This window comes from Mya arenaria, chromosome 15 (assembly GCF_026914265.1).
Source record: "Mya arenaria isolate MELC-2E11 chromosome 15, ASM2691426v1".
Classification (NCBI taxonomy): Eukaryota; Metazoa; Mollusca; class Bivalvia; order Myida; family Myidae; genus Mya; species Mya arenaria.
The window spans coordinates 33363772-33475234 of record NC_069136.1 but is presented as its reverse complement, the minus strand read 5'-3'; the positions used below and the strand labels follow the sequence as shown (position 1 = coordinate 33475234).

At 36.3% G+C, this 111463-nt stretch overlaps 4 protein-coding genes, 1 long non-coding RNA gene and 1 other non-coding gene across 11 annotated transcripts; all 6 read right to left on the bottom strand.

Moving 5' to 3' along the window:
* Nucleotides 1-2902: 2902 nt before the first annotated feature.
* Nucleotides 2903-8165, bottom strand: LOC128219649 (uncharacterized). Its single transcript, XR_008258609.1, has 4 exons — nt 8003-8165; nt 4010-4214; nt 3490-3628; nt 2903-3034 (listed from the first exon to the last, which is right to left on the bottom strand). It is a non-coding gene; the product is annotated as an uncharacterized LOC128219649 (long non-coding RNA).
* An 8584-nt stretch (nt 8166-16749) lies between these two features.
* Nucleotides 16750-30254, bottom strand: LOC128219643 (myo-inositol 2-dehydrogenase-like). The gene is made up of 10 exons (XM_052927539.1): nt 30099-30254; nt 28513-28600; nt 27956-28118; nt 26619-26689; nt 25107-25215; nt 23806-23933; nt 22596-22723; nt 21104-21214; nt 18418-18583; nt 16750-16853 (listed from the first exon to the last, which is right to left on the bottom strand). Exons 1-10 carry the CDS (start codon nt 30201-30203, stop codon nt 16750-16752), a joined length of 1173 nt encoding a protein of 390 aa, XP_052783499.1. The 5' UTR covers nt 30204-30254.
* Nucleotides 18635-18716, bottom strand: Trnas-aga (transfer RNA serine (anticodon AGA)). The gene has a single exon. It is a non-coding gene; the product is annotated as a tRNA-Ser (tRNA).
* Nucleotides 30255-46347: 16093 nt separating the features above from the next.
* On the bottom strand, nt 46348-59983 carry LOC128219642 (L-amino-acid oxidase-like). Its single transcript, XM_052927538.1, has 7 exons — nt 59845-59983; nt 52508-52720; nt 51970-52054; nt 51210-51347; nt 50312-50407; nt 48811-49055; nt 46348-48153 (listed from the first exon to the last, which is right to left on the bottom strand). The coding sequence occupies exons 1-7, from the start codon at nt 59869-59871 to the stop codon at nt 47014-47016; spliced, it is 1944 nt and encodes a 647-aa protein (XP_052783498.1). The 5' UTR covers nt 59872-59983; the 3' UTR covers nt 46348-47013.
* A 2382-nt stretch (nt 59984-62365) lies between these two features.
* Nucleotides 62366-86859, bottom strand: LOC128219645 (uncharacterized). 4 transcript variants are annotated; one of them, XM_052927542.1, is made up of 6 exons: nt 85018-85073; nt 83552-83738; nt 82985-83149; nt 82114-82189; nt 63818-63863; nt 62366-62505 (listed from the first exon to the last, which is right to left on the bottom strand). In XM_052927542.1, exons 2-6 carry the CDS (start codon nt 83714-83716, stop codon nt 62418-62420), a joined length of 540 nt encoding a protein of 179 aa, XP_052783502.1. In that variant the 5' UTR covers nt 83717-83738; nt 85018-85073; the 3' UTR covers nt 62366-62417. The 4 variants fall into 4 exon arrangements, 2 of the variants coding, with proteins under 2 accessions (XP_052783502.1, XP_052783503.1); XR_008258608.1 differs by lacking the exons at nt 62366-62505; nt 63818-63863; nt 85018-85073 and adding exons at nt 78632-79506; nt 80438-80491; nt 86814-86859 and having other exon boundaries at nt 81267-82334; XR_008258607.1 differs by lacking the exons at nt 62366-62505; nt 63818-63863; nt 82114-82189; nt 85018-85073 and adding exons at nt 78632-79506; nt 80438-80491; nt 81267-81413; nt 86814-86859.
* A 10977-nt stretch (nt 86860-97836) lies between these two features.
* On the bottom strand, nt 97837-107179 carry LOC128219646 (uncharacterized). Of its 3 annotated transcripts, none has more exons than XM_052927545.1 (6): nt 107048-107179; nt 104070-104232; nt 102518-102601; nt 101803-101971; nt 101012-101065; nt 97837-100039 (listed from the first exon to the last, which is right to left on the bottom strand). In XM_052927545.1, the coding sequence occupies exons 2-6, from the start codon at nt 104208-104210 to the stop codon at nt 99996-99998; spliced, it is 492 nt and encodes a 163-aa protein (XP_052783505.1). In that variant the 5' UTR covers nt 104211-104232; nt 107048-107179; the 3' UTR covers nt 97837-99995. The 3 variants fall into 3 exon arrangements, with proteins under 3 accessions (XP_052783505.1, XP_052783506.1, XP_052783504.1); XM_052927546.1 differs by lacking the exon at nt 107048-107179 and adding an exon at nt 106519-106556 and having other exon boundaries at nt 97838-100039; XM_052927544.1 differs by lacking the exon at nt 107048-107179 and adding an exon at nt 105358-105511 and having other exon boundaries at nt 97838-100039.
* Between the last annotated feature and the right edge of the window lie 4284 nt (nt 107180-111463).

Sequence of the window (111463 nt, the reverse complement as noted above, 5' to 3'; positions counted from 1 at the left end):
AAAATAATAGATGCATTCACCATTTATGTTCTTTTTGCGCATGATTTTCATTTGTTATGTGTTGGTTTGTTAAATAAAATGAATCTGATTGAAGACGTTTATGTGTTTTTGTTTTTTGTCGTTGTTTTTTAATTATTATTTTGAACATTTATGTTAAAAGCCTATTGTGCTCATAATCAACAAGCGAGTGGTCATCTCGGAATATGGCACATCATGTCGGAGAATAGCTCATCATCTCGGAACATGGCACATCATATCGGATAATAGCTCATCATGTCGGAACATGGCATATCATATCTGAGAATAGTTCTTAATGTCGGAGAATAACTCATCATGTCGGAACATGGAACATCATGTCAAAGAATAGCTCGTCATGTCGGAGAATAGCTCATCATGTCGGAGAATAGCTCATCATGTCGGAGAATAGATCATCATGTCGGAGAATAGCTCATCATGTCGGAGAATAGCTCATCATGTCGGAGAATAGCTCATTATCTCGGAATATGGCACATCATGTCGGAGAAAAGCTCGGAGAATAGCTCATCATGTCGGAGAATAGCTCAATATGTCGGAGAATAGCTTATCATGTCTGAAATTAGCTCAGTGAGCTAATTTCTTTTTGTGATCATATACCCTTCTGTACATAAAGATTCTTGTATCTTGTATCTTGTATCACGTTAAAATTGCTCAGGTATGATGATCATTTATATTATCGGCCATTGAATTCTACGATAAAACTATTTTTATGTTGTAACATTTTACAACCTGCGTTCAGGCGATGCGTATAAAGTACGTTTTTCCCAACTTTCTTAGTACCTCCTTTAAATGTCTACATAATTATTGTGAATTTATAAAATGAACTATAAATAGATAGGCTGTCCCTGGTCCAGGAAACCATCGATGAAGCAAAACATTTATCATATTCACTTTGGCGTTATCTACAAATAAAAGATAATGCGGAATAATACCACTTCAATGGATATGTTGAACAAAAACTGAGTTATGTTGCAGGCGATACATTATTTATATAACAAATATTATACCTCACTTCTATAGAACAAATAGTAAAAACGCAAGGACAATAATTTCGATTTTCATCCCGCACTATCTACCTCTGCCGCACTGTTTCCCTCTGATGTCATGAAATCCCATGAAAGTGTTTTGTTCGGTATGGTAAAATAGACATTGACAGCCTTAAGGCTTCGCCTCGGTTTGCAGCATTTACCTCGGATTGACAATATGCATTGTCAAGAGCTCAAGGCAGTAAATATTTATAAAATATATTCATTTGCCTGTATGTTCATGAAAATAAACCTCTTTCGTTTATAAACAACTAAAAGAATATACTATTAGTTCAATATTGATCCACTGTATATATTACAGATCAAAATACGCGAAATTAACTCAACCCTATTCAATATTATATAAATATCAGATCCCATGGAAGGTGATTGTTTACAATGTCAGTGTGTGTATACCACGTGATAAATTACGTCATATATATGCTACGTTGAAAGGCAAAGATTTGCTTAAAATGAAGACTTAAATCAAAAATAAATTTTCATTTACAATACCATTTTAAATGAAACAGAGGGCAGTCTATGCCGCTTAAAGAGCCCCGCATTTCTTTTATTCCGAAATTTGATGAGGTCATTAGTTTCATTAAACACTTCGACAAACCTGTTTCCAAAATAATGTTTCGACAGTGCTCCGTCAGACGGCCGTATTGTGAAAAGGTTTGTCAAATTGTTTTAAGAAACCAAACCCGCATTCAAATTCTGGTGATAGACCGAAGAAGGGTCTCTGTAAGCGGCATAGACTGCGCTATGTTTCATTTAAAATGGTGAAGAAAAAGTGAAGTTATCTTTGTTTAAAGTCTTTTTTTTCAATCAAAAATTTTGCCGTCCGACGTAGCATCTATGACGCAATTTATCACGTGGTATACACACACTGAATGTTAACCCGAAAAAGTTCATGTCAACCTAGGCGACATAACTGCTTCAAGGGTTACGATTATATGCTGTCACCCTCTATATGATCTGATGTTTTTGTTTAACATACTGAACAAATATTGTTTTCACTGATAGAAAAGGTTTCCGCGTTGATACTAGTATGACGTTATATAATAAACTGTTTCGTTTAATTTAAATTTCAAGTTTTAGATTATTGCGTCTTCTTACTCGACTTTTGAACTATATTTCAAAAGGAAATATTACACCCAGGCGCTTGAGAAATCAGTTAATCGTTTTTGTGAAACTCACTCGTGGGAAACACGGTGAAAAGCATTACATGGAAGGGTACATTATTATACGGATATCGTGTTTATGAGAATTTCACATTGACACATAACGTGAGTTGTACTGATTAGTAGGTGCCCCATTTTTGGGACTTAAGGGGCAAAGAAAATGATATCGCGCACGAACAAGAAAATTGTCTCCAGCGCCCCGTGTATCCAATATCGGGTCACCTTCTTATCACGGCAAGCTGTTAACATTTATTAATTTATAAGAAATGTTTTATTCATTCATCGGTAGCGAAAATATGACGCCATTTTGGTAAATATGGAAACATATGGGGTCACCGCGTGACCAGGACAGGTTCAATGGCGTTGCATAATTCATGTTTGAGGCGTCATATAAAAATGTACGGTAGTCTTATACGTATCCCTACACGTGCCTCAGTGATTTCATTTACTCGATCGGCCAATTTAGTTAACAATACAATAAAAGTACTCAGATTCTACTATTTAACATCAGTTTATTTAAGGCTATTCAACATCAGTTTATTTAAGGCTATTTAACATCAGTTTATTTAATGTTGTTATTGAATATTGTTCAGTTAGATTTGAATCGTTTAAAAAACAAACATACAAAACAACTTGCATATCGAGCAATCAGAAGTCTTGTTTCTTTGAGAAATAAATTTATTGTTAAAATAATATACTTCATAATCTATACATATTCTTCCAAGCCAGCTAAAATCCTTTTTTCTCCGGCGGTATTCATTGTGTTTGTAGATTTTAAATGATCGACATCTGAAAGTAAAGATAAAAACATTCGTCCAGTTTAAAAGAATGGTTTAATGTTCAAATATGAATATATCTTTAATAAAGAAATGAGCAAAAGCTTCTGTGCATTTCAAAATCCTTTTGTCAACGAATACCACTCAGAAATAACAATTACTTCATTAATATGTATGTGTAATTAGTCTCTGAATGCAGTTTGCTTCTTACGGGAACTATTTCTGGAAAGCAAACATTTCGCCGATTGTTCAGAACGTTTTTAAAGTTAACAATATGGCCCCAATTTCTCGAAACTTCTTAAGCTTAACATGCTTAAGTCGCTTATTTCAATACAGTAAATACATAGCAGTAAAGATTTGAAAGTAGACAACCTAACAACGTTGTTAACTGGAACAAAATACTGAACAATCGGCTCATTGATGATTAAAATGCATATCAGTAATCATTTGAATCGAGATTTCAGTTACTTTAAGTAACTCCAACTCCAGCAGCTGCCATAGCATCTCTCATGTCGGCACTTCCGTCCGCAATCCCTGCGGCGGCAGCTCCACCAGCTTTTCCTATACCGCTAGGTGCATCCCGTATCCCTCCGCAACCCTCGATATCCTGGAAGATATTCATATCCAATTATAAGTCTTGTCTAGCATATAATTGGGTTATATGAGATATGGTGTACATGTATTTGTGCAGCGTTCAATATGTTCTGAGGGTTTAAAAACGATTGTTCGGGCTGTATGGAGAGATTGCGGCATACTTGTGGAAAGAAAAAATATCAAACGTTCAATGTAGTGAAGAAGTTGATAAGAAGTTATCGTTCATCCAATATTTGCAAATGTTTAAACTATCTGTAAGATCTTGAGTATTACGAAGAAAATCCTGACAACAGCATGGATATCAGTTTTATATTAAAACAATACAAATGGAAAGTCTCCAACAAATGCTCGAAATTTGTGTAGTGACCTAAGTATCTTGTATTCTTGCCATTACCTTACAACCTAGTTCCTTTTCCGGTCTGACAAGACTCGATGGTCTCTTTACTACTAACTTGATTTTCACCCCCCCGCTCGTATACACAAGCTTCTCCTTATTTCTTCTGCGGAATAACCATGCATCGGATGTGCCAATCAGGATTACGCAGACAAGCAATACCAGGGTGTACTTGAACAGCATTGTGTTGGATCTTTCTCAGTTTCTGAATAGAAATGATAAAAATGTTGTGAAAAACAAATGCGCGAATGCAAAATACGTTAACATCAGGAATATCCGCAAATTAACTTATTGAAAAGGGAAAAGAAAGTTCATTGTTTATCAAATCGTTTTAATATGAAAGTAGTATAAACTTGTGGTGTTTAAACAAATTCAACGATGTGTTACTTTGAATTCTACGAGTTTTTTCCCCCTTTTTACGAGAAAATCAATGAATCAGATTGTAAGCCAGAAGTGGTAACAGTCACATGCATTCAAAACCATATTATACATCAAATATTGTATGCCTGTTATGCAATAGCTTAGATTAGAGAGATAACATGACACTGAGGTTGTTCGTTCATCTGAGAGTTGCCGCAACTGTGTTTTTGTCAAACAATGCAATACATATCATGTAATTCCAACAAGTCAGGAAGATGGCAGCAGTTTTTCATTACGTCTACATTTTATGGAAATAATAAAGTTGCTTTGTCAACAATTTTCACAATATCAACTTAATTATTTTTTATTTATCCGGCCCGCTCAAAGACAGAAAATAGATGTGGTCTAAAATGACCGAAATAAACAACACTACCAATTAACTTTAGCATTGCTGTTGTTATGACTGTGTTTTGAGAAACTTTTTTCTCAGTGTGTTACACATTCATAGATCGGTCAAATAAAATTAACAGTTTGAAATTGATGTCACAGATGCTGAAAATTCATGTTACTCGTGCGTTGTCGTCCAAATTGGTACAGAATTATAAATACCAAATATCGATACATCGATTTATTACAAACATTTGTAACAGTTATATGTTGTGAATGTCTTGTTAGAAAATTTGCCATGTTATAAATGTAAAAGTAATAAAAGAAATTATTTGTTTTTGATAGACAGATTTAGTAATTATAGATTTCCTTGTATGTTTGCAAAAATGTATACATATACATGTCTTTAAAGACAAACAATTTCATTTAAAATAGGTATCAACTTGAAACAATATTTTTGAAGTGATATTGTCACGTAGTCTTTATTTGTTCTGCCAAAATACAAAAAAAAAATCAAACTTATTTGCATATTTCCTGAATGATTAATGCACAGTTCTAAATATAGAAGCTAGAAAAAACTGTATTTTTTTTAAATGCGGCATATTTGCTATGCGATGGAATATTATAACGTATCAAGAATACAAATGTATAGAAATTACTGGCTTTTATTCAGGATTGTTGGGATAAGAATGAGGTTTGTGCACGTACACTGGTCCCAATATCACAAACATACTCAAGTCAAATCTCAATCTCAATCTTTACTCATTTTACCGAATAAAAGACTAGAACGGTGCAAAATCGTGCATGCTTTTAAAATTTTGGAAATTTATTTTCTCATAGAATGTGTTAATAAAAAGATTTGGTCAATATTTCAAAGAAAATTAAGTCTAGGGCCAAAAAAATACTTGAGTAATTTATAAAGAATACAGAATTGTACTCAAATAAATTTTGGCTGTCGAATATTGTTCCCCTGGAATTCGACCGAAGGCTTTTATCAGCATATTCTATGATAGAATGCAGTTATAAAGGTGTAAAAAATGAAAAAAATAAAACAAATGTTGATGTTATATGGTAAAATGAGTTGAGGCTGAGTTTGAGATTTGTCTTAAATATTTTCGTGATATTGGGGCCTGGTTTAAACCCCCAGTAAATTTACATTTTACCGACCGTTGCAAGGTGGTACCTTACAATCCTTGATAAACATACCTAGATTTGTATTTAGTTTATATGCACTGTGTTGTTCGTTGAGTTTTGTGCTGTTGTTCCATGTTTCTTGTTTGTGTTTTTGTGTGTTCTATGTCATTGGCGTTTATATTGTGCCATTAAACGGGGTTTATGTTTTAACTTTTGGCTACTGGGCTTGTTTCTGTATATTTTACAGAAATATTGAATAAAATTATCTGTTGGAAATACTACATTCATGAACTCGAGTTGCATAGTCCATATGAAGTTAAACTTGAGTCAAAATGTGTTGAATTGTGTCACTTTATTGTGCAAATTTCTTTAAACTTTAGCATTGACTATGTTACTAAATGTACAATAGAAGAAATGTTTCACTAATTTGCATTTCAAAAATATTGTAGAAGCTATTTCGCTTGAATGCCTTAAATGTAACGTGTATAAATTTACATACCATACACCATGCGACATGTATTTATCTCATGCAGTTACCTCATTGAATAGATTTGCGGTTAACTGCAATTTAATCATCTATTGTACTACAAATTACCACAATATCAATGACACCGTTTAACGACCGAATATTTCATACAACTGTTTTTTTGCAATTTATTATTTATTAGTATGGTTCACGTAAAGATTATATTAAATAAGTTTACAAAAATAAATATGTGATTTATCACAATTTAGCAAAACTCTATATTTAAAAATTAATGATTAAAAAAATTGTTTTATCGTACACACTATAAAAAATAGCTGGAGAAGTAATGCCCCTTTGAATTTATTAAAACAGTTCTAATATCTTTTTACAAGTCAATCAAGTCACGTTCACTTTTAGGACAAGGTAATGATATAGTGCCGACAGACAGGCATCGCGCTGTGTTGTGCCATTAAGGACCGTCAATCATTTAAGTAGTGCACCCAAGAAACATTCGGCACTCCTCGGTCATTTTTATCGAAAACAACCTCGGGTGTATGCCGGTACATCAGTAGAAGTAGTTCGTAAACATTTAAATTATATCATTAATTAAATGTAGTAGTTAAGCTTATATTTGTTGATTTAAGATTAACTTGATTGCCAGTGAAGTGCATTATTGCAAACATTATTAAGATTACCAAGAGTTAAGTCATTAACTTTAACTGCAAAATTAAATGATAACTACGCGATCTACTTGCAGCTGACTTAAACATTCCAATTTCTGAGTATGTAAACCGTCCAAATACATCCGAAATTGTTTTCGATAAAAATGGCCAAGGAGTTCCGAATGCCCAAAAAACTATAATGTATTCTGATTATGCGGAATTTAGCGGTTTTGTCACGTGATACTTATACACTATCGGGCGTTCCCAATTTCTTTTGTTCGGCAGGCGTTGTGGATCTGGGCGGAGATAATACCACCATTGTTCAATGCTTCAAACCAGAAACTTAAATGCTATTTTTTTTAACATACTTTGCTTTCAAGTTGACTGTAAGTATCATAAACTGATGCAGATTCAAAGTAACTTTTTCCAAGTTACCAATCAAACAAGACATTTTAAAATGAGTACCAAATTCAACAAGAAATCATCGAATGCAAAAAACGATTGTCATAAGACGTTCCTCGATGAAACGAGCTTTAATCTAAACTGCAATAACGTAATAGTTTTTAACACTTTATTATAAAATATATATATATTATTGCTATCTATAGGTTTTAAGAGATTAACCAGTGAAAAACACAAATGGTATTTCTCTGTGTGAAACAGTGAAACAACAATCTGATATTTGTCACTGTTTTAAAATTTAAGCCCGCTCTCACTTCAAAATCAAACGTCAGCGCGCACAGAGCCTTGTTACAATTGCAACGACGTCATTTCCAACATGAGGTAAAGTTCGCATACATATTGGCGCACTTTTTCCAAAAACACAACTAATTGTCCTTTAAACATCTTCTCATGTATGTCATATAAAATAAATAAAAAAGCCTGTTTGATCGCAATGTAAATATTGTAACTACATCTTTTGGTGGTCACACGATGCATAACATATTGTTATTTTACACTGAAACAAACATTTATCAAACCTACCTTCTCTATTCCTAAAGTGTTTCAAGACTGAATCAACTTCGTATTCGGCTGATTAAATAGAGACTCACAATCACTTTCGCAAGACTGACAATGATTTCTCAGAAAGATGAATTCGAAAACGTGAGCGTCCAAACGTGCATCGACCAGATGGCCGCAAATACATCAAAACCCCACAACCACTCTCCTCACGTACTTCTTTCTGTGGTTGTTTTGTTGTTCAGTTGTTGTGCTTTGGTTTTAATCTTTTGATTTGTTAATTATCATTGGAGGATGCTGTTGTTGTTCCGGATATTATTTTGTCCTTGTAGTTGTTATGCATTATAAGCTCTCTGTAAACAAGTTATTATCGAATTAAATAAAACATACTTTATGATCTTATGATTTTGGCTATTCATTAATGGATTTTGAGGCCATACGGTCCGTGTTTCTCGTGCAGTCGGTATCTTTATTAGGTGAACGTGATTGTGTGCACCATTACTGGCGTATCCCTGGTCTCGTGAAAAGACACTTGAATGTCAATTCTGGGGCCGCCGCTCGCCACTCAAGTATGTTATAGTCTTTCTTGGGGGATATTAAACGGGGATACTGTGTGACTGTTAAACGCTTGAGCACGTTAAACTTACATTTCTCTACCCACCCCTGTGCGCCAATTCGTTTTATTAAGCGGGTTAACATATTGGAGCCCTCCGTCCCTTCGTTTGTGTTGTATCCGCTGGTTTTATTGTTTGCCGGAAAGTGTGAGAAATGTTTTACTCGGAGCTCAAGAAGTTCCAGTGACTAACTGTTTCTGGAATATTTACAGGCTAAGGTGTATTTGGAGTTATTAGTTTTTTTGTATTTTTAAACAGTATTCCAACGCTGTTTGTATTTACGAGAATAAGCTAGTTTCATAGAGTTCCAGGAAGCAGTTCGCAGTCTTTCCCTGTCTTATTCACAAACTAAAATGAATACTACGATAGGACTTTTTATGGTGACCATTATCGCACCTCGTTTAGAACTATGCGGTCTTGACGTCACAGGAAGTCGGGAAAACGTCATAATCATGATATCGTCTATGTTATAGTTAAAACATATGGGGTAATATCGTAGTAATTAAGAAAGGTGGAGCGAGCAAAGCGAACAAACCATTTTAGTCATTATGATGTGATGTGATGGGAACCAAATTACGACGTAATGTCTTTGAATTATAAAACTACAAATCTTAACAATAAAGCGTGGTACTTATTGAAGGCAAGTTTCATTGGCTGAAAATGTGTATTATTATCAAGGCATATGTATGTAAAACTGCATGCTGAATCCTCGAGGTATGACATTCGAAAACAACTCTAGTAAAACAAAATTTAAATCCTGTTTACCGCGACATATCGAAATCCCCGTAGCTTTCAAACTAAGACGGTAGTAAACGTAACGCATTCAGTTCAAAAACCGCATATCAATCACTTCAATACGGAACCCAAACATTTCTTATGTATAAAAGCAGCGACTCTGCGTTTCATGACATAAAAGGATGTTGAAAAATGGTAATTCAGAGTCCGGCACTATTAGGTAAGAGCTTGGTTAAAAGGTTGTTTTTATTTTTGGCAATGTGTTTGTTATCGTTTGAGCTTCATTTAACGCAATGACAAGTCATGAACATGGCATGAGTTCATCGTTCAGGTCAGCTGTTTTGTTCTTTTAAAGTGAATCGCGAAAGTTTTGTAGTGTCAGACATAGAAAAGGTGTGTGTTAAGGTAATCCGTCCATCATTAAGAAAAAAAATGTGAGGGTGCATGTAAGATATTAACATCGAGATTAATTTTATGTTTATTTATATCCATTAACCAACTTGTACTATTTTTGCATGGCTTGTATCTTTGGATAACACCATAATGACGATGTAATATATTTAGGCGAGCTAATAAACAAAATTTCATTATGACTATATAACAATTGTATTCATTTGTTTCTCAAAAAACATATTGCCTATATCAAAAAAAGCTCTCGGTGAAAACTTAAAAAATATTCGTATAAAACATGACACTTTAAAATTGGCAAAATGATTGTTTCAATGATAGAACATCATATAAATATTGACTGCCTTGAGGATGACAGTGCATATTGGCAACCTGAGGTAAATACTGGCGACCGAGGCGAAGCCCAGGTTGACACTATGTACTGTACCCTCAAGGCAGTCAATATGTATTTCATTATACCGAACAAAACTGTAGAACAATTGTCTGCTGGTAAACAAAGCGCTCAGGTGATACAGACTTTAAGTAGAATACTATCAGTAATCCCGCATTCGTAGAGTTTTGACAATTGAATATGTTCTGTAGAAGTGAGGCAACGTAATAAGTGTCTTTTACTGTTGCAATGCCAGTTTAATTAATCATAATTTTCGCATGAAATCCAACATGGCGGCATATTCGTAGCGTATTGCCAATTTCATATGTTTAATAGAAGTGAGGTATAATAATAAGTGTCTTTTAAAAATTAAAAAGTTTTAAATGCCAGTTTTCGCATCAAAATCCAACGTGGCGGCGTATTTGTTGCATATTGTCATTTTCATTACGTCACAGGGTAACAGTGCGGTAGAGGATGATAGTGCAGGGTGACGCTTTTACCAGTATGTGTATACCACTCGATAAGTTACGTCATATATGCTACGTCGGAAGGCAACACTTTGCTCGAAATGAAAACTTAAAACATAGATAACTTTTCTTTTACTGCACCATTTTAAATAAAACAAAGGGCAGTCTATGTCGCCTTAAGAGCCCTGCCTTCGGTCTTTTACCACAGTTTGATTGAGAGTTAAGTTTCATCAAACACTTCGACAACCCCGTTTCCAAAATAATGTTTTGACAGTGCTTCGTCAGACGCCGTATTGTGAAAAGGTTTGTCGAAGTTTTTTAAAAAACTAAACTCTAAATCAAACTGTGGTAAAAGACCGAATGCGGGGCTCCGTAAGCGGCGTAGACTGCGCTATGTTTCATTCAAAATGATGAATAAATTGTGAAGTTATCTTTTTTTTCTTCATTCGAAGCAAAATATTGCCTTCCGACGTAGCATTTATGACGCAATTTATCACGTGGTATACACACACTGCTTACTGCTATGTTCTATAGAAGTGAGGTATAATAACATCAAATAAGAGCTTTATTGTAAAAAAGAATTTACAGATGTGATAGAAGATGCTCTTTTGGCCGAAAAACTTATGTAACGTTTTATGAAATGACCTATTTAGGCTTTGATTTGCAAAATTGTATTCAAATAAGTTTTTTACATTTGCTGTAACACTTGTGTTTGTTCATAAAAGTAATGAAAGGTAAATTGATCGTCTTTATAGGTAGAGCCTGCATTTGGTAGTTGCTATATAGAAATTGTGTTTATTAACTTGTGAGCACATTGTATTAATTCATAGTAAGAACATGTAAGGTAACAGTTTGATAATAAAGAAGGGCTTGTTCTAAATGTCTTCGAATGTTACCTGTTTACAGCAGACGAGAACCAAATTATGACGTCGTGTCTGTAAAATGATTTATGATTAAGGATGGTCCTCATTTAAGGCTAATACGCAATTTTATTTGTCGGAAATGTATGTCATACTCAATTAAAACACATACTAGTACAATAGTGGTTGATAAAGTTTCATCAAGATCGGAGCTTTTTGTGTCCACATTACCAAACTTTGAGCTAGACTTTTAGAGACGTAAATTCTGACAAAGATTTAGTAAGATCAGTTATAATGTGAACCAAACCAGTTAATCTTTCTGCGAAAACGTTTGAGATGACGCTTGGCCCGACTAAAAACGGGAATATATGTTACGACAACGCACAACACCGACATTTGGGACCATTGGAAAATTGAATCGTCGTATGACGTAACATATATTCTCGCCTTTTTGTCAGACTAACGGGCATGTACCCTTGACAATGCTTACTTTCAACGTCATTTTAAACGTTTCTGGAAAAGTCAATAGTTAACGACAGCCAAACAACAGAAATCCAACAATCCTCACAGTTCCACATGTGCTCTTTGTGCTCAAATGAGCCAATAACTATTTCCTTGTCAAGAACAACTGGTAATTATGCGGTTATTCACGTCTAGGTCATCAGCGTACATCTCTGGTTACGAGGGCAACGAAAGGAAATTTTTTGAAGATAATATTGTTTCCAAACATTTTCAACACAACATTAGTTTTGGGAACTTAAGCAAGAGGACTCAGATGACTGATATTGGGTAATCATGGACGTCTTTCTTTCATGTATTGTATTTTTATGCACTCGTCATTTGTAACCAAGAAAATGTAAATGTGAACATTCCAAGGGGAGTAATAATTCATTTTTAACTTTCAATTTTGGCTCAATTTTTAAATATTACCTTAAATTTGACCAATTTGCCTACCTTCTTTTTCCGTATTTTTTTTCAATATGACAGTAATATGCTACGCCCTAATCTTAATCATCATCATCATCATCATCATCATCATCATCATCATCATCATCATCATCATCATCATCATCATCATATCATCATCATCATCATCATCATCATCATCATCATCATCATCATCATCATCATCATCATCATCAACAACAACAACAACAACAACAACAACAACGTCATCACCATCGTTTTTGTTGAAATATTAGAACTCTATTCTTTAGTTTTATAATAATTGGTTAAGTTAATCCTCTTTATGTGGCAAAAAGACACAGTTGCGCCCCATTTAAGCAATTTCTGGTTTAAGCATTGAGCGTCGCCGTATAAACGTGGTCGCCCTGTTTATGCATTGAAAATCACCGCATAAACGAAACATAAAACACGTTTATGCGGCGATGCTGCTATGCGGCGTTACAAGGCGCCTGTAAACGTTTTATTCTCCTTTCGAATAATAAGTACTTCATGATGTTATCATTTTATTTTGTTTATAAGACTGTGTTGCATTTTAGTTATGGATTTTGAGGTTGCTGCTCGTGCAGTTGGTATCTATATAAGATTAACTTATAGGTGTGCGCCATTGTGGCGAATCCCTGGTCTAACTATTGGCAAGACACTTGACCGTCAACCCAGCGATCGCCGGTTCGATCCCCTGCCTCGTCGCTAAAGAAATTAATAGTCCTTTTGGAGGACTGTACAACGGGGATCCTGTGTGCCTGCTATATACTAGCACACGTTTACCTTACGTATATCCATACACCACGTTCTAGCATACCGGATAGGCATTTCCGGTGAATTCAGCCGAGCTGGAAAACTCCAACTGGCATCCCCCCAGCCAGATGAGACACGCGCTGTGACGTAATACTTTTCATTTCTTTTATATTACACTCTATGTAACCATAATTATGAGATTTCAATAGATGAGTTCCATAAACATTAACTTTACAAAAATGTACCTACAAAACAAAACAAAATAACCCTTAACCGACGTGATACTGAAGGAACTTCTTTACGTATGTAGTGAATACAAATTACTGCGCGTCATGACGTCAGTAAACAATATCGCACGCGCTTTTTGGTGTAAATTTATTCACATAAAAGTTATTTAAAGGTGTGCTAGAAAAAATATCAATCATGTGTTTCCGTTTCGGATAGAAAAATCCGACCCTCGGGCACGCTGCGTTGCCGTTGCCGGCAAGCGGATTTGTCTATCCGAAACGGAAATACATGACAGATATAATTAGTCCGCCATTCGAGAATTTAATACAGCAGGTAAAATGTTGGTGACCTCGGCTGTGTGGTACCCAGCCGGTTTTGTTGTTTGCAGGAAAGTTTGAGTAAAATTTTACTCGGAGATTGTTTGCAGGAAAGTTAATCCTAGTTGTTGTTTTTTTTCTTTTTTCTTTTTTGGTTTCTTATTTATTACATATCAGAATAGAACGAAAGGTTAAAGTTGTTAATAAGCAATTAATCCGTAACAGAAATACTTTGATGTTGAGCGTATAAAAAGATTTACCGATATTATATATGTATACATTAGATTTGAAAGGGGAATTTTGTAGTTATGATACGAAGCCATTTATCAGAATTTTCTACTGATTTTGGTTTCTTAATCCATCAGTCATTTTACTGCAATAAAGAATGGTTATTTAACTATTAACAACGAAAATTGAACATTTTGTTTTGTAATATTTGTACTCCAATAGCTTAAACTTTAGATGGTCGTCGCACTTTTATTGTTAGTAATAAGTAATTAATAGAGGTGGAATTTCAAGAACTGTTAAAAAATCAAACCAATATTACCTTTATTTATAATATGGCATCGTATTTGTTTATTACCTTTATTTACATAAGCATATTCTTGAAGATGGTATCATGATTTTTGCTTACTTTTATTTTTCGTGAATCCAAACAAGATGATTAGTAACTTCATAAGCTAATCTTAATAAACATATTTCAGTTTTAATAAGTAACTCATTTTGTATCTGTTGCAGGTACGCAAACCCCTAGTTGGGCGTCAACGCCGCGAGAGGATGAACGCGATTATTGACCGCCTCAAGCTCCTTATCAGCCAATCGGCACAGTATACGTCCGTCTTGCAAACCATGCCAACTGGGCACCTCATCATCATAAATATTCATAACATGTACATAAGTGCCGTCCGTGAAAAATAATGTTATAGTAAAAACCTAAATAAATCAAATATCATAGAATTTTAACATTTTTTATATAGAACAAATTAGTGAGGTCATTCTGTGATTTTTATAATTACATGATTGCATCAGTAAATCGAACGCCACATTTGGTTTGCTATCTTCAAGTGTCATCAACGACGCGTGTTGACAAGGCGGACATTTTGGAGCTCACAGTCTTTCATCTGACACGTCTGCAGCAGCGGCAGCGGACCGTTCGCGTAGTCACCGACGCCACAGAGGGTGGTTCCTCCACAACCTCTCACCAGACCGGCTACCGGGATTGCGCACTGGGGGCACTCAGCTACCTGTCTGCGAACAGTCATTGTAGTCCTGCGGTGGCGACCAACGTCAGTGCACATTTGATGAGCGTTTATGTGCAAAAGCAGAATAACAGACTGGCTGCTGAAAAACGTCTTCAAGAAGTTGATTATCGGACTCCAAAGGCCGAGAATCGGGTGCCCTTTACCTATAGTCATGCACGCCAGAACCCACAGACCGTTACATGTCAACGCCGAGAAGATCAAACGAAGGACTGTGTGCATTGACGAGTCAAATTCCAACAACCTCTCCGAGAACTCTAAAATGTTCGCCGATCTTGCGGATGACGAAAGACCATGATGACGTCATTGTTCATAATCCCAGTACTTCCATTTGAGTTTCCTGAACAATGATTCAGGATTTGCTAGTTTTGACGTTTCCACTGACATTCAATCTTTGGGGTCAGATAGCTGTTTATTTTTCCCAGATCATATTCTTCCCACCTTGAAAAAAATAGGATCCTATTCTTCACAGCTGGGAAAAAGAAGATCTCATTTGTCACACATTTCTAACATATATGTCACCGCTCCTGGGAAATTTGTGATCGAAGCCGGTTTTTTATGTACCATGAAATTACATTCCTCACAGATCAAAAATTGCATCATTTTTTAAACAAAAAAAGTAAATTTAACAACTCAGTCACATTTGTCACAGATTATAAGTATCTATCAAGTGTTTCCGGTAGATACTTTTATTCCAGTATTGCAGATATATTTTGTTGATAAATATGTATGCGTATATATTCTAGTCATAAAGAATCGTTGATTATGTTGTTGTCGTTTCTGTTGTTGTTGTTGTTGCTGTTAGTTGGCTGTAGGCGCAATCCGGTTGTTGTAGAGATAGTTGTTTTATTTTATTTTTATGTTGTTGCTGTACGGGTATTATTAGTATAAGTAGGAATAGTATTGGTTCTTGTTGGCACCGTTATTGTTGGTGTATGCTTAGTAATGGTAGATGGCATTGTGTTTGTTGTCGTGAGTTGTGTTGGCATAGACAGATGTACTGGAAAAGGTATTTCCAACGCTTTCAACGGCAAGCAGCGAATACCGCAGTGCTAGAAGAGCTTTGGTTTAAAGATAGTTCTGTTCCGAGCTTGCCTGATATGGTCGAGCATGTACGATAGGGTTACAATTCACCCTGGAGGACACAAATATAGAGAAAAAATTAGTTTTAAGAATTGGTGGTGGTGTTGTTGTTATTGTTGTTGAAAGAATATGTTTTATTTTTTTGTATAAGGCGTAGTTTTAAGAATATGTGTTGTTGTTGTAGCTTCTTCTTCTTCTTCTTCTTCTTCTTCTTCTTCTTCTTCTTCTTCTTCTTCTTCTTCTTCTCATTATTATTATTATTATTATGATTATTATTATTATTTTTACTTTTATCATGCTATTATTATTATTTTATTTTTATTATTCTTTTATTTCTTTTTATTATTACATTTTTAATATCAAATTTATCAAACAGCAAAGTCATCGACAAAATCTGTGAAGAATATGATTCTCTTGCTTACCACCATTTTGGTCAATCATATATGTCACAGTTTGAAACTGTGAAGAATAGGATCCTATTTTTCCCAGACCTGTGAAGAATATGATCTGGGAATAATAAGGTCCTACATAGCTGTATTTCTTTTGACCGGAGTGAGGAGGCTGAAAGTGGTCAAGTGTCCAAGGACAATGTATGGCGTCCGTGGTAGAATGTGAGTCATACACGCCTAAGTGTCCATAAGTAGTCCTAGATTACATGTGCTGTTTGGGAAGGACGGGGGATAAGAAGGTATTTTTAAGCTATTTATTGTCTATCATCTCCGCATAAATTCAGAAAAATACGACACGTTTTTCTCTGTACGATTGTACACCCTTTTCAATAATGTCAGCAACACACAGACTTTCTTCCTTTGTAACAAGTGGAGTAGTAGTTCCTGGAACAGACAGAATGTGCGTTTCTTGATAATCGAAATGCGTTTGATTCTTTAAATCGTAAGTTATGGACACACCATTGCAATTGTAATAATCATCGGACACTACCTTTGTTGTGTAAAACTTGTGGATAATGGGCCCGTCAACCCAAATATTACCCAAGTGAACTTTTCATTTATTATGGTAGAAAAACACATGAAGAGCATTTTTAAAACTAAATTAGCCAAATAAAAAAAATTATATCTAAAACTCAAATAGAATATTCAGAATTTGTATTTGTCGGTTCATTTATTAGGGGGCACTTCATAAATTTATAAACTCTTACCATCCATTCAGTCCAACCCGAGCGCGTTCCTCTAACATAAAATCTGGTCTGACCCTGTATTATAAACTCTTACCATCTATACAGTCAACCTCCAGCGCGTCCCTCTAACGTTAAATCTGGTCTGACCCTGTATTATAAACTCTTACCATCTATACAGTCAACCTCCAGCGCGTCCCTCTAACATAAAATCTGGTCTGACCCTGTATTATAAACTCTTACCATCTATACAGTCAACCTCCAGCGCGTCCCTCTAACATAAAATCTGGTCTGACCCTGTATAACAAACTCTTACCATCTATACAGTCAACCTCCAGCGCGTTCCTCTAACATAAAATCTGGTCTGACCCTGTATTATAAACTCTTACCATCTACACAGTCCACCCCCAGCGCGTTCCTCTAACATAAAATCTGGTCTGACCCTGCATTATAAACTCTTACCATCTATACAGTCAACCTCCAGCGCGTTCCTCTAACGTTAAATCTGGTCTGACCCTGTATTATAAACTCTTACCATCTATACAGTCAACCTCCAGCGCGTTCCTCTAACATAAAATCTGGTCTGACCCTGTATTATAAACTCTTACCATCTATACAGTCAACCTCCAGCGCGTTCCTCTAACATAAAATCTGGTCTGACCCTGTATTATAAACTCTTACCATCTATACAGTCAACCTCCAGCGCGTTCCTCTAACATAAAATCTGGTCTGACCCTGCATTATAAACTCTTACCATCTATACAGTCAACCTCCAGCGCGTTCCTCTAACATAAAATCTGGTCTGACCCTGTATTATAAACTCTTACCATCTATACAGTCAACATCCAGCGCGTTCATTTAACATAAAATCTGGTCTGACCCTGCATTATAACCTCTTACCATCTATACAGTCAACCTCCAGCGCGTTCCTCTAACGTAAAATCTGGTCTGACCCTGTATTATAAACTCTTACCATCTATACAGTCAACCTCCAGCGCGTTCCTCTAACGTAAAATCTGGTCTGACCCTGAATTATAAACTCTTACCATCTATACAGTCCACCCCCAGCGCGTTCCTCTAACGTTAAATCTGGTCTGACCCTGTATTATAAACTCTTACCATCTATACAGTCAACCTCCAGCGCGTTCCTCTAACATAAAATCTGGTCTGACCCTGCATTATAAACTCTTACCATCCATTCAGTCAACCCCCAGGGCGTTCCTCTAACGTCAAATCTGATCTGACCCTGTGGCATAAACTCTTACCATCCATGCAGTTTATGAAATGGTCCAGCTCCGCAGCAAATGGTGCCTCAAACCTCTGTGGGAAGGAGTTAAAGAGTCGACGAGTGGAACCACCACTTTCCCTGTCTATAACTGTAGAACTCTCCCGGGGGTTCTCTGCCAGTGCCATACCGCCTGTGCCAAATGCCTTAAATTTGGAACAGGTGATTTATTTGAAGTTAAAAGGAAAAAATATACGCGTTGTCGGCAGGATTCGAACCTGCGCGGGAAGATCCCAATGGATTTCTAGTCCATCGCCATAACCACTCGGCCACGACAACTGCTTATATAACATTCATCGTCCTCATCATGATGACATGCACACCTTTATTGTCATTAAGTGTTGACATGAGGATATCTTTCGGTAATTTATCAGTTCAGATAGTTTACTTTCCAAATAATCAGTATCGACAACATGTTTTTAATAACGTCTTAGTTCACAGTTTAATGGTCATAGGTGTATAATGATATTACGATCGGAAATACCAGAATTGTTGCAGGGTGTTTGCAAAACAGTACGTAATCGCGACCTTGTACGTATTGCAGTGTTGTGAATTATGACGTCCAGGATGTGTATACGTTAATAAGGATATATAACAACCCATATGATTCGTGTATGGATAAACAAAATATTAGTCTTTATAAAAAAAATATAATGGGTACGTGGCCACAAACTCTCGCGTTCAAAAAACGCCAAAATATCGCTAATATGATTTTATTTGTACACACATCATGCTTTTTAATCATTAAAGTCAACATGATAATGCAGATCTAAATAAACAAAATGCACCCACCTTTACTGCGCATCTTTAATGCTGCACTCTCACAGATATACCATTTGCAACAACTTTTTTTTAAATATCTGCAAACCAATAATAAAAGATGGCTGACAAAAGATCAGAAAGCAGATTTTCATATTTCCGTTCGAAAATTAGTTTTATGGCTTAAATTGTTACTAGCGGTTTAAGAAAAATGCATAAAACATCAATTTTTGGACTTAAATATAAAAATCTGCGATCTAATTTTTTGTCCGCAATCTTATATTACTGGTTAGTAGTAGTAGTCGTAGTAGTTTTATTCGTGCATTATGTCAATAACAGTACATTTTACATCAATATAAGATATATCACATATTGTATTTGCATGATATTTAGAGTCCTAATAAGTTATATCACGAAAAGTTTAACATGAAATACACAATACTAGATCTACTAAAACAAGTATTACTTCTGGTGTTAATGATAAAGCTATCTAATTTATTACCAAATAAAGTTTTACCAAATAAAGTTTAAAATTGCACAGGATAACCCGTAAAGATTTGCACGAGTACAAAAGCTTATTTCCAACGGGGTCCATGTCTAAGGTATTAAAGTTGGCATTCAATGATTTGGTGAACAGTATTATATAATATTATATCATATACTCAGATGAATTGAATTAATGTATGACATTCATCACAAATAAACTACTATCAGTATCACATAATTATATGATATACCACACAATTATACAAATAGTTAAGGAATATTTAAAAATTACCAAAGCAACTATATAAAAGTAGTGCGTATTCTTAGAAAGCGAACTTATATTTATCTAATACATAAAAATTATGAATACAAAAAGACAGACTTTTCAAACTTCTCCATCTCCTTTAAGAGGTGAGTTTTGACTAATTTCTTAAAAACATATTTTGATTCTGTGTCGTTGATGTTATTTGGAAGCATGTTCCAATCCCGTATACCATTATAATAAAAAGAAGCTGCTGTAAAACCACCATTATGTGGGACATAAAATTTTAAGTTGGATCTACTGCCATATGAGTGAACTTCGTTACATTTGGCAAAATCATCCTTCATATAACTTAGACATTTGTCATAAAATATTTTGTGTACATGATTTAGCCTAAGTTGTCTACATCTTTGTTCGACATTTAAAAAACCAAGATCAGCAAAACTTGCCACTAAAGCGAGGTTCTACAATGAAAATTATTAATAAAACGAACAATTTTATTTTGTGCCACTTGGAGTCTATTTTTGAACATCATGGTAAGGCCACAGTACCAAGATGATGAAGCATAGTCAAGATGACATTGAGTTTTCCTAAGAGATTTGTTTAAAAATTCACGTTGTCTATATAAAAATTTGATTCTAGAGTTAACCTTCTTAACAATATTGTTCACAGTAGATGTACCAGACAAATCAGAGTCCAAAATTGACCAAAGATTTTTGACTAAATCTTGAGACTTGATTTCATGGCCATTACATTGAATGCTGAAATCCCCTATTTTTACAAGGTTTCCATGCATGTTCGCAAAAATTGGCTCGTTCCAAGACAAAAAATAAAAAAAAGTTGTCAAAACGTTCAATCTGTGAGAGTGCAGCTTTTAAGTGAACATTTGTAAACGACTTTTTATAAACATTTTGCATTTATAAATGTTGGTATACTAGTATCTTGTCTTTACCTTAATCATATACTTTTTTATCATTAAAGACAAATAAGTTAAACCTGAAAATGCATAAAAGAAAACAAACAAAAAACCGCAACCACCTTTAAACTCAACTTCATGTTGTACCTATACTTATAAATAAACGTATTCACCATGTTTCGCAATCTCTCTTATTATTTTCAATGGTATGATAATGAATTTCAATGACAAAAGGATGCGAACCTCGAGACGTATGTCATAGCCGTAAACGCTCTCTCGGAACACGTCCATGGTAACAAAGACTCCATCCGGGTACTTGATGAGGCCGGCCATCGAGTCAGGCTGTCCGCATTGCTGACAAAATGAAGTGGAACATTTTTATTTATCGGTTTCGGATTTATCTTGGAGACGGAACGTACGTGCAAAGGTCACATTGCTGGGTTTGTTCAATAATTGTCAGTGTTTTCTTTTTGCTTTCCTTGCAGTTATTCAGCAGGGTAACGATCGTACCGTTCAATATCTAGCGTGCAGGTATATTGCAACATTTCAATAATGCACGCTACTTAATGCACAGTAACAAAGTAGTATGTCATCACAAGGTCTCCAACATCTCCATATATACCTTATTATTCACAAATCAACGGAGCAAAATATACTCATCAAGCAGGATTATTATGTTGTTGTTTTTTGCAGCGAACAGAGGTCAAGTGTTAGCTTACCAAAAGCGATTTCGGCAATTAAAAGAGCGTGATTTAAGGCTTCGATTCAATTGGCCAGTTGATGTAAACCTATGCAAACTGCATATGTACGGATCCTTTCCGGTTATAAGAACCCGTCCTTTGATATAAATGTCCACGCCGATACGTTATGAACACTCCTGATTTCCTGAGCAGAAACCAGAATAAACAAATAAACATAGGAAAATGTACTCATCAAGTTGGATTATGCTGCTTTTTTGCAGCGAATAGTTGTCAATTGTTAAAGCACCAAAAGCGATTTCGACACATATAAAGAACGTTAATTGTTTCGGGAATAATTAAAACATATGATATGAAAATGTATTTTATTTTGGCCGAAAAAAGGCTGCATAATTATTACACACATATGATACAGAACAATAGCAGTCAAATCACCCTTAAATCGGGGAAATGTGAATAAAAACACAATACATGTAATTACAAATAAATGGTAAAATTATTATATTAATACAGTGCATGAAGGGCGGGAGGCAGGGTAAAAATATTCGACGACCGTTCCTGCGACTTAAATTCTAACAATGAATATGGGCGCCAAATTAAGGAAATCAAGCGAAGAATTACCGAAAAGGAATTAAAAGTATTAGAAGTACAAGAGTTATTTCCCCTATAATTAAGATTTTTGAAGCAAAAATTGCAAATTATGGCTTTTAAGTTCGATTGTGACGAAAGCTGGTAGCTTATATGATCACTTTCGAGTCGGTTTCCTGGGCAGAAACCAGTACTGTTTCCAAAACAAGCTTTACATTTGGGTGCAGCGAAATCCACTATCGTTCAGTGCTTCAAAACCTTCAAATACGAAGTACATGTACAAACAGTAATATATTAATTGTCTGATATGTTAAATATCGCTGTAAAGTAAACATTTGCCTATATCACACGCAGGTTATAGAGTGCTGGATGTTGCATAGTGGCAAGAGATAAATTAAAGGTGAGTCTTGAATATATGGAATATATGTCTATACGATCAAGTTCGTTACTTGTAACTGCTCGTCGTGCACGTGGCACGTTATGTAGATGGACTCTGGCCTTTGTGCACGTGTGAGCCAGACAACCATGTCGATGTCGTGAACACCCAGGTCCGCCAGGATGTTGCAGCCGGTGCTGTCTGAAAACGTAACGGTCGGGTCACTTACCAAGAAGACTCTGTGAACATTACTTCAGCCACATTGGCTCTAAGGTTCAGGATTAATGCTGAACTCAGAATTGATAGCTTTTAAAATCCGATTTTTGTACAGTTGTTCAGAATGTGATTTGCTCGGACATTTGCATCAAAAACTGAAATGAATAAACATGCCTTTGATACAATTTTAAAAAAATGGTCTAAGCCATTTAACCCTGCTTTGGACACGAATCCCTCATTACTCAAACAGACCTCGGCTGTTATTCAGGATTAAAAATTAACGGCTGTTAGAACCCCAGTTTAACAACAATAAGGTTGTCCGGTTAGCGCAGTGGTTACCTAGGCGACCCGGGTTTGATTCTCGGCCTGGCCGCATGTGAGTTTTGTTTGTGGTCACCATGCCGGACAAGTGGGTTTTCTCCGGGTTCTCCGGTTTCCCCCACAACACAAGACCACACTCTCGCGTAAAATCGTGCCAACGAGAGTGATTAATATAATGTTGTAATAACTTGTTTCACAATCGTTGTAAAATAAATATGTTAAACTAACAACAATATGCTATATTAAAAATGGCGTGTGAATCATACGCGCACACTTCTTAATGTCCCCTAACAGTTAGCGTACATTTGAAACAGGTTGTTGTCCTTCATCACGGTTAAACAAACCTTATTCAGAGTATGTAAGTGGTGAAGTGGAGGAGTGTATATGCCTCTCATCCACGAGGTCATGTGTTTGATCCCAACCAGCCACAAGTGCACTTGGCCTCTCGAAATGCTCTCATCCACGAGGTCATGGCTTTGATCCCAACCAGCCACAATTGCACTTGGCCTCTCGAAATTCTCTCATCCACGAGGTCATTGGTTTGATCCCAACCAGCCACAAATGCACTGGGCCTCTCGAAATGCTCTCATCCACAAGGTCATGGGTTTGATCCCAACAAGCTACAAGTGCACTTGGCCCCTCGAAATGGACACCAGTACTGGTTTCTACACAGTACGTATACATATTCGATTTATTCATATATGTCTTAATATTTATTAAACATGGACCAGCATGTAAGCACTCACCGGCGGACTTAAGAAACTCGTACGACGGTTTGGGCGAGTCTCTGGTCGTAGTTTTGATGACCTGTAATTTCCCCAAGGTTCCATTGTCGATAGCAGACTTCACGTCTCGATACGAATCGTCAAAACGTCTGCAAAATGTTAAAAATATATCGTTTGAGAGTGTGTGAATATAATATTAGCATATAGCATTTTAAGTCAACTCTAGATGCTATGGCATTCGAACACTGTGACCCTGGAGGTCGTGGATGCCATCAGGAGTTCGAAAGGCAAGATTTTTCCGAGGAATATCTTAACAGTAAGGTGCAGTTTTACTGCTGAAAATATATCCTAAAGAGCAAAGAGGTGTGTAGGGTTCTTGACGGAACTACCCCCTCCCCCGCCCCGGGCTAGGACGGGTACTGCAGACTGGGTACAACTTTAGTAACCGGTACCTGACCAATACAGCGAAACCATCTAATGTGTAGTGTTTTCCGTTTGTTTTACGTTAGCCTTGTCACCTAATGCTTGTTGAATTGAATGAATAAGGTGTTTCTTCTTCATGTGATTTTTCATAAATGATGTTCCCAGAAGCTCATGGAAAAAGAAGAGATGACATTTCGTCTGAGCATATGACAAATGATAGAACACTTTAATACCGTACTTGTTTCATACGACATGGTTACTACTATTTGTCGTGTTGAAATCATAAGCGGATTGAGGTTGTGGCTCCCCCCGCCCGACACCCCCACCCTCACCCCTAAAATCGTGGAAGTGTCCTTTTAATCTCAATATCGGAGATAAAAAAGTACTAGTATTCAAAATATGCTCGAAATGCGCCATCTCGGACTATAAATTGTCAGAATGTTCATGAGGGAGTACCGTATATTCCTAAGCATACAAGCGCTTTCTTAATTCACGGCCTCTAAACGCCAGCTCCAGCACTTTACGGTGGTGCAAAGAAAACACCATATTGCTATGCAATCAGATCTCAAAATATGCACAAATCCGATTCAGAAGAAAAGCTCCTGGCACCACAGTTTGCACAATTTTGAAACGAAATAGTAACCAGCCTACAGTAGAAGTGTTCTTACACGGTACCACATTCTCCGATTTTCGAAATATGTAGGTTAAATAAAATTATCAATCAAATAAAATATAAATCATACGCACGTTTGTTCATGTAAACATAGGGCACAGCTCCACCACGGAAGTGTCGACAGCTCTTTTTCTTTGCACCACCGTAAAGTGGTGGAGCTGGCGTTTAGAGGCCGTGTAATTACTTCTTACTAAAATGTTGATTTGAATAAAAACACCAAAATCACCTAGTAAATCCTGTGAGGAAAGTCCTTCCGGTATTTTCGGCCGTCTCGTAACACAGCCGAATGTCGGACACAGACTCGCCCGCTGGCTTCTCCGTAAACACGTCCTTGCCTCGAAATAAAAGTGCTTTCCTATTTGCGTTCTGATGCATATGATATAACTGGTTAGTTTAACATATACAGAAATTGTTTAATTAAGTAAGCTGTATAGACTTAATCTAGAAAATAGAGCTATGTGGTACGCAATGAATATATAAAAAATATGCTATGCGGATTGTACGAAATAGACAGTATGTCCTATAGTATGTACGAATAAACAGAAGTATGCTCTGCGATTTTTACGAAATAGACAGTATGTCCTGCAGTATGTACGAAATTGACAGTATGTCCTTTGGGTTGAACGAATAAACCGTATCCGATGCGGTTTGTATTAAGTAAAAAGGTATATCATGCGGTAGGTATACAGTATATGCCCAGACACTCGTACGAAATAATCAGTATATGCCCTGATGCTCGTACGAATTAAACAGTATAATTATGCCTTAATGCTCATACGAAATAAACAGTATATGCCCTGATGCTTGTACGAAATAAATAGTATATGCACTGATGCTCGTACGAAATAAACAGTATATGCCCTGATGCGTGTACGAAATAAACAGTATATGTCCTGATGCTCGTACGAAATAAACAGTTTATGCCCTGATGCTCGTACGAAATAATCAGTATATGCCCTGATGCTCGTACGAATTAAACAGTATAATTATGCCTTGATGCTCATACGAAATAAACAGTATATGCCCTGAGGCTCGTACGAAATAAACAGTATATGCCCTGATGCTCGTACGAAATAAACAGTATATGCCCTGATGCTCGTACGAAATAATCAGTATACGCCCTGATGCTCGTACGAATTATACAGTATATGCCTTGATGCTCATACGAAATAAACAGTATATGCCCTAATGCTCGTACGAATTAAACAGTATATGCCTTGATGCTTGTACGAAATAAACAGTATACGCCCTGATGCTCGTACGAATTAATCAGTATAGGCCTTGATGCTCATACGAAATAAACAGTATATGCCCTGATGCTCATACGAATTAAACAGTATATGCCCAGACACTCGCACGAAATAAACAGTACATGCCCTGATGCTCGTACAAATTAAACAGTATATGCCCTGATGCTCTACGAATTAAACAGTATATGCCCAGACACTCGCACGAATTAAACAGTATATGCCCTGATGCTCGTACGAATTAAACAGTATATGCATTGATGCTCGTACGAATTAAACAGTATATGCCCAGACACTCGCACGAAATAAACAGTATATGCCCTGAGGCTCGTACGAATTAAACAGTATATGCTCTGAGGCTCGTAGGAAATAAACATAAAATGCCATGAGGTTGGTATGATATACGAAGTAAACAGCAAGTTGCGTGGTTGGATGAACTATTGGTATAACTGTCGTTTATATGAAATACTTTTCCAAAGCATGAAGTTTACCATGTTTGAGGCTCTGGACGATGTACTCTGTATGTGTGCTGGTGGGTGACACGACCACAACGGCGTCGAGGCTGTATGGAATATACGAACTCAATTGAAATATAAGGTTTTAATTCAAAACGTACTTGTTCTAAACACTAGAACCTCGAGTTTCTACTTAAATATCGTCCAGTATCAAATGTTTTATAGGGTCTTCCATTTTACCCTTTAATAGTATATTTATTTTTTATCAAGTTCGGTAAAAAGTCCCTTTACCTATCATGTCGGAAAGATGGGAAGTTCCGACATAGGTAGAACTCGTCCATCACGCCATGTACCCGCCAATAGATTAAACAAATTTAAAGGCAGAAATATCCCAACCACAGATAACTCATTTGACATTTAATCCTTCAAAAGCCTGTCCATTACTTCCTTTATGGACATACAAATTGATGATTTAAGTCGGCAATAATATAACAAATGATAGATCATTCTACATTTTATCCGACATTATTTGTCCATCTCCATGAACGAGAAAAAGGAAGTGTTTTTTCGAGGTAGAACTCGTTCTTGATTTTCCTATACCCGAAAGATAATCATTTTACCATATAGGTTACACACCACCATTGTCATTTCCTCTATAATTCAAAGTGAAATGATTATTTTTAGACAACATTTAAAGGCATTTCGAGCGAATGCAGACTATGATAAACATATATATTCTTAAAGTACAAGCTTTAAATTACCTTTTAAGCCAATAAAAGGGGGGGGGGGGTCAAGTTATTCCTAAGAAAAATCTCTCCACTTAAAAAACAAACTCTAAAAATTGCACAGTCCGCCATGACAGTTCTTCCAAAATGACCTTTCAACTATAGGGCAGCAGTTTATGCTTAAATCTCTATTCTAAATGATAAATCAAGCAATAATAGATACTCAAGGTATAAAAGTTTCAGGAATAATTATATTTTTGATTTACAGTGTATTGAGCATGTGAAAACATGTCTATCAGTCATAAAAACTTCTTTTTTTATTGAGAATTATCCACACAACGGAAGCACATATGACGCAATGGTGACGTCATACCTATATAGATCATCCTACCTTTTATCCTACAAACGTCTGTCCCTCTCCGTGGATGAGAAAAAAAGAGTGTTTCCTTCGAGGTAGAACTCGTCTTTCAATTTCCTGTACCCGAAAGATAATCATTTTACCATCGATAAATCATCCAACCTTTTATCCTACAAACGTCTGTCCCTCTCCGTGGAGGAGAAAGAAGAGTGTTTCCTTCGAGGTAGAACTCATCCTTCATTTTCCTGTACCCGAAAGAATTTAATTTTACCATAGATAAGTCATTTTACCTTTTATCCGACAAAAGTCTGTCTCTCTCCGAGGAGGGGAAGAAAGGAGTGTTTCCATCGAGGTAGAACTCGTCCTTCACTTCCTGTATTCGCCTCATATCGTTTTCCACAATCCATTTCAAGTCCAGACGACGGTTGCTCAGAATGTTTTTAAGATGGACGCCTGAAATTAAATACATGATTGCAAATGTTTAATGGTGTATTAGGCCACAAGGGCAGTGTAATTGTTCGGGGTAACTTTACTTCTTTCGATGCAGTATATAAAGTCGGATATTATAAACAATAGCGCCACGGAGCCAACGCCAACGTTCGTCTGTTTTTGCTGTCAAATCGAGTAAGAGGGATAACCCAACATTTATTGAAAACCAGAGATATGAGACTTGTTATACATGTAAGTATAGTCTCTGGGAATCTATGTAACAATTTCCTGGGACTATCTTGAATGGTTTTTTAGTTATGACCGAGGTTAAAGTTTTCAGTGTCCACTACGACACACAACCGCTATCACAAAACCTTGACTTTTTTCGGAAAACAGAGAATCTAAAAAAGGTTCCTACCTGCAATCCGCCCACAACCAAACAGGCCAACGTTGTAGCGTTTTCTTTGGTTTGAACCTTGTGTAACGTATGTGCGTCGACCCAGTGTCTGTAATAAACACCTCATAAATCATGTTGTTTTGCCTTTTCAAATCATTGTAAGTGATACATGTAAAAACTATATTGATACATTTTGGATTGAGTTGGAGGTTAAATACTCCTTAACAAGTTTAATTCCTTGCTTGCTGTGCGCATACCCCTCCGTCTGTACGTCTGTCTGGCTTTTTGCGTGCCTATCTATCCATTCGCCAATATGGCTTGCTGCGTGTCTACCTTTCCGTCCGTACGTCTGTCTGGCTTGCTTCGTGCCTACCTTTCCGTCTGTACGTCTGTCTGAACTGCTGCGTGTTTACCTCTCCGTCTGTCTGACTTTCTTCGTGTCTACCTATCCGCCAGTACGTCTGTCTGGCTTGCTGCGTGTCTACCTATCCGCCAGTACGTCTGTCTGGCTTGCTGTGTGCCTACCTATCCGTCCGTCTGGCTTGCTGTGGGCCTACCTATCCGTCCGTCTGACTTGATGTGGGCCTACCTATCCGTCCGTCTGGCTTGCTGTGGGCCTACCTATCCGTCCGTCTGGCTTGCTGTGGGCCTACCTATCCGTCCGTCTGGCTTGCTGTGGGCCTACCTATCCGAACGTATGTCTGTCTGGCTTGCTGTGGGCCTACCTATCCGTCCGTCTGACTTGATGTGGGCCTACCTATCCGTCCGTCTGGCTTGCTGTGGGCCTACCTATCCGAACGTACGTCTGTCTGGCTTGCTGTGGGCCTACCTATCCGTCCGTCCGTCTGTCTGGCCTGCTGTGGGCCTACCTATCCAAACGTACGTCTGTCTGGCTTGCTGTGGGCCTACCTATCCGTCCGTCTGACTTGCTGTGGGCCTACCTATCCGTCCGTCTGGCTTGCTGTGGGCCTACCTATCCGAACGTACGTCTGTCTGGCTTGCTGTGGGCCTACCTATCCGAACGTACGTCTGTCTGGCTTGCTGTGGGCCTACCTATCAGTCCGTCTGACTTGCTGAGGGCCTACCTATCCGTCCGTCTGGCTTGCTGTGGGCCTACCTATCAGTCCGTCTGACTGGCTTTTGGCCTACCTATCCGTCCGTCTGGCTTGCTGTGGGCCTACATATCCGTCTGTCTGGCTTGCTGTGGGCCTACCTATCCGTCCGTCTGGCTTGCTGTGGGCCTACCTATCCGTCCGTCTGGCTTGCTGTGGGCCTACCTATCCGTCCGTCTGGCTTGCTGTGGGCCTACTTATCCGTCCGTCTGGCTTGCTGTGGGCCTACCTATCCGTCCGTCTGGCTTGCTGTGGGCCTACCTATCCGTCTGTCTGGCTTGCTGTGGGCCTACCTATCCGTCTGTCTGGCTTGCTGTGTGCCTACCTATCCGCCCGTCTGGCTTGCTGTGGGCCTACTTATCCGAACGTACGTCTGTCTGGCTTGCTGTGGGCCTACCTATCCGTCCGTCTGTCTAAGTGTTCAACTGTCCGTCAGCCTTTAGTTATTATGACTGCAAATATTCTACAGATATCTAAGTTATAAGGCATACTAACACAATTTACTTCCGACAGTGCGCTGTAAATTGCTCCAGAAAACAGTAAATTATGGGTATTCCATTTTGATCCAGTAAATTTAAGACATCTCCGAAACAACATCATATATTATTCAACGTCTAAACCAATCTTAAAGCTCTATTTAACTTAAATATAATCGGGCGCGCACTTATCTCTGAAATGAAGTTTGCTTAGGGAAGAATATTTGCAAATAAACTTTAATAAAATGATAAGACAAATATGTACATGGACATGAATGCACCTTACTGATAGTGGTCAATAAGTGGTTTTTAATGAGTTCACATCCAGGCCAAAATATGGAGGCTCTTCACTTTCGTTAAAGCAGCACGCTCTGTTCTGGCCAGTATATTTGTCTATATAACAAAAACAGAAATAAATAGCAGGTTAAATACGACCGAAAGAAGGCTTATAATTACCAAACTAAATGATTCCAAAGACTGTCTCCACAAAGTATAGCTGTGTTTGACGTAAGTATGTTAAAAGGCGAAATAGTAACAATACACATTCAAATTCCAAGTCGAGGGGTGAAAGCGAAAAGGTTCTATCTGCTTCTTTATTTAATGTCACTTAGAACCTTTTCGCATTCACCCCTCGAAGTGTAACTGATTCGCCCCCCCCCCCCCCCCGAAAGTTCGAAAGTTAATGTTTTATGGCTAAAAGCGTTTCTAACGCTATAAGAAAAAAAATAAACGTCAATATGAAAACCTGCGATCTATTTTTTGTCAGCAGTCTTATATCTCTGATCTCCAGATATTTACGCAAGCATTTAATGATTCTAAGAGAATAAATAAAATAAAAATGTCAAAACGGTCAATCTGTTAGAGTGCAGCTTTAAGTTGAAGGAAATTTTGATTGTTTGAATTCAGTTCCAATCATTTAAAATTCACATTGGACCAACACGTTATAAAGGCAAACACTATGAACATTGGGTCGACACGTTTTAAAGGCAATCACTCTGAACATTGGGTCGACACGTTTTAAAGGCAAAAACTCTGAACATTGGGTCGACACGTTATAAAGGCAAACACTCTGAACATTGGGTCGACACGTTTTAAAGGCAAAAACTCTGAACATTGGACCAACACGTTATAAAGGCAAACACTCTGAACATTGGGTCGACACGTTTTAAAGGCAATCACTCTGAACATTGGGTCGACACGTTTTAAAGGCAAAAACTCTGAACATTGGGTCGACACGTTTTAAAGGCAATCACTCTGAACATTGGGTCGACACGTTTTAAAGGCAATCTCTGAACATTAGGCCAACACGTTATAATGGCAAACACTCTGAACATTGGGCAGGCACGTTATAATGGCAAACATTCTGAACATTGGGCCAACACGTTTTAAAGGCAAAAACTCTGAACATTGGACCAACACGTTATAAAGGCAAACACTCTGAACATTGGACCAACACGTTATAAAGGCAAACACTCTGAACATTGGGTCGACACGTTTTAAAGGCAAACACTCTGAACATTTGACCAACACGTTTTAAAGGCAAAAACTCTGAACATTGGACCAACACGTTATAAAGGCAAACACTCTGAACATTGGACCAACACGTTATAAAGGCAAACACTCTGAACATTGGGTCGACACGTTATAAAGGCAAACACTCTGAACATTGGACCAACACGTTATAAAGGCAAACACTCTGAACATTGGACCAACACGTTATAAAGGCAAACACTCTGAACATTGGGTCGACACGTCTTAAAGGCAAAAACTCTGAACATTGGACCAACACGTTATAAAGGCAAACACTCTGAACATTGGGTCGACACGTTTTAAAGGCAATCTCTGAACATTGGGCCAACACGTTATAATGGCAAACACTCTGAACATTGGGCCGGCACGTTATAATGGCAAACACTCTGAACATTGGGCCGGCACGTTATAATGGCAAACACTCTGAACATTGGGCCGGCACGTTATAATGGCAAACACTCTGAACATTGGGCCGGCACGTTATAAAGGCAAACACTCTGAACATTGGGCCGGTACGTTATAATGGCAAACACTCTGAACATTGGGCCGGCACGTTATAAAGGCAAACACTCTGAACATTGGGCCGACACGTTTTACAGGCAAACACTCTGAACATTGGGCCGACACGTTTTAAAGGCAAACACTCTGAACATTGGGCCGGTACGTTATAAAGGCAAACACTCTGAACATTGGGCCGGTACGTTATAAAGGCAAACACTCTGAACATTGGGCCGGTACGTTATAAAGGCAAACACTATGAACATTGGGCCGGTACGTTATAATGGCAAACACTCTGAACATTGGGCCGGCACGTTATAATGGCAAACACTCTGAACATTGGGCCGGCACGTTATAATGGCAAACACTCTGAACATTGGGCCGGCACGTTTTAAAGGCAAACACTCTGAACATTGGGTCGACACGTTTTAAAGGCAAACACTCTGAACATTGGGCCGACACGTTTTAAAGGCAAACACTCTGAACATTGGGTCGACACGTTTTAAAGGCAAACACTCTGAACATTGGGCCGGCATGTTATAAAGGCAAACACTCTGAACATTGGGTCGACACGTTTTAAAGGCAAACACTCTGAACATTGGGTCGACACGTTTTAAAGGCAAACACTCTGAACATTGGGCCGGCACGTTATAAAGGCAAACACTCTGAACATTGGGCCGACACGTTTTAAAGGCAAACACTCTGAACATTGGGTCGACACGTTTTAAAGGCAAACACTCTGAACATTGGGCCGGCACGTTATAATGGCAAACACTCTGAACATTGGGCCGGCACGTTTTAAAGGCAAACACTCTGAACATTGGACCAACACGTTATAAAGGCAAACACTCTGAACATTGGGCCGACACGTTTTAAAGGCAAACACTCTGAACATTGGGCCGGCACGTTATAATGGCAAACACTCTGAACATTGGGCCGGCACGTTATAAAGGCAAACACTCTGAACATTGGGCCGACACGTTTTAAAGGCAAACACTCTGAACATTGGGTCGACACGTTTTAAAGGCAATCTCTGAACATTGGGCCGGCACGTTATAAAGGCAAACACTCTGAACATTGGGCCAACACGTTTTAAAGGCAAACACTCTGAACAGACCGGCACGTTATAATGGCAAACACTCTGAGTATTGGGCCGGCACGTTATAAAGGCAAACACTCTGAACATTGGGCCGACACGTTTTAAAGGCAAACACTCTGAACATTGGGTCGACACGTTATAAAGGCAAACACTCTGAACATTGGGCCGGCACGTTATAAAGGCAAACACTCTGAACATTGGACCGACACGTTAGAAAGGCAAACACTCTGAACATTGGGCCGACACGTTTTAAAGGCAAACACTCTGAACATTGGGCCGACACGTTTTAAAGGCAAACACTCTGAACATTGGACCAACACGTTATAATGGAAAACACTCTGAACATTGGTCCAACACGTTTTAAAGGCAAACACTCTGAACATTTGACCAACACGTTTTAAAGGCAAAAACTCTGAACATTGGACCAACACGTTTTAAAGGCAATCACTCTGAACATTGGGTCGACACGTTTTAAAGGCAAAAACTCTGAACATTGATCCAACACGTTATAAAGGCAAACACTCTGAACATTGGACCAACACGTTATAAAGGCAAACACTCTGAACATTGGGTCGACACGTTATAAAGGCAAACACTCTGAACATTGGACCAACACGTTATAATGGCAAACACTCTGAACATTGGTCCAACACGTTTTAAAGGCAAACACTCTGAACATTGGGCCGACACGTTATAAAGGCAAACACTCTGAACATTGGACCGACACGTTTTTAAGGCAAACACTCTGAACATTGGGCCGACACGTTTTAAAGGCAAACACTCTGAACATTGATCCAAAACGTTTTAAGACACATCGTCTGAAAATTAAACCAACACGTTCAAAAGGTAGACATTTAGAAAATTGGACCAGCACGTTTAAAGGCAAACAAACTGAACATTTCTCCAACAAGTTATAAAGGCAAACTCAGTGAACATTGGTCGAACACGTTATAAAGGCAAACAATCTGAACATTGGACCAGCACGAATTAAAGGCAAATACTATGAACATTTGTCCAACACGTTTTAAAGACAAGCAATTTAAACATTGGTCCAACAGGCATTTAAGGCACACACATTGAACAGTTGTCAAACACTTTAGTCAGACACTCCCTTCGTTGGTTAGACACGTTTTAAGGCACACACTACGAGCATTGGTTCAACACATTTTAAAGCCACATACTCTGAACATTGGTCCAACCTCTTTAAAAGGCACACACAGAACATTGGTGCAACACGTTTTAAATTTACACTTTAAGAATACTATTTGAAAAGGTTTTACATTCACGCATCTGAGCGTTGGACTAACATGTTTTAAAGAAACACACTCTAAATATTGGTCAATCAGGTTTAAAACTCACACAATTTGAACATTGGAATAACACATACACACCGTCTAAATATTGGTCCAACACCTTTACTTTTACATGCACACAATTAGAACAACATTGGCTTAAACACTTTTAAAGGTACACAATATAAACATTGGTCCCAAATAATATAAATGTATGACATTATCAATTTGACATAATCAAAAATGTTCACAAACTCAACATTAATCCAACAAGTTTTAACGGCACATAATCTTACGTTAGTCTAACAGATTTTAAAGGCACACAATCTGAGAAATGTTCCAACACATTTTAGAGGTAACAATTAAAACATTTATCCAACAAGTTTTAAAGGCACACAATTTGAATAATATCCAGCATGTCAACAAGACAAAGAATCTGAACATTGGTTCAATTCGCTTTGAAAGAAACAATCTAACGTTGGTTAAACACGTTTTAAAGGCAACAATCTGAACATTGGTCCAGCACTTGTTAAATAGTTAAAATGTTTTCTTTTCTAAAATGGACTAATTATAAATGACATTGATGACATTTAATGACGTTAATGTTAACACACGTTAGCACTTCAAAAATGACAGTTTTAAAGGTTGCAGCATCAGGGTCTGTGTTTGAGTGGCACGTTTTAGTCAGCTATAATCTACACAGAGCAACGGCTCATACTATATGGCTAGTATTGAATACCTCGACTATTGATTATCGATTTGAACAATGTAAATACAAGGAAGTGATCTATTAATATTCATACAAATGTAGAACAGAAACCAATATGAAGTAATAAAGAAAATTAGACTAAAATGGGATGTATTTTTCCTCAACCGGGTAAGAAACTTATCGTTGATTTTATTTGTTGTTCATAATATTTATTTAACAAAGATCGGTCTCAATATACAAAGAGGAATTGTCTAGTGATTTTTATTAGGTATACTGGATGTATGACTCACTATTTTCAAGAACCAGGCAATCCGTTTTGATACACACTTACTCAATTAACCTATTAAACTATTTTATGTTTAATTCGTGTTGATTAAAAGACATATTCCAAGGTTGCTTAACACTTTTCAGCAGGAAAAGACCTCAATTTATCCGTTAAAAGAGATCAGCCAAAAGGAAGTAAGTTAGCTTATTTAGCTTCTGTAGTTCATATATTAGAACGTGATAATAATTACATGTATGAAACGATTTTTTATTTAAAAAAGGCAACTTACATTGTTAACTGAGTCAATTGGATCTTAACATAAACGCTTACATCAATACAATTTATTTTGTATTGTTTTTTTTTCAAAATACTTGTTTGTCTTACTAGAGGGAGTAACCGCAGGATCAGAATCTAGGACACCAGCTTCACCAGAGCCAAATCCTGGCCCTACAGTAGTGTCACCGACAACAAATCCCGCTCCCTTCTCGATGACTGTGACCTCAGACACAACACAGCCCCTCCCGCCCCCTAATTTACGGAAATGAAATCATTGGACTTATTTCTTCTACAGTGTATCCAGATACAATACAACTGAAAGTGTCTCCTGTCAATTTATTAATGGCAAATATGAAAAACATAATTTTCTACAACTCCAAATATAACAAAACAGTGACTTCAGATACAACACAAAGTTATCGTTGTCAATAATGCATGCTACCTGACAGGGTACACATTCATAAAGGAGAATTGGACAATTAATTTTAAACTACCATGTTATAACTGTATATCAAAAAAGGATTAGGGTTTGATCGGACGTCACTTGATCACTGTTTTATAGATATGTGCATATCTTATTTTTAACATTTTCCAGCATTATTTATGTTTTTGAACACTACATGAACTGCATAGTGTATTGCTTGAATAACAGCACATAAGAAATTCAAACTTATTCGTTAACGGAAGGAATATGGCTTAAAGAACTTACACTTGAATTTACTATAATTCTGGCAAACAAGCCAAAATTGATATTCCTTCTCCACCGTATTCCTATTGCATGATACACATATTTACCGATTTTATTTTATAAGGGGCGCACATTTTCCCTCATATACACCCTTTGAAGGCACACCATAACTACCATCTCATTGGAAAGTTTTGACCATCTACAAGTCCTTACAGTTATATCTATTGAGTTGTAAAATGGATGGTCCAGTGATATACGTGTACGCCTCTCTCTTAAGAGATTTGAGCCATGCCAATGAAGTTATATTGGCCTCTGGTATTGGACACCTCGGTACTGGTTACTAACCATGCAGGAATCTACCTGACAGTGGTTTATATTAGTCTATGTATGGCTCGTAATTTTGTGGAAATAAATCTGTCCTTAAACTGAGGAGGAAACAATCTACCATGGGCATTTTGTTGGACATTCCACCTTTTATAGCTATTTGTTGTGAACGATATAATGATAAAAATACGGATTTTATGGACTATTAAATTAAGCAAGGTTTCAAAATAAATCATGTTTCCAAGAAAATAACACATATCATGCAAGTCAATATCGACTTGTTTCAGAGACTCACACATCTAATGCGCACCGAAGAGACCTCAGGTTGGGTGCTCAGAGCCTGTTCCCTCTGGCGATAACTTAATACGAAAAGCGAAACGGTACACTCAAACTGGTGCTTCAGTTCAAGACGAGACAAATAAAAAAAAAACTTATGCACGCATGAAGCAAAAAAGATTAAATGATGAATTCTACTGGTATTCTAGTAACACAAATTATTCAAACCACCTTACCTCTGTCTATTTCAGGCATGTCACTGGCACCAAACTTATTCATTGGTTGGCCTTAATTAGGGAAGTAAAAGAATGGTTTCATATTCATGTAGGAAACACTCAGCGTAATGTTTAATAATTATAATCTTTATTGGAGCATTTAGCAGTCTTAGTCGACAACAATTTCACTATAGTCCGGCAGCCAAATGGGGTATCTTAGCTAAACCTTGAATGACGGTGTATAGAAAATGTTTTTGCACATTGTGATAGTCTAGACCTTAGTGTACACGAATCCGATGACCTCGTGCCACCTTTGGTGTTGTTTTTGCATTTTGAGATGGTGGCCATTCTGACAGCACGTTGGGTACCGAGCATCCTCTCAGACACACCAATGTGTGAATATCGCTCGCTCACTTATACAAAGTAACGATGAAAAAGGCGATAACATGTTGCATAGAATCGTTGGCCATGATTAAAATTGGATTCGATGGAATGCCAATACCGGTTTAATTCCGCCGATGTCATAACTGTCCCGAGATAATGATGATAACTGCATAATTTATGACGTTCGCGGCGTATTTACATCACATCGGGTACCGCCGATGTTTTTATGACAATATTTCGTCCAGCATCACGCCGCAGAACTGCCTGACAGCACACCGCTCATTTTGCACGACAATGCGTTCTCTCACAAAATTAAGGTTGTAAAGGAGCTACTAGGGGGATATGGTTCGGAATCGCTTGATCATCCTCCGCACTCCGTACTTTCTCCCCCTAATCTCGATGTGTTTCCAAATTGAAAGAACCACTTCGTGGAATACGTTATAATAGTTTAGATGGACGGTAGTGAACGGGGAAGTCCGACGTATTAAATTCAGTTGTCTAGCAACCGGTATCCAAGCATTGCAAAGAAGATGGAATTCAGTCATTCGCTCCAAGGGAGAATACTTTGAGGGATTATATATAAGTAGGTTTTCTGTTTATCTAATAATATGAAATAAGGCATTGCCTTGGACGGGCTCTAGGAATGTTATCAACTACAAAAACTGCTTATGCCGCACAATTTTTCCCAGGTAAACAAGAGTTAAAGGCAAAATTGATTTTATAGGACATACCACGACTATGACTATGATTAACAAGATCATTTATGTGCATCACAAGTAAGGTGAAGGCAATGCAAAAGAAATTGAATATTTTAATGGTTGAGAATACTCATAAATACAAACACAATACATTTACTGATTACCCAAAACTGAATATCATACAAGCACGTAATATTACAAAATAATGATTCCTACTTTAAACATAACAAGGTAAATAAAACAGATTGAGTTTGGTTAAAATAAATTATCACAGGCTCTATAATTATCTGACAATCAACCTGTACTTAACTATTTTAATATGTAAAACAGCACTGTGTATATATTTTAGATTTTTAAGCTTCTGCAAATAACCCGGAAAAATGGTTTGACCCCCACAGCAGTTTGAAATGAATATTAATACCCTGTAGTTGACGTTGTTAACGCCATTCAATCACTGAATATAACAATGTATGCAAAAGTATAAACATATTTAATTATTTAAAGTATGAGACTTTAAACTGAATTATTAGCTTATCCAGTTTAATACTATATCTTTTGAAATAGCAATGCAAGATGGGCTGTTGTGTGCATATACAGTCCTACAGTTTATGCCAGGTTTCTGGATTTTGGTCCATTTTCGAAGCCTCACTTCACAGCTAGGTGTTTATTATGCATGTTATTGAGATAACCAATTTCTGTCAGCAGGGGCCCATAAACCACTCTTCCCTGGTCAGTTTGGGGGTCAGAAGGATATACAACTTCAGTATGATTTCTGCACAAAAATTCATGATGACTATGAAAAATCAATTTATATCATTTACTTTAGTTTTAAACTATTCATGAAAATGAAAAAAATACACCATAATCATTGATTCCATAGTAAAGAAATGAAACATTGAAGTACATAAAAGAAAAATATTCAGTCTTATCGTTTGATTTAATTTCGAACGGAATAACTTTATACATGGGATTTTTATTTATACTTTTCATTAAGATAACGTAATCTGTCTACTTACTACAAAAGTATCAATATCAACCCAAACATACTCAATGACATGTACAGTTGAGTGAAATGGATATTTAGGTTTTATAAAATGTATAATTTATGTATTACATGTATAGCTAACAGTGTAAATCATGCAGTTATAATAAAGTTTGTTATATATGGTTTTATGTAAAGAATAGTTTTTTCGCCTTTTTCACAACAACTTTCTTTTGCTGCATTTTTGCAACAAGAAAAGAATACTGCTAACTTGATGCATTGCAATTTTTCACTTTACGATGATTACGCGTAATTAAACATTAAATCATAGCAACATTATCCAATTGCAAACAGTCTCATAATTATAAAGTCTCAAGTTTGTAAACTCTGAAGTCATCACTTGGATTGAGGTTCGTATGTTTTCCTGTGAAATACTTTTTTGATTAAATTATAATAACTCTGGTTTTACTAAGTGCAGTGGGAAAAGAAACCCCAGATGCAAAACTTCATTACCTAAATAGCGCCCGAGGGTCTGGACTTTAGGTGGTATAATCGAGTTCTAAGTGACACAAGTTGGCATATCACCTACAGACGGAATCACAGACGACCAAGGGCAAATCTATATCCCCCCCCCCATTTTATTGGGGCATAAGATGTTATATTAAAAGAAATGTAATATTTTAACCATTTGCCAAGAAATAAGATCATATTTTGATGTACTTAGGTATTCTTATTAGTTATAACACAGCTTACAACTTATTTTTTTTTAATCTGAGCACTATATTACCTTGATGTTGAAGCTTAACTTTCATAGGTTTCTATTGATACATTGACATTGTGGTCTTTGCTAAAATGCATTTCAGAAAACATCATTGCCCACTTTTCATGTGAATTATATAAGCCCTCTTTGTGTTTGTGTATCTTCGTTTATGTAATTTTCTAGAAAGTTCATTTCCTAAAATGTAGCTTTTGAAACAGCGATTCAAATCTTCTTTACTGACACAGTTAAATCAACGTTTGTTTTCTTTGTAAGATTTCTCTTCTTAATTTGCATTGTTGTGTGAGAACATTCTTCATTAGAAGAGTGACTAAAGATTATACACACTGCATGTAAGCTTTCCAGATATATATATTGTCTTTGCTTTTGGAATTATCATAAAACATTGCTACCTTATTTCAATATATATAATACTTGTTTCAAAGCAGTTTAAGTCATTATCATCATATGAGAAATGATTACAACAAAGCAATAAAGTATCTTAAACCTCTATGTCCGGACTTTTGATATCATACCAGTATATTTGAATGTTATATGACTCATTTTATTTTGATATAATATTTAAAATTATCAAAATTCTTCTGATCATTTGCACTCCTACATGCACAGTTGATGTAAATTTATAATCAAAGCAGTCACTGAACTTTTATTACATGTTTCTGTAATACAATGTAAGTAGAGCATTTTTCCAGAAATATATATTTTCTCCATATTATTTTCTCTTTGCGATATATATATACACTTAATTGTTCAGAACTTACTAGGCTAACTCATGTTAGTACCAGCATTATATACAGCGCTTTCACATTATTTTATACAACTCTCTCAAAAATGAATATTCAATATCTTGATTTTTTGTGCCAAAATTTAACATATATCTATAAAATTTGGAAATAAAATGGAATCAGGACCTGGTTTATTAGCTAAATAAGATATGGTACAAAAACATGGCATGGTAATTCTACAACAATGACAAATAGACAATTGTGCCCGATGTTTAAAAATAATTTATAATATATAAGCATAACTGCAGACTGAAGATTTGTAAAGTACATGTAAAGGAAATAAAAATCTCCTTACATACACTTTCAATATAACAACACTAGTGTTTAAATGAAGTTGTTTTTTTCATAAAATTTAACCAATGTCACTTATAAATTAAAATTAAAAAAATATTTATAACAGTTAATGATGCTCTTTTGAGAACACTTTGTGGTGCATATGCAGTTCTTGTCTCCTAGCTTAAACGTTCTTGTTGATTCATTACTTAAGAAATCGATCCCAGAACCCATATAAAACTCTGGTACAGGGTACTGAAGTGATCGATCCCAGATGCCACTTTGGTATCCTGGATAAATCGTTACTGGTGAATGCGGTACTGAAGTGATCGATCCCAGATACCTCTCTGGTATCCTGGATAAAACGTTACTGGTGAATGCGGTACTGAAGTGATCGATCCCAGATGCCACTTTGGTATCCTGGATAAAACGTTACTGGTGAATGCGGTACTGAAGTGATCGATCCCAGATACCTCTCTGGTATCCTGGATAAAACGTTACTGGTGAATGCGGTACTGAAGTGATCGATCCCAGATGCCACTTTGGTATCCTGGATAAAACGTTACTGGTGAATGCGGTACTGAAGTGATCGATCCCAGATGCCACTCTGGTATCCTGGATAAAACGTTACTGGTGAATGCGGTACTGAAGTGATCGATCCAAAATGCCACTTTGGTATCCTGGATAAAACGTTACTGGTGAATGCGGTACTGAAGTGATCGATCCCAGATACCTCTCTGGTATCCTGGATAAAACGTTACTGGTGAATGCGGTACTGAAGTGATCGATCCCAGATGCCACTTTGGTATCCTGGATAAAACGTTACTGGTGAATGCGGTACTGAAGTGATCGATCCCAGATGCCACTCTGGTATCCTGGATAAAACGTTACTGGTGAATGCGGTACTGAAGTGATCGATCCCAGATGCCACTCTGGTATCCTGGATAAAACGTTACTGGTTAATGCGGTACTGAAGTGTTCACTATGGTATCCTGCATAAAACATTTCTGGTGAGTGATAAATCCCAGATGCCACTCTGGTATCCTGGATAAAACATTTTACGGAAATAAATTCAGCAATACTTGTATCCATACAACAGTTTATTATTTGGAAGAATATGGCCAGGCAGTCGACAACAGTTTTCAATGTTCAATATTAATCAATCTTCAAAGTCAATCAATTATTATATCAATCAAATGTTAATCAATATTGCAATCATTGTTTTTACATACAATCACTAATTCAATATTCAAACAATAATGATATAATGAATAAAGCGAACAAACAATATTGACTTGTAATCCAACAAGTCCAAGGCCGTAAGTACCAATAACTGTACAAACGACAAAGAAATATTGTATTTCGTTTTGACAAGATTTTTGCATCCAAGCGGCGAATCACATACAACCATACTATCATGGAAGTCAAATAGACTAATCTTATTTGCATGTAGAATATAAGCTTTTTATTTATACTTAGATATGAAGTTATATCCTGCAATGTTTGTATAAATATTTTGACACCAATATGCAATAATTTTGAACTGTACTATTATTATACATATATTATATACGTTTTATGTCTATCAATGTTTGTTTATATCATGAATATCTCCAACCATGGGGGAAATAAAGATGTTGAGTTGAGTTGAGTTGATACATATATCTGTTGGTGATTCCAAACAGTATTGATAAGGTATTCAGTGCATAGACGATTATATAAAATTGTTTGTAACGATTATTACTTAAGAATTGTTCTAATATGAACTTCATATGTTCATGGATTAATTGTCAAAAAAAATCCGCCAATGATCCCACAGTGCGCTCACGCCAACAATACAAATTTTTTGACAAACATTTTAATTAGTGTTAATTAGCATGCCATCTTTGTTGACCACATTTTAACAACTGCCAGGACCAATAGCAGTTTATTCTGTCGGGTACCGTCAGTGTTAGGACGTACCGATAGATACAACTTTACGGCCAGTACAGGGCATATATTACTTTTCGAAAAATGTGTAAATATCAATGAAACAGATTTGCCATACTGGTCTGTTTTTGAACACCTAATGAGAAGTGAACACTTGCATTCGGATAATACTATATCCGAAATCTGTGCCACTTTCGTGTAGGGACCTGCTTTCCCATCTACTGCGATTTCTCCTATCCTTATAAACCAAAAAATGCACTAACAAGTGCTTCATTAAAGAGACTTGTTTTATAAGTTCACGATGCTACAGAAGGCAATGCTCTCAATATCTGCTTAAGAATATCAATGATTAGAGGAATTTTTGGTTCTTTTACGGAGCGATTCCGCAGTAAACAACATAGCATTTTCTGTATTATGAATGCTCGAGTGAAATCTTGTAAATTTTTGACCTTTAGAAAAAATAGATTCCCAGACAAATAGGCATTTATTGTGGAAAATGCACATTTTTGAACACCAAATTGCATAGACCACATGACGATTGGACGGATAAGGGACATCACTCGCTCCGATTTGGATGATTTCAAGTTAAGAATCTGAACAACGGCCATGTTATCACAATTAAAACATATTTTCAATGAGCAAAACATGTCCTTCCACAAATAGGATGCTAATGAAATTGGTACCATTTCCAAATATGTTATGTCTGACAGAATCTCGCTGTTCATCCAAATCTCTGGCCACTGCAGAAAAGTCCAGGATCCCTTAAAGTACACACCGCAGCCGAATTGTGAGTTACCAGCACTGTCAGTGTAAAGCTGGAGGTCGCTGTGAGTCAACCATTCATTTTCAAGCATACCAGAAACACCGTTATATTTAGTGAGAAACAACCTCCACATCTCAATGCCTTTTTGAATGCCTTTTTTAACCTTAACTCTATGGTGTGCACGCGTCGCATGAGACATTGAGGAATATATGCGGCGAGCAAATGCACGGGCTAATGGCATTGCCTTTGTACAAAAGGCTAATGAACCAGTCAAGGACTGCAACTGGCGCAAAGATACTTTTGACTTGGACAAGATAAATTCAATCTGCTGCAAAATATATATTATTTTGTTCTGCGGAATGCTAAAGCGGAATGCTAAAGCTCAAGTCAAGTTAAGTCAGGCTCATAACCAAGATAGGTTATACATGTAACCGGACCAACGTTTTTTACGTCAGCGACAGGGATAGCCAATTCCTGACACAAACAAGAAAACTCATCCAAAAGTAATTTGCATTGATCCTTAAATATTGACATAAAAATGAAATCATCTAAACTAAATAATGGTCAATATTATTCATTCCTGTCCTCATTTTAATAGCCCATTCAAGAAATGTGGAGACTGTTTCGAACATATCACCAAGCTTAATGACTAAGAAATCAAAATCCCTTGGGAAACAAGGTAACAGACGAAATGCATTTTCCCATCCACGCGCCTTTACCTTGGCGTCTGACCATATGAACAGCATTGTCGAAATCTAAGTATTGTAATCAGATCACTTGAGGGTCACTCCCCTTATTTCACTCAAGTGAGCACTTGAGTGTCCCTTACGGGAATGTGGTTGGAGTGTGAGTGAGAGTGGATGTTCTGAATTCGTCCCTATATGTATTATGTTGTAGTGGACCGGAATGCGCCGTTCTGTTTTATAATGACACATGCCAATGTTTTCCTTCTTGGCATGCTCCGTTAGTTTTGTAACGTTTTAAAGCTTCTTGTAACCTGGTCGAAATCATTGCATTTTGACTAGGTCTTGAACGTTTCGCTCTCATATGCCGTGTATTTACTTTTTCTGTTTTCTTTTTCTATGTCAACGTAAACATAAACTCTATATGTATACATTTTATTGAAACGTATTTGATTGCATTTGACACTATGTGGTTATATTTTGTTTATGAGAATAGATGTTCTCATTTCTTCTTCATGTGAATATATATAGATCCTGCATTTTTATTCAAAATCGGAAAAATATGTGGAACAATACCATTCAGTGAAAAAAGAATCCAAATTTAGAGCGGCAACTGAACTCACCGAAGGTTTAATCGAATTCGAAGAGCGATTTATCTGTTTCAGGACAATAGTATTTAAATGGTTGGTTGATGATATTCAGTTGAAATTGTTTAATCAATACCAAGTCCGTATTACTCCAGGAGGCCATTTCTTTGCAAATCCAGGCGATTCTAGAACAATTCCAAATACGAAACTTTAAACAGTTTGAAAACGAAGACAATTTGAAAACAATTGTTCAAATTAGCCAGAAAATAGACCAGATAGAAGCAACCCTACAAAGAATTGAAACGAATATAAGTGGGTGTATGAAAAATCAACAACAATGAAAGAAATTATAACCGGGTATTCTTTTTATACGCATTCATAACATTTGATTTTGTTTGACTTATCGTTTCAGTTTGTTGCCATATAAGACATGGTCCTGAAATGTGGTTATTTAGGGTATTTCATTCCTTTCGTTAATTGCTTTTGTTGTTTTGAATAGCCTTGATTTAAATTGCATACATACATACATTCACTATTTCAAATTGTCGTCTTGTTGCGCATAACTCACCTAACAAAGTGGGTGAGCTCCTACGCGGTGATATCCATTGACGAACAGATAAAATCCCTGCCTCGACTAACGAGAAAAGATTTTAGCTATACAAGATTTGTATGCGTATTGATTCAAAGTGTAATGAAGCTTCATTATAATATGACATTGTTTTCAAATTAAGAATATATATATCCTATATGTTAACAACAACTGTTATGTTTGAGAGCACTACTAAGCGAAAGTTACAGCGAGGTGTTATACCTGGGAACGGACTCTTATTAGAAGGGCGAAGCCTCAAAGCAAGTGTGGCTCGCGTCACTCTTACCATCCCCTTACAAATAACAAAGGGAAACATATATGACCTTTCACATTCATGGTAAATGGATGTGGGCAATCAGGATATATAGCTATCAATTGCCGTGTACTCGTAGAAATCGTTTCCAATATGTACTCAGTTACGTACATTGGTATCAAAAGTGCAAGTATTTCCAGTTTGTTTCTGGTATGTTTATATCAGAAGCATGGCCATTATTAGTTTAGGTATTATCCATATAACCCATTAAGAGACACGTCGATGGGTTATTGCCAGAACCTGATATCAAAAGAAGTATTTGTAAAAGAGATATCAGGTTCTGGCATTAACGTCTCGATGACAGGGTCAGAAAAATGAAACACACACTGAACTATCTTATAATTTTAATGATAAACTTGACACATGTATTATGAGATACAAGCAATCTAAAGTACAAAGGTTAAACTTGTTTTCACTACTCAAGATAGTATTGTAAGAGAGGGGTACAAAACACGAGCTAGAAATTAAGATTATGTAATTCAAGATTCGTCAAACTTGTATCAATAATGTCTTTACTATACATGTACACTCATTTATTTCTACATTGTCTTTTTGATTTCACTGGCTTTTCAGTGGTGTTGAATCCGACTGAGATGCACCTGTGTCTTAATAATAATTACAAGAAAAACACGATATATTTATGTAAGTAATGTACGTATACAAGAAAGCTTTTAATGTATGAACTATTACGTCTCAATGCGATTTCATAGGTATTACAGGGGAAAATGACGATTAATTATATAAGAGCATTGTATTTGACGATAAAATAAATAAACTGCTTTATTTGCAATAGGCTTATGTTTTTACGATAAATATATGTATTCATTGTGTATATGCGTGTAAATTGGCGATAAAGGAATAAATGTAAGAAACATGTAATTGTTTTATATTACTGATTGAAATATAGTTGTTGAGGAAGGTCATAAGAAGCGTATATGGTAGTTGAGAGGCATAACTCAATCTCATAGTGTTTGGTAGTAACTCAATGTACTATGTCGTTACTTTCTTTTCTTATTTGGTACCCCTGTTTGCTGACTTGGTATATCTCTTTGGGAACGTTTCTTGCCACGTCCATCGTGTGGAGGCTTTGGTGAAGAAAATCTGGTAAACTTATTGTCAAACATCAACGCTTCTAGGTTATTTTGAGGGACTTCCAAGTGAGCTTGGAAACGGAAAGCTTGTAGCAAAGCAGAGAATATCGCACCCTGAATCCATCCATTCGCCCAAGAGATCGCTTCCCCTGCGAAATAGACAGGTGGACTGGATTTGAAGATGGTTTTCATGTTATCGAGATACTCGTGTGGCTTCAGACTGACAAAAGCTCCTTGTGCCGACGGGTCGTTTTCCCAAGCTTGTACCATTGCAACTTCAAACTGATTGTCATCGATAAATTCTGGATGGATTTTGCTGATTTGGTTGACAGCGGTCTGAATAGCTTCTTGGTGCGTCTGTGAGCCAAGTATTAGAGCATCAGTGCCCCATGTGTAAACCATCAGTATGCCTCTTTTATCTTCAGAAACGTGGTCGTCCTCGTCGTCTTTCTCGTCGTCTTTGTCCTTGTCACCCTCGTCGACATCGTCGTTCTCCTCGTTCTCTTTCTCCTTTTCGTCCTCGTCTTCCTGGCCGGTCTCGTAACCGGGATAGTGCAACTGGCCTATTGTCATGTTGGTCTTGCTGAAGCCTCCAATAATACCTTGTTTTTCCCAGAACCTTTCTCTTGACTGTAGCATTATCTTTGTGGATGCAGTGTAGTTCATGTCAGTGATTGCATCACTCAGCTGCGGTGTGAGGAGCTTTGGCATCTCGATGTCTCTCAGAATGTGTAAGGGGACAGTTACAAAAACAGCATCACCGTCGAACTTGTACTGCTGACCATTGGTAACGTTCCTGGCGAAAACGGTCGTTGTCCTGCCTCGACCTTTTTCAGATACCTCGATCTTCTCTGCTTTCATGTTGAAGAAAATTTTCCTTGAAAGATTGATGTCTTTATGGTAGCCATTGTTTTTTCGAAGGAAGGCCTTTGGAAGAGTGTCCATTCCTTCCACAGGTGTCTGGAGACGCTTTGCCCACCAGTGACCTAGTGTATCGCGTAGCCCAAACACCAACGAACAATCCAACATCGGGGAGTATGATGCTACCTGAAAACAGGTCGCAAAGCTTCAGTCGTGTATATAATACTTATAATAAAACATGGAAATAGTTAATGTGAAAAAAATATTAAGTAACTCTTAGAGCATATTAAGTGTAATGTATTGTACGGCTCCCCCTCTTTAATCAATACCATTTTACTTAATATGCTCTATCTAACTTGAATAATTTACATTTTGATTTGCCGACAGCTTTTTGGTACATTTTCTATACTTCAGATGTGTTTTTATACGTTAAATATGGATCCTCAACTCGATATCGGTGATTTGGAATTATTATTCAAAGATTGATTTAAAGAAGTGTTTGGACCAGGGAAGCTAGTTGACCAGGGTTCACATTCAGGGCTGTCTCGAACGCATTACCTGAACAGATACACTGTTATTAACGCGAAACATGTGCTTACCCTCAATACAAGTACTCAGAAGGTGGATTTTTAAGAAGCCCTCGAAAACGTCATATTATTAAATTTAGAGTCATGACGCGAATTTGGCACATATTTTTTTAAGTTTTGATCTTCTATCTAGTAGTCTGCAAAATTACGAATGCTTTTAGAGTTACAAATTCAGCAATAATTAATAGATACGTGCAGACATACGGTGTGGTCATTATATGGCTACTATCGGGCATTTAAAGATGTAAGGACCAACCTTATAGGCATTGATAGCAACTTCAGGCCAAGGGAGCCAAGGACGCAGCAGTTTGTCTATTGGGTCTGTGGTCCTCAGGAAGTCTTTTGGGTCTGTGGTCCTCAGTAAGTCTTTTGGGTCTGTCCTCAGGAAGTCCTCAACCGAAAGCTTGCTCCATGTCTTTAACCAATCATTCCAACCGTCAGTGGTGGTATTTTTTCTAATATGTTCCATCACGGGAGCCGTTGATCGCTCGAAGTAGTCCACTACAAAGATGTATATATATGCTAAAGAGCGTGTAATAAAAATTCTACAATGTCAGAAACATTTCACAATAAGCATTTTTATATTTATTCTATTCACCACAGAAGTATTGTTTCATAAAATAAACATCTATAAACGTTTCTTGATCTTTTTTTGTTAATATATTCAAATAGCTGTTCGTATCATTCTGTTTATGTCTCATTCATGCCTTTCTGTTTTATATCTCTGGAAACAATTAAGCAGGTTACTATATTATTGTGACCAAAGTTGTTAAAAGGGCTTTAAACACAACACAACCAGACTTATGCAATTTGCTTTCGCATTAAGGCTCTCGAAACCTAATGATAGGGCTCCGTTGGAGGTTTCCCGAATGTATAGCAACATCCTAGCAATAAAAGTTACCTTTAAAATTATTTGATGAAAACACTTTTGACGATCACTGTGTTTTGTAACAATACAGATGAAAATTGAGTGGTTGTGAAAAATAAGGCCAGGTAATATAAAACGCAAATGGACAGTTGCATATGTACATATACACATATAACGAGCAAATCGTCTCAAATTCGATAATAGTTCACCAACATTATTAAATTCGTGCAGTTGAACACATAATGGTAGTGCGTTGTAGTGAACTGGCTTGGCTTTACAATGGTATTCGAACTATAATAGCGTTGTTAAGAAATATACACAATTAATAATGATATAACAAAAGAGTAAAACACGCTATTAACGGTTGTATTTAGTTTTGCATGTTAAACCAAAATATATTGTTTTTAGGACCGGGGTCAGTTTATTTATCATCTCTCGCAGACATTACTATTAATTGAACTGTTGAGTATGTAATGTTTTAGTATAGTGACGTGTGTATATACATACATATGTTATACACGTCAGCATGAATCAGATGTTATGAAACATAGATAACCGGTCTGACAACCCCATAAGATACCTTCAGATTAATAAACATGTACATAAAACAATACAGTACGTTAAATGTAGCACACATACTCGAAACAAAATGCCACTATATCTGTAGATTTTACCTTTAAATGCGTACACTACAATTATGATTTATAATTCTAAATATTCTAAATACTTTGACTACAAAAAGAAAATAAATAATTCTAATTAATCTTTACAATTACACTACAATTATAACGTTTAATAATAACAGTGCAATTATGTTGTATAATTCTCAATATTCTTAATAATTATGCTACAATTATAATGTATAAACCTCAATATTCTAAATACGTACAAACACCTGTAACTTCTTTTTTTAAATCGCTTGGGAGATTTGCATCCCAACCAGGCCAATACAGGTCACAGTACTTCTTATTGTTTTCTGAAAATTCTGCAAAAAACACATTAAAGTTTGTGTTAAATCACTGTGGTATTTTCCATATTTTACCATCATCATGTCTAGACCATGTGCATTTTTTTTACAGTAGGGCGTGATGCTCTACTTTAAGGCGCATAACGTATGTCTGTGTAGCAATATAATTTGGAAAAGTTGATTTGAAATGAAATGTTATGATAAAGTACTGGCAAAGAAGTAGTACTTCCTTTTTTAAATTGTTTTCGGCAATTAACACGAACTACGCAAAGTGCCGCGTTTGTACACCACTACTATCCAAATGCAGCCGCAATTGTTCGCAATGTTCTTATACTATGCCTGTACGGAGATATGCCGAGGCTCCCGGACAGCTTGTGTATTTGTGCGTTATTGCTCATGGTCGGCTAAATTTGGCAATGTTCGTGGGAATTCAAATGAAATAAACGATTGAGAGCGACAAGTTTTTTTGGCACTTTCAATCCGAATAATCTTACACGTAGAGGCTAAATTTGAAAAAAAAATCAATTGGGAGATCTTCATTAAATCCCACTTGCCTTATGAAAATGTGTTTACATTTTCTACATTACTTAAATTACTTGAGTATAGATTTTTGAATTTGATAATGAATACTTTTTATGGAAATCGGACAGTCTCACTGTGGTAAAAAATCATAAGCAATCAACCAAATGAATAATGATTAAAAGTGTTGGCAAAGTAAGTTAAACATTCTTCTGATTATTAAACAGTTTTCAATAATTATAAATGAAATGATGACAGCTACGTTTATTTACAGATTTACTTCAAGTGCGCATGCTTATACCTTTCATTGTTATTTTGTCGCCATAGAGATACATATAAGCATTTTCCTGGTAGTTTTGGAACGGTCTCAATTCAATGTCGAACTTGTCCAGGTAGGCGTGAGTTAGGAAATGATTCCTTGGTATACGCATGGCGCCACCTGTCGAAATGAAATGGATATAGGTTTTACATACAAGCTGCAAATTCATGGTTTGATATTCTATTTGTAGTCATCTACTTTCGATTGCTAAATAGTTCTAGGCGACCATCACTGCATTCAGTGCGCTTTGATCGTCTCACATATTTGAATAAACAACTACGTCGACATAATTTGTATCTTTACATTACTGAGACATTGAACATATACATCGCGCAGCACGGACAACCAACATTTTGATGTAGGTAAAACAAACTGATCAACATGATGATGAACAATTACTATTACCAACGTCTTGGTTGTATGCAGGCTTATTTCAGCAATTTCATGTCAGAATTCGACATTGAGTTACCATGTTCCGTTTGTCTTCGACATTGAGTTACCATGTTCCGTTTGTCTTGTTTTTGCGTTTTAATTCGTCATTGAGTAACCATGTTCCGTTTGTCTTGTTTTTGCGTTTTAATTCGTCATTGAGTTACCATGTTCCGTTTGTCTGGTTTTTGCGTTTAAATTCGTCGCTTTGTCGCCGCATCAACCATCGTAAACGAAATAATAGAAGCATAAATAAATCACAGATTTTTTAAAAGAAGCCCGTAAATGATCCGTGTCTGTAAAATGTGCTTACCTTCGCTGTGCAACCCATCGAAAAACTTTTCCCTACATGTCTTGATCCTTCCACCCACTCGGGATTGGAGTTCCAAAATCTGCACCTATTACGTAGGAGAATCGTAAATAAATGTTTTGATTTCTGATAACTGTACATTTATATTGAAGGTTGGGATATTTATCTATTTCTATTAAGCAATTGTTTGAACAAACATTTCTTTCAAATGACGGACTGCAAAATTGTTTTTTGATATTACACTTCAATCTGCCGTAAGCAGCCACTCATTTAATTTATAAAATATATCGAAGGTTGCTATTAATGGAGGTGTTTTTAGAATGAATGGTTTATTTTGGTGACTGCTAATTAGAAATGCCTCATTTATACAGGAGACCGCTAACACAGGTTTAATCGTACATAATATTGACATCCACTGGGAGACCAATGCGTTTTGCCTTGAGTTTCACTCGATACCAAAAAACATAAATCAGAGTTTACTATATTCTAAGCTAAAGGGTTCGTCATGCATAAAAAGGATACTATTATTTAAACCACAAACCTCGTGTCCGATCTGTGCAAGTTCAAATGCCGTAACGAGACCTGCTATTCCGCCACCAATGATGGTTACCTTCCGTTTCTCGTCGGTGGAGACTTTCGTTCGGTAGTACTCGCCTTTGTAAAATGGATCTTCTTGTTTATAATAGGCATGTTTGAGACCACCGTCGATGATTGTTTCGCAGAAATCTTTGTAGTTGTCCTCCTGCTGAATCGGCTGTTACGACATAATTTGACTTTTTCGTATAAATCAAAAACAGAACAAATGCCATTTATTCACGTTCTTGTACAGCCCACGATTTTGATTAGTTTCTATACTGTTTCTATAGTAACTGTTGCTATACTCAGCAGCAGACAATTTTAGGGTTTTAGTTTCAAACTCCTTTGTGTCCTTTGATATTTTTGTATTTAAACAAGTGCCTACTCGGAGACAAAACGTTATTTGTTCCATTTAGCGTGGGGAGCTGTATAGCTTAGAACATATTATGACTTTTGTCTTTTTAAAGGCACATCATACAGATTTGCGAAAATTGAAAAATGTCCATATTTCAATTTGTCATCACATTGGTCATAGTGTACATGTAGGTATTTTAAAAAATCAAACTGTTTTAAAAAGTTATATTCAAGTTCACTTTGATTTTGATAATCAATTTGAATTACAAGAACAATTGAAAATCAGCTGTCTCAAAATTGGTTGCTGATTGCTGTAAAAAGTGACGGACGGTTTGCTTAAGACCGGACACTTTCTTGGACACTGGGACACACCAGCCATTTAGTTGTATTTGCAGTTTATTCCTAAACCAACTTTGACATTTTGGTATTTAAGCAAGTGCCTGCTCGGAGGCAAAACGTTAATTGACTCATTTAGCGTTGGCCATTGTATAGCTTAGAACATATTATTACTATTGTCTTTTTAAAGGCACATCAAACAGTTTTTGCGAAAGTTAAAATATGTCCATATTTCAATTTGTCATCACTTTGGTCATGGTATACATGTTGGTATTTCAACAATAAAATTGTTTTAAAAAGTTCTATTCAAGTTCACTTTGAAAATCAATTTGAATTACAAGAACAATTGCAAATCAGCTGTCTCAAAATTGGTTGCTAATCGCGGTAAAAAGTGACGGACGGTTTGCCTTAGACCGGACACTTTTTTGGAGACTGGGACATACCAGCCATTTAATTGTATTTGCAAATGATTCCTTAATCAAATTTGATTGCTGTTATTTACAGATTGTATTGATTTCAACAAATTAAATGGATATATTTCACTGTAGAAGCGAGGTTCAGCTGTTATTTTTTACATAATCTGGTTTAGCTAGAATAGTTTAAGCCTACATGTCTCTGAAACAAGCACTATGACTTGGCATTTCAAAACTATGTATGTTCTTAGTAGTCCAGTTAGCGCAGTGGTAAGCGCACTCGCTTCTCACCTAGGCGACGCGGGTTTGATTCCCGGCCTGGGCGCATGTGAGGTTGGGTTGGGGTAACCACGCCGGACAAGTTGGTTTTCTCCGGGTACTCCGGTTTCCCCCACAACACAAGATCACACTTTCGCCTAAAATCGTGCCAACGAGAGTGGTTAATATAATTTTGTAATTTGTTTCACAGTCGTTGTAAAATAAATAAGTTTAAACTAAGTAGTCCAGTTATATCTTGACAAGATTTTATCAAATTGTGCACTTTGGGTTCAAATTTTGCCTGATGACACATATGCATGTCAAGGTTATAAAAAGCTCAGGACCAACCTAAAATTCGTCAAAGATGGCTGCCAAAGTCCAAGATGGCCGCCATCACCCTTAATATTATAAAATGGAACTCTCATAAATAAATAAATTGTTATATTAACTCAGTAATTACAGTATTTATGTTGAATTTACTTTGTTGTTAAAATCTTACAAAGACACCCTATAAAATTCAAATATCTTCAATATAATAAGCTTTTTTTGTTGACAAGGCAACCATTTTCCATCTAAAAGGATTTGTTCGCTAATGCAATTGACCCAAATCCTGTTTTCTTCTAAAATCTCAAAATTATTTTCTAGATTTGTTTTGTAAACATGCATAACATATATGTTGTCGATATTCTTTTAAGTCTCTGTAGTAGAAAATAATTATGAAACGATTCCAACAGCAACAAAAAGCTTGTCATATATCATGCTTATAATCATTATTTGAAATGACCTCACATAATAGAGTGACAATCAGGTCAAAAGTGGCCGGTTCGCCTGAGTAGGTGACAAGCTACGTTATATATCAACACGTTCGGCAAAGTATGTTGTATGCAAGTGATAGCATACATTTCCAACGCTCGGTGTGGATCGATAAATTTCAATTTAGTAAAAATGTTATATCTTAATATGGCAAATTTCTTGACATAAATACGGATAAATATTCAAATCGATATTATTTCTCTCATATTGTACATCAAATTTACATACAACATTGACCACTATAAGGTCAAGGTAATGATCATTTCATGGTCAGAGTATGAAAAATACCTCACAATTTTTCCCATATCCATTTCTCCTTTTTTTTGGTTTATTTATTTTTAGTTTTTGTCAAAAAGTGTTGATTTGATAATAGTATTTTCATTCAATTAAAATAATATTTAAGGTAAAGTTTTCAGATCTTTTGTGAAAAAAACAATGTTTCATTACATTACAGCATGCCACAGGTGGTCACTACGTTGCTATTTCTGTAAGAGTCTTATGAAAAACTGTGCTAGTGTCAATTTAAAGCATATCTTATTGTATGGCAGATATCTATTTCATACTGTTATTCATCTTGACATAAATAACTGACCTCTTCAATATCAAGGTAAATGTCAATACAAAAAAGGCAAACAACTGAGATTTTTTGTTTATTTGCTTACACTAGGGTCTGTAGAAATTGGCAATTTATGAAATTTATTATATTTTTCTATATTCAGTGGGTTTTTTTGCAATGTATTTAAGATTTAATGAAAACAACTTTAATAGTGTTATCCAAATGAATGCTACCCAAGGCGATCGCCAAAAAGAGCTGTTCTCTAGAGGTTCAAATATTAATATGATGTTTGACTCTGAAGTATATTGTTACGTTTATATAACGAGATTTACCCTCAGGGACAAGTTTACCCCTTTGGGCAAATCAACCGTAGATGCAAATATGTGCATGTGAAAGCTATCAAAATGAAATGCTAAACTTTTAAAAACATTAAATTATAAAAGCTATCGCACTTCTATTTAAGCTGATACTTTAGAAGTTATCAACATAAAACACATTCTTGATTATTTTTGTAGAATGAAATAAACGTGATTGCGTGCAGTTTAAATGTTTTCTGACAGTATGACATTTCTGTTTTTGAAGACAGATATCTATTTTGCTTTCCTTAAATTACTGAAACATAATATCGCTCAGTGAATAAGAGGTGTATTACATACAGATGTTGATATCTTACGTTTATAATATTAGCTGCATCATTGTCTAATGTTCTTTTCAACACAAACTTCTGTTAAACACCGTTAATCCGAAGTCGTAGGGACCCAAACAATAATTTCGGAATAGCGATATTTCGGATTAACAATTTCAGAAAATGACAGCGTTCGCGAATTATAGATGACGTGAAATACTTTGTCGTGCAGGTTGCAATGTCGATTACACGTTACCAATACGATACATTCGGTTTGAGTGAAGTTTTCGTAAACGAATATATTTGTTGATTTATTGTTTAATAAATGACAAATAATTCGTAATTATATTTCTTTTTTTAAATACATAAAACATTTAAAACAAAATGACAGCACACGTATGCATTCGGAACATAGCACGGATTGTTTGGTAGCGGGTCGAGTGAGCAATGCGGCAATCGAATCTGATGAGATTTTTACTGTTTTTTACCTTTTATTGAATAAATTCAATGTTCTCAATTACCAAATGAACACGTCCAAAGAATACACAAGGTGCAAATTTGCCCACATGGCATTAAAACATATATCTTTATTGATATATGATATTTCTGTTTTATGATGCACTTAAGCATTTCAAAATCAAGATCAAATTTATTTGAATGCCAAAATGCAAATATGACCAATATTGACAGCGCTATTACCTATTTCTTTATTTTATTTGAAAAAGTCATAACATTGATAATAGCACTAATCATTTTTAATCGTATTTCATCTTTTTCCCAATATTAAAAGTCAAGCTAACTATAAAATGTCCCTAATTTAGCGCATCCATTGCCTAACAAGCTTCATATACAACATTTGTGTGAGTTTTCTGTAGTCCTATCCAGCCTTAAGTATCACTCTTTAAGTTTATCAAGTGTTTTTCCAACCTGATGTTTCATTATTCTAGTACCAAACAACCCCAAAACAACTTTCCCCGTCAAATAAGTATTTAGAAAGCCAAATCGTGTTTTTATAAGTCCACTGAGTGCCCCAAACCTCATTAGGGGGCAATTTCAAATTGTCTCTAGTAGACGCAATATGTCACCAGCAGCCCTCTGTATCCCTAGTGTGGCTCTGGTCACGCCGAATCATTATGAAACAAGAACCAGTCGGGGTTTACAAAAGTCAAGCCAGAGCGCATTCAACCACGTTATGGCTACTATCTACCCACATTTTGCCGGTCCATATTGTGCCAAACTTACAATAAAGAGGCTATGAAGCTCTATCAAGTGTCAAATAAACACTAGTGTTGCTATTCTTAAGCCCATTAAGTGTAAAAAAATCCAAATTCTGCTGCAAAAAAAAGTTTATCTAGTGTCAACGTATCAAAGGAGGGCTCTTCTGCATCCATCTTAGTTCCAAATAAACACAAATGCAGCTACAGTTAAGTCCATCATGGGTCAAGCAAACACCAAAGCAGCATTACACTCGGCAATCTTAACCACAAAAGGCTTCTACACAAACCATTCCAACAATTCCTTTAGTAATTACAGTAGTCACATTTTCATATATAAACAAACCTCAGAGGGTGCATACTTAAGTCAGTCCAGTTCTCTATCGTTTTAATTTTGACTACAATAAAGCACATTCAGAGCCAAACAAGCGCATGTGTAGCTCCACAGTGCCAACTTGACCACATTTTCGCAGCCATGGAGCCGATAAGAGCAAAAATAAACTGTGTATTTGTAATAAAGCTTTTTCAGTGACATAAAGACTACATTTGGCAACCATAAGCCCAATTTTGAGCAAAACAAACCCACGTGCTGCTCTTATTAAGCATACTACTCAGTACCAAATAGATCACATGATGGCAGCCATACAGGCATATAAAGACTAAAACTACATACTAGTATATGCAGCTCAAATTAAGCCTACTCAGTGCCAAGCGGACCACATTTTGGCAACAATGAAGCCTATTTAATTAGAGCCAAACGAATTTATGTATAGCTCAGTTCTAAAAGCGCCGCATTTTGACAACCATAAACCCAATCAGAGCCAAACAAACACATGCCAACATTTATTACGATTAATCAGTGCCAAATAACACAGTTTGACAACCATAAAGCCCATTCAGAGCCCAAATAGACCAATTTTGGCAACCATAACACTGTGGTAACGCCATCAAAATGTATGCAGCTCTAATTAAGACTAAAAGATCACATCAGTTTGGCCCCATTCAGTGCCAAACAAACCTACGTCCAGCTCCCATTAGTCTACTACAGCTAAGGTGTCCAGATTTTGGCAACCATAAAGCCTATTTAAAGCCAAACAAGCTCATGTGCAGCTGTCATTAAGCATTTTCAGTGCCTATTAGACCACATCTAGGCAACAACTTAGCCGATTTAGAGCCAAATAAACCCATATGCTATCACAGTAGGCATTTTCAGTGCCAAATACTACACGTTTTGGCAACAATCAAGCCCATTCAAAGCCAACCAAACCAAAGTGCAGCTCTATAATTAAGTAGTCAATGCCACATGGTGGCCATATTAGAGTTGGAGGACATATTGTATATATCCTGAGAGGGTCCTTACCCTAACTATAACACTAGCAGTTTACTAAATGATGTTAACGATTCCATAAAAAGTAAGCTGATTTAAATGAAAACTATTCAATTTACATTTATGTCATTTCAAGCTGGATAAACACAAATTAAATAAGTATCACAAACTATAAATTTATACAGGAAATATCAAGGTTTTTTTGGCATTTTCGTTCCTTGACCGTGAAATGGCCTTGACCTTGACCTTGAGGTAGTCAATGCAGCATGTAAATTTAGGGTACATTGGGAACAAGAGCAATATACGTTGAAATAAACAGTTTTATCTATTTAAAGGTGTGCTATATTTAGAGACAGAAAATACTCAATTAGATATTTATGGCGGCCATCTTGAACGCCATCTTGTATTGATTGGTCCTGATTTTTTGAATTTTTTGTAGTTATAAGCATCAACTTATGAAAATATAGCATTCTTTGCCGTTAAAACCGGTATGCTAATCATTTTCAAGGATATTATGACTGAGTTCACTTTTAACATCTTAATAATAATCATGAAATATCACTAAACATGAGCTTTTTTTAATTATATACAAGTGTATAAAGTTTCAAAATTTTAACCCAATGTGCACACTTTTCTTCACAATAGCAACCGGCTATAGCTAGGATATAAATACAAAATTAGAAAAAATAAATAAAATAAAACTGTCAGCTGAAAAAATAGAACTAAAACTGTTTAATTATGTTACATATTTTGCACCTTGAATATTCCATTATTTAGAGATTTTACAATGTTTAAAAAATCCCTTTAATTTGCTTATGTATTGATGAAGACAAACTGAAAATGCGCCTGGACACAAAATTGTGTAATTGTATAAATGTGTTCTAATATAATAAAGTGAATTTTAATACTTTTGAGAACATTCATTTTCTTGCTATTATTCTTGCCAATAGTGATCATTTTTAAAATGTGCATATCTAAAATATGAGCATTATATTATAACTTGTTTTTACTTGTCTTACTGTGCAGTACATTGCTGCGATAAATGAAAAAAAAAAATATGTCGGCTTAAAAAAACTGTGTGATGTGTCCTTAAATAGAAGATTTAGAATTCTACCACATTTGTAACCTTGATACAGGTATCAATAGCTAAAAATACTATTGAGTACATCACATCTTAAATAAAATTTGAATGCCAAAGTATAATCTGAGCGCAGACGAAAGACAGTCGAGTACAAAAAGTAATAAATAAGATATCGAACTCTACCTATGAGATCAAATAATGATACCGATTAAAAGCCTAAATTTAAGATATATATATATTTAAAGCTTGATATAAACCCTTTTTACACAAATTGTGTCAACATTGAATTATAAACCAATAAAAGTATGATAACAGAATATAATACCTCCCCCTTGTACGATGCTCCGTACATAATGATGACACTAGTCCGCCAAAGGTCCGTTCAAGATTTACTTACAACGGTGAGTGTCAACAGTTTATATAACAACAGTAAGTGTCCAGGATAGACATGCTTATTCTACCATGAACAATACACCTACTTAAACTAACTCTACATTTGTACTGAGGCCCGCATGGATATGAATATGCTTAGACTGCAATTTCGAATATGAACACTATTCGTATGGAAATTGATCTAAAATGCAAACTTAGGCCCGAACGTAGACGGATATGCTTTTCTGCGTTCTTAACAATGTGGCATAATGCGACTTGTTGGTGATGAATACCACTACTTACTAGTTTGCCCATCCTTTTCAAATGTCAGAAAAAAATACCACCAACCTATTATTTCAATAGGCCAAATACAATTAAATAAAAGGAACTGTTAACTTGCACAAATGTTAAACTATTGACACAGTGTGTGTATACCACGTGATAAATTACGTCATATATGCTACGTCAGAAGGCAGCATTTTGCTTAAAATAAAGATTTAAATCAAAGATAACTTTTCTATTTCTACACCATTTTAAATAAAACAAAGGGCAGTCTATGCCGCTTCAAGAGCCCCGCATTCGTTGTATTACCGAAGTTTAATAAGTTGTTTGGGTTCACCAAACACTTCGACAAACCTGTTTACAAAAAAATGTTTTGACAGTGCTCCGTCAGACGGCCGTACTGTGAAAGGGTTTGTCGAAGTGTTTCAAGAAACTAAACTCTCAATTAAACTCTGGTAAATACCGAATGCGGGGCTCCGTAAGCGGTGTAGACTGCGCTATGTTTCATTTAAAACGGTGAAGAAATAGTGGTTATCTTCGTTTAAAGTCTTCATTCGAGGCAAAAAAGTGCCTTCCGACGTAGCATTTATGACGCAATATATCACGTGGTATACACACACTGTGACAAGAGTAGCCTTATTTGTAAAACATTTAATACGCAACGCATGTCAGCCAGTGTAATTTCTCTAGTTGTTTTTTTTTTAATTGAATTAATTATACTGAGTTCCCCAATAACGTTTGTAATTTATTTATACGATATGCTTGTACAAGGCACAGCCTTTGAAATTTGGCACTATATTGAATATCCCTTTTATCCCTCATATTTTGTAAAGATATTTAAAATAACTGTCTCCCTCTTTTCCATGATAAGATATATATTCGATACATGTACGACCATAAAAAATAATAATAATACAAAACCATTTTATTTCCGCCACTCGAGACAAAATCATTCTTCTTCGTATTAGTATAATTAAGCTTTTATTGACACTGCTGACTAAACTTAATTGTCCTCATGTTGTCATGTATGTATGACATGAGTGTAATAACGATATTTGTTGTTGTTGTTGTTGTTGTTGCTGCTGTTAATGATTTACAATACTATTGGTAAGAACAAAATCTATTTGTACAACAAAAGAGCAAATATTTTGTCACGATCTGAAAAAACCATAAAATTAAGTGCACTGTAGCAAAGCAATCGCAAAAACACACATGTCATACGCTTTGTCTTCAAAATATGTTTTTTTCAAACACACTGTGCCATTAACAGTAAATGTGCAATTATGTATTTGATTTTACAGGATCATTTGTGTTTTGATTATTTTGTTCACCATGTGATTTTATCCTATTTTCTATGAGTCACTAGAAAAGAAACTGTTAATGTGCAATACGGTATTTAATGTTTACACAATTGAGATAATTCGTCTCTGATTATTAAGTCAAGGTTAACACTAAGGAATATAAATGAATACATCAAACATAAATACCTTCTATTTTAACTCTTAGCTTAACATTTCAGAGACACATAATGCAAATATACAGAACAGAACAGAACATAATTTTATTCGACGTATACCAACAAGGTACATAGTCATAGAATATAAATACATTTATATAACGTGAATTCAACATGTCACATAATACAGATTCGATACAGGCAATGTCTATATGAAGATATGAATAATTGTCATACGTGAAATAATATATATATAGCTCTTACTTTCACTTTTCTTTTAATATAATTTCGGTTTCAGTAATGGTCAACATTTGCTTGAGTCCTCATCATTTCCCAGACAAGCCACATCACAATCAAAAACGGTGTCAAAATCTAATTGTAAGGTATCAAAATCGGGTAAGCTTCTTAAATCTATCTGATCTTCTGTTGAAATGCCACTGACAGGTATTCCAAAAGCACTGCTTTTCTTGGAACGATGTTTGGATGGAGATACCTTACAGAGCGGGGAATGTAAGGGTGATATCAAAGGAGTTAGTACTGGTGTCATCTCTTGAATACAAACAATAGTGTGACATTTTGCTGGAGAAAACAGAATGTTCCTTTTTGTTTTAAGGTTTAAATTTGTTTGCAAGCATCTTTCAGTGGCATTTCGCCAAGTCCCAGGTTTGGTGTGGTCTGAAGCGAGTGTTGACTTCTTCCGGTGCATATTTCAAATAGAAGAGGCAATAAGTTACTATAAAAAACAGTGTCAAAATCTAATTGTAAGGTATCAAGATCGGCTAAGCTTCTTAAATATGTCTGATCTTCACTGTGGCATTTCGCTCAGTCCCAGGTTTGATGTGGCCTGAAGCGAGTGTTGACTTCTTCCGGTGCATTCTGAAATAAAGTGTAATGCATTGTACATACTGTTTTGTTTTAACAATAGCGAACACCATTCCTCGTTTGCTGTTTCAAAGCCTAAAAGGGGACACATATCAAACATTATTTAAGTAAAAACATGTTGTTGTTGTTGTTGTTGTTGTTGTTGTTTATGATGTTGTTGTTGCATTTGTTTATATCGTTTCTTGCAACATGTGTACCAAAGTTTAGTTGAAATTCATTACCTGTTTTTAAGCAGACAAAGTTAGCCATACTGTTCTGCCATAAACAGACGAACTAAATTGCATATCATTTTAATAGATGGCATGGACTTACTCTCGCAAGGTAGAATCATTAAATGGCAACATAAATGAGTTTGCTTATCATAGAGGGTGGGCCTATTTCTAATTAAACATCGTATCAGTTAAATTACATTTGAATACAGTTGTAATATAGAAACAAACTAGAATTAGTATTTGGCATAGATGTCCCAAGTAAATATCGAATATAGAGAATGTTTTGTACTAAATTCTTATTGTGTGTATAGTATAGCACATATACAACACATTGTACTGAGCAAGTACCTAAATCGGAACAGTACCTTAATATGGAACACCAGTTATAAAAGTGTTTTTCCGATCGAGGTCAGTTTATTTACGATTTTAATCAATAAAGACGCTTGCTTCAGATACAAGTTCCAAGGTACAGGATTCTCCGGTAAGTATTTCAAATACTGCGATCATTTAAAGTTTTACATGTTCAAATATCAAAACATGGCATGCGGGGGCAAGACCTCATGCTTGCCACAATTACAGCATATTGGAACAGCCTGTATTTTACTGAAACCATCAAGTTTTACTGACAAAAATGACAAAAAAGGACAAGCTGGAAATAACATAAAGTATTAATTTACTTAAACAAAAAATGGAGCAATAATTTTAAAAGAATACATAAAATAATTAACAAATTAAAACTGTTCCATATTTAGGTACTCAGAGGATGAAAATGGCAGTCCTTGATTGTGTGGTTAAAAAAGCACTTTTCATGCAGATTGATAGTATCTTGAAAAATGCCATTTAGATCAACCAATTGGTCTTGAATCCTAGTATGCTGATGGAAAATTTTGTAGTTGTGGTGCAAGTCTAACTAAAACTATTTTACAAATATTGCCGAAAGTGTTCCAATTTAGGTACTCACCCAGTACATGTAATATCAGAAAAAATGTTCCTCGTTCTTGTTGCACATATAAATTTGTTTAGAAAGGTAAAGGCATTTACTATAAAAACATCATAATTAACGGCTAATATAACGCAAACTTACATAATCTTACCTCAAAATCGATTTAACGATGGACACACTTGTAGTGGTGCAACAATCTACCAATGACATAATATTATATAAGTATTAATGAAAATGTTGTAAACATGAAATCGTTCGGACAGTGTACTCATAAATATTTTGTTCAGACAATATACTCGCATTGAAATATGTCCATAACATCTGTTAAACACCGACATATCACTTGAAATTTACCTATATACCTGCTTATTGCGCTGAAATACTCGGATTACAGACTTGTTCGGATAAAGTACGAAAATAAATACAATCTGTATCGAGTTTAAGGCTAAAACTCAGCAAACCTAAGAAAAACAAAAATCACCGTAGTATCTTGAATTAAAATTCGGGTACTCTGCGCCTATTCTAAAGATCCTACCTTATCCTTAACCATCCGTAAAGACTGAATTTTGGGGTTGACGTGGAGTAATTTTCCGCTATCTTTGCAAAGTTCATAACGACTACTACTTAATCCTTCTTTTATTAAAATTTAGTAAGAATGTTCCCTGATTGAAAATATTCGTTGAGTTCGCAACTTGGCCAAGTAGGAACACAATCACAAGATCAAATCTGATAAAAAACGCGAACATTCAATAGGAATAATGTGGTCCTTTACGAAATCCTAAAGAAAGGCCGTACTTTCATTACATTTTACCTTTGCATGGTCCTCTTCCTCACTTTACTCGTTTCCAAGTTTGTATTTAAACATGAAATACCTTTTTTAACATTGACATTACAACAGGTTTGGAAAAGATCAACATTTATGACTTAACATTACCACGGGTTTGGAAAATATAAACATTTACACAGCCGTTTGAGTTCACATGCGTTTCCTATTGTTTAACGTCTATTGAAATAGAAACTACCGTGTATTATGAAATTCTCATCAACAGGTCACTTGTTCAGGTCACTTTCACTCGTTAACAGCGGCAATTTGACGGCACCAGTCGGTGAAAGAAATATCAGGGTGAGGAATCACGTGACTTCAACGGGGTTCTTACATGGGTCTACGCGGTTCAAAACCGATGAAAACAAGCAAGAAAGTGACAATAATTCCTAAATTACTTTTTGGGGAGAAAAGATATGAATATTCCTTATCCGATAAAAGACTATCCTATTTTCTGCTTTTTCACCTATAAATATTTTGGATTTGCCTGTATTTTAACGATGCAATCCTTGGCCAAAATTTCAACTCGACGGAATTTTGTAGAACAGTACAACGCTGTGTTCGCCGTGATTCTTTGTTTTTTACACATTTCTTAGTCATTATTAATAGTTAAGAAATCAAACATGCGTTTAAAAGTTAGTTTTGCTCATAATACTTTCAAAAAACGAATTGTTCGCATAATGTCTTTTAGGTTTTTCAATAAATATTGAAATTTTAAGACATGCTGTTGTAAACGTGAATGTTATATATGTATATGCTGTTGTTAACGTAAACTTCTTCTCACATAAATAAAGCTAACTATTTTTAATAGGTATGCTTTACAAACTTATCATAACATGCTTATTTTATTCTTTTTTTATAGTTTGAATTGCTCTCTCAATTGTGACGGGAATGTATACAACCCAAATCTATTATTCCAAATGATATTTATTTCATGGTATGAATTTACATCAATATGACAAAAGATGGATAAATTAAATGGATGAAGTAAATCTTCAAATGGAAGGCAAAATACATCTCAGCCAAAACCGTCCCAGGTACGTTTCAAAGTAAAAGAAAGTCAACAGCCAGGAAACGCTTACATTCATTAACAAAATCGCCATCCCAAAAGGTTAATCATAAAACAGCCCACAATGCAATTAGATCCCCTGCTTCGGAAAGGGTCAAAATATCTTTACCCAGAAGAAATCAGGAAGTAGTTAGAGCCCCTGACAAAGAAATTGACTACAATAAAAATGAACTATCCTCGAAAGATGATAATTAGTATCTTGCATGGCATTTCGTGTAAGATATGTTAATCCAAACCCGAGCCTAGGGTGTTATGCGGAAACAAGGTTAACAAAGTTTTCGCAGAACATCCGGTGCGAGTGTAGAGATGAGCCTATCTTAGAGGAGCGGCCATGGTAGATGCCATTTTTCCGACCTCAGCTTAACAAAATCAAGTTAAAATGTATTTTCACGGGATCTCTTTTTTGCAGGGTAAAACGATTCGCGAATAGAAAGTTTGTGGGTGTCATAGATATGCGCGCAGTGAATCATAATATGTTGGATGTCAATTAGAAGTGAATTCGTTCTAAATACATGTAGATCTGAGGAGATTGTTGCATTGTTTCATGAATAGAGAGTGAAAACAGTTTTTGGTGCTATTTGAAAAGAGAAATGATTTATTTGGATTTCAAATAATACCATATGGCTATGATTCCATTGTGCTGCAAACGACGGTCTTCAAGGGAGGCAATTGTGTGACGACAGTAGAAAAGTAGTTCATTACGGGTATTTCTTAGTAAAGGTTTTCAGTAATGAATTTGGAGGTAATAAGGTTCGTGTTTTCTGATTCAGAAAGTGGTGAAAGCGTCCTATCACGAGATCGTCTATGTAATAGTAAGATCATATTAGGTCAAATCTTTATAATTAAGAACGGGGGAGCGAGCGAAGCGAACAAACCCTTTTAGCCATTAGGATGTTTGTATGTTGTCGTAAGTCGTTACCTATTTTCAGCAGGTAGGGAACAAAATAATGACGTTATGTATTTTTAGTTGTAAAACTTCAAATCTTAACAATAAAGCGTGTGTTTTCTAAGAATAATAGGCAATTTCAATGGCTGGAAATGCACGTAATATTGGTGTACGTGTAAAATTGCATTCTGAATCCCCGATGTATGTCTTTCGTAAACAACTGCAGTAATGAAAAATTTAAATGCGGTTGACTGCGACATATCGAAATCCGCGTAGCATTCTAACTCAGCCGGTAATCGTATCGGCTTCAGTTCACGAACCGCATATGTCTTTAACACGGATCTGCAACGTTTCTTCAACGATTCTGCGTTCCATGACATACAGATTAGAAAAATTGCATTTCAGAGTCCGACACAATAAGTTGCAATCTAGGTAAACAGGTTTGTTTTGTTTTTGGCAATGTATTTGTTTGCTACCGACTGAGCTTCATTTAACGCAACAACAAGTCATGCAAACCGTGTGAGTTCAGAGTTCTAGTTTTAGAGTTCTTTTAAAGGGACTCGCTCAAGTTTTGTAGTGTCAGACATAGAAATGAATATGTGCAATGTGAACAAAATGTTTATTACAGAGATAAAACATCAATAAATTAAAGCATTATTGTAAAGAAAAAATTAAAGATGTGCCGGAAAACGTAACAACAGGTCATGCAAACCGTGTGGGATCAGAAGTCTAGTTTTATAGTCCTTTTATATAGTCTCGCTCACGTTTTGTAGTGTCAGACAGAAAGGAATATGTGCAATGTGAACAAAATATTTATTACAGAGATAAAACATCAATAAATTAAAGATTTATTGTAAAGAAAAAATTAAAGATGAGCCCGAAAATGCGCCGAAAAGAAATTGTACATTGAATTATTTAGACTTCTATTTAAATGAGTATATGTCAGTTGCTATAACAGTGTTGTTTGTTCATAAAATATAAAGAAATTTATTAATATGAACAAAGTTTAACCAAAATCGTTGCCGACATAAAACCTGTGCGGTGTTTTCATTAAATCTCAGCAAATTAACCTAGTTTTAAAAACACACAAGCAAGGTAAAAAAGAGATTAAAACGATATTTGATCTTCTCTATTTGTGAAGCCTGTGTGTGGTAGCTGTTATATAGACATTTTGTTCATTCACCGCTAATTCATAGAGCACCCGATATGTATTTCATAAAGTAAAAATTACAACATAGCAGGTACAATCTTAATAATTAAGAATGACATGTTCTTTAATGTCTTCTGCAGGCGGGGAACCAAATTATGACGTTTAATTAACTATCAAAATACAAGTATTGTCGATTAAGCGTGTTAAATATCTACGCTATTTAATTGCTGTAAGTTAAGGTTATCATCTAAGTATACGCGTTGAATTGCAGACTTAGTCCTCGAAGTACTCTACTCACAACATAAACTTCAGCAAGTGTAGCACCTTGCGTGTATGTGTCCTTATTTTTAGTATGCTTGAAATGAAAACAACACACTAATTTAAGTTCGTATGTTTATATACATTTATCAAGGTGAACATATATACCGATTCATCTAGCATCGATGATCGTATAGTGGTATTTTAGTAAAATAATTCAATGATGTCCAGTTTCAAATAAACTTAGTGTTAAAAAATTTAAGGCAATAATTTAACTGTCTTATAGCTTTATATAAAACGTTTTCTTAAAGTTTCAAATCCAATAGAAACAAAATGAAGTATTTCAATCATTGTTCTCCAAGGCCTAGAGCCCGCAAAACCGTGGCGAATTTGGTGTTGCTAAATCATGAAGCGCGCCCGGTCCAGAGTGGGCGCTTCTGATATACTATTGCCGTGTTTGGGTGTGGAGACAGCTCGTCCGGGAGCTAGACGTCTATACCGGCCAGACAGGGTAAACTTTAGGTCATTCCTTTGTGTAAATTTATGTAAGATGTTTTTTTCTTTACATCACCCTACTTTTGAGAAATGCTGAAGTAAAAAGTGTCACAGTTTTACTACACTGCTGACCAGCTTAAATTTAATGATATAAAATCATTAGAGACCATAGTTTTAGTGTTACATAAGTCATGGTTATAATCGTATTCCAGATACGAAAGATTCTAACACACACTTGCATAAGTTTCAATTTTTTGGTTCGGTTTTTGAATGTTCATGAAATCAGTTTATCAATTACCACATTAGGACAACATTTCCTTGGACATTTTTAAATGAATTAAAAGTACCACAAACGTTTGCCGCTTTGCAAACTCGGCATTTTCAGAGATATATAATGATATAGTCCTTAATTGGTGCAAATAATGGCTGGATTTCGCTTTATTTTTATGTCACGTGTTCTTGCAAAAATATTTTTTTATAAATAAACCTTAACGTCTTACGAAATAATGCATTTATGGAAAATATTAATTACTAATAACAAGATTGTAACCTTGAATTTAATAGCTGAAAACGCACAAATATTAAATGACTGGTGGGTCCTAAAAGATTTACAGTGATCAACTATTATCTCATAAGGTAGAAATACCGTGTTTTCTGCACCTTTCTTTCAAATTAAACACGGTATCCTTCATGAACACCATTTTCTTCGATATTTATAAATTCTTTTTTTTTTTGGTAAAATAAAACAATTGTATTAATTGTGGTACATCTTATTTCGAAGTAAGCGTGCATATTTTAAGTCTGCATTTGCAAAGCCTATAATAGCGGTAATATATCAAAAGCGCTGAGATGTTGAAAGCCACAAATATTGCATAATTTTCAAATACTCCTACGTTAAGTATTTCAAAATGAATAGTTTTTTTGTGTATTCGCTTTCATTTATGCATTTAATTAATGATGCAAAAATTACGCACCGACACATTTGTAATCATCATAAAGAAATATGACATTTAAAACAATTGTAAGGCCAATTCAGGTCTTTCGTCGCAATTAATCAACTGCCCACCTTCATTGTCCGCGGTTTTGCTATCAGTAAAATTAAACAAAAAACGCACAATATCGTGCACTTTGTTTGTTTTTTGTATCACATGTTTATGTTTCAGATCCTGTTTAGCTTAGCCCGCCCTGGGCCCGTCGGTAACCTTAAACCTACAGCTTTTAATACAACATGCCGCATTCAGAAGAGTAAAGATGCAAGCAAATTACAGGTTAAAACACTACAATTTATTAATAGTATCATAATTAAATTTACGAACTTCTTCAACTGATGTACCGGCATACATCCGAGGTCGTTTTCGATGGAAAATGGTCGAGGATTTCCGAATACCTATTTGTCATAACCATGTTTCAAATAATAAGTTTCAACTGAGGCCCCAATATCTCAAATTTTCTTTCTCTTATAAATAAGTCCCTAGTAACAGGATTAAGATAACTATTTTAGATTTTGGATAGTTTGTGTAATATTCTCACTATAAAGAGTTTTGACAGTTTTAATGGAAATTATCTTGATGTTAATTAAGCACAATAAATTATTTTTTAATTTGTAAAATCAAGTTAAAGTAAAAACAAATTGTCTCAATGAAATAAGATAAATATACTTGTTTTAAAGCTGCACTCTCACAGATTTACCATTTTTACAACTTTTTTAATTTTTTTGTCCATAAAAGATGTACGTGAAGTTAGCGGCCTAGCGGCCTAGCGGCCTAGCGGCGTGAAGTTAGCGGCCTAGCGGCCTAGCGGCGTGAAGTTAGCGGCCTAGCGGCCTAGCGGCGTGAAGTTAGCGGCCTGGCGGCCTAGCGGCCTAGCGGCGTGAAGTTGGCGGCCTAGCGGCCTGGCGGCCTAATTATTTTTTCTATTTCCAAGCAATTGTTAATGCGTTTTTTTTAAAACAATGATAAATCAAGGTTTTTTATTCATATAGTTACATAGCGGCCTAAAATTGTTATATATTCAGAATATTTTTCTTTACCTTTTATTCTAAAACAATTTTAAATTAACTGTTTTATGCACAAATTATCACTCTGAAGCGTTTTTCAAACTTTATTCAAAAAAGTCGATCAAGCACTTCAGCGACTTAGCGGCATAGAAGCCTGAAATTAGCGGCCTAGCGGCCTAGCGGCCTAGCGGCCTAAATTGAATCCTATTTCAAAGCATGTATACATGCATTTTCTTCTAAAACAATAACATTTTAACTGTTTTTATGCACAAATTAGCACATTGAAGCGATTATCAACAGTTTTTTTCCAAAAACGTCGATAAAGCAGTCAGCTATTTCAAAGCATTAAACATGCCTGTTCTTCTTAATCAATGATATATTAACTGTTTATATGCACAAATTATCACTCTGAAGCGTTTTTCAACTTTTTTTCAAAAAAGTCGATCGAGCACTTCAGCGGCCTAGCGGCCTAGCGGCCTAGCGGCGTGAAGTTAGCGACCTAGCGGCGTGAAGTTAGCGGCCTGGCGGCCTAGCGGCCTAGCGGCCTAAAATGGTATCCTATTTCAAAGCATGTATACATGCATTTTCTTCTAAAACAATGACATATTAACTGTTTTTATGCACAAATTAACACTTTGAAGCTATTAGCGATTATCAATATTTTTTTTTTAAAAGCGTCGATAAAGCAGTCAGCTATTTCAAAGCATTCAACATGCCTGATCTTCTAAAACAATGATATATTTACTGTTTCATGCACAAATTATCACTCTAAAGCGTTTTTATTTTTTTTCAAAAAAGTTGATCGAGCACTTCAGCGGCCTAGCGGCCTAGCGGCGTGAAGTTAGCGGCCTGGCGGCCTAGCGGCCTAGCGGCCTAAAATAGTTTCCTATTTCAAAGCATGTATACATGCATTTTCTTCTAAAACAATGACATATTAACTGTTTGAATGCACAAATTAACACTTCGAAGCTATTAGCGATAATCAACATCTTTTTTTTTTCAAAAAAGTCGATTAAGCAGTCAGCTATTTCAAAGCATTAAACATGCCTGATCTTCTTAATCAATGATATATTTACTGTTTATATGCACAAATTATCACTCTGAAGCGTTTTTCAACTTTTTTTCAAAAAAGTCGATCGAGCACTTCAGCGGCCTAGTGGCCTGGCGGCCTAGCGGCGTGAAGTTAGCGGCCTGGCGGCCTAGCGGCCTAAAATGGTATCCTATTTCAAAGCATGTATACATGCATTTTCTTCTAAAACAATGACATATTAACTGTTTTTATGCACAACTTAACACTTTGAAGCAATTAGCGATTATCAACATTTTTTTTTTTTAAAGCGTCGATTATATTATTAGACCAGATTTGTTGAGCGCCCTTTTCATAAAAGAATACGTTCAAGGACTCGATAAAGCAGTCAGCTATTTCAAAGCATTAAACATGCCTGATCTTCTAAAACAATGATATATTTACTGTTTATATGCACAAATTATAACTCTGAAGCGTTTTTCAACTTTTTTTTCAAAAAAAGTCGATCAAGCACTTCAGCGGCCTAGCGGCCTAGCGGCGTGAAGTTAGCGGCCTAGCGGCCTGGCGGCCTAAAATGCTATCTTATTTCAAAGCATGACTACATGCATTTTCTTCTAAAAAAATGATATGTTAACTGTTTTTATGCACAGACTATCACTCTGAGGCGATTATCAACATGTTTTTGAGAAGGATAGGCATGTATGCTGACTGCTTAATCGACTTTTTTGAAGAAAAAAAATATGTTGATTATCGCTAATAGCTTCAAAGTGTTAATTTGTGCATTCAAACAGTTAATATGTCATTGTTTTAGAAGAAAATGCATGTATACATGCTTTGAAATAGGAAACCATTTTAGGCCGCTAGGCCGCTAGGCCGCCAGGCCGCTAACTTCACGCCGCTAGGCCGCTAGGCCGCCAGGCCGCTAGGCCGCTGAAGTGCTCGATCGACTTTTTTGAAAAAAAGTTGAAAAACGCTTCAGAGTGATAATTTGTGCATATAAACAGTAAATATATCATTGATTAAGAAGATCAGGCATGTTTAATGCTTTGAAATAGCTGACTGCTTAATCGACTTTTTTGGAAAAAAAAGATGTTGATTATCGCTAATAGCTTCAAAGTGTTAATTTGTGCATTCAAGCAGTTAATATGTCATTGTTTTAGAAGAAAATGCATGTATACATGCTTTGAAATAGGAAACCATTTTAGGCCGCTAGGCCGCTAGGCCGCCAGGCCGCTAACTTCACGCCGCTAGGCCGCTAGGCCGCTAGGCCGCTGAAGTGCTCGATCAACTTTTTTGAAAAAAAATAAAAAAAAAGCTTTAGAGTGATAATTTGTGCATAAAACAGTAAATATATCATTGTTTTAGAAGATCAGGCATGTTTAATGCTTTGAAATAGCTGACTGCTTTATCGACGCTTTTAATTTTTTTTTTATTGATAATCGCTAATAGCTTCAAAGTGTTAATTTGTGCATAAAAACAGTTAATATGTCATTGTTTTAGAAGAAAATGCATGTATACATGCTTTGAAATAGGATACCATTTTAGGCCGCTAGGCCGCTAGGCCGCCAGGCCGCTAACTTCACGCCGCTAGGCCGCTAGTCCGCTGAAGTGCTCGATTGACTTTTTTGAAAAAAAGTTGAAAAACGCTTCAGAGTGATAATTTGTGCATATAAACAGTTAATATATCATTGATTAAGAAGAACAGGCATGTTTAATGCTTTGAAATAGCTGACTGCTTTATCGACGTTTTTGGAAAAAAACTGTTGATAATCGCTTCAATGTGCTAATTTGTGCATAAAAACAGTTAAAATGTTATTGTTTTAGAAGAAAATGCATGTATACATGCTTTGAAATAGGATTCAATTTAGGCCGCTAGGCCGCTAGGCCGCTATTTTCAGGCTTCTATGCCGCTAGGTCGCTGAAGTGCTTGATCGACTTTTTTGAAAAAAGTTTGAAAAACGCTTCAGAGTGATAATTTGTGCATAAAACAGTTAATTTAAAATTGTTTTAGAATAAAAGGTAAAGAAAAATATTCTGAATATATAACAATTTAAGGCCGCAATGTAACTATATGAATAAAAAACCTTGATTTATCATTGTTTTAAAAAAACGCATTAACAATTGCTTGGAAATAGAAAAAATAATTAGGCCGCCAGGCCGCTAGGCCGCCAACTTCACGCCGCTAGGCCGCCAGGCCGCTAACTTCACGCCGCTAGGCCGCTAGGCCGCTAACTTCACGCCGCTAGGCCGCTAGGCCGCTAGGCCGCTAACTTCACGTACATCTTGAAAAGAGCAATTTTTGGCGTAAATGTCTGCAAACTAATGATATAAGATTGCTGACAAAACTCATATCGTAGATTTTTATATTTCCGTTTGAAAACTGATGTTTTATGGCTTAAAGCGTTACTAACGGTTTAAGAAAAATGCATAAAACATCACTTTTTGAACTTAAATATAATAATCTGCGATCTAAGTTTTTGTCAGCAGTCTTGTAGAAATGGTTTCTATGGGTTTTTGCAAAAATTGGCCCGTTCCAAAACAAAAAACAAAAAGTTGTCAAAACGTTCCATCTGTGAGAGTGCAGCTTTACGATATTTCTAGAAATTGGGACCATAGCTACATGACAATATATTGCAAGGTCAGGATTCACACTTGGTTGCATATAAATAACTCAATTATCTAGCAATGCGACTTTGTACCTTGTGTTTCACATTTTTGCACGTATATGCATATTGTTTTCGAAATTATAGCTGTGATTTTAAAAGTGTGTGAATGTGTACATAAAATGAAAACACTGTCCTTAAAGTATGATGAAAAAAGAATGGTCGTCTCGTAAGAACGCCATCGTCGGCACTGCCCTTGTCAAAACGAACCGTTTCTACGCGTGAATTGAATTGGGATTTGTCATTAGAGCGTCAAGTAGGGGTAATAGTTATTTTCTGGCCATAATATTAAATGTGTCTTCCTCTCTCGAAGGTTTAAAACGGCTAGGAATTACTGGCGTTATCAGACGACTTAAGCAGTGTGTGTATACCACGTGATAAATCGCGTAATAAATGTTACGTAGGAAGGCATTATATAGGGACTACAATATGAATGATGTCAAGCGTGTCGAATATGAGGAAATGGTATTCACCGTCATGAGGACAGTGGGGTTGGCAGATCCAATGGAGCTGAGGAGTATGTATTGACGTTGGCAGATCCAATGGAGCTGAGGAGTTTGTATTTACCGTCATGAGGACAGTGGGGTTGGCAGATCCAATGGAGCTGAGGAGTATGTATTGACGTTGGCAGATCCAATGGAGCTGAGGAGTTTGTAATCACCGTCATAAGGACAGTGGGGTTGGCAGATCCGATTGGAGCTGAGGAGTTTGTATTGACATTGGCAGATCCGATGGAGCTGAGGAGTCTGTATTCACCGTCATGAGGACAGTGGGGTTGGCTGATCCAATGGAGCTGAGGAGTTTGTATTCACCGTCATGAGGACAGTGGGGTTGGCAGATCCAATGGAGCTGAGGAGTTTGTATTCACCGTCTTGAGGACAGTGGGGTTAGCAGATCCGATGGAGCTGAGGAGTTTTTATTCACTGTCATGAGGACAGTGGGGTTGGCAGATCCGATGGAGCTGAGGAGTTGTATTCAACGTCATGAGGACAGTGGAGTTGGCTGATCCGATGGAGCTGAGAAGTTTGTATTGACGTTGACAGATCCAATGGAGCTGAGGAGTTTGTATTCACCGTCATGAGAACAGTGGGGTTGGCAGATCCGATGGAGCTGAGGAGTTTAGATTCACCGTCATGAGGACAGTGGGGTTGGCAGATCCGATGGAGCTGAAGAGTTTGTACTCACCGTCATGAGGACAGTGGAGTTTGAAGATCCAATAGAGCTGAGGGGTTTGCATTCACCGTCATGAGGACAATGGGGTTGGCAGATCCGATGGAGCTGAGGAGTTTGTACTCACCGTCATGAGGACAGTGGAGTTTGCAGATTTAATTGAGCTGAGGAGTTTGTATTCACCGTCATGAGGACAGTGGGGTTGGCTGATCCAATGGAGCTGATGAGTATGTATTGACGTTGGCAGATCCAATGGAGCTGAGGAGTTTGTATTGGCCGTCATGAGGTCAGTGGGGTTGGCAGATCCGATGGAGCTGAGGAGTTTGTAATCATCGTCATGAGGACAGTGGGGTTGGCAGATCCGATGGAGCTGAGGAGTTTGTATTCACCGTCATGAGGGCAGTGGGTTGGCAGATCTAATTGAGCTGAGGAGTTTGTATTGACATTGGCAGATCCAATGGAGCTGAGGAGTTTGTATTGACATTGGCAGATCCAATGGAGCTGAGGAGTTTGTATTGACATTGGCAGATCCAATGGAGCTGAGGAGTTTGTATTTACCGTCATGAGGACAGTGGGGTTGGCAGATCCAATGGAGCTGAGGAATTTGTAATCACCGTCATGAGGACAGTGGGGTTGGCAGATCCGATTGGAGCTGAGGAGTTTGTATTGACATTGGCATATCCGATGGAGCTGAGGAGTTTGTATTCACCGTCATGAGGACAGTGGGGTTGGCTGATCCAATGGAGCTGAGGAGTTTGTATTCACCGTCATGAGGACAGTGGGGTTGGCAGATCCAATGGAGCTGAGGAGTTTGTATTCACCGTCTTGAGGACAGTGGGGTTAGCAGATCCGATGGAGCTGAGGAGTTTTTATTCACTGCCATGAGGACAGTGGGGTTGGCAGATCCGATGAAGCTGAGGAGTTTGTATTCAACGTCATGAGGACAGTGGAGTTGGCTGATCCGATGGAGCTGAGAAGTTTGTATTGACGTTGACAGATCCAATGGAGCTGAGGGGTTTGTATTCACCGTCATGAGAACAGTGGGGTTGGCAGATCCGATGGAGCTGAGGAGTTTAGATTCACCGTCATGAGGACAGTGGGGTTGGCAGATCCGATGGAGCTGAAGAGTTTGTACTCACCGTCATGAGGACAGTGGAGTTTGCAGATTCAATAGAGCTGAGGAGTTTGCATTCACCGTCATGAGGACAGTGGGGTTGGCAGATCCAATGGAGCTGAGGAGTTTGTACTCACCGTCATGAGGACAGTGGAGTTTGCAGATCCAATTGAGCTGAGGAGTTTGTATTCACCGTCATGAGGACAGTGGGGTTGGCTGATCCAATGGAGCTGATGAGTATGTATTGACGTTGGCAGATCCAATGGAGCTGAGGAGTTTGTATTGGCCGTCATGAGGTCAGTGGGGTTGGCAGATCCGATGGAGCTGAGGAGTTTGTAATCATCGTCATGAGGACAGTGGGGTTGACAGATCCGATGGAGCTGAGGAGTTTGTATTCACCGTCATGAGGGCAGTGAATTGGCAGATCTAATTGAGCTGAGGAGTTTGTATTGACATTGGCAGATCCAATGGAGCTGAGGAGTTTGTATTGACATTGGCAGATCCAATGGAGCTGAGGAGTTTGTATTGACATTGGCAGATCCAATGGAGCTGAGGAGTTTGTATTCTGTATTCACCGTCATGAAGACAGTGGGGTTGGCAGATCCGATGGAGCTGAGGAGTTTGTATTGACCGCCATGAGGACAGTGGGGTTGGCAGATCCGATTGGAGCAGAGGAGTTTGTACTGACATTGGCAGATCCAATGGAGCTGAGGAGTTTGTATTCACCGTCATGAGGACAGTGGTGTTGGCAGATCCAATGGAGCTGAGGAGTTTGTATTGACCGCCGTGAGGACAGTGGGGTTGGCAGATCCTATGGAGCTGAGGAGTTTGTATTCACCGTCATGTGGACAGTGGGGTTGGCAGATCTAATGGAGCTGAGGAGTTTGTATTCACCGTCATGAGGACAGTGGGGTTGGCAGATCCAATGGAGCTGAGGAGTTTGTATTCACCGTCATGAGGACAGTGGGGTTGGCAGATCCAATGGAGCTGAGGAGTTTGTATTCACCGTCATGAGGACAGTGGGGTTGGCAGATCCGATGGAGCTGAGGAGTTGTATTCACCGTCATGAGGACAGTGGGGTTGGCAGATCCGATGGAGCTGAGGAGTTTGTATTCACCGTCATGAGGACAGTGGGGTTGGCAGATCCAATGGAGCTGAGGAGTTTGTATTCACCGTCATGTGGACAGTGGGGTTGGCAGATCCAATGGAGCTGAGGAGTTTGTATTCACCGTCGTGAGGACAGTGGGGTTGGAAGATCCGATGGAGCTGAAGGAACCGTTCATTTTCGCGGACTTTAATCGTAAGCTGACGATTGGTCATACAAAGTTTAATCAGAGAGTTATAATTAATATCAATCGTACTAATAATGAAACTATGACACTAAGATAATTTCAATTTACGACTAAAATCGACTACGATCTTTATTAAAATGGCCCCTTGGCAAGTGCCCTGTCTAAAGGCATGAGGCTACGGCTTTAAACTCTTAGTACCAAAACAGATATAGTGTGCTAAGGTTTATCCTGTTATAGGAGACTTAAGATTGTTAGAGAAATAGCTTATATGATATCATTTATTCTAGGTATTTATATCGCTCTCAATGTTTACCGCAACAAAATCAGTGGATGCTTTTCCCGTTGTGTTAATTTTGCGAAAGAATTGTTTTTGTTATTTTTTTTTCTTGTTTTTTTCCAAATAAAATGAAACTGATTGACAACTATATTTTGTTGTGTGCTTTCTAACATTCATGTTAAAAGCTAATTGCGCTCATAATCAACGACCGAATGTTCATATTAAAAATGCTAAGGTGTGTTGAGCATGGTCAATGATCGGCCATTTACTTCTACGATCCTTTTTTTAGGGTGGAACATTTTACAACCTGCGTACCTACAATGAATATGAATAATCTTACACACCCCTCCCAGGTTTTCTTTTGGCTAGTTGACTCATTCAAACGATTCGATCGGCAAGTAGTTATTTTTGATGAATATTGACCAATCATTTCACATTTTGATAACTTTGACCGGAAAGTAAACTTAACCGGCTGTTTACCATTGGCTTATGTACGTTTACAAAAGGTAGATGATGAAGGCTAGTACTATTTCAATGACCTTATTGACTGAGTTATGTTGCAGACGACACACTGAATACATGTATTTACCTGTGTTGTTATGAAAATAGCCCTCTGTGTGTTATAAAGGATTATCAGTTGAATAAAGATCCACTGTATATAATGTAAAAACAAAGACTTTCCTAGTCCGGGTTTATCCTCAAAGGTAATAATCAAACAAAAGTCGAGTTTAGTCTTCATGTTGTTTATAGCATGATGGCATGATAGATAACGCAATAATAATATTTTAAACAGTATTTAGTTTTACAGTTTTTAATTTGTTTCCATAAAATATATGTTGTCAATAAACCCCTTAAATATTTTTTCAAAATAAGTTTTATTTCGACCACGGCTTCCCCCGATGAAGCCTCCACCCAGGGGACGAAATCGTGGACATCTATTCCAGAATATTATGGTAATATGTGTTGTTATATATGTACGAGTTAAAGAAGGGGTTTATATACCAATCTCTAACAATGACCCATCTCGAGGACAACGGTTGCCAACGTGGGTCAACACAAACATTGCGATAAAGATGGCATGATAATCAGGAATAAATAAGAAGATGATATTAAATTCTCATCGATGTAAGAAAAAGCCATTTATGGACAAGGAAGAAATTTAAGTAAAACTCTTAAATCCTTATCAAACACATTTGTTGATTTAGTATTAAGTTTTCAAAAAATAGTATGAACAATACACATTTACAAAATTCAATAGACATTAAAATATTGCAAGGAATACATTGTTTTCTTTATTAAATAAATGCAAAGATAAAAATTGCTTAAGTAAATAATTGAAAGTAATTGCCGGTGTAGCATACATATATTCGATTAAATCAAGCGAAAATGCCTTAACCATTAGGCTGTGAATCGTATAAACAATACATAAAACGTCACTTGCATATCGATCAATTAGAAAGTCATGATTATTTTAGAAAATACAATTACTGTTAGGAGACATTACATTTCTGAACGTAAATATTATACATATATTATATACATATTATGCCAAGTCGGCTAAATTCCTCTATTCTCGGATGATGGTGCTCATTGTGTTTGTTGATTTTGAATGCTCGACATCTGAAAGTAACAAAAATAGTTCGTGTTTAAAAGCTCGTTTTATTATAAAGTATGGTTCATTGTCCATGAACAAATGTACTTGAATTTATTGATTCTAAATAAAAAAAAATAGCCAAAACTTCTGTATGTTTTAAAATCCTCAGACCAACGAATATCACTAATAGAAATAAATTACTTCTATGTAATATGTTATATGTAAGTGTTATTGTTCTCAAATACAATTTGATACTTATAGAAACTATTTCTGGATCGCAAACGTTGTGTCGATTGTTCAGAACTTTGTTAGAGTTAACAGACAGACAGACAAACAAACGGACGGACGGACGGACGGACGGACGGACGGACAGACAGACAGTTAACAATTGTTTATTGTCGTAAACATGTTAATAACTGTTTCTTTACAAAACACGATATGAATCAGAAAATAATTAATATAGTCAAAAGGATACATTGCATATAACAAGGACAAAAAATAGACAAAAACATAACAGAGAAGAAAAATGTTTCAAAAATATTGATGAATATCGAAATCAAAACGTAAATGGTAAACAACGTGGTCAACGCTAGCGTTTTCATTCAATCCTACAAAACAAGTACACCTGAAACAGTTGCCTCAACTCGTGTTAGAAAAACTGCAGAGAACAAATGTACTGTATCGTATCCATTTAACTTCAACAGCAGTAAAGATTTGATAGTAAACAATGATGATATAAGCAACGTTGTTAGCTTAAACAAAATTCTGAAAAATCGGCCATTGATTGTTAAAATGCATGACAAAAAAAAATTATAAATTGAAAATTTTGTTTAGCCATCATGATGTTTAATCTTGTTGAAACAATACAAATGATTGTTAATTAGAACAGTACAAGCAACTCTTTAATAATCCCGTCAAACATATTCGGTAGAAAATGTTTAAAACTGTGACACTTACGCGCAAACAAGAACGGGGCAGTAATAAACTCCTGTGTGTCCAATTCACCGTCACCTATAGAATGGAATGAGAAATAGAATTATAGTTGTGAGATTTCTCCATTAAGTCGATAATAAGATCATACGTTAGAATGTAGGGAGCTTTTAAATGCAATAAAACAAAGTACAGAGTGAAAGATATCTTTTCAGACATTCTTGAGAATATTAATAACTTACTTTTCAAAAATTACATCGCACTTAAAGAAAGTTTAATGTTTTAACTAGTCGACTTGTGTCTGTAGTTTGTATTGTTGTTTTAGTTTTAAATGCATATCTCCATTTCAATATTACATTGAAAACTACAGGAAGAAGCCCATAAACTGAAAAGTCAAACAAAATCCCTGTTAATCCCTGTTAAGAGTTACAACGATATGGCTTTAACGACATCGAAAGAGAGACGGATCGTGCAAAAACAAAACAAACAGATCTTTTGTTTACAAAAATACAAATATATAAAAAAATTTTTTTAACTTAAGTTGTAATATTTTAAGATAGGACTTTAATAGGGCCCTAGTTTTGATTTTTGCAGAGAACTGTTTGTTGTCGTTATTAAATACTTGTCCTCTCATGCTGAAAGATTCTGCCTGAACAGCAAGATCGGTTTATACAGCTATTCAATAATTAAACAATAGAAAGAGCTTGGATAACCCCAAGAGACAATGCTGTTCAATGGTCTTGTTTTGTGAAACAAGGATTACAAAGTATTTCTCGTATTTTTTCTAGAATAGTTTTGGTTCATTTCCAGTGAAGTCATTAGTAAACCCAATATCGCATGTGTGTAAAACACTCACCATTGACATCAGCAAACGTGAAAGGTCTGCGCAGCTCCGTTGGCTCGGCCAGGTTGACCGTCCTCGTAACTGCGAACACAAACTCTTCGTAGTTCACGCGTTTGTCCCCGTTGACGTCATAATCGCTTATATCGTCAGGAAACGGCACTAAATTTTCATTACTGGCTGAGAAGCAGTTTCCGACAGTTTTTATACATTTTTATTGACTTATTTATACGTGTTTAAATACCTATAAAATTGGTTCACATTTTAGATAACTACAGCTCAAGCTGCTATTATCGATATATTTTTCACATGTGTGACGTCACATATAGTGTATCTAATAGGGGCGCAAAGAGGGAACTTACACTGTTCAGATTAGTTTGTGATGAGAAGCAGTTTCCGACAAATCGAGTGCGGGGCAGATTTAAGGTGCCTATTATGTGTTTTTATTATTCGTTTATTTAATATACTTAATATAAGACTGTATTAAGAGAAATATTCATTAATTTTTCAGCATTAACGAAAATTTTAAACCTTAAAATTTACGACAATCAATTCATACTCAAAATTAGGCAGACACTGAATAACAATGATATTTTGATTCATCTCTGATAGAAACTTGTGTTTGTATACATTTAAGTGAATATGGGTGCGAAACATGCATGACATCAGTGTTCACAAATATGTACACAATGATCGTCGATTGTATAAGTCAATTTAGGAAAACCTTGTAGCTTTTCATAGATATGCAAATTAGGTTTACACGCATGCGCAATACGATGCGCGTGCCGATCCCCCACGTGCAAGTTTGTGTAAAAAATGAAAAATAAACATTAAACATTAAATAATAATAAAAGTTTCTTACGTGTCTCGGTAAGAATTTCAACTTTTGATTGCCTAGTTACCATATAGTTGAATTGCAGTACCTTCTTTATGAAGATCTAAAAAAAGTAAGCGAAAAAGCGATTTGTCGGAAACTGCTTTCCGTCGGAAACTGCTTCTCAACCAGTATTGTTGACCTTAAAAAAGAAAAGTTGTTTGGTTCTTCATTTTTGCCGCAAGTTTTTTTGTGACCATGGTAAAAAGCTGAAAAGTTAAAAGATGAATCACACTCAATTCCCTTCACTTAGTGGAAACAAGTAATTGAGTCCTTTCTAAGAGGCCTATTAAAACATCCTTTAATCGGAATCGAGTCCGAAACATTTTTTGTGAGGGGCCGATACCCATAGAACAAGACCTCTTACTACGATTTACTAGAGAATGCTCCTATATAAGACCATATCTATAATAGCACAGTTACTTCGCTTTACCTTACATTAAATTCCCACAAAATTCCCCCAACACATCCAGTACAAACCCCTCCCACTCCAGCGGTTTCCCGCTTTGAACACCTGCGGCAACAACGCTGAAAACCAAAGTTTCAACTAACAATGAACATATTTTACTGTGTCGTAAGATTCACGTACACTGTGTTTGCTCCATTTTTAAACTTAGTGGCATACCTGACCACAATTTCAGCAGCTTCCATCTTCGCAACCAGCGCATATTCTTATCAAGACAAAGTTGTACACAACCTTTACATTACCCATACCGATTTACTTGAAATATTGTTGCTAGACCTCTACCCCCACACTATTCACGTGGCCTATCCCGTCACAATTCCAGAAGGTACCATTTGATTCCAACGTCGTTAGTAATCACGCAACTTTAACATTTGCCCATACCAAAATACTTACAATACGTTTGCAAGTGTTTTTCTCCTCTACTTTGCACGCGTTCTTTCGCACAGCAACTCCAGCAGCTGCAAATGCAGCCACTACAGCCCCCGTGCGGGCAGTTCCACCCGCTATCGCTACGTCGGCCGCCGTCATGTCAACTGGACACACTACTGAGAACTGAGCCTGGAATGCATTCCAATCCTATTATAAGGTTTGTTTCTTAGCAATGAAAGGGTTCAATGATTTTAGTGATAGCGTTCGTGCTGTTTTGAGGTTTAAAACATAAGTGTCCTTGCTGTATGCACAGATTACGACATACTTGTAAAAATGGAAATATCAAACGTTCAATGTAGTGAACATGTTGATAAGTAGTTCATTATCCAAAGTTTGAAAATGTGTAAACTATCTATAAGATCTTGAGTATTATAAAGAAAATTCCAACCACAACATTGATGAATAATAGGTTCATTCTAACCACTAGTAATGTGGTCAGTGTATCCTTCATGTGATTAGTCTTGAAAGGGAAGTCTCCAATAAATACTTGCAAATTAAGTTGTTACTTAGGTCTCTTGTGATCTTGTTTACCTTACAGCCTAGTTTCGGCGGCTCGACATCCGTTACGCTGCGCTTTTCCTTTGTCTTCGTCTTCGTCTTCTCCTTCTTCTTAGACTTCTTCTTCTCCTTCTTTGCATCAGATGGGTCAATCAGGATTATGCAGATAACTAATATCAGGGTGTATTTGAAAAGCATTGTGTTGGATCTTTCTCAATTTCTGAAAATAAACATTATAAAGAACTAAAAGGAAATATGCGCTTATGTCAACTTGTCTACATTAATTACAAAAATATCCGCACAATCGAAATAGTGATGTCGTATATTTACCGTGTGATGTTATTCAATATATACTAGATCCCTTATTTTTTCATTATATCAATTTTCTCTTGAAATTTTCCTGATCAAAACAGTTTATTTCCGTGTTATGTGTATGTAAAAAAACAAGGCAACGATGTGTCACTTTGACTTCAACGATTGTTTCCTTATACAACGAAAACTACAGGGATAAATCCAGTAGTCAAAATTTCAGGACATTGTACGAGAAATTTAAAACGAACTAACAATTCGCGTTTGCATCAAAATAGCTTTATGCTCGTCGTTAGTATGTACCTAACCTCTTGCAACGACTGAGAGACCAGTGTGAACAAAAATGAATGGATGATATATTTTCTAATAATGGAAATGTAATTTATAAACACAGAATAGTGTTGAATCGTCATATCTTTTTCTTCTTTGCTGTTCTACATACACATACAGATATTTACATAGGAAACATTGTAAACTGCAACTGGCCAAGTTTAGTACTTAAGTTTAAGAACTTGCTCTCCAGTTTAAAGGTTATTTAAATAATTCAAATGTTACTAACAATGTTGCCAGACTTATTTCAGATGCTATGAAATTCCGCGAGAAATCCAAACATTAGCTGCTCCAAATCTTGTTTTCCTTTTTTTAGTTGTTATTATGAAAGAGATAAAGCGTTTTTTATATAATATGTTAAGATGTATTGTAGATTAGTACGATGCTCATTAATGTGATTCTTCGATATTTCAACATAATGTGATTGTGTATTACATTATTAGTATTGTATATACGTTTGTGGTTTGGCTATTTATAAGTTTAACCTCATTTGTAAATGTGTGAGGGCAAGATGCTGATAACCAATAAAACTTGAAACTTAAATCGATAGATAGATAGATCTTTTATTTTCTCCATATATGATGGGACTTCGTTAGATGTAGTTTATATGATCATTTAATTCTTCAAACATATTCCAAACATTTATCAATAATTATCAAAACACCGAAGCATACATCAACTTGAAACAAAGAAAAATAAAGTAAAACTTGAAACATAAATAGGTAAAGTAATTTAACTACTCAACCAAGTTATAAAAAAATACAACTTCGTGGAGTATTTCCTTAAAATAACACTTAAAAGAATAATAAAGTTGAATTTTGCACGATTTTTACAACAACAACAACAACAATAACAATTACCTTTATTGCATAGTCGATCAAAATATCGCAACAGCAAATGATTGCTTAAATTTGAATACACACTTAAGAGTTTCAATTCAAACATACACAGATGCGACATAAATAAACTAATTAACTACATTCTTAAACACATGCGGTATTAAAAAATTCTGACCGGAATTGTTTAGATTAAATCATACCTATTAATAAGTATTCAATTTCAGGTGTTACATTTTACATATATTTAAAATAAAACAGTACCATTTTTGCGTTATTATCAGGAGTCGTTTCGTAATTAATATAGATTAAGAATTTATAGTTCTACTTTGGAACAATAGACGGCATTATATGGCTCATAATTTTTCGAAAAAAGATGGTAATCTTAATTAAACAGATACGACATCCTACAAATTATATAATCGACAAACATGATGATTTTTTCACGAAACAAAACAAATAGATAACTACATACAGCAATCCAAATTATTGTAATTGTTTTTATTGTATTGTTTTTATTTCACCAGCTCGCTCAAATTGCTTTCGGCCGAGATAGGTCCAATAAACAATAAAACAGATGTGATCTTAAAATGGCCGAAAAAAATAATTATCAACCTAAGCTTTGCTAGCTTCTTGCGGTCTGCAAACTTCGTGTTGTTGAGGTTGTGTTTTGAGAAGCAAGAACGTATTTCTCGCAGCTTTTTCTGGCAATGTTTTACACATTCTATAGATCGGTGAAACATGCTTATCAAACAGTTTAAAATTGATGTTCACCATTTTAAACGAAACAATGGGCAGTCTATGTCGCTTAAAGAGCCACGTCCTCGTTTTATTACCGGAGTTTGATAAGGTGATTAGTTTCATCAAACACTTCGACAAACCTGTTTCCAAAATAATGTTTTGACAGTGCTCCGTCAGACGGCCGTACTGTGAAATGGTTTGTCGAAGTGTTTTAAGAAACTAAACTCACAATCGAACTCTGGTAAAAGTCTAAAGGCGGGGCTCCATAAGTCGTGCAGACTGCGATATGTTTCATTTAAAATGGTGAATAAATAGGAAAGTTATCTTTGTTTAATGTCATCATTCAAAGCAAATTATTGCCTTCCGACGTAGCATTTATGACGCAATTTATCACGTGGTATACACACACTGATTACCGTCATTGTACAATTCTTTATACACGGAATTAATACCATATAAAACATCCTTGTTCAAATATTGCTTTAAAGTTTAGAATCACAAACGGATGAAGATTCAACATTACTTTTTCAAAGTGATCAATCTAACAAGCTGTTTTAAAATGAGAACCAAATGCAACAAAGAATCATTGAATGCAAAAAAAAAAAAAACGATTCTGAAAAGACTTCTCGTCGATGCTTCAGTTTCAATGATAATACCGTAATTGCAATAAGATATTTAGTATATGCTTTCTTGTGGTTGATAAAGATTTTTCAGCTAAAATCATTAATGATATTTAACAGTTTCAAACAGTGAAAACAACAACGTGATATTTGCCACTGTTTTAAAATCTAAGCCCGTTCTCACTTCCATTTCATTGTCAACGTCGGCGAACAGAGCTGTATTACTTTTGCAACAACGTTATTTCCGAAAAAGCGTTATGTTCGTATACATATTAGCGCACTTTGCCGAGATGTCTCAATTAATTGTCCCTTGCAATTCAATATAATAAACTATTTAAGCGTTAACTCCACAAATAAATACTTCATTCGTGTTATACAGCTTTTAGTGCTCATTTGGGAAAGATATTGCCATCTTTCACTGAAACAAACATTTATCCTATATGCTGCAAAACAACCTACCTTCTCTATTCCTTAAGTGCTCCAAGACTGAGCAAACTTGTAATCGGCTGCTTAAATAGAGAAAACTAATTTCCAGTTAATTGGTTGACCTTAGTTTTTTGTGTTTGTTTATTTTGTATCTCGTTTCAAGACCATGTTTATAAAAAGGACTCAATGAAAAGGAAATAAAACTCAACTAAAAACCGATATACAAGGTTATTGCTGCCTCGCTAGGCCTGACCACATTTACCATTTTGCTCAGTATTGTATTAAATTTCTCCCCGTTTTGGCGTGTTTACGTGCACAACAACACGGCATAACAATTAATCTGACTTTGTGATGTTTTTCGCAAATATATCATCATGCTTGACCTTGACAAAATAAGGGCGATAAAACGACATTTCTATATGCGCTTGTACGACAATACCACATACATATGCGTGATGGCGCCAAAATGCCAGACTACATATTTTGTGCTACTGTAGCTACTGAGCTACACAATTACTAATGTAACCCTTTTCATTTAGCTCATTTGCCCATTGTTAGGCATTGTTATAACAAAGATTGAGTTTCAACAAACGAAGTTGATCACTATCCGCCATGTTGTTTTCGAAGTAAACTAGTTTTCGGATGGAACGAACCGATGAAACCGCCTCCGGTAGGGGTTTCGATAGTTTCAAAAACCGGTTCCGGTTTTCGTTAAAAAACGTTTATTTGAAACTGTTACAACAAATACACAGTTCGTAAAACCCGATATAAAACCGAAACCAGTTTATTACCAACAAAAACGCCCTTAGTCGTAAGCATAACGCGGCTTAAGAGAGCGGAATACATGCGATTTACGTTCTTTTGATAGTTTTATTGAAATGCAGTTTACACCGAAAACGAGGTTACGAGAATTCTTACTATCTTAAGTCTAACGATCGTTATTGAATCGAACCCCGCGCGCGCGAACGAAAAACATTATTTTGGCTTATACAGTATTGATTCTATATAAGTACATTTAGCAAATACGTACATTACATACATAATAAATAAGGATTGAGGAGATAGCTTAGAGCTAATATCTATACCTCTCTCCTTATCTTTCAGTTTATAGAAGCAAACGTGTAGACAACATTTTACCAAAATTAAATACAATGCAAAGTTGTTCAAAGGTTGTAATAGTTGCGTCTGTTGTAAAAGAAAACAATATGTTTGATGTGCTAATGAATGCAAGCATCTGAGGCAGGAAAAAGATATTTTCAGTAACATTCTCCTTTTTTTTGAATTGGCACAAAGGTATTAGAAACAAATTAGATAAGTGGATTGGAAGAAGAGGAAGAAGAGGAAGAAAGAATCAAGTTTAGACTGGTCATGTCCGAATTTAAGGGGAACACATTCTTTTGAAGGAAATCAAGAAAGAAATTTTATACAGCGTTGCAATAAAGTACATGTTTGTATTTCTGTTCCCATATCAAAGGTAAATCAAATTAAGAGCACGTTGTAATCTAAGTTCGGGACACTACTGGGGAAGCTTCCTTTCTTACACCAGTAATTTGTTCTTGTTGATTCCACACAAAGAACATTGAAACAGTACTAAGTGAATCGCAATGCTTTGGCGTTTTTTTAAAACTTTAAATTTCCACAACAAAACAAGGTTTGATAGTCTTTTTTTGAGAGGCTACTAATTTCCCTCGAGCTCACGACTGCTTGAGTGGAAGGTAATGCACCCATAAAACTCCACTGATTACATGTATGCATTTATGGGTAAACTTTTCAAGGAGCGTACGGCAACATATCGTAAGGTCAGAAATTTCAATTAAATTATATTTGAATATCACAAATCAAATGGAAATATTACTTGCAAAATCAAATACACTTTGCCTAAACTGGCCATTTAAGCTCTTACTTTTTAAATAAATATGATTAATTCTCAGAAAAAAAATCGAAAAAGTGATCAAAAGAAAAGTGACTGTGTTTTATGATTGCCGAAAATACCACAAAACCACTCTTTTTAAGTTTCTGTAGCTTTTGTTTTTGTTGTTGATCTAAAGTTATCATTGAAGGATGTTATTGTTGTTTTGAATATTCAGTTTTACTTTTTTTAGATTTGAATAATAATACTTCATGATTTTACTTTGATTTTAAGTATAGGTTTTCAGTATTGGATTTGGAGGTAATAAGGTTCGTGTTTTCTGATTCAGAAAGTGGGGAAAGCGTCCTATCATGAGATCGTCAGGGGCGGATCCAGGAATTGACGTTGGAGGGGGCGTAACTTAGGGGCGCAATCTTTTGACATGCACCCCTCCATCTGAACCGAAAGTATAAGGCATCAACTGTTTGCATGTGGATTTGGGGTTACTCAATCAAGAAAGTTTTAACAGTCCACGTTGAATTGCAGACTTAGTCCTCACGTTACAAACTTCAGTAAGTAATGGTTATACATACAATTGTATTCCAGATATGAAAGATTCTAACACACGCTCGCATAAGTTTCAATATCATTACTGAGTTCATGAGATGAAAAAAGCATTTTTTTTGTTCGGTTTTCGAATGTCCATGAAATCAGTTCATCAATAACCATATTAGGACAGTATTTCCTTGGATATTTTTAAATAAATTACCACAAATGTTAGCCGGTTAGCATATGAGTATTTGCAAATTCGGCATGTTCAAAGATATATCTAATTATGTAGTCCTCAATTGGTGAAAATAATGCACCAGTCAATTGTAACCACGGCCCCCACAGGTTCGGGAGTAGACCGGGGATAGCGGGGAAAATGGCCGTGTTTTTACCTTGCAGGTGGCCCCGCAGCGCCGGGTGAATGCGGTGGTTTTGTCTTCACGCCAAAAATAGCGGTGAATGTTCCTTACCTAGGGTCCCAAGGGTGCGGGGGCATTTGGCGGGGATTTTACCAGCAGTTCGTCCCCGCAGAACGGGGATTTTACCCGGGCTTGACTGGACCGAAAGTCAAAATCCCCGCTATTCCCTAGTCCTGGGAGGGCCGTGATTACAATTGACTGGTGCATAAGGCAAATCATGGCTGGTTTACGCTTTGTTTTAATGTCACGTGTTCTCGCTTCATAACATTGTTATTCCAATTGATAAATATAAACCAAAACCTTCCAATCCAACTGGCATTTGTGATGTTTATTCATGACATATACAGACCATAAGAAGCTTTGATGTTCATATTTTATAACGAAAGTGTGCACTTTTTATTACAGAAAAGAAACCGATATGGACTTTAAGTACCTTTAGTTAGTATCCTTGTTTTTCTGTAGCTTTTCGCATAAATATTGCTGTTCGTCCTTCTGAACCCCACGGAATGTAGGTTTGTTAAAAAAGCACTTAAAAGAAACTGGGAAGACATATCGGGAAGAGTATGAAAAGACTTGGTTCAGGCATCAAGAAGGTTGCCAGGAAGGTTGGTGGTGCGGTAAAAAGGGTTGCATGTGGAGTAAGTCTTTTGTATCTTATAACCTTTTTGTGTATGTTACTATAAATACTATTTGTACCATGTTTAAGAGCGTTCTTTGTTTTCTTTTAAACATTGACACTCATATAGGAACAGTTCAGAGCAATTGGGCGTTACTGTTCAATAACTTGCATGGGGATTTTACATCGCTATTCACTTATACTGCACGTTGTATGTTAAAGGTGGGCTTTGACATCATTGTAGATAACAGCTACGTCATCCATAACCCTATAATCTCAATAAGTAAATTCTGTAATATAATTCATTTATATTTTATTAACTCAAATGTTTATATCGTTAGATGTTAATTTATGGTTTGTGGTTATCGCTTAAGGTTAGGTAAACAATAGTTTTATGGTCGACCTTGTAGGGCCAAAAATGCGCATAAGAATATCAAACGTCTTAGGATATGTTGTAAGCGCAGACCTTACAAGCTATAAACATGTATAAGAATATCTAACGTGTTAGGATAAAGTTGTAAACATGTATAAGAATATCATATCTAACGTGTAAGGATTAAGTTGTAAACATGTATAAGAATGTCTAACGTCTTAGGAATAAGTTGTATATGGCAGACCTTGCAAGCTATAAACATGAAAAAGAAAGGTAAATTGTTATCCGACGCCAAAGGGAAGGCAGAAATTTGAATTGATCAGTTCCAATCAGTATTCACTAAAAGCAATGTAACAGCTTCACCCGAACTTTTAAATAGAAACTCCTAACCCAACGTGTCTCACCTCTTGATTACATCGGAAGGAGTAAAGAAACAACTTGAAAATATTCATACATCAAAAGCAGTAGGACCAGACAACATACCAAATATAGTATTAAAGAACTGTGCAAATGAACTGTCGACAGGCTTGAGCATGATATTTCAACACTCTTTAAACAGCGGTGAGCTTCCCTTGGACTGGAGAAACGCAAACATAACCCCTGTGTTCAAGAAGGGCGACAAACATACAGCTGAGAACTATCGACCAGTGAGCCTAACATCAGTAACATGCAAACTATTAGAACATGTTAACTGTAGCCACCTACTGAAACACTTTGGAAAACATAATGTATTAACATCACTAAACCATGGCTTTAGATCTGGATTCTCTACTGAAACGCAGTTAATGGTCACCTTACATGACCTCCTGAACTCCTTTGAAAACAAACATCAAATGGACATAGCTATACTTGATTTTAGGAAGGCATTCGATACTGTGCCCCATGATCGCCTACTGCAGAGGATGTCGCATTACGGGGTAAAAGGCCATCTCCTGGCCTGGTTGTCATCCTTCTTGAAAGACCGGTCCATGAATGTATTGGTGGAAGGTGAAAACTCAAGGAGCATACACGTAGACTCAGGAGTACCACAAGGAACAGTCCTAAGACCGCTGATGTTTCTCTGCCATATAAATGACCTGCCCTTGAGCGTCAAATCACAGGTTCGACTCTTTGCGGATGATTGTTTGTTGTATCGGCAGATAAAGAACACTTCAGACCACATTAAACTCCAAAAAGATTTATCGGAACTAGAAAAGTGGGCCTCCACATGGGGCATGAAATTTAATGCTAAAAAATGCTATATTCTAAGTGTCAAAAGTAAATCATCCCACTTTTATGAACTCGATAATACTATACTGAAACACGTGGACTCTAACCATTACCTTGGATTACTTATTTCAAATGACTTAACATGGTCTAACCACATAGCAATCATCTGCAAAAAGGTTAACTCTACACTTGGATTCCTTCGCCGTAACTTGAAACATTGTCCACTAGAATGCCGGAAAACTGCCTTTATTGCACTCGTAAGATCTCAATTAGAATATGGCTCAATTATATGGGACCCATACTTGAAGAAAGATATAGATAAACTAGGAAAAATCAACGCCTATGAGCACGCTTCATCCTAAACAACTACAAGACCAAGGAAGAAGTCTGTGTGACAGAAATGCTTAACACACTGGAACTTAGCCCCCTACAGGACCGCCGTGTATCCAACAGACTGGTGATGCTCTACAAGATAGCAAGGGGTATGGTGCCGGCAGTGGACCCTGATCTTTACCTGACTAAACAATCAAAAAAGCGCTGCATAAAAGTAAAGGCATACACGGATTATTTAACTTCTAATTAATAGATAGACGTGTTTCAAACAACACACGTTCATATAACATTCCATTTGCTCACACTGAACAATATAAACATTCATTTTTTTGTGGAAACTGGACCACCTGGAAGACAGTGTTGTGTGCGCATCTACAGTCGAGGGCTTTAAAAAAGCTCTCCCACAGCGCTTCTAGAACCCCTCCCCCCGTAGAAATATGCCAGAAGTGGTCCTTCTACGTAACTGAACAGATACAGATACAGATAAACATGTATAAGAATATCTAACGTCTTAGAAATAAGTTGTAGGTGGCAGACCTTACAAGCTATAAACATGTATAAGAATATCTAACGTCTTAGAAAAAAGTTGTAGGTGGCAGACCTTACAAGTTATAAACATGTATAAGAATATCCAACGTCTTAGAAATAAGTTGTAGGTGGCAGTCCTTACAAGTTATAAACATGTATAAGAATATCTAACGTCTTAGAAATAAGTTGTAGGTGGCAGACCTTACAAGTTATAAACATGTATAAGAATATCCAACGTCTTAGAAATAAGTTGTAGGTGGCAGACCTTACAAGTTATAAACATGTATAAGAATATCTAACGTCTTAGAAATAAGTTGTAGGTGGCAGTCCTTACAAGTTATAAACATGTATAAGAATATCTAACGTCTTAGAAATAAGTTGTAGGTGGCAGACCTTACAAGTTATAAACATGTATAAGAATATCTAACGTCTTAGAAATAAGTTGTAGGTGGCAGACCTTACAAGTTATAAACATGTATAAGAATATCTAACGTCTTAGAAATAAGTTGTAGGTGGCAGACCTTACAAGTTATAAACATGTATAAGAATATCTAACGTCTTAGAAATAAGTTGTAGGTGGCAGACCTTACAAGTTATAAACATGCATAAGAATATCCAACGTCTTAGAAATAAGTTGAAGGTGGCAGACCTTACAAGTTATAAACATGTATAAGAATATCTAACGTCTTAGAAATAAGTTGTAGGTGGCAGTCCTTACAAGTTATAAACATGTATAAGAATATCCAACGTCTTAGAAATAAGTTGTAGGTGGCAGACCTTACAAGTTATAAACATGTATAAGAATATCCAACGTCTTAGAAATAAGTTGTAGGTGGCAGACCTTACAAGTTATAAACATGTATAAGAATATCTAACGTCTTAGAAATAAGTTGTAGGTGGCAGTCCTTACAAGTTATAAACATGTATAAGAATATCTAACGTCTTAGAAATAAGTTGTAGGTGGCAGACCTTACAAGTTATAAACATGTATAAGAATATCCAACGTCTTAGAAATAAGTTGTAGGTGGCAGACCTTACAAGTTATAAACATGTATAAGAATATCCAACGTCTTAGAAATAAGTTGTAGGTGGCAGACCTTACAAGCTATAAACATGTATAAGAATATCTAACGTCTTAGAAATAAGTTGTAGGTGGCAGTCCTTACAAGCTATAAACATGTATAAGAATATCCAACGTCTTAGAAATAAGTTGTAGGTGGCAGACCTTACAAGTTATAAACATGTATAAGAATATCTAACGTCTTAGAAATAAGTTGTAGGTGGCAGACATTACAAGCTATAAATATGTATAAGAATATCTAACGTCAATATGTCATGGTACTGACTCACCTTCTGGCATTTTGTTCAAGTATTAATAACATAAAAAAATCCGACGCTACGAAAAAAATGCTTAAGGCAATTATGCATTTAATGAAGGGGTACCAGTTAAAACAGTTGAATACATGTAGGTGCTTAGTAACAATGATATCGATCATCCTTTTGTATTGTTTTGGTTCGATAACTTTTTTAAGATTTACTAAACATCAATACATACACATTTAAAAAAATACATTGAGTGATAAACCTTTAAATACTTACAAAATGTATTTATTGAAAATATTATGTACTGATAACAAGATTGTAACCTTATACTTAATAGCAGAAAACGCACAAATATTAAATGAAAGGTGAGTCCTAAAATATTTACAGTGATCAACTTTCATCACATTAGGTAGAAATACCGTGTTTTCTGCAATTTTCTTTCAAATCAAACACGGTATCCTTCATAAAAAACATTGTTTACGATATGTATTAATTATATTTTGGTAATTAAAACAATTGTATTAATTGTTGTACATCTTATTTTGGAGTAAGAGTGCATCTTTGAATTCTTTATTTGAAAAGCGTATAATAGCGGTAATAAATCAGAAGCACTGAGATGTTGAAAACCACAAGTATTGCATAATTTTCAAATAAATCAACGTTAAGTATTTCAAAATAAATAGTTTTATGTGTATTCGCTTTCATTTATGCACTTAAATAATGATGCAAAAATTACGCACCGACACATTTGTAATCATCATAAAGAAATATGACATTTAAAACAATTGTAAGTCCAATTCTGGTCTTTTCGTAGCAATTAATCAACTGCTCACCTTCATTGTCCGCGGTTTTCTATCAGCAAAATAAAAAGAACGCACAATGTTGTGCAATTTGTTGTTGTTTTTTGTATCACATGTGTGTTTCAGGTCCTGTTTAGCTTATTCTGCCCCGTGCCCGTCGGTAACCTAAAACTTACAGGTAACCTGCCGCGTTCAGAAGATTAGGTGCAAGAGAAGTGTATGTATACACATTTACAACATGTAATCGGCCATTTTAGATCGAAAACAACCTCGGATGTACATGGAAGGTTAACAATGTCAGAATTTTTACATTTAACTACGCTGCAAGTAGATCGCGTAGTAATTTCAATTTAGCAGTTAAACCTAAGGACTTTACTCTCATTTATGCAATAAAACACTTCAATGGGATCAATTTGAAATTAGTAAAACAAATTACACGTTAAAACACTACAATTCGTTAATATTATTATAATTAATTTTATGAACTTCTTCAACTAATGGACCGACATACATCCGAGGTTGTTTTCGATGGAAAATGACCGAGGATTTCCGATTACATATTGACAATATTTTATCAATTTTGAAGAGTTTTAAGACTTTAAATGGCAATTATCTAGATGTTAAGCACAATAAATTATTATTTTTTTGTAAAATCAAGTTAAAGTAAGAAACTTGGCTAAATGAAATATGATAATTTAAAATATGATTGTTTTAAGATATTTCTAGAAATTATGCGTCAATTGTAACCACGGCCCCCCAGGTCCGGGTATTAGCACGGACTTTGACATTTGGTTCAGCCAATCCCGGGTAAAATGCGGGGACAAACTGCCGGTAAAATCCCCGCTAAATGCCCCGCACCCCGGGATACCTAGATAATGACCATTCGGAGCGATAATGACCATCCCCGGTATATCCCCGGACCTGAGGGGGGGGGGGGGGGGTACACTTGACTGGTGCATTAGGGCCATAGCTATATGCCAATACATTGCAGGTTCAGGATTCCCAATTGGTTGCATGTATGTGACTCATTGACTTGTACCGATTGTGTGGGAAGTTTTTTGCAAACAGAGTTCACATTTTTTGCACGTTTATGCAGATTATTTTTTCGAAACTGTAGCTGTGCTTTTAAAAGTGTGCGAATGTGTACATTAAAATGAAGGAGCCTATCATTATAGTATGATAAAAAAAAATAAGTGTCGTCTCGTATCAACGCCATCGTTGGCTGTGTCATAAAGAACCGTTTCTACGCGTGAATGGAATTGGGATTTGTCATTAGAGCGACAAGCAGGGGTAATAGTTATTTTCTGGCCATAATATTGAATGCGTCTTCCTCTTTTGAAGGTTTAAAACGGCGAGGAATTGCTGGCGTTTTCAGACGACTTTAGCAGTGTGTGTATACCACGTGATAAATTGCGTCATAAATGCTACGTCGGAAGGCAATGTTCAGGGACTACGATATGAATGATGATAAGCGTATTGAATATGAGGAGTTTGTATTCACCGTCATGAGGACAGTGGGGTTGGGAGATCCAATGGAGCTGAGGAGTTTGTATTCACCGTCATGAGGACAGTGGGTTTGGCAGATCCGATGGAGCTGAGGAGTTTGTATTCACCGTCATGAGGACAGTGGGGTTGGCAGATCCGATGGAGCTGAGGAGTTTGTATTCACCGTCATGAGGACAGTGGGGTTGGGAGATCCAATGAGGCTGAGGAGTTTGTATTCACCGTCATGAGGACAGTGGGGTTGGGAGATCCAATGAGGCTGAGGAGTTTGTATTCACCGTCATGAGGACAGTGGGGTTGGGAGATCCAATAGAGCTGAGGAGTTTGTATTCACCGTCATAAGGACAGTGGTGTTGGGAGATTCAATGGAGCTGAGGAGTTTGTATTCACCGTCATGAGGATAGTGGTCTTGGCAGATCCAATAGAGCTGAGGAGTTTGTATTCACCGTCATGAGGACAGTGGTGTTGGGAGATTCAATGGAGCTGAGGAGTTTATATTTACCGTCATGAGGACAGTGGTGTTGGTAGATCCAATAGAGCTGAGGAGTTTGTATTCACCGTCATGAGGACAGTGGTGTTGGGAGATTCAATGGAGCTGAGGAGTTTATATTTACCGTCATGAGGACAGTGGTGTTGGTAGATCCAATAGAGCTGAGGAGTTTGTATTCACCGTCATGAGGACAGTGGTGTTGGGAGATTCAATGGAGCTGAGGAGTTTGTATTCACCGTCACGAGGACAGTGGGGTTGGGAGATCCGATGGAGCTGAGGAGTTTGTATTCACCGTCATGAGGACAGTGGGGTTGGCAGATCCGATGGAGCTGAGGAGTTTATTCACAGTCATGAGGACATTGGACTTGGCAGATCCGATGGAGCTGAGGACTTTATTCACCGCCATGAGGACAGTGGACTTGGCAGATCCGATGGAGCCGAGGAGTGTGTATTCACCGTCATGAGGACAGTGGACTCGTCAGATCCGATGTACCTGGGGAGTTTGTATTAGGACAGTGGGGTTGGGAGATCCGATGGAGCTGAGGAGTTTGTATTCACCGTCATGAGGACAGTGGGGTTGGCAGATCCGATGGAGCTGAGGAGTTTGTATTCACCGTCATGAGGATAGTGGGGTTGGCAGATCCAATGTGGCTGAGGAGTTTGTATTAGCCGTCACCCAGTAGCCAACAATTCCAGGGTCGTTTGAATAAAGGATTTTAGTCGTAAATTAGTTGTAAATTCAATAATCACAAATTCGTTTAAACGTAGTTCATTTAAGGAATGAATTGCGGGGTTGATGTCATTATCGGGGTATGAACACAATTTGGCTAGTCTAAGTGTGTTAAGTCCGAAGGACTCCACGCGTACTTTGACCAGCCCAATTGCGTTCATATCCCCGATAATTATCATACCCTAACATTATCCTAAAACTGCCCATTTTCTAGTAGTAAATAAAGCAACTCAGAACGCCCAGAATGCACTAGATTGCCCCATAGTTTTCAAATTTTCCGACTAGGCATGCCTCCCCCCCCCCGCCAGCACAATTATGAATCTACGTGAATAGAGGGCTAACTACGCCCCTGCTAGTCCATTTCTTTTCTCAAAGGTTATTATCAAACAAAGGCCAAGTTTAGTTTCCATCTTGTTTATAGCATGATAGCATAATCGATATCGTGATAATAATGTTAAACACAGTATTTAGTATTATTACATATCGCGTATACAATACAATACAATACAACACAACACAACACAACACAACACAACACAACACAATACAATACAATACAATACAATACAATACAATACAATACAATACAATACAATACAATACAATACAATACAATACAATACAATACAATACAATACAACACAACACAACACAATACAATACAATACAATATCTTTATTTACTCCTTAAGGAGATATGCATTTTATATACAAATAGAAAAACTTGTATTCAAAATTCTAATGGAACATTACAAATATGTACAACCTGTGTCCAATAAGGGTGATAAGTCTAACAAATGTTTTCTCCATTGTAAAATAATAATTATAAAATGCCGAGCCAACAATGACCCATCTCCAGGACAAGGGTTACCAACGTGGGTCAACAAGAAATGTGATAAAGTCGGCATGATAATCAGAAAAAAATGATCAGATGATATTAAATTGTTATCGATGTAAGACAAAGCCAAGCAGGGATATGGAAGAACTTCACTTAAAAAATCAAAAATCTTAAAGCCTTATCAAAGACATTTATTTATTTTTTTGTGAATTTAGTTTTAAGTTTTCAAAAAAATTGTATTAACAAAACACATTTACAAAATTCAATAGACACTTAGATATTGCAAGGAATACATTTTTATTTGAATAAGTTCAAAAAAAGCTTCAAGTAAATAATTAAAACTAATTGCCAATGTAGCATACATATAACCGATTAAATCAAGCGAAAAAAACTTAATACCAGTTATTAACTATAAAATAGCTGTTGTTATCGAGAATAATCAACCCGTTTCAGCACCTTGATGTTTACATTAGTAATACACATCTAATCATTCAATAGATCCGCTCGAGGGCGCCTTACAGTATTACGAAATCAAAAGATTCCCACGCCCGCCATTTCGTTAAAGCTTTTCATTGGTTAAAACTTAAAAAGAGATTCAGCGCATGCGCTAAATCGAGCGCGAAACCACACCGATTCACTTTCGTTCAGGCAGTCGAACCGAAAGGTTAGTTTTTTAAGAGCTAGGTTTGCTATTTAAGAAAAATTCACGTGCCTTTTGCTTCTTAGCTCTTGATTTGTTTATAGTTATGTTCATGAATAGCGGCATGTGATGCATTTGTCTGCGCCCGTTTTGCATATCTGTTTTCAGCAGAGCTAAAACATCCATGGTCGTTTAAGGCCCCCACGACGAACTTGCGAAGTCGCTGACCACTACGCAAACACAGGTGCACATTCTTCGCTCGTGGGACCCAAACCCTCATCGGATGGACAACTCGTGAATTTACCAGCGGCGTGGCTCCTATTAAAATCGTGACATTTTGTGTTTGTTATGTATAGAATGCTTAATGAGTTGTGATTAGCGTTCGGCAGCACTTAAATTATGATGTTTTATTAATCTATTTGAATCATATAAATACAGACAGTAGACTTAAAGTTAAAATGCTAACTTGTGAGTTCCGGCCATAGTACACCTTGACGGAATTCACGTTCAAATACTTAAGTTTATTTCATAATCAAACTCGTAAAGCCCATTGGGGGCTATTCAAACTGCTGCTTTGCCCTTTGGGGCGGTCGCCAGTAATACGCCAAGTTGGCAGGTGACCAGATTGCTTCGTTCGCTCTTTATGCTTGTGAATTCGTGTTTGTGTAAATAACATGGAGCCTCGCCATTAAATCCAAACTTTAAATGTAAATAGAACAAAATAAAATTTTGACAAGTTATTTGTTCTGTTGTTTTAGAAAAGAAAGTTATGGTTATGGTTGAACTCGAGTAAGAGAAGCTAAGCGCTCCAATCGTTCTTGTAAGTTGAGGATTTATCGATAATACCAGTTAGCTGTGAATCGTATAAACAATACATAAAACGTCACTTGCATATCGTTCAATCAGAAGTAATTTTTTTCAGAAAATACATTTAATGTCAAGAGTCATTACATTTCTGAACGTAAATATTATACATATATTTATACATATACTGCCAAGTCGGCTAAAACCCTCTCTTAGGTGGTGCTTATTGTGTTTGTATTATTTGAACGCTCGACATCTGAAAGTAAACAAAAAATATTTCATGTTTAAAAGGCTCGTTCTGTTTTAAAGTATGGTTCAATGTTCATGAACAAATATGAAGTACGTGAATGTATTGATTCTAAATAAAAAAAAATGATCAAAAACTTGTATATTTATGAATCCTCACACCAGCGAATATCACTCATAAAAAGAAACTACTTCATTAAATTATGTAAGTGTTAGTGTTCTCAAATACAATTTGATACCTATAGAAACTATTTCTGGATCCCAGACATTGTGTCGATTGTTCAGAACTTTGTTAGAGTTATCAGACAGACATACATACAGACAGACAGACAGACTTGTAAATAACAGTTTTTGACAAAACACGATATGAATCAGAAAATAATTAATATAGTCAAAAGGATACATGGCATAGTACAAGAAAAATTATATACAAAAAAAACAGAGATGAAAAAAGTTTCTTTTTTTATAAATATATAGATATCAAAACGTAAATGGTTAACAACGTTGTCAACGCCAGCGTTTTTAATAAATCATACAAAACAAATACAGCTGAAACACTTGTCTCAAACCGTTTAAGCAAGTCTGCATATGTACAAATGTATCCATTAAACGTCTAGGGGGGCGGTATTTAATATTCTTAATATATTAATTTAATCTTATGGTCATTCATTATTGACTTTATTCACTCAATTGGATACTTATTAATAACAAGTGATCCGGTTAGCTACATCGTTCTAAGATCCAATGAAGACTTATATTGAATACAAGCAGTAAAGACTTGAAAGTTAACAATGGTGACATAAACAACGTTGTTCACATTAACAAAGTTCTGAACAATCGGCTCATTGGTGGCTAAATTGTATAAAAATACGTTAGCTTTCATGATGAATAATCTGGTTGTAACAATACAAACGACTTTAAAACAGTAGCACAAACACTCGGAGAATCCCGTCAAGCAAATGGTCAATATTGTGTCACTTACGTGCAAACAAGAACGGGGCAGCAATGAACTCCTGTGTGTCCAATTCACCGTCACCTATAGAATGGAATGAGAAATAGAACTATATGTGTGCAATCGCTCCATATAGTCGATAAACAAGAAAGGTGCAGCAATTCACCATCACGTATAGAATGGAAAGAGAAATAGAATTGTTTTTGTGAAATGAGAACTTAAAGCTGCACTCTCACAGATTGAATGTTTTGACAACTTTTTTTTAGTTTTTGTCTTGGAACGAGCCAATTTTTGCGACAATGCATGGAAACTAGTGATATAAGACTGCTGACAAAAATTAGATCGCAGACTTTTATATTAAAGCTCAAAAATTAATTTTTTATGCCATAAAACATTGATTTTCGATCGGAAATATGCAAATCTGTGATCTGATCTTTTGTCAGCATTTCTTGGAAAGAGCAATTTTTTTGCATTAATATCTGCAAACCAATGATATAAGATTCCTGACAAAAGATCAGATCGCAGATTAGCATATTTCCGTTCGAAATTTAATGTTTTATGGCTTAAACCGTTACTAACGGATTAAGACAACTGCATAAAACATTATTTTTTAACTGCAACATAAAAATCTGCGATGTATTTTGTGTCAGCAGTCTTATATAACTGGTTTCCATGGATTTTTGCAAAAAATGGCTCGTTTCAAGACAAAAAAATAAAAACTTTTAAAAAAAATAAAGAAATTGACTTCAGTTACGAAATGACTTAAGATGTTTTATGGATACCAGCTCTGTTCTGTTCTGTTCTGTTCAGTACACACTCACCATTGACATCAGCAAACGTGAAAGGTCTGCGCAGCTCCGCCGGCTCGGCCAGGTTGACGGTGTTCGTTACCGCTGACACAAACTCCTCGTAGTTCACGCGTTTGTCACCGTTGACGTCATAATCGCTCATGTCGTCAGAAAACGGCTCTATGTTTACACTCATATCAACCTGGAATTAACAACATAATAAAAGTTGATTGGTTATTTTCCCGCCTATGTTTGTATGGTTTCTGTACGTGATTCAATTTCATTTATTGGTGTATACTCAATTGTAAAGCAACTACACAGTTTATATGATAACAAGTCCATTTACTGAACCGGTGTCCTTTCTCAGAGGTCAAATAGAACAGTGATTCAGAGTCGAGTCCTTGAGTGGCGGTCACACATAGACCCTGAATTCTTACTACAATTTACTGACATGGCTCATACAGGAAACCGTATGCATAATCGCTCAATTGCTTCGTTTTGCATTGCATTGAAGTCCTCAAATAGCCCTCTCCTTCCCCACCACACTGACGCACGCACGCGCGCGCACACTCGCTCGCACTCACAACTTCCCGTCATATTCACTTACTCAATGTGTGAGTTTCTTCTCACGCTTTGCACGTCACATATCTCGTCACGACTCAAGCAGCAACAATCGCGATACCAGCGCCATGTGTAACCATAAAAAGTCTTACACCATTTTTATATTTACCTACGCTGAAACACTTACACTTCGTTTGCAAATCTTTCTCTCCCCGACTGTACAAGCAACTTTTGCGATTGGATTGGCTGGACAAGCTACTGCGAACAGAGCCTGAAAGATATTACAATCCTTTCTTCAGGTTTGCCTGGCAATACTGTGATGACACATGGTGTGGTTGGTATTCAATATGCGACTTAAGCCAATCTTATGCTCTAAATCATTGACTGCATTGACTCTATTGGTCAGTTATAAATAGCAAATAATCCGATTAGCTACATCGTTCTTAAGACCAATATTGAATACCAGCCCGTGACTTTGTGAAGCTTTCATACTGTTTTGAAGTTTGATTGTCCTGGCTGTATGAACAGGTGACGCCATACTTGTGAACAGAAAATATTAAACATTCAATGTAGTGAACATGTTATAAGAAGTTTTCCATCTCTTAAAGTGATACTCGTATTCAAATTCAATACATAAACATGTATAACAAACATTAATTTTGAGTAAAAACCTTAAACCTCTTACTAAATAATTTCATTTAAGGAAGAATATTAGTTACTGATAACAAGATTTTAGCCGTGTATTTAACAGATGAAAACGCACAAATATTAAATGACTGGTGGGTCCTAAAATATCTACAGTGATCAACTGTCGTCTCATAAGGTAGAAATACCGTGTTTTCTGCATCTTTCTTTCAAATTAAACACGGTATTCTTCTGATCATAGGATTCATTGTTTTCAATATGTATTCATCCTTTTCGGTAAATTAAAACAATCATTATGTATGAGTTGTGGTACATCGTAGTTGGGAATAAGAGTGCATCTTTAAGTATTACAAAGATAATCTCGACAAAAACATTGATTAATATGAGTTTATTTTTAACAAACTAGCTGTATGGTTGATGTATATTTTGGGTGATTAATTTTGAACAGGCGGTATCCAATAAAGGCTTGTTTACGGTGTAGTAACTTTGGGGCGTTTATGTTGCTAATAAACTTGTTTTGGTTCGTAATTAGTTTAATTAGTTTCACGAGCTGTATAGTTTTGTGACAGTTTCAAATAAAATGAAAACCGGTTTCAACGTTTGTTTTACGAAAACCGAAACTGTTTTTTTGAAACTACTGAAAATCCCTTCCGGAGGCGTTTCGGCGGCTCGTTCAATCAGAAAACTAGCTCACTTTGAAAAAAAAATGGCGGACAGTGGTCCAACACATGTGTTGAAACACCATTTTGTTGAAACGGGCTAACGATCATTTGCGGTATGTTATTTATTTGAAGGAATTTAGGAATACTGGCTACATACAGAACCTCCATCATGTTTGTGAACCTGTACACAAAACCATGCATTTGTTACTTCAAATCGAAACAGGTTTACAAACCGCCGTAACCCTTAAAACCAAAACTGAAACTGGTTCGGTATCAACAAAAACGCCCTTGGTCATTTGTGTTCTTGGCTTTACCTTACAGCCTTAAAACATTAGTCGGTGTATCTTTTAGGAGATAAGTTTTGAGCAGGCAGCCTCCAATGAATGTTTGTAAATGTAGTAACTTTTTGGTCTTTTGTAATCTTGGTTTTACCTTACAGCCAATTTTCTTCACCGGTTCTTTCACTTTCTTGATAATTTTCTTCAGTTTCTTCTTAAGTCTTCTGCCCCACGCATCTGATGGGTCAATCAGGAGTATGCAAACAAGCAATACCAGGGTGCACTTGAAAAGCATTGTGTTGGATCTTTCTCAGTTTCTGAAGAGAAACGATATAAAAGCTTTAAAAAGAAATGCGCGAATGTAAAATACATTTAATACAGGATAATAAGTCAATTTGGCGTCATAATAGAGTTGTTGTTTTAAATATTATGCTATTTAATATTTGATGCATACTAAATTCCTGATATATTTTGCTAATTAATAGCACCTGCTCAATTAATTTTTCTCTTCTCTGTTTCATTATTAAATGTTTAATATTTACTCATTTTCTTTAAACGTATGTTAAAGTGACACTCTTATTCAAAATCAGTACAAACACATGTATAACAAACATAAATTTTGACTGATAAACCTTTAACTGCTTACTTAATAATTCATTTATGGAAAATATTAATTATTGCTAACAAGATTATAATCTTGCATTTAATCGCTGAAAGCGCAAAAACATTAAATGATTGGCGAATGCTAAAGGATTTACTGACTATTGTCTCATAAGGTAGGAAACCGTGGTTTATGCGCCTTTCTTTCAAATTTAACTCGGTATCCTTCATAAAAAACATTGTTTTCGACATTTATTCATCCTCTTTTATGTTATGTTAAAACAATAATTGTATTAATTGTGGTTAATATTATTTGGGAGTAAGAGTGCATCTTTAAAAGAAATCAAAGACGTGACATTTTGAATCTTACGATTGTTTCCTAATACAATGAGAAGTACAGGAACAAGCCCAGAAGTCAATAAATAAAGCCATGGGCTCGATGGGCTCGATTATTCAAAACTTTGTTAAAGCTGTACTCTCACAGATTGAACGTTTTGATAACTTTTTTATTTTTTATCTTGGAACGAGACAATTTTTGCGAATATGCATGGAAGCCAGTTATATAAGACTGCTGTCAAAAAATTAGATCGCAGATTTTTATATTTAAATTAATTTTTTTATGTTTTATGCATTTTTCTTAAACCGTTAGTAGGCCATTAAACATTCATTTTCGAACAGAAATATGAATATCGGCGATCTGATCTTTTGTCAGCAACATTTTATTATTCGTTTGAAGAGTTAACAACCATGGGCCATGTGTTTACCTCCCAGGTGTCCCAGCAGTGCCGAGTGAATGCGGTGGTTTTGTTTTCAATCCGAAAATAGCGAGGAATGGGCCTTACCTAGGATGTCCCTGGGGTGCGGGACATTTGGCGGGGATTTTACCAGCAGTTTGTCGCCTCAGGGCGGTGATTTTACGTGGGATTGGATGGCCCGAAAGTCAAAGTCCCCGCTATTCCCCGGACCTGGGGGCGTGGTTGCAATTGACTGGTGCATTAGATCATTCGCCAAGTTTAAGACACAATGCTTCCGATATAAATTAAATGAAAGTGTATGCTTCTGATAAATTTTAATACTAAAAAGTTCTTATATGTTCGAAAAAAATGAAAAAATATAGATACCTCGTTAAAGGCACACACGTTCAGTTTTTGAAGTGGTATAGTCATGTTATACACTGTTTAAAGGTTTGGCCATTATAAACTTAAATATGTATATTTATATTTTGTTTGTTTTTTGTATATTTTGTTTTTATCCCTATACTCACATTTGTTTATTTTCTAAATCATTTCACATTTCTAGATATTACAGCAACAAAAATAGCAAAATATTTCATGTTTAAACTTTTCCGAAATGTAATTCGAAAATACGATTTAATACATGTATTTCGTAATCACGAAATTAAAATAAGTACTGGATGCCAGTATATTGGCACCGTACTAATGGAATGCCAGTATATTGGCACCGTACTAATGGAATGCCAGTATATTGGCACCGTACTAATGGAATGCCAGTATATTGGCACCGTACTAATGGAATGCCAGTATATTGGCACCGTACTAATTGAATGCCAGTATATTGGCACCGTACTAATGGCATGCCAGTATATTGGCACCGTACTAACGGAATGCCAGTATATTGGCACCGTACTAATGGAATGCCAGTATATTGGCACCGTACTAATGGAATGCCAGTATATTGGCACCGTACTAATGGAATAGAATAACGTTTAACAAAATTACAAAATTCAAGTTCGAACTCGCCAATGTTCTCCCAACAAGTTAATTGGGGTTGTAATTTATTGCATTTTTTTTTAGATCTTTTCAATACTAATTGATACAGATTATATACTGGTAGTGTTTCCATTTTTACTCTAGATATGGAGTTACACTTTTCAAAATGGGTTTCATTTTTTATCGCTTTATTTTGCAAGTTTCTTTCAACTTTAGCGCTGATCTTGTTATGAAATATACAGTGCAATAAATGTATCACCATTTTGTACTTAAATAAACTTGTAGGAGCGTTTGCGCTTGAGTACCTTCGACGAAATGTTCATTTGCAATTACTACTACATAAACAAATGTCTTAATGTTATTGTCCCATAAGATTTATTAAAAGAAATTGAGAGTATATGCACTTAAGTTAACTAGTCGACAAAACGTCACAAGATCAAAAATCCAGTCTTACTACCGAACGATTCATACTCTTGCTTTTTATTCTTTTCCTTGAAAACTATACTGTAATATATCTTATGAGTTTACAAAGAAATATGGTCTAAGTCACAATCTTACGAATTGGTCGCAATTTTTACCAAACTAAAAGTGTGAAAATGGAAAAACAATATAATGTCAGTTTATTACCCTAAAAGCATGTAATAAAAAGAAAAATGTCTGTTATAGTATAAGATCGCACTATATTCCACCACATGAAAAACAAATCATCGTGGCTACACCAATCGTGAAATATAGATATTTGTGCTCAATGGTTGAAATATAATGTGATCTTACACTGAAACAAACAAGCAAAATAACTTACCTTCTCGACCCTTTAAGAGGTTTAAGACTGAATAAACTTCGTAATCGGCTGCTTAAATAGTATTAAGATTGTCAAGTTGGATTTCCAACTCATAAAATAAAAACCCATTGTTTGTGGTTTTTGGGGGATTTCTCGTTTCCATGCCCTCCTTGTAGACGTTTTCGATTTCAGAGAAGTATTTCAGAAAATAAACCACAACTACCAGGATATTGCCTCGCTCAGCCGGATCCCATTTGTCATGTTGATAAGTGTAACATGATATATCTTTATAGTGTTGGCTCCCTGCCAGTAAAACCACATGCCATAACGATAAATACTGTATATGTGGTATTGATGCGCTATTATTTGTCGCAAATGGGAGCAAAAATGCCTTTTCTATATGCGCTAGTTCGACAACAAGACATCAGAGTCCTGATTCAATAAGTTATCTCAGTTGTAAATCCTACGCTGCTGAGTTTTCGGGTACACCAGTTAAGCTACAGGCAGAATCTATGCGATAAATGTCCCTAAGGTATTGTTATCGAAACGCAGTTTGCACCATTCTTAAACGTGTGATCTTTATTGAAATGGAGCCCTGGCGCCCCATAAAACAGCGTGATGACTTCAACACGCCCGGAATACATATGGGCGTCTTTACGAATGAGGGTGGTCTGGGCCTCATTTCAAAAAGATATCGTTCACATTAACTGTTGCTTAGTGTATGCGCTCTCTTGGACAAATGCAATGTCACCCATGTCACTGATGTATGTTATCTCCTAGACAGATCATATACCAACCATACCACTGTTGTATTATGCTATATTCTGGACAGATCACATGACACGTGTGCCATGATTGTATGTTGTTTCTGGACAGTCACGTGTGACGTGTGTCACTGATGTATGCTCCCTCCTGGACAGATCATATGTCACGTGTGCCACCGATGTATGCTCCTCCTGGACAGATAACATGTCAACCATACCACTGTCGTATGCTCTCTCTCTCTCCCCTGGAGAGATCACATGTCACGTGTGCTACTGATTTATGCTCTCTCTCCTGCACAGATCACATGTCACGTATGCCACTGATGTATGCTCTCTCCTGGACATATAACATGTCACTTGTGCCATTGATGTATACTCTCTCCTGCACAGATCACATGTCACGTGTGACACTGATGTATGCTCTCTCCTAAACATATCACATGTCACGTATACCATCGAGGTAGGCTCTCTCCTTGACAGATCACATGCCACGTGTGCCACTGATGTATGCTCTCTCCTGGACATATAACATGTCACGTGTGTCACTGTTGTATGCTCTCTCCTGGACAGATCACATGCCACGTGTGCCACTGATGAATGCTCTCTCCTGGACATATAACATGTCACGTGTGCCACTGATGTATGCTCTCTCCTGAACATATAACATGTCACGTGTGTCATCGATGTATGCTCTCTCCTTGACAGATCGCATGTAACGTGTCTTAATGATGTATGCTCACTCCTGGATATATAACATGTCACGTGTGCCACTGATGTATACTCTCTCCTGCACAGATTACATGTCACGTGTGCCACTGATGTATGCTCTCTCCTGAACATATAACATGTCACGTATACCATCGATGTAGGCTCTCTCCTTGACAGATCATGCCACGTGTGCCACTGATGTATGCTCTCTCCTGGACATATAACATGTCACGTGTGCCACTGATGTATGCTCTCTCCTGGACATATAACATGCCACGTGTGCCACTGATGTATGCTCTCTCCTGGACATATAACATGTCACGTGTGCCACTGATGTATGCTCTCTCCTGAACATATAACATGTCACGTGTGCAATCGATGTATGCTCACTCCTTGACAGATCGCATGTCACGTGTCTTACTGATGTATGCTCTCTCCTGGACACATAACATGTCACGTGTGCAACTGATGTATGCTCTCTCCTAGACATATAACACGTCACGTGTGTCACTGATGTTTGCTCTCTCCTGGACTAAAACATGTCACGTGTGCCACTAATGTATGCTCTCTTTCCTGGACAGACCACATTTCACGGGTGCCACTGATGTATGCTTTCTCTCCTGGTCGGATCATATGTCACGGGTGCCACTGATGTATGCTCTCTTTCCTGGACAGATCACATTTCACGTGTGCCACTGATGTATGCTCTCTTTCCTAGACAGATCACATGTCACGTGTGTCACTGATGTATGCTCTCTCCTGGACATATGACATGTCACGTGTGCCACTGATGTATGCTCTCTTCTGGACATATGACATGTCACGTGTGTCACTAATGTATGTTTTCTCCTGGACGGATCACTTATCACGTGTGCCACTGATGTATGCTCTCTCTCCTGGACAGATCACATGTCACGCGTGCCACTGATGTATGCTCTCTCTCCTGGACAGATCACATGTCACGCGTGCCACTGATGTTTGCTCTCTCTCCTGGACGGATCACATGTTACGTGTGCCACTGATGTATACTCTCTCTCTCCTGGATTGATCACATGTCATGCGTGCCACTGATGCATGTTCTCTGACGTACTGCACGCCACCAGAGCGTGGGTCGTGTCGTTTTTGTCTGCCAGCATACGGACATTTTTATCAATGTTTGCTTTTTGAAATGAAATGTACCGCTTTAAACTACTACTCAATCCAAGTTTTTGTTAGTTATGTTTTATGCATTATTAGAAAAGAGAGCAATAAATTTGTCAAGGTTAAGTTGTAAATAGACAATTAATTTTACAAATTACTCCATGACAGTACGAGTTTTTAATGTTGAACGTTAAAAGAGATTTATGAGTATTATCTATATATACATTATATTTGATAAGGGGATTTTGTAGTTTTGAAGAAACTATTCATCAAAACTATTCTTGTTGTTTTAGATTATTAATTTGTGAAACAAAACCTCATCATAACCATTCTTTGTAAGGTTAACCGCAAATTGTATAGTTGTTTAGTTTTCTTGGAAAGATGAAAACAAAAATTTAGGACATTGAGGACACAGCTTAATGAACTAACCTAGTTTATATGCTTAACTCTTTTGTTCATCATTCAATATTTACACTCTATAGTACTTTTCTGTACTAATGAAGTGACGTTCATTTTCGCATTACGCGCTTCACGGGAATTGCCATTTTTAGCGGGCCATAGATCGCATAAATGCCCCCGAAATGATTTTCAATCCTTAAAACATTCAATATCTCTGGTTTAATAAAGCCCAAAGTGTAATTTGTTTTATAGAATAGTTTGAACTTATTTATTTTACAACGATTGTGAAGAAAGTTTTTACAACGTTATATTATACACTCTCGTTGGCACGATTTTACGAGTGTGGTCTTGTGTTGTGGGGGAAACCGGAGACCTGGAGGAAACCCACTTGTCCGGCTTGGTGACCACAAACCAAACTCACATATGTTTTACGTTAAGATGAAAAGAGACTTAAGCCTCTTTATAGGTATAATATGTTAATTGGAATGCTCATTTTGTCATAGATGTTTGACATGAGCCAACTGAAGCATACATTCGAGAATTAAATATATTATAAAAAAACCATAAACTTTTATCTATAATGTGCTTCCCTTAATATTATGATATTATTTTTTTTAAAGTTTATTTTTTTAATGCCTTTTTATATAATTTATTCATTGCAATGTTAATTTTGTCATGTTATGTTATATACGGCAAAACATGACTTAATAAAACTTGAAAATGCCTTAAATCGAGCTGTTATGACAACTGGCGAGAGAAAAGCTGTCATATGTTACTATCCTTAAATGTGTTAAGGCATTATTAATGTCTTGATTAAGGTAAGCTATCCATTATTCGGTCGTGAATATTCAGCTTGCTTCGTAAAACAACTCGCACTTAGCGGCCGTATTCATAAAGCATCTTAGTGAAAAAAATAAACTAAGGGATACGTTGATATTACAGCTGCACACTCACAGATTTACCGTTTTGACAACTGTGTTGTTTGTTTGTTTTTTTTGTCTTGGAATGAACCAATTTCTGCGTTAATATCTGCAAACCGGTGATATAAGACTGCTGACAAAAGATAAGATCGCATATTTCCATTCCATTCGAAAAATATATGTTTTATGGCTAAAAGCGTTACTAATGGTTTAAGAAAAAATGCATAAAAATCAATTTTTGAGCTTAAATATAAAAATCTGCGATCTGATTTTTTTTGTCAGCATTCTTACATAATTGGTTTTTATGCATTTTTGCATAAATTGGCACATTCCGAGACAAAGAAACATATTTTTTTTGTCAAAATGGCAAATCTGTGAAAGTGCAGTTTTGATGGAAACTAACAATATTTGAACACTGTAAAGGTGAAAATAAGCAAGAAAAAGATCCAAATGATAAAGACATACAAATTAATATGATTTAAAATAGAGGGTTTTTAAAATGTTCG

Coding starts and splice junctions, on each gene's coding strand:
- LOC128219643 (XM_052927539.1), bottom strand. CDS start 30,203: ATGATGTTGTTTCGGAGATGTCTTAAATTTACTGGATCAAAATGGAAT. Junction 25,216..26,618: donor CGTCCAGAGCCTCAAACATG/GTAAACTTCATG, acceptor TTTTATTTCGAG/GCAAGGACGTGTTTACGGAG. Junction 21,215..22,595: donor TGCACGACGAGCAGTTACAA/GTAACGAACTTG, acceptor TCATTTTGTCAG/CAATGCGGACAGCCTGACTC.
- LOC128219642 (XM_052927538.1), bottom strand. CDS start 59,871: ATGTACGGAGCATCGTACAAGGGGGAG. Junction 51,348..51,969: donor CGATGGGTTGCACAGCGAAG/GTAAGCACATTT, acceptor TCATTTCGACAG/GTGGCGCCATGCGTATACCA. Junction 50,408..51,209: donor CGACAAAATAACAATGAAAG/GTATAAGCATGC, acceptor TGTTTTTTGCAG/AATTTTCAGAAAACAATAAG.
- LOC128219645 (XM_052927542.1), bottom strand. CDS start 83,716: ATGCTTTTCAAATACACCCTGATATTAGTTATCTGCATAATCCTGATT. Junction 83,150..83,551: donor CGCCGAAACTAGGCTGTAAG/GTAAACAAGATC, acceptor AATGCATTCCAG/GCTCAGTTCTCAGTAGTGTG. Junction 62,506..63,817: donor ATCGTTAAATCGATTTTGAG/GTAAGATTATGT, acceptor ACTTTATTTCAG/AATGCACCGGAAGAAGTCAA.
- LOC128219646 (XM_052927545.1), bottom strand. CDS start 104,210: ATGCTTTTCAAGTGCACCCTGGTATTGCTTGTTTGCATACTCCTGATT. Junction 102,602..104,069: donor TGAAGAAAATTGGCTGTAAG/GTAAAACCAAGA, acceptor AATATCTTTCAG/GCTCTGTTCGCAGTAGCTTG. Junction 101,066..101,802: donor CACGTTTGCTGATGTCAATG/GTGAGTGTGTAC, acceptor TCCATTCTATAG/GTGACGGTGAATTGGACACA.